Source organism: Pteropus medius, unplaced genomic scaffold, assembly GCF_902729225.1.
Source record: "Pteropus medius unplaced genomic scaffold, Ma_sr-lr_union100, whole genome shotgun sequence".
NCBI lineage: Eukaryota > Metazoa > Chordata > Mammalia > Chiroptera > Pteropodidae > Pteropus > Pteropus medius.
This window is the reverse complement of record NW_024349797.1, coordinates 8,683,232-8,784,787: the sequence shown is the minus strand read 5'-3', so window position 1 is coordinate 8,784,787 and position 101,556 is coordinate 8,683,232. Positions and strand designations below refer to the sequence as shown.

General features: G+C 34.3%; 1 long non-coding RNA gene across 1 annotated transcript; it reads left to right on the top strand.

The window, feature by feature from the left end:
- Positions 1-40,221: 40,221 nt before the first annotated feature.
- Positions 40,222-87,604, top strand: LOC120619748 (uncharacterized). The gene is made up of 3 exons (XR_005657656.1): positions 40,222-40,292; positions 86,645-86,759; positions 87,543-87,604. It is a non-coding gene; the product is annotated as an uncharacterized LOC120619748 (long non-coding RNA).
- Positions 87,605-101,556: the final 13,952 nt, after the last annotated feature.

Here is a 101,556-nt window from a genome sequence, read left to right as displayed (position 1 = left end):
ATATATATATATCTCCAGAGTTTTTTTTTATTCCTATTATAGAAGATATTTATACAATTTTTAAGTCCCTACAAAATTCTTCATACCAAAAACATCCTCGCACATCATCTCCTTTGATCCTTGGAACCACCCTCTAAGGTAGTTATTATCTCTGTTTTATAGCTGAAAAAACTAAGACTCGAAAAGGTAGATCAACTTTCAACAGTCAGTGGTGGAGCCCCTGAGTTTGCGTGACTCCAATCTCTGCCTTCCTTTTTTCTTTTGTCTATTGTACATTGCCCTCCAAAGTCAGATCATTTTTCCTGCATCTGTCAGAAGTTTAAACACATGAAATTAAGTTAAACTGGAAAAGTAAGGGGGCTAATACTATGATGCATATTATGTTGTTGGGGTTTCTATATTTGTCATTAATTTAATTCTCACCACAATTCTGTTAAGGGAGGGTATGTTTATTTGTATGTTATAGATAGGGGAAACCAAGGATCACAGACTATATAATCCAAACACAATCACATCACCAGTAGAGAGGACTCAAGGGGACTGTCAGTCTTTCTGATTTCCATGCCAACATTGTTTTCACGAGGAGAAGGACACCAGCAAAACATGCAGGAATGACAGCACTCTACCTCTTAGTTAAACCTCTAATAGTATTTGCTCTGAGACAAATCACTGCAACACAGAAAAAGTAAGTACCTTGCTAAATTAGAAAATTGTCAGATCTATGTTAGACTCCAAGCTTTCACTGATATGAACAATTTTTAAAAAGCATTCTGTGGTCTCTGAGTTACCTGGTCTCTCAGAATTCCCTTAAAGGGTGTGGAGATACCTTGCCACTTCTTAGCAGTAAAGTTATGATGGGTTGGAGGCAGATAGTGAAAAGGCAATGACACATAAAAACTCTTTTGAGAACTTGACATCAGAAATACTTGTGTGAAGTATTGGTTTGACCCTTATACAAATTAGAGATTAGACAAAGCTCTTGCTAGATTGATAACCAGGAAAGAAAGATCATATTTTGTCCTGGGTAAATCAAAGGGAATGAATTATTTTTATGAGACAATCTCTGGTTCCGTGTGAAAAGTTCTATTACATATGAATGAAGCTTAAACTTAAATTCTGAGTTATTTCTAATATTCCACATATTTTAGTAAGGAGTTCTCATTTTACATGTAAGCATAGATGGGATTTTATTGCCACTATCAGCAGCATCAAAGATTACTTTCCTCCTTCAGATTTTGTTCATGTTTATCATATGCTTCATTCTGTCTCTCATATTTATCACTTGCATTTCCCAGAAAGAACAAAGAAACACTATTATCTGGCATCTTAACACTAAAAGCCATGTTTTTTCTCTTTTATTTCAAATTCTGCTGAAGCATTCTTCAGTTCTCATGTTTTCCTTTCAAACATGCTATAGCTAAAGTGAAATGTGAGATTTCGTTTCAGAAGTCATTAAAGCAGTTTCTGTAGCAAATCAGAGAATCACAAAGACATAAATCCTGTTATTTTGAAGCCATGAAGGGAGTGAAGGTTGCTAAGAAGTCTGACTATTTTGCCTAGCTCCTGGAATTAGATGCAAAGGATTGAGGCTAGAAATCTAAGAGATGTGCTTCACAATACAACTGCAAGTGTTAATTTGGATGGTCCCCACGCCCCGTCCCCCACCCATGAGAACAAGCACTGAAAAAAGCTGAATACCTGGAAAGATAGTTATATATACGGTATATATAAGGAGCATTAACCTATCAAATATTCAATCTAATCAACCTAAAAAACTCAAGATAGTTGCAGTCACAGTCACTTTAGTAAACGGGTCAAAAACAAATGGTAAAAAGGTACCCAGAAAAATTTCCAAAATACTGAATTTTTGATGGTATATGTAAGTGTCTTGCAATGCTTCCAAATATTCTTATAAAGTAGACAGAAAAAATTTTAAAACTCCAAATGTTGAACTAAGAAACTGTACATATCTCTTTGTATTATTTGACTTTTTAGTTGTTCAAGATTAGGTATCTAGTTAAAGAGACATTGAAATTGTGTAAAAGGAAAATAATCATGAAAAAATAATAATATAATGTAATAATAGAGTTGCCAGAGTTAATGGTTAAAAGAGTAGGTAGAGAGGATATAGGAAATATGCAAAAATCAAAATATCAAAAGCCATAGGATCCTATAATTCAACAGTTTTATTCCTATGTATATACATATATAAATGAATATAGAAATGAATGTCTATGTTCACCAAAAGACAGATACAAGAATGTTGATACATTGTAGCCTCAGACTAGAAACAACCCAAATGTCCATCAATTGAAGACTGGAAAAAACAAATTGTGGTATATTTATACAACGGGATAGTACACAGCAATAAAAAGGAACAAACTGCTGACACACAAAACGTCTTGGACACATCTCATAGATGTTTTGTAGCATGAAAGAAGCCAGACACAAAGAATATACATTAGAAAGAGTCAAAATTGACTAATGTTGGAAGAATTCAGAATAGTAATATTACCTCTGGAGTGTGGCTGGGTGCTGACTGGGAAGAAGGAAGCATCAGAAAATACTTTTGAGTGATTCAAATGTTTATCTCAATCTAGATGGTGATTTCATGGATGAAGACAAATGGGAAAAAAAATGCACAAACTGTAGATTTGATTTCATTTTTTGTACTTTTTGTATGTATTTATACTTCGGTTTTTAAAAGTCAGAGAAATATAATGCCTATATTTTGAAGGAGTGTCATAGAAGTCTATAACTCCCCAAGGTAGTGAGTCTACAAGCAAGTAAAAGTAAACAGTGTAAGGAGGAAGGACACAGTTTGTAGCCTCCTCAGCTTTCCCTTCCGATGATCCTTGCGATCACTGGTCTTTAAAGGATGATAAAAGCATCTGATTACTCTCCAAGCAAACATACTCCAGCGATACAACTTCCATCTCTAACTCTGCCTAGGACACAAACTGGGTCTTTGTTCACAAAAACCAGATCTAGAAGGGACAGCATTCTATGGTGTCCAGTGGATATGCTTATACTATGACTCCGTGCCATCAAACTTTTGTTCCTCCATTCATCAACTGTTGTTTAGAACTTTCTGCAAGTTAGGAGATAAAGTTACACGTAGTCGGATGACATTAGAGGGCAAAGCAGAGATTTAAGAATGCAGAGCCTTATGTAAGCTGAAAGCTATGGGATACTATTGAAGAGTTTTAAGCAACTGAGTGCAATGATCAGATTTGCAGTTTAGAAAGACAACTGGCGAAGACTGTATACCTTAGATGGGGAGAAACTACGTGTCAGGAAGAACGTGTAAGAGAAAATTGCAGAAATTAACCAATCAGTGATGAGGGCCTGGATTATATCATACTAGCAGAGGAAATTTAGAAGAGAAAATAGTTATGAAGTCCGCAAATTGGACAAAGTGGAAAAAGTCAGGACCTAGTACCACGTGGTATGAAATGCATGACGTACAAAACTGGGGTATTCTTTTGGACTCTGAAACCAATCAAGTGTTTTAGTGTTTTTGATAGATTAAATCTTTTAGTCCACAAGCAACTCTACTACCATCCTCATATTATGAATGAGGGCACTGAGGCACAGAAAACTTAAATAGTTTACCCAAAATCACACAACTGGAAGTTGCAGGATGAGATTTTTACCTAGACCAGCTGCCACAGGTCCTGGACTCATAATCACTTTAAAAAAGGGAAACTGTGTTAGATGAGGGAAGGGATGGACAGGCACAACTCATGGCCTGTCAGAGGTAGGGCAACTTTAAGAACTAAATAATAATTTGATGTTCCTGGAAAACACAGATAGAAAGGTGAGGGCTGATGGAAAATAGAGCCAGTGGACAGATGGTGATAAAGTCTTATGTGTCATTCCAAAACTTTGGGCTTTTTCACAAAAGCTGAAAGTAGCTGAACTATTAAACTTATGCAAGTTCATCAAAAATACTTCAGTTTCTAGAAGACTTTAATTTATAAACTCCAAAAGATCATATCTGGAGTTAGGTAGTCTCTCTGAATTTCACTAACTTTGTTTTTAAGTGGAGATAGTTGTCAGGATGAACTATACAGGTCTTTGAAAATTCTAAAACCGTCAAATCTTTGTATGTGTGTATGTATGTGTGTATGTATGTATGTATGTATGTATATATGTATGTATTTATACTCTATTCTAGAAAGGATCAGTGGTGTGAGATTGTTTCTAAAATACACATAGCACAAGAAAAATGTAAGTGTAGAAAGGCAAAGGTTTGTTATCATTGTTTACATTGCTACGAGAAAACACAAGCATTCCTTGATACCAGGTACAAATTATAGCTCTCACTTGCTGCATGGTTTACCTGTTCTTTAGTTCCAACTCTGGAATTGCTTTACTTGGCATTCCCTTTTGGATATGATATAGGGAAATTCAGAGAGGTAAGGGTTTTTTTGCTTTTTTTTCTTTAGACAAGAAGCTGGGATTCACAGCCAGCTAGAGATGTAATAAAAGCAGATACAGAAAATATAAAGAAAGGAGGCTTATAGAAAGAACAAAGGGTAAGAGGCAAGCAAATTGTACAAAAAAAAAAAAAAAAAGTGCTGTTGACAATGAATTTCCTCCAGGAGGATGAAAATAACTGAACCATTGAATTCTTGCAAAGTCTCTCTGATCCCATAGGGAGAATGTGTTGAACTTGTTCTCTATCTCCTTAACCAGAATGTGTTGAAGTTATGATTTTAAGCAACCTTATGGTGATGCTCCTCGAGCACAGTTCCGGTGGAGCAGGCGTGAATAAGATGAAGCAGGATGACAAGCATTACTTTCATAATATTAGTGAGTAAGCTGCATTCTCCATAGCACATTTACCATTCAAGCACTATAATACTATACATTTGGTACAGACTAGATCATGAAATTGCATTAGCAACTTAATTGTCTTACAAAAAGTTTTTCTGTTTTTATTTTAATGGACTGAACCCTTCCATAACTTAACTTTCACTTTTAAATAGGCTCCATTTATACACTGTAGGTGAGCAAATAAACTGGGCTGGTGTAGAGCCAATTTGTCTGTTTCTGATCAATACTGACTGCTGCAGCCAAATTGATCATGCAACAATTCTTTAGACAAACACAATTAATAGACTACAAGGTATATTTTTTCAAATATGTGCATAACTGCTACCTAATGTGTTAAATTGATCAATAGGCCATGGCTCTATCCTTGATTAATAGACCAATTAAAACCCTTGTATCATGTGTTTTCCTCCCTTCTTCTCTCACTGTCTTTCCCTCCCTGACTCACTTTTTTGCTCAATATCCTTAGTTTTTCCTTCTTTTCTCATTCTTTACATTTCCCTGTGAACATAATATGTACACATTTAGTGCATCTAATCCACACATTGTTGGTCTACCACCATGCTCTGATATAGGCAGTTGGCAAACAATGCATCGACAAAACAAATTATTTGCTTAATGTGCATAGAGACAGAGAATAGTGTTCCTTTAGCCAGTCTCAGGGTGGGGCAGAGTGTGTGTGTGTGTGTGTGTGTGTGTTGTGCTGTGTTAAGGGACGATGTATTCTGTGCAGTTTCTTTGACAATATCCAAGTCATTGCTGGATTTTGTTTCTTTAATTTCATCATGATTTTTTTCCCCATACAGGCATAGAAAATTCAGCAATATTTCTTCTATGTAAATCAATAATACTATATGTTCAACCAGAATCCTGGTAGTGAAGACATTTGGCAAAATAAAAAAATATTTTTAGGAATATATAACCATATATTATGATATTTCAAAGACTATAAGGAAGAACTCTCCTTTGTAAACATGATCAAAAAAAAATCAAGTTTGCAAATCTCTCTCCTCATATTCATTTTGATCCAGGATTCAGCTGCCACTCGACAGCATAGAGCTATAGAGGAAGAAATCTGTCTCAGCTGTCTGAGTATGGAACATAATAAATTCTACATCTTATCTCTCCAGCTGGAGTTCTGGATATTGGCAGGAGGGGACAGGGCCGAAATTTTGTTTGCTGCAGCTAATCTTATAGTTCATTAGCACCTTAGTGACTAGTAATCTCACTTCATTAAATGTGTTGATTTGGTAGTGTCAGCTTTTCCTTTTGAAATGTCCTTAAATAATAATTCTGGTCCCTTTAAGGCTGAAGAATGGAGTTGTGACGCAACAGGCAATGGTACCCTTAGAGCTTTAATCTAAAATGAGCAATGCAGGGTCATTTGGACATTTCAGATTGAGAGATTAAAGCTCTTATCTCACACTGTGAAATGTAATACAAAAATAGTCTAGTTTTTGAGAACCCATTTCACAAGAATTTTTATGACTTGCTAAACCTAGGAAAAGGTCATTTATTTATTTATTTTTTTGTCTTAAAGTTAATAATAAGCCAGTGATGTCGATGGTGACAGTAAGGTGAGAATAAAGACATTAAAGGAAAATAAAAGCAAGATTGGATCTCACCCAGGCATTGTGTAAAGATTTATGTAAAATAATAGGCATCACTCACACACATACAGGCAGGCACATAGCCCCCACCCCCACACCAGCATCTTAGAATATGTGAAATGATCAAATCCTAACAGAAAAGGATAAGTTTAGGGCTCATTGTGATATGATTCCAGGGCCCACTAAGGTATTCTCAGTCTCAAAGTGGAAATTCACTGTTTCATGATAATTATTAATTTTCTAGCTATACTCTTTGTCGAATAAAAGATAATATAACTAATTCAGAAGTACTTGCTTACCCCAGAGACTCAAAATGAAGTTCAGGTTCTTTGGATTTGTGTCAGGGCATAGTAATAAACATTGCATAAAAATCTTTTTATTCTTTTAGTGAATAATATTTCTAGTCAATCTCCACCCTTGATTTTAGTCACCTCCAGGGGAATCAATTTAACTGATACTTTTCAAATAAACGCATTTCAGGAGGCAATTTTCTCTTCTGTTTCCTGCTGCAGTAGGTTATGTAGGGAAAATCTATCGAGATATTTCAATAGAAATCACAGATAATAAGTTATTTGTGCATTATAATGTATTATCGGAGAGAACACACTCACCGATATTCTAATGTTACCTTCTCACCTACATTTACTCAAACATTTCTTAGGAAATTTGGATAATTTCAGAAAAATCTTTGCTAAGTAACATCTGTGTTTATATCAGGTTTTTGCCTTCCTTCATATTCTCTTCTTAAAATATCAATAATAAGATAAGATAGTGACAGAATATCTCTTATTACTATAACAAAAAATCAAAATTGTACAGAAGCTAAATCTATAATTACCAAAAAATGTTAGGACACAATCATGACAAAATATAGTTATCTACAGTTAAACTAACACATTCAAAATGAGACGACTTTTATTTTGATGGACTTGACTATTTTGCTGTAAATAGGCTGGTTATTTATTTACCTAGGAGGTATTCAGTGAGGGTCCACTATGTTTGAGGCACTGTTTATAATCTGAGAATCAGAAAAAGTGTTAAAGTAGACAAAATCTCTGATCTCATGGTAAAAAACAAAAAAATTTATTGAAAGAAAACTTCTTTTGGATATTTAGTACCTAGTGACATACCAGTGCTCCTATTGAGAGAAATCACAAGAAGAAGAAGAAAAAGATGAAGACGAAAAAGAAGATGAAGATGAGGATGAGGATGAAGACAAGGAGGAGGAGGAGGAGGAGGAAGAGGAAGAAGAAGAGGAAGAAGACCAGGAAGAGGAGGAGGAAGAAGGAGGAGGATAAAACAAAACACTACACAGAATACAAAGTATCTGTTTGAGGACAGTAGAAAGCTACAGATACAATGAGAACTAGGAACTGGATGGGTTAAGATTCCAGAAAGTGAAGTACCTCAAAAAAGTACTGCATATGATCATATGCAGCCATTTTTGCCCTGAAGATATTGTCTAATTATGGGTATGGGCAGAAAAATGAAAATATAATCGTTAAACTATACTGTTGGTGTTCAAAATAAAATAGCATACTTCGGACATAGACTAGTAAGAGTGGGCTCAGGTACATAGCATAGGAAGACAAAAAATTTCAAAAGACTGAAAAACGAATGGAACTTTCAACAGTTTCCTGAGATAAACATTAGAATTCTCTACTTAGCAAGGGTCAGAGGAGCTAAAGAAAACAGGCAAACCAAAAGCACAATGAGATACCATCTCACACCTGTTAGAATAGCTATAATCAACAGAACAAGTAATGACAAAGGCTGGAGAAAATGCAGAGAAAAAGGAACCCTCATACACTGCTGGTGGGACTGCAAATTGGTACAGCCACTATGCAAAACAGTATGGAGTTTCCCCAAAAAGCTAAGAATTGATCTACCATATGATCCAGCAATCCCTCTACTAGGTATTTATCCCAAAGACTTGAAAACTCATATCCAAAAAGATATTTGTACACCAATGTTCATAGCAGCATTATTCACAGTGGCCAGGACATAGAAGCAACTGAAGTGTCCTACGATAGATGATTGGCTAAAGAAGCTGTGGCACATATATACAATGAAATATTACTCAGTCATAAGAAGAGATGAAATACTGTCATTTGTGACAATGTGGATGGACCTCGAGATAATCATGCTAAGCAAAATAAGCCAGACTGAAAAAGTAGAAAATCACATGACATCACTTATATGTGGAATATAAACCTAAAAGCAACAAATGAATAGGACAAACAAACAGAGACTCATGGACTTGAACTATAGACTAGCAGTTACCAGAGGGTAGGGTGTGGGGAAGGATGGGGGAGATAGACGGGGTAAAGGGGGTCACATAAAGGAGGGATGGGGAATGGTAAAGTGGGTAAAGGGATCAAATATATGATAGCTGAAGGAAACTGGACTTTGGGTGGTAATCACACAACAGAATATACAGGTGTCAAATTACAATGTACACCTAAAAAATATATCATTGTATTAACCAATGTTACCCCAATAAACAATTTAAAAAGAAAAAAGATAAAAAGAAAACAGGCTCTCTGTTGAAAACTGGGAGGGTCAGGTGGTAACGAGAAGGTAACTGGGTCTTACCAAGGGAAAAAGCTAGACGCTATTCAAAACAGTTTCTGGAAGAATTAACATAAGCAGCCCCCAATCTATAAGTGTAGCAAATGAAAGGCAAACTCCTCTCTGGAATAAGATAACCTCACCTTACATTTTTTCAGCTACAATTTCAGATTTAATCAGAAATTACTTCACATGTCTTAACACAGGCAACATGTCTAAAATCTAAGAGAAATATCAGACAACAGAAGCAAATCCACAATCTTTCAAATAATGGATTTAACCAAAAAGGACAATAAAACTATGATTAAGATATTTAAAAATAGGGGGGAAAATGAAGACAAAGATGAATAATGCGAAATATAACCAGATAATGGTAGTCTTCAAAATAATCAAATGGGAATTCTAGAATTAGTGTATGTTTCAATATTTTAAAATTAATCAGTGTAACTCAGCATATAAACAGACTAAAAAGAACAAAGATTATCTTAAAAGATGAAGAAAAGGCATTTGCATTTTTCAATATTTATTGATAAAAAATTCTCAGAAAACTATGAATAAAATTAATCAAGGGAACCTACAAAAACTTACACCTAACATCATGTTCTAGAGTAACAAGGTAATTATGGCTTCTATCAACACTCCTATAAAATATTATACTGGAAGTGTTATGCAATGCAATAAGCCATGAAAAAGAAATAACATGCAGGCAGATTAAGAAAACAAAATTTCAGCATTCTCACGACGCGATGCCTATATAAAAATTCTAAAGAATCTACACAAAAGGGTACTAGAACTAAGAAGTGATTTTTCATGGTCATATAATGCAAATTAATTACTAAAAATCAATTATATATCTATATATTAGCAATGTACAATTGGAAATTGATTTTTTTTAGTATTATTTACAATAGCTCCAAAAAAGACCATTAAATACACGAAATCTAACAAAATTCATGCAGGATTTATATAACTACAAAACACTGATTAAAGTAATCAAAGAAGATTTAAGTAAACGTGGAGATATACTATGTTCCTGAATTGAGAATTTCAAGATTATTAGGATGTTAATTGTTCTCAAACAAACTTATAGATTTAATGCAGTCCTATTCAAACCTCAGCCAAAGTCTTGGTATTAAAGAACTACTTGATTCCAAGTTTTATATGGAAAAGCAATAAACTGAAATAGCCAGAACAATCTTGAAAAAGATTGAATGTGAAAAAATTAAGTATAGAGTGACAGTGATTAAGACAGTACTGCATTACACTATCTAAAAAATTAATCATTAATCTAAATATAAGACCAGAAATTATTTAGAATTTTTAAAGATAATCTAGAAGAAAACCCTTACGATATTAGACTGGTTGATGTATATTTTTTAGATATGATACCAAAATTATGGTACAACACACACATGCCAAAGAATAATAAATTAAAATTCATCAGAATTAAAAACTTCTGCTCTTTGAAAAAACATCATTAAAGAAATTAAAACAACCTAGCTATCCGACTTCTAGTTTTTTTTTCAAGTGAAATGAAAATATATGCTCACACAAAAACATATATGTGAATATTTATAGAGACTTTATTCATTAACAGAAATGGGCAATGACCCACATTTTCCTCAATATTGAAATAAGCAACCTGTGACACATCCACACAATGAATTACTACTCAGGAACAATTATTAACACATGCAACATCATGATAGATCTCATATGCATTATGCTACATGAAAGAAGGCAGGCTCAAAAAACTACATACTATATAATATCCTTTACATAGAATTTGTGAAGATAAAATTACACAGACATTAAAAGATAAGTGTTTGCCAGACGTTGTAGAGAGATTGATTCCAATGAGGCTTGAAAAAATTTTTTATATTGTACAAATGTACTATATCTTGTGGTGCTGTTTACATAACTATTTGATTTATCAAAACCTGCCTAACTGCATGAAAAAGTATGCAATCTATTGCATGCAAATTGTATCTTAATTTATAAAACAGAAACAAACCAGTTTATTCTACCATGTTTATAGAACAATGGCAACCTTAATAAGTGCAAAAAAGCATTTGATAAAGTCCAAGATCTATGAAAGATTTTTAGAAACCATTACCATACTATAATAGGAAAAGAACTTCCTTAATCTAATAAAGAGTACTTACATAAACCTTTAACAAACATCAGTCTTAATGGTGAGTTATTTGTAATCAGTAAAAGAAAGAAATAAAAAGTTTAATTACTATAAAAGTAGAAATAACTCTGTCACAATTTTTATTTAATATGATATATACATAGAAAATCGAAAGAAACTATGAGATTTAATAAATGATCTGGAAAGATTTTAAGTTACAGTGTAAATATAGAGAATTCAACTTTATTTTTATATGCCACTCACGAACATATAGAAATAAAAATTTTAAGAAACATATACAGTTTAGAACATCATCAAAAAATCTTAAATAAATGCCAATGACTCTAATAAATGATTGTAAAAACTCTACCGAATAATCCTAGTCACTATCAAAAAATGTAAATATCTAAATAATTGGAGAAATATAGCATTTTCAGGTAACAGAGCATTCAATATTGCTAAGAAGTCAAATCTTCACTCACTGATTTACAGGGTCAGTGTACTCTCATTAAAACCATCACAACTATTTTATTTTTGCATGTGAAAATTAAGCAATTGTAAAATTTAAGTGGAAATTATCCACAACAATCTTGGGGAAGAATAAGCCATAATGAATTACATATAAAAAATAATCTTTATTTTAAATGATGTCAATTAAAGCAGCAAAAATATGGCAAAGTGAAGATTTTAATAGAACAGACTCTACGGACATTGTTTTATCCGTATATGATACGCCGAAGTGTAGTGGGAAATGAATAGTCTTTTTATAAAATGGTGCTGGCAAAATTGAATTTCTGCTCCAACTGGACATCTTACATAAAAGTCTACTTCAGGTGGATTGCAAACATAAATGTACCAGGTGAAACAATAAAGCATTTAGAGTAAAACACAAGAAAATATTTTTATGACATCGGGTTGTCAAAGACACCTTGCAAAGAACATGATATGCTAACAGAAAAAAATGTAAAAGATCAATGGAACCTTATTAAAATTAAGAAATTTCTCTCATCAAAAGACAACAGTAAAAAAAAAAATAGAAAGTAAGTCACAGATTGGGAGAATATATTATTACAACACAGAACTTGCATTTAGAATATAAAAAGAAATCCTAAGAATCAATGTTAAAAAGACAGAATAACCAATAGATAAATACTTCATAAAATAGGATATATAAATAGCCAGTGGAAATATTAAAAAAAAAGAAGTTCAGAACATAATTAATCATCATGAAAATAGAAATTCAAACCAAAATGAGGTACTTCAAATTCTAGCCATGATTAAATAATCGAGACAGCTTTGTGGTCCCACTATAACTAACTAGAAATCTGAGAAAAATACATAAAACAACTATTTTTAACCACTGGGCAACACATAGCACAAAAATGTGATCCCTGAGAAGAGGGGAATATTAAGAGAGAGCACTAAGATTTCTTCAGCTTTTTGCTGAAAGTCCATTTCCAGATCACAGCGCAAGGCAGAGGGTATCCAAACACGACACAAGGTAAAGAAATGCAAGAGAGCATGAGGCATCTGGGATTGATGGCCAGGGCACCAGAAAGGAAACAGCTATGCAGAGGAAGAGCTCCAGAAATCCAGATTGTGTGGCTGAATACTAAATTTTGCATGTTTAGAGGGAAGCTGCACAAGGCTGGGCAGAAAGCTGAACTATTCCAACACCTAACACAAGCTTGGAACCTGTACAAATGGAGAGACCTCATGGAACACCTGGGGATTCAGTTACAGACCATGGAAATGTCAGACCTTTAGTAACAGGGCAAACCTTGTCACTACTTGTCACTACTTGTCACTACTGATACAGCTACTTTGAAAAAAAGTTTGGCATTATGTTACAAGGTTAGATAAATATTTACATATGACCCAAATATTCCACTCTGGGTATTTATCCATGAAAAGTGAAAACAGGTAACACAAAAATTTGTATAAGAGGATTGATAGAAACTTTATTTATAATAGTCCCAACTATAAACAACCCAAATGTTTGTCAACAATTGAAGAAATGAATGCATTGTAATATATCCTTACAATGGAACATGATTCAGCAATGAAAATGAATGAACTATTGATACACACGAGAGGGATGGATATCAGGAATTTCTTGAATGAAAGAGGAATGAAACATTATATATTTCATGATTTCATTTTATGTAATACTTTAGTAAAGACTCCCCTGTAGTCACAGAAAATGGGGTGGTGACCAGTGGCCAAAGGCAAGGGGGTGACGACACAGGGCAAGAGGGAATGTGGGAAATTATGGAAATGCTTTATAGGTTGATTGTGCTATTGGTTACATGGATACATGTATTTATTGAAACTAATCAAACACTATATTAAATTGAGTATAATTTGTTTCACGTTAATACTTCGAGTTAATTAAAAAATAGGGATTTTTAATCAACCCATCAGAAAGGCTAAATTAATGAAAAGCAGAATTCTCAAGCACTGTTGGTAGGAGTATAAATTGCTACTTTGGAAATATTTCATAGTACTTGCCCAAACTGAACACAGACATGTTCCATAACCCCATACTTCCATTTCCAGGTAGATATTCAACAAAAACATCTATGTATATTCATTTAAGGTCATTTATTAAAATGTTGATAACACTTGAAAGAACTTAAATATCCATTCAGAGTAGAATGAATAATAAATTGTGATGAAATGAAAACTGTACAGCAGATCTCTAAGGCTGCCATCAAAGTACAAGATGGCTTAAACAATAGAAATTTATTTTCTCACAATATGGAGGATAGAAATCCAAGATCAAGGAGTCAGCAGGGTTGATTTTTGCTGAGATCTCTATGCTTGGCTAGTGGGTAGCAGTCTTCTCCCTGTGACTTTACATGTCTTCCCTCTGTACATGTCTGTGTCTTAACCTCATTTTAAAAGGACACCAGTCATATGGATTGGGTCCCATTTTAACTTAATCATCTCTTTAAAGACCCTAACTGCAAATAGAGTCACATTTTGAGTTACTAGGGGTTAGAACTTTAACATGTGAATTTTGGGTGTGACACAATTCAGCCCCTACAAGGATGCAGATACCTCTTTGAGGGGGAAGCATTGTTTAGCCTACCATAGCCTCTATGGTACTTAATGAATTAACCAGTCTCCTATGCATTTAGAATGGCGCTAGTTACATCCCTCCTTGAAAAAATCAAGGATTGGATAAAGCATTGGATAAAGGTAGTCAAAGGTACTAATTTACAGTTATAAAATAAATAAGTCCTAGGAATATAATGTACAGCATGGTGACTATAGTTATTTATACTGTATTGTATATTTGAAAGTTGCTAAGAGAGTAGATCTTAAAAATTCTTATCATAAGAAAAAGATTGTAACTGTATGGTGATGGACAAATAAATAATAATTTTTTGTGTTTTATGTTTTAGATAGGAAACCCTGGTTTGCTCCTAAACTTTAAGATACGTAAAGAAAAACTCTTACAGATGTCACAGCAAAAAATCATGTTTGTAAGGGTGAATATTTTAGAATGCTAACTTTGTGTCAGGCACACTTCTAAATGCTTTATGTATATTAACATATTTAAACCTCTCAGAGACTCTAATATCACTCCAACTTTTCACATGAGGAAACTGAGGCTCAAAGATGGAAAACTAGTTATTTAAGGAAACAGAATTAGTAAATGACAGAAGCGAGATTTAAACCCAGGAAGTCTGTCTCCTAACCACTGTACAATCCATACCTATATATACCCAAAGTCCCAAAAGATTGATTTGCTTGATACAATTATTTGAGTTTGCATTTAGTCAAGACTATATTTCCCAAACAATTCCGGTATAACACAATAATAATTCTATCTGTGTTGATTACATTTTCGAAACAAGATAAAGCTGCTGCCTCTTCTGTGGTATCCTGAGAGTACAATACCATTTTTACATTTTCTAAGCATCTGTCTAAGTTATTTAATTGGACTCATCCTTTACTCTATTAAATGTGACTTAAAGTAAAGTAAGTCAGTAGTTGGTGGGGGTTTTGAATTACTTTTTTTTCTTTTACAAAGATTTTATTTTTCCAGTGTTAATGTATGGGAAAGAGGTTTTACTGTATGTTAGTTTATTGTTACATTATTTAAATTTAATTTTTTCTCTAGATAGTATAATTGATGAATGATATTACTTTATATTGAGGCCAGTAGGATAGCCTGGCCAACTCCTATGGTTTAGAGAGGGATATACCACAAAGTATATTTGTACAAAGGAATCCAATGTTTAAAACAAAAATAACAATTTCTAAGATTCTAAGAATTAAGAATAAGCCCCACAGAGATAGCTTTGGGTCAGTCCTGTTTTGCCAAAACCAGAACAGAAGTAAAATTACTGTTATTGTACAATGGAAATGCTAGATCAGATCATAAACCAGATAAAATTTTGGTATTGTGAATAATATCGTAATACATTGGGGTTACTATTTAAATAGCTAATCTTTTTATCCTCTGATTCACCTTTTATATCTCTTTTTAAAATTTCAAATATATGATAAACAAATAGCTTTAAGATTTTGCTATTGTCACTTTAATTCAGTTTTATTTTAAGTATAGTTATTTGTTCCAATTTAATGGATAATTTTTGCAATTAGAACTTGAGTAGGGTTAATTTTTATTCCCTGAAGCTCTTTATTGCTTTGTTATGTCTAGACATACCACAAATCTTCTGCAATAAACATTCGAGTTTGACTTCTTAATGCTATTGAGATGTTTACATCATTTACAATGTCTTAGGAATCCATTCATCATAATAATGTCAAGTAAAATTTATGGTACTGATGCTACTTCTGGTGACAACATCATGAAAAGAAGATTAACTATAAAAAACCCATTGGTAGCAAAGGAGGTAAGACTGTTTCCTATCCAGAAACTAGTCTGGCACATTTGTGATTATATTAGGGTCTTTTCTGCAATTAGTACCATATAGAAATTTCTTATCTTAAAGCTATACAAAAAAACAGTAATGTCTTGATCTTTATTTTTCTACTAGGTTTGTTTGTTTTAAAGGATAAAGGACATAAAAGACAGTTTATAATTAAGAGCTGATTATAATTCCTGAAGCTTTACAAAAATTTGAGTTAAATATTGGCACTTGGTATTTAAAAAGTTGTGATAAAATTATGGTATTAATTTTTTAAACATTTGTAACCAAAGATTGCAAATTACTTTGCAACTTTTATTTATTTATTTTCAATTTATTTAAAACTAAAAAAAAGAAAAAGGAAAAAAAATAGTCCACCCATTACTTGGAAAATTTTAAAGAATGCTTAAAGTGTTTGTTTTTAATCTAGTGGTATTTTAGAAAGATATAGTCTGTATCTGTCCACACTAAGACTGAATTTCATCTAGAGAAATGAGTGAAAAAGCTACCTACTGTGTTTATGCAAGAATAGGACTATCTCTTTCTACCCCTGTGATCTTACTTTAAAACAAACTTAGAGTTATTGAAGCAATTTCCAAAGATTAAATTTTCATTTGCCTGTAAATCTCACAATTCTATTTTCAAAAGATATTCCATTATTCTAAATATCAATATTTGCATTTTAAAAGGATTATTTATTGGTTTGGCAAAGGGAGAGGATGACAGCATGAAATGGATTGAAAAGCCGACAGGAGAAAGAATAGAATACAGAGTAGGAGGCCTCTGGGACACTTGAATATGAAATACAATTTCTGGTTTCATAAGTTCTTCATTAAAAGAAAACTATAACACTAAGAATGAAATGGCCTGGATTGATTTTTTGGGATATAGCGCTCACTCAGAAAAGATGAAAAGTTTTTGAAATAAAATGATATTAAGAAACTCTTTTCATTTGAGCCAGCTTGCTACCTGATGATTGGAAAGCATGGGTTGAGGAGAAAAACATAAAGTTACAAACTGTGATACTGAGTAGAATTTGTAAGTAAAACAAGAACAGATGCTGAAGCAATGGTACAAGAGAATCTTAAAATTACATTTACGTCTAACACAACACACAAACGGCAGTGTATTTTATTCTTGGTATTTATGTTTTGGTTTTCCATGAGAAACTTCCTGAAAGTTAAAAAAGAAAATGGCTATATTGAAGTAGATCATGTAAACTCTTTAAATGAGTAACTTGTTTATTAAAAGGCTTTAATTGGCATCTGGGTATTGCACATAGTTATCAACAAATACGCACTCAATTTGCTTTATGAGAGACCTTGTACCAGATCTGGTGAACTCAGAGATAAATGACATTTGGCCTCTTCTCTTATTGAACCTGCACTCTGCTTTGGACCATGAGTCATGTAAGAGGCAATAAGAAGTACCACATCTCCTATGGGATATTAGGAAAAAGATTGATTGTGGTGACCTCAGCTGGTGAGAAAAAACTTTGTGGAGGAAATCAGACTTGACCTAGATCATAAAAAAATGGGCAATAAATAATAATAACTCATGAGCTATATAATGTGTTATTGCTTTGAAAGCACATAACTTAGACACTACCTCATTTATCGCTCACAATTGAGAAATCAAATTTGTCACAGGAAGGACGCAATTGCTGTTAGGAGAACAAGCTATATCATTAGAAGGGAAAACTGGGGTGAGATACAAAGAGACTTAAATCCCAGAAGCTATAACTTTAGACTGTGTATTTTAAGCTATTGAAGTTTGTTTTGTGTGTGTGCATATGCGTGTGTATGTTTATCTCTATAGATAATAGATGATGATTGATGACGATAGATGATAGATAGACACACAGACAGACAGACAGACAGATGATAGATGACAGATAGACAGACAATTTGAAAATGGAGTTGAAGGGTTTTTTTTAGGTTCATTAAATTATTCAGATTTTTCTTTAAAGCTCAGGAAAATGTAGAATATTCAGAGTGTATTCTTGTGTAATTGCCTGAATTAGAAAACCATCTAACATTCTTCTCATAACTGGCAATTTCAAGCTGGAAGCAATACTTCATCTCTATGATTTTACAGTTATTACAAATTCTCCCTCATAAAGGGATCGTGTATATATGAAGTGTTTAGGTGTGGAAAATAAATTATTAAAAATTCTCTTTGGCAAATAGCGTATGCGCAATAAACAAATATGTGCATAAAAAGGTCAAGAAGTTTGAGGTTGTTTCATCAAATGAGGAAACTGCTGACTTAATTCACTCTCCTTCAGAACTTATTTTACTTAAAAAATATACAGTGAAAATTTGCCAATGGAACTAGCAGTCAGTTAGAAATTAATGAAATGACCTCCACTTAAAATAAAATGAAGAAAAATAAATGGCACCTGCTAAGAGCCACAGATAATGACTTGAACTTTTCAAGTACATATGACCCACAATAACAATTTCTAGTGAAGTAAGGGAAAGCTTTTGTCTTCCATGAGACACAAAAAGTCTGTACCTTTCTTACTCTATACTCTTCAAAATTTTTTTCCTATGGAATATCACTTTACATTGAATAGATAATAAATAATATTTGGCCTTACATGGAATAATACCTTTCAGAGTCCATAAGACGTCATCACTGATCTCAACCATGTTGCAAATGATAATTACATATTTAAATAATATCCATGTAATGTCAATATAATTTATAATGAATAAATTTATGAAAGATTAAAGCTTATGAAAGTTAGTTACAGGAAACTGTGGCTATAAAAACCCATGGTAAAAAAAAAAAATGTTGCTTCCACATCACTGAAAACTCTGGATGAGTTCCAAGTAAAGTCATCAACAGGAGGTTAATCTTAGGTAAACATTTCCATACCTTTTGTTGAGAAAAAGGGTATCAAAATGCATTACTTGCATACTGTTACAGGTTATAGAAAATATTTTAGCTTTAGTAAGCACTTCAGAAACTTGATTTCATTTAATAATTTTGGGGGAAAAATATATGCTCATATCCCTATTTTAAAGATGGGAAATTTAAAATTCAGAGAGATCCAATAATTTGTCCAAGTTCATACATCCAATCAGTGATACCAAACCAGTGTGTTTTCAAACATTGCATTGCTTTCTTGTCCTTGTTTTGTAATCCTCCTTTGCCCTACCATCACCAGACAGTCGCTCACTCTTAATCATCTGTGCCTTTATGTGGAAACTATAGACCCAAGAAAATAAATAAGTCCTGGAGAAATAAATACCTTCTCATAGAATTTGAGACATTAGTAATAAGTCTTCAAAGAGGTTATTTTGACTTGTGGAAAGGTATTGTTGATAACTCCTCAAATTATATTGAGTAACAGTTTCAATTATTGAAGAATATCAGTATGATTTTGCCTGTTATATGTAACCACAAAATTGGAGGGCTTTTTTGTTTGGAAGGTATAATAAAAAAAATTATAAAATAATTTAAAAAACAAAATGCTTTATAAAGTGCTTTCTTTACTGAATTCTTCCACTTATGTTTTCATATTTGAAACAGTATTGTCAAGTAAGTATTCCTATTTCCTCCATTTTAGAGAAAATCGGAAAACCAAAAACCAAAGCCCAGATGGTGAGGAAACTGGCCCAGGTGCCCAGGTGGTAAGCAATAAGCCAGACCTTTCTACTCCATTTCTAACTCTTTCTGAATAGGGCATTTCTTAACCCTTTGTCTTTTCCCTACTACTAAAATGAAAAACAAGTTATTGCCCTTACTTCTGCTTTTAGAGACATCAGTAAAATTCAAGATTTTTTTATGGTTATATACAAAGAATTGTTCTAATTTCTACCTAAGATGACAAAAAGAACATTGTAAAATGCATTTAAGATTCTTATATATGGGTTACAGGGGGTAGTCACTGTTGCCTTTGTCTTCTATTGAAGGACCAATGGGAGGGGGACTGAGTCCAAGTGAAATAATTTAGCTTATATGTATATGTAAAATTCCAGACCAAAAATCTTGGCGATTCAATAATTAAAATTTAGAAAAAACTGTAATAACTTTTCTAGATTCCAGAATACGTCTGTGTACAAAATAAATGGCATTCTAGGGTCATTTTGCCATTTCAGATAATAGGATTGATAATAATTTAGACTTGGAATTCAAAATATTTTTTAAATTGTACTTTCTGTGCCCAGCACTTTGGTCAGTATCTTATTAGAGAGAATTATTAGTAGATATAGATATTCTTTTTTCTTATTTGAATGGTTAGAATGGAACTACTTGTTTTACAATATATAATGAGGCTATTTTGTGCATATGAAACAATGACAGGCCAATGGCTTCTTTCTATGCCTATTTTAACTCATTTTAATCACTGCCATGACTGCAGAGTCATGAAAAGCAGCATGCATTGTTACGGTAAAGTTTCTCCAATTCAAAAGCAGGTCTGATCTGTGAAAAAAAAAAAAATAAAGCTATGAGATTGAAATTTTAAAAATAATTAACTATTGAATAAAAAAAAAAACTCGCTGACTCTGGGAAAGGAAAGACACTAGGAAAAATGAACTACCATTTATAGATTTGTTCTAAGACTGAGCCTTTACCACTATCTTTTTTTCTTTAGAAACCTTGTGGAGAAGTAAATGCAAGATTCACCCTTTTATGTAATATGTGTTGAATGTTAAGTTCAATAAAGCAAACTAGCATTGTCAGTAATATGTAATTATAATTCTAGTAGGTTTTTAGTTATTTTGAGATTCAATTAGTTCTATGGCATGCCATTAATAATTTTTATTTTTTTGGATTATGAAAACAGGTGGGTAGGTGATATGAGATCATTTAGATTACATTATGGAGGACTTTTGTACAGGGCAATTTCTCATATGTTTAATCTCAAATACAGTGCAAAGCCCACTATGAATTTCAGAAGGAATACATGGCTAAAATTTGTTTTAAAAGTATTACACAGATTATTGCATTGAAAAAAAATACCAGAAATTGATAACTAGTGGCCTTATCTCTTAGGGAATTATTTGGCCAATACCACATTTTAAAGGATGATGTAACTAGGCAGTGACTATGATGGAGCACAGCACAAACAACTTAGTGCTTCCATTAGGCTCTTCTATTGCCTGCTAGCCCTACAGACTCAGCATATGTGCCCCTTAGTGAAGATGAATTGAGTGGGAAGACTAGTACACATCTCAGTTCTACCACCTTCCTGGCTGTGGCTCCTTCACAGTGTTCTCATTTGTAAATGGGGGTAACAATTTGCCCTGAGGATTAAATGATGTAAAGTATGTAAATAATTTAGCATAGAGCCTGGTATGTAATAAGTACCTAATCAATATTAACTACTCAAATTAATATAAACAGGTTAGTTAGGAAGCTTGTAAAAATAACCCATACCAGAGATGCTGAATGCTTAGAGAAGGAAGCAGACTAAATGTGGAGATATTTCTAAAATTATAGTCAATAGAATTATATTTAGATATAAAATTAAGAAAAAGCAAAAAGCATGTTGATGTTTAGGTTATGTTTATTATTTAAAGACTATAATGGTAGATCAATAATCCACCAAGTTGCTATCTTCTGGAACAGGATATTCTCTTGCTCTGTCAAATTTTAGTATATAAGTAATTGTTCTCTCTACACAGGGCTTTCTCTGGCGACTGTGTAACAATGACCTTCTCTTTACCTATGAGGACCTTGGATATAGTTGGGCTGAAATTTTATAGAACCTTGCATTGTAGATCCAAACCACCGACAATTTAGCTACCTTTTATATTTGTGCTCAGGCATGATCAGTTCCTTTTTTTTTTTTTAACTTTCATAAGATGTCATTGAGACCAGAAGATGACATACAGTTCTATAGTTTAGGGGTAGGAAAAAGTTAGCATTTTCTGCTATGTAGGCCTGCTGTTCAGTTTGTTGTTATTGGTCAAAGTTATTTTAGACGAGAGCAAAAACCCTGGTACAAACCATATCTCTCCAACACTATTCCAATATTAGTGCTGCTGAACAATGAGGACTAAGGTGAGAGATAGGACTCCCATGCCTACAGAGGCTATCAACTGCCTAGAGGTTTCATCAGCTGCCTTTTGTGGGTTATAGCATAATTAATTTCCATTTTTTATCTTCTCTAGGAAACATAATGTTAAAAGAATTTCCTGACCCAGATACTGTTAAATTAGTACCAAATTCTCACTCCTCTTCTAAAGAATAGAAAGTATATCGCTTTGAAATTAGTCCCATTCAGTAATGTAGAAAAGTGAAGTACGTGTTGTCATTCTGATGTTCTTATGATATTCCTAACCACGCAGAGAAGTAGAGAAGAGAGCTGCACATGATGTGTGATAATTATGTTTTGATTTCCTAAGCACCAACTTTCAGACGTAGACTTTCAGACTCTGTCAAATAAATAATTTAAAGATAAAGAAGACACTTTATGCAGGATTCTATTAAGACATTACAAGATTTAGAGGGTTGCCGGATTGGGGGAAATATCAGTTTTAAGATGGGAGGCTATCTGGAATTTATAATTTTCTCAAATGTCTAAATAAATCTAAGGATAGGGTATAATGGGAAAAGTATATAGCTACTTATACTTGTCTAAGGAAAAACAAGTATCCATTGACTCAGATCAATGTAGATAATAAAGAAAATAAAGTTGAAACATGAGAATTTCTTCCTCAATTACATGTTTTTGTTTCTCAATATCTTTAATATGTTATTTTCGATTCATTCTATGGGTGGATAGTTGGAGCTATGCCAGGATCATCATACATATAATACATGTGGACATTTCCAATGGCCATTGCCATGGACATTGCAAACATTATTATCAGTCACTGTATTCATTCACACAGGGATAGATTTTGGCCTCAGAATCCTTCTCACTAGAGACCAACTCAGCTACCAAGAAGAGTTGGCTCAAGAGGTAAAATCCAGCTGCCATTTCTTTCTTTAGTTTATCAAGTCTAGGAGAAGACAACAAACATTAGTCTTCTGTATGGGCATAATCCCAACAAAAGGCTGGCAGAGCTCCTGAGCTCCAATTCTTCAAGACCCAAGATATATTTCCCATCGATTAGCATCTTGCATAATCTCAGGATTGAAATTCATAGTATGACTTTAGTGTGAGAAAGTATCAATCTCATGAGTCCTGCTCTCATGGGTATTGCAAGCTGATATCCTTTACACTCCCATTTGTTTGCACGTTTTGGAAACACCGAAAGCTTACTTCACATATGAGAAGGAACCAAAACAACGTGTACGCATGGACCAGGGAGGGATCATTCAAACTAATATACTAGAAAGTAAAGCTATCCAATTATCAATATTTACTGAAAAGAAAAGCTTAACAGTAATTTTCAGAGAAAAGAATTACGAGAAGGGAAACACTGTAAAGAATCTGCAATAGGAAAAATAGGTGATATTCCATATCAATGGTTGAGTAATAGTTAGATAAAACACTGAGAAATCTTTATATAATTTCAGCAAATCTGTCCTTACAAAGGTGGTCTTTGACAGTAAAACTGGAAAAAAGAGACTCATAATCTCCGTCCAGTCTAATATTGTCTTAATTCAGGTTTTTTTAACTCCCATTGACCCTTACCGTTGCTGGGAAATGTGGCTACTCTCAATATACAGACTAATGTCATCAGGGAAGATATTGTATTCTTTTTTTTTAGCTACCTAACAAATTACCACAGACTCAGCAGCTTAAAGCAACACTGGTTGATTATCTCGAAGTTTTGTGCCTCAGGAGTCCAGGTGTGGGTTAGCTAAATCGTTTACTCAGCATCTCACTGGGCTGTAATGAAGATATGAACCAGGCAAAATGTGAGGCTTGCAGTCCTCCTCCAGGCTCTCTAGTTGTTGGAACTCATCTCCTAGCACTGGTATGACTAAGGTCCCTGTTTTCTTATTAGCTGTTAGTCAGAGACCAGTCTCGGATCCAAAAAGCCACCCAGAATTCCTTATCATTTGGCCCTGGTAGACAGTTTACAACATGAATGTTTTCCTTCTTCCAGGCCAGCAGGAATGTGTTTCTCTGACTTCTCCCTCTTCAACCAGCAGAGAAATATCTCTGCTTCTAAAGGACTTTCCTCATTAGGTCAGGCTGCACCAGGATAATCTTTCCTTTGCCATGTAACATAAGATTAAACGAAGTTATAATAATACTCTCCAATCAAAGTGGCATCAAGTCTTAGAGCTAATACTTTGTATGGAAAATGTCAATGAGTTAAGTAGTAACCTCAGTTTCTGGAAACGCCAAGTACTGCTTGTTAGTAGATAGGGCCATCAGGTTTGTCTCAATTCCCTCATTTATCAGCTTGGGATTTAATAATGGCTATCAAATAGATTTCCTTTATAAAAAATTTTGCAAATCAGAAGAAATAAAACAAATGTGAGTCATCGTTATCACAATTATTTATTACTATTTCTTACTGAAGTCCAAAATGGCTGTATATTTTGGCTTAAGTTAATCTATTTATGGAAATGCATTGCTTTAATTTTTAATTTAAAAAATGTTATGAAGTTTGATCTTATGTATGCTTTTCTGTTTCCTACTTTTTTCTTTTTCTTTTTTCTTTATTTTCTTTCTTTTTTTTTAAATTTAGAAGTTACAAAGGTGCTTCTGGGCTTCTGCTGCCAGCTTTAGCACAAAAATTTCCAGGATGTTCAAAAGATGTTTTTAAATAATTCATCTAATTAAATTAAAGCTGCTTCAGAGCATGTTTCAGAGTCTGGAATTTTTTTGATACCATGTTTGTTTATTATAATTGAGTTTCCGAAAGGACTTCTCCAAAACACAAGGTAAATGGGTGAAATGAGTTGGAGTTTATGTGCATATTAGTTTTTATGACATTAGAAAAATAAATAAAGAAACTAAACATACGAATAAAGACTTTTTTATAAACTGTGAAGGAAAGAGCATTCTTTATCATCAAAACACATTTAATTACAAACATGAAAAGCAAAAGCAAAACTAACTCCTAGATTCTCTCATAGCTGCTATTGCTGTTTGCATGCAGTGTCTCTCCAAAGCATCAGAAGAAAGAGGGAGGAGTGCTTCCAGAACATCACAGACCAAATGATAACCAGTAAAATGGAGTCTCATTGAACCAACATTCCTTCATAAAATATAACATCAAGAATGTTGACAAATCCAATTTAAAAAGGTATATTCATTAGAATAGCAAAAGTACAGAATTATTAGATTTTACTCAGTGGTGATAGTCCTAAGTATATTTTCTAAAATCTCACTTTTTAAAAATTGGAGAAAAGAAAGCATCTTTAATAAATGATGCTGGGAAAACTGGAAAGCCACCTGTAAAAGAATGAAACTAAACTGTTTTCTATCACCATACACCAAAATTAACTCAAAATGGATTGAGGACCTGAATAGAAAACCTGAAACAATAAATTGCATAGAAGAAAACATATAAACTAAACTCATGGATCATTGACCTAAAGAGGCAAGAAAAGTAAAAGCAAAAATAAATGAATGGGACTGCATCAAACTAAAAAGCTTCTGCACAGCAAAAGAAACCATTAACAAGATAAAGAGACAACCATCCAAATGGGAAAATATATTTACAAGTGACACTTCCGTGAGGGCCTAATATCAAAAACTAAGAATTGATCTACCATATGATCCAGTAATTCCTCTACTGTGTATTTACCCCAAAGACTTGAAAACATACATCTGAAGATATTTGCACATCAATGTTCATAGCAGTATTATTTATGGTGGCCAGGACATAGAAGCAGCCGAAGTATCCTATGATAGATAATTGGATAAAAAAGCTGTGATCTATATATATATTCTTATTATATATATTCTTATATATATTCTTCTCTTATTCTTTTCCCTAACTTCTTTCTATATATATATATATATCACAATGGAATATTAATCAGCCGTAAAGAGAGATGAAATACTGCCATTTGTGACAACATGGGTGGACTTTGAGATAATTATGCTAAGCAAAATAAGCCAGACAGAAAAAATTGAAAACCACATGATATCACTTACATGTGGGATATAAACCTAAAAGCAACAAATGAACAGGACAAACAAACAGAGACTCATGGACATAGACTATAGGCTAGTGGTTACCAGAGGGTAGGGGGGAGGTGAGAGAGGGAAGGTAGATAGGGTGAAAGGGGTCAAATATGTGGTGACAGAAAGAAATCTAACTATGAGCAGTGAAACCACAATGCAATATATATATGCCTTACTGTTCAATTGTACACCTGAAACTTACTGAATTCCGTTAACCAATGTCACCATAAATAAATAAATAAATAAATAAATAAATAAATAAATAAATAAATTTTGATTTGCATTAAATTCCAATAGCAATATCTGAGTTTAGATGAAATACATCATCAATTTAGCAAAACCTTCTCTTATTCTTTTCCCTAACTTCTTTCTAGAAACCTAATTTAAAGATTCCCTGTAATAAAATCATTCTGTGGGCTTTTAAAATCTACAATTGCAATGACTTCTAATGAAAAGTAAATTTAAAATGTAATTATTCATTGTTTAATAAACCACATCAATTCAATTGCATTGTTGCCCTATAAGAGTAGGTGTTAAGGAGAATTAGATGAATTTTTTTTATCTTTCAGACTAATTTATTTATTTAAAATTTTAATACTTTTAACAAAGAATAATAAATTTAGACCTTAGCAGGCACAAAACTTGAAGCATTTACAGTCTTCAGTAACTACTGAACAATAACTTTGCTACTAAAATGATTTAAAACTTAAAAAATTTCTCAAAAAGGGCCGAATGACACTTGTCTGACAATTGGCCTTAAGTCTTAATAAACAGAGAGACAAGAGAGCTCACCTAATGATGAGTGGAATGAGAGTAGAGTATGGCAAAAAAAAATAAAAAATAAAAAATACAGTGAATTTATGAGCTGAGAACTTAGGTAGTATTTATAAACAAAAAGGATATTATGAAAGATAATATCAAGAAGCTGGGGAAAGATTGGGGCAGAGAAAAGGATCGGTATTATTGGCAAAGGCCTCAGAAAAAATATTGTGTAATTAGTTCAAGAATAGCACTTTTAATATGGTATTGTTAGGAAAAACTTACGTTCTTTTGCATTTTTGATGGTCATGATCAATGTAATATTTTCCTAATTGTATTTATAATTATGAGCAGAAAAATATGTCATTAACATTTCATCAAATGTACTTCTATAGTCTTTGTAGACTAGTTTATGTGCTCAAGAAATGAGAAGTAGAGAAAAAAGTACCATCAGTAAACAAATGAGAAAAAGGGCACAACCTCTAGCAATACACTTAAAGATGAGGACAAGGACAATAACAATGCAGTAACAAGAGATTCTACAGGAGTCTTAAGAATTGGAAAACAAAAACAAAAAAAAGAATTGAGAAAAGTCTTACAATTCTCAGAATGCCCCTTGCTAACAAGACTTTAAAAAGCCAAACAGTTAAAAACTGAGTTAGAGAAATGATCCATTGCCTTACCAATCCTCCCAGAAAAATACATATCACCTTCCAGGTGGAGAGAATTTTTTTTTAGAAAGAGGACTGGACAGAGCATGTTTAAACATAACAAATGAAGAAAAATTTTTTTTAATTTAAGAGAGTATTCTATCAACTGAGTTTTCCTGCTCACGTCACAAGAATGGCTATAACACAAAGTAGCAGACTCTCATTCTGCAGCTTTGTTTAAAATCCTCTTTTTCTAACATATTTTGATTCATCATGACTCTGTTTCCACTGGCTAGAGGCCATCTTGTTTTTTTCTCTGTAAACTATAGAATGGGAGCCTATACATTGGAAGGAAGGAAGAAAGAGACAGAGGAGGGAAGGAATAAGGAGGGAAGAGAAGTAGGAATAAACGAGACAGAATCATCCTAGAAAAATATAACACAAAGAACAGAGGGCAAATCCTCTTGACCATTTCATGTTTTATAACTATTAATAAGATTATACATTTTATATAACTAGGGCTCAAATTATAGTTTATAATAACACAAAGTAGCTGAAAAGGAGGATTTGAGAACAAAGGAAAAGAATTATAGGCAAACAGCATCATTATAATACTCATATGTAAAATAGAAATATTAAGAAATAGAATAAGTGTGTCTGAAAATCAATATACTGATAATTATTAAAAGTGTGAAAGCAAATAAATTTACAAGTAGATTAACACATGTGAATACAATCTATTAGAACTGGAAAATATCCAGGATAATCCAATAGAAGAACAACTAGTGTCAAGAACCAAAAAAAAAAAAACTGGAATAGAAGATAAATTAGACAAATAACACATTTTTAAATGCAGGAAAGTTTTAACCATCATACCAAAGACCACATTTAATGCAACTGTCTTCAAAACCAATACAAAGTTTATACTAGTTAAGCTACAGAGCATCAACAATAAAGAAATGTTTATGCTTCTTAGACAAAATACACACACACACACACACACACACACACACACACACACACACACACACACACAAGAAATAAAAGCTGTGGTGGGGAAATCCAGGCTGTCTTTGAATTACTCCAATGCAATATTGAAGTGAGAATAAACCAGAGCAAAATTTACAGAAAATAGAAAAACAGAATATGTTTTCAACAATAATGTATCATGCTAAGAGAATTTTAAAGAACAAGGAATAGAAAAGTATCTTCAATCATGAAAAAACTTGGGATAGTTACCACACAGGAAACATTAAAAGGAAACACAAAGGAGTCATGACACACAATGCTAGTACCATGCAGTGCAGGTATAAAGTAGGATTTGGGCTGCTGGAGGAGTGGGTAGGGATTGGCAGGGGTGGGATGCTGGAGAGAATAGCGTATGTGTGATCTCCAAAAATCTCATTATTTCAAAGTTTATAATCGGCAATATTCCAATAGAGGGGCCAGTGACTAAATGTTTTATATATTTATAAGGTCAAAGGTAAAGAGAACATCTATATAACTTGGAAAAACGGATGCACCTTTTCAGAGAAGTGATTTCGTATCAGGTATCAGTGACATATTTTTCCTACATAAACCTCATGATTCTCTGTTTAGGAAAGATACCACAAGGAGGGAGCAGAGAATCCTCAAGAGCCATGAGATTTATCTATTATCAAAACATTTATTCGAATGTCAATAGTTCCTTCGACTTTCTCTTATATTAAATCAAGTAAAATTAAACTGTTTTATTAAAATAGTATTTATAATATGGTCTCATTTAAAGTCATATATAGCCAATATTTTTTCTATTTTTCCGTATTTGTCCTTCTGTGTATACATATAAAATTGTATCTAAAAAGATGTTAACATAATCTAACGATAGTAATTTCCAGAATTAAAAGTGATTTTTTTACATTTATTTTTTTCTACATTCTTCAACATTTTTATAATAGGCATGTATCATGTTTTACTAAACAATAAAGTGATTATTTTTTCAAGAAATATTGAAGCAAAGATGCATAGATGACAGATGATAACAGTACTTGATCTTAGTGATAAAACTATGGATGGTTATTATTTTCTTCACTATAAAGACGTTTCATAAAAGAAAAAGAAGCAAAAGAACCCTGAGGCATTGAAGTAAAAAGTGTGAAACAAAGAAAACTAATGTTTCTGGAGAGCAGGAAACAGCAGAGAAAGGTCATGTAAAGGGCTTTTCTAAGGCAAGAATTTTGAAGTTAATCTAGGTAAAATGGAAAGATATTAGAAGCAGGGGAGTTACACGAATTCTATATTTTTGGCCTGAGCAACTGATGATGTCATTTATTTTTCAAGAAAAACTTTGCGTTGAGTGTTTTGGATGGGAAGAATGTTTGAACAGACTTTAACAGACTAAATTTGAAGGTATTTTAGTTCCTAAGTAGAGAAATCAAGACTTTGGGGTAGATGTTTGCGTCGTAAAGAAGAGATAAGGGTGAGAGATATAAATTGAGATTCCGAAGCCTAGAGATTGGTTTTTGAAATCACAGAACTAGGTACAATTTCCTAGACAGTAGGTGTAAAATGAGAAGAGGATTCTGAATAAGAGACCAAGATCGCTGTAAGATTTAGACATCTGGTAGAGGAATGGGAAGCCTGCAAAAAAAAATGCTTAGGACTGTCCAGCAAGGTTGAAGGAAAATGTGAGTGTGTATATGCATGGAGACTAAAGGACAACACGTAAATGGAGGTGGAGAGTGTCTAACAGTGAAAAAATTTTCTGAGGGTTCAATAATATATGGGAAAATTTAGTTTTCACAAGTTTTATTCTTAGTGACACTGGTCACGTCCTATGGTGCAGTGGGATAAAAGCCCAAATGGAGAAAGGGAATGGGAGGAGACAAAGTAGAGACACCCAGCATAGAAAACTCATTGGCAGAGTTTTACTATGAATGGGAAGCAAATAGTTTCTATGGATGATTAGAGGAAAATGTAGAGTCAAGGTATGACAAGGCTAAATGTGACCAAGGTTTAAAGTCCATGTGAGTAACCCAGCAGAGAGGGAGAAAATGTTGAAGCAGAAGATAGAAGAGCTAATTTCAGGAATAACATTCTTATAATTTGGCAAAAATAGTAAATAGAGCAGTGCACACGGAGAGTTCCATTCAGAGAGCAAAAAGGAGAGATCCACTGCAACAAGAAGGAATTCAAAATATACAGGTACAGCTTCATGAAACTGGTGAATTTCTGGCAATTCTCACATGGATTTTCTTAATGAAAAGTGTTCCAGTGCTATCAGCTCAACGTCATGACAGAGGGTTGGGAAAGACAGAGAGAGATTTGAGAAGAGAGAAGTAAAAAAGTCCTCCTTGACAATAAGAAAACGAATTTACCAGGCAAATATTACAGGATCATCTGGCACTGTTGAATATCCTTTTGAGATTTGTGTCTGTAAATTTGAAATGAATCCAGCCATCGGAGTATTTTTTTCCAAGAATGTTCTGATGCTTTATGTTGTTGCAGCATAGGTTTGCCATGCAAGAAAGAAGAGAGAAAAAGTTAAATAAATGTGCAAATTTAGTATTAGTGTATCTAATACTGAAATATGGAGTCTGGTCTGAGTAAGAAAATGAAGACCTGGGGGAGAAAGGCATGATAGATAACAAGTCCTAGGATTAATGGATTGGAAGTCTCAATGAATTTAGTGCCTGAACAGTTAAGTGAGCTGAAGGAATAAGAGAAAATATTCAGAGTGTGATGTTTGAAACAAATTCCGTAGGTTTTGCAGGTCTGGTGATGACAGGCTAGAATCCCCATAAGTGGGTGATTGTAGTTGGATGTGAAGAACATGACTGGTGCGAAGTAAAAACCAAGGAATAAAGAGGCCTTGCAATAAAAAGCCACATATTAAGTGATAAAGTTATTTTCTATGAAAAAAAATGATACTGTTTTCTACCCCAAACCAACTAAGGGGTAGAAAAAGGTATCATAAATCATATTACACTGATTCTCAGGAAAGGGATGCATCCGGGGCCATGTTCCCTCAGAAGATTACTTTTATATAATTATGAGAAATATTTAAGTCATTTAACATTCAGAAAGTTACTTTTTCCCAGCAGGACTTCCTATAACCATTCCGAGGTAAATATTACTAACCCACACTTTTATGATTTAATTTCCTTAAAGGCTATTTAGGGTTTAGTTTAAAGACTTGCAGCATTAACTGAAAATACTTCATGACAGAGTAAAAGTTTCATTTTTTTGTAACGCAGAATTTTCTCACATCTCAATAAAGCTTACCGACGAGTTGGTAAGCAGGAGAAATACTGCAACGCCATAACTGTGACTTAGGTTTAATCTAAATGCAATAGAAATTCATTTCTACTTCTTTTAAGTTAGCCTATAAAGAAAACCTCCAGCCTGTTCCTTTTTCTTTACTCACATAATGCTCTTTTATAGCTCTCATTCCCTACACACAACACTTTATCCTCTTTCTCTAGGTTATTTTACTCTTTAACATGAAAAGATATTATAATATGCCTCAGGTAGTATAGCCTTATAATGTCAGTATTATGACGTGAATCAACAAGCTTAATTAATTTAAAGTAACTGTATAAAGATATAATCATATATCCACAAAAAATGCAAATTTAACACACATTGTCTAGCCTCCAGCATTGCTTATAGATTATAGTAATGTTAGACATATATATTTCCTAATATATATGTTTAACTTGATGAATCTTATATGCAAAAATATTACTGATTAATTTTTTTTTAATGAACAAAAAAAAAAGAAAGGACTGCTTTAATGGCACCATCCCTAAAAATAATAAAGACTGAAATATTACCAAAAAGGTTTATTTTTGAGGACATCTTAAGGTTAAATTTGAATATGTTCACTTGGGTATGTTGTTCTATTGATGTAATAAATGTGTTTATTTAAAAAAATAAACTACTAAAATTCCCATATGCATGCATATCTCCCTAAATTGTTAGATGTTAATTGTCCTTTTAACTATAGCTTCTATAGCCATGTTGATATAGCTCTCATCAAGACAAAAATCTTGTGATGATAAATTTGTATCATTTATACCAAATCTACATCATGGTTGAGGTAGGGATGGCAGAGAGCTAATATATAAGCAACTTCTCTATATCTCCAGATATTTTTCATATAGAAATTATTTAATATCCATAGTAGTCCTAGGAAGGGAAGATACAAGCATCTCCATTTTACAGATTGAAAAAATAGAAAAGTCAGGGATATATAGTTATTAGTGCTGGAGTCAAGTTTCAGTAACCCTCCTCCCTGCCTGCTGATGGCCACAACCTCCATACATACTGTGACATTTCAAAATTCTTCAGATCTCTCTGCCAATGGATAATTCATTTGCCCTGACTCCAACAAATCCTGTCACTCCAGTTTCCTCTACATGGTTTATTTCTGGTGATGTGCATTCATTTCTTCTGTAAACTCTCAAATGTGAGAGACTATGTCTTCTGCTTCCTATTAAATTCTTGACACTTTACGGTGGATGGATCCGCATATACTAATAGTCAGATAATAACATGAGTATTAACACAAATGTTCTTTCTCTTTGCACATATGGATCAAACTTTCTGCAGCCTCATTTTCACATTCCATCTGAGTCCACATGTCATTAGAAACAACCCATTGGCATAATGTAGAATGTCTGTTCATTTGTGTAGAAAGATGAAAGGCCTCACCTAGACAACTATGCAAACATTAAAAAGTAACATAAAATAAACTCAACATTATATATGAACACTGAAATCAGTATATTTTGTGAAGTGGTGAATGAAAAAAGAAGTTTAAAAACATGAAAATTTAGGCATTTTGGCAGATGAATAAAGAATTGTTATAGATATGAGACTGCTCTGTGTTTTAATTAATCATTCACTAGTTGGGAAATGAAATGGGATTTTAGAAGCTGGTGGTATGAAGTTGAGTGATCTGGTCATGGTATGTTTTGAGAGAAGGCTAACAGAGGAGGAAAGGGAATGATGGATTAACAACAACAACAAAATGTGTATAAAATAGGGTGAGAATTAGGGGGAGAGGGGAGAGGTGCTTTAGTACTGTCTGGTATCTATGACATGGAATGGAGAATATGAGGTTCAAGAGTAAAAAGAACAAGAGCAAACTAGGAATGCTGACAGTTCCCTCACTCTGTCTCCGCAACGGGAACTATTTATTCCCCCTTTAACCAACCCCAGGTAGCACCTTGACAAGATGAATGGGAAACTGAGCTGTAGGACATGGAAACAAAAACGTAAATGTGTCTTCTCTCCATGTTGCATTGGCCCCTACGGAAGTGTTCTCAACTTGTCCGATACTGAAAGTTCCAATGTTGCCTCTACACAGGAAATGAAGTGTTCTTGAACCTGGACATTAGCATATGTGAAGACATCCATAATTAAATGTGGGTAAAAATGTAGACAGCTTTCACTAGTTCTATGTGCTCCCTTGCACTTTCAATAAAATTCACACTTTTTTCCCTATGGCCTCTAAGATGCTGAATTATCTAGTCTCCACTGACCTCTATAAATTCATCTCATGCATCTCTCGCTTTCTTTTACATTATGTCTTCTGTCAATCTCTAAAATATATCAAATTGGTTGATGAAAGGGGGAGAGTCTACTTAAAGTCAAGAAAGAAGAAACTCAAGGAAAAATAAGTGTCCATGGTCCATATAATCTCCATATTGTTCAGTGCAGAAGCAGAAAGTACCTTGATATATGACCACCGAAATTCTAGTTCTCAAGCAAATGGTGCCTGTAGTGGGCTGAATGGTGACCACAACAAAGAATGTTTATGTGTCCTTAGAACTGTGAATGTGACTTGGTTTGGGGAAAAGGTCTTTGCAGATCTTAAGAATCTTAAGTTGAGATTATCCTCAGTTACCCAGGTAGGCCCTAAATCCAAATGATGATTATCTTTATAGAAGAGAAGACAATTACAGAGGAGAGAATGATGTGAAGACAGAGGGAGAGATGGGAGTGATTTGGCCATAAGCCAAGGAAGCCAAAGAATGCCTACAGCTATCAGAAGCTAGAAGAGAAAAGGAAGGATTCTCCAAAGCCTTCAGATGGAGTGTGTTCTTATCAACACTTTAATTTTAGACTTTTGTCCTCCAGAGCTGTGAGAAAATAAATGCCTGTTGTTTTAAGCCACCCACCTTGTGGTAATTTTTTAATAAGATTGCTAGAAAAATAATACATTATGGAATATTAGAGATAGATGTGTCAGGCTTTTAGGATTTGAGTCATTAAGATTATTTAGCTAACTCTCTCTGATCTAAAATTATGTTCAATAAACAATTGTTTAATTATATATTAGTTAATTAAGTAGTTTTCTCAGAGGTCTATAAGACTCCAAAAATTGACTGGTTCTTCTTCACCCCGCTTTTGATGAGAAGGAAAAATAATCAGTTTAGTAATCCACGAATTAAAAGTAGGTGGTTGCTTATGCGATGGGATTAACCTTTTGTTCCAAATTGCCCCTTTTGTCATTCCACAATGGAGACCCAAATACCCATTTCTAGGTACAGTCTTTTGAATTATAGAACAGTTTTCCAGACTTTCCTACTAAAATACAAGTTATTCTAAAAATGTTTATTTTTAATTCATGTTCCAATAATCACGTTTCATTAAGAAGAAAAAATGCAGGGCATTTTACTTGATGGTGTGGAAACCAGAAAGTAGGTGTGAAAACAAAAAAAATCACTGGTACATCAGATTCGCACTCCAGCAAGTAAATCGTTTTGTAGCTCTGGAATACGAATGAGATCTCATTGACAGAAAATTGATTTTTCCAAATAATATATCATTAGAAACATTCCAGTCTTTCTTAAAAGATTTAAAAAAAAATGGACTCTGATTCAGTGAAACAGAAGTGAAATAGGTAACACAATTATACTTCCTGTAAGCAAAGACTATGGAAGAAACCCTACCCCTTAATAGCTATAGACTAGAGATGTTGCTTAGTTACACGGTCTTTCCCGGGGTATTGGAAGAGGTACACTTTTACCAATAGCACTCTCATCTCTGGAAACAACTAATCTTATTTAAAGAGGGAAAACAGGTGGCATCAACTGGCTGTATAATATACACAGCACGGAGAGGCAGTAGAGCTAATAGATTGAGATATTAGTGTTTCCCATCAGCCTACTCTTGTTAACTCCCAATCAATCACTTTATAAGTATGTCGTTGTGAATTACTTTCTCTCCCAGCATTTTCTTCATCTGTGAAATGGAGACATTAATAGCATAAGTGTAAGGTTTAATTCATCAGTATGTATAAATCGCGTATCACAGAATCAGGTACATATGCGACTCATTAAATGATTGGCTTTATTATTGTCTTCATCATATACACTATCACCCATTTTTCCCTACAGGATTTAGAAAATCAGTATGGAAAGTTATGAAGCTGCCTATTTTCAATGAAAGATCCAGGGGATTAATTACATGAGATATGTATACTTTATGAATGAAGTCATGGAGATTCACAAGTTTCAGGGAAGGTGGTTCCTTTATCCAGCTTTTCCCCAAAAGATGAATTGAACCGCATTTGATGATCCTACGCAACTCTCTGATTGGCCCTAATGGCACACACTAACGTTGTACATGTTATATTGATTGAAAATGCCAGTTCCATAAAGCACTCCGACTAGATTTTTTGTCAATTTATATACTGCTTCAAATTCAAAGCTCTGATTCTTAATAACTTGCTCATTTTTCATCTACGATTCCATCTCTTTGGAGGCAGAATATAATTTTTTTTTTTTAATGAACACATTGATTTCTTAGCTGGGAGGCCAATTAGCTTAAAATTTATTATAATAAAAATATGTATTGTTTCTTTCATGATACATTGGGAGTGTAGCTTTTTCAAACCAGTTCTGTACTAGAGGATGAACGGCTTTAGGCTCAGTAATCTTCCATATTGACTACTACTATATTTTACATCCAGCGTAAAAATTTGTCAGCAACAACATAAAATTGTACGTGCCTGTGTCCTTCCCAACATTCTCTCCTTCACTCTCTGGTAATCGAATGCTTTGGGCCTAGAAGTGTGCCAGCTCTGCAATAATTCTGTTCATCCTTTTGGCTAGGTTCCTTTTTCATTATTATAAATAATCATTTGTTTTTCATCTGCTCTTTTTCTTCTAGGGAAGCAACACTCTCTCTGCTTGTGTCCATGATGTTTTCCTCCACCTTCAGCGAACAGCTATCTAATTTCCCCAGTGGCTCAGGGACTGAGCTTTTGTGTCAGTCAGACATGGAGGGACATAACGTTTCCAGCTCCCTCTTCTTCTAGCAATCTGTCTCCCGAGTTACAGCTATGGCAGTCAGATCGTACTTATAGGCAGTGGATATTCCTCAAATATTCTAGAATCCATTTGTCTGACAAAGGATTGTTTTCAGTTTTTGTATGTGTTTTAGTGAGAAACTAAAGAAGTTCTAGGAACTAGAGGCTTTAGCCAAATACTATTTTGAACCAGAAGACCTGATAGGGTTTGATATTAGATAAAAACAGATTTAACTCACAATGACTATGTAATTATTACTAACAGTGTAATTTCTTACAGAGAGAAAAAGAAAAAAATAAATACATTAGTTATGTTTAGCATAATTAAGAGGATGGGAATAAAGAGTAAAGTATGTAACATCAAGACAAAAAAGATTTCAGAATCAAGAGCAAGTATATTAATTAAAGCCATAAATATGAATGAGTTATTTTTACTGTTAGAAGACAGATTGAATCAAAACAAAGTCCAAACGTATGGTATTTTCAAGAAGTGGTCTAATACAGATGACACAAAGAAACTAAAATGAGAGATCACAATATGCCAGTAATCAATAAAATAATATTAATATTAATATTAAAAAGTATTTACAAGCAAAAAGCGTAAATGAGACAGATTCTTTCTACTCATGATATTCAAATATAAGCCAAAAAACTGGTTGGTTTTATTGAAATTAATAAGACAAATTAAATATTATCAACTTTTAAATATCAAAACTTTAAAAAATATGTCTGAAGAAAACTCAAAAAAGGAAAGATGTAACTAGGCAGTTTTAAAAACAGAACACATCAATTAGCAATTAAAATATTTAACTCTGTTACCAATAAAATACATCCTACTTAATTTTGGGGCTACTTAATGCTTATTAAGCAGTCTCTCCCAAATTGACAGATGGTAGTATAATTTTATAACTTTTCTGAAAGGCAATTTTGCAGTATACATCAAAATCACAAATCATTTGGCCATGATATTCTTAGAAATATTTATATTCAAATTTGTTATGCATATTATTATTGAAAGTTCATAAATTTGAAAACAATCCAAATGTCTATCAATGTAGAATTTTAAAAATAAATGATAATCATAGTATCTAGTATTTATATAATATGTATCATGTTCCAGGCATGGTTTAAATTGCTTAATGTACATAAAACCTAATTGGAAGAACAAACCTACAAGTAGGTATGGATTTTATTCCTAGCTTTGATATGCGGAAACTGAGGCAGCGAAAGGTTAAGAAATTTGCTCAAGTTCACATGTCAGTAGTGGTAGGTAAAGTGGTGATTAAAGCTCAGACAATCTGGCTCTGGAGCTCAGGTTCATAACCTCTATGCTATAAAGTTCTTCAAATGAGAGCATTCGTTATTATAGAATAATTTGCATCCATAGATATAATATGGATGTAAATTATAATATGAGAAAATGTCTATGTTATTTGTAACTGAAATAAAATTTTACTTTGTGAGATATATGAATACATAAAACCAAGACAGGATGATTTATACAACAGATCTTGCCAGAGAGGAAGAAAAAGGTTATTCATATATTTTTATATTCTACGAATTTCCCAACATTTCAAAACTAAACTTCTTTTAATAAAAATAACAATATTTTAAAATATTGTAATGAAATAAAATACTGTAAATGATCAGTATTTTGTAACATAACCTGTTTACTGTATTGCACCTTAATCATCTAATAATACTGACATTAAACAGTGAAATAAACATCACTAGAGGTTCTTAGAACAGTGGCTATAAAGTATACATTTATTTGTTCTTATCGATGACATTGTTCCTTATCCAAAACTTGTAAAAAAATTTTGTGTCAGACTGGTGGTAACAAAGCAAGGTCTAAATCTAAACAACAAGCTAGCTTGATCTGAAATGAAGGGGATAGAGTGAGGGAGTGGACATCCAAGTAAAAAAAGAAATCCCTGTTTTCCTAAAAGGAAAGAGAAACAAACAAACAAAAATCCTGCTGAATTTATACATAACAAAGAAAATATTTTCAAGCTTTTTAGGCATACCACGAGATTAACCTGCCTAAGGAAATAACATATCTCAGCTTTCCTACTTCGATACATTTTGTCAGATTTCAGAGGTCCAAGATATTTTTCTAAAAATGTTGAGCTATTAATCTCTGCTTTTTCTCCTCTCCTTCCCTCCTTCCCCCCTCCTTTTCTGTGTGTCCTCTCCTCTCCTCTCCTTTTTTTCTCCACTTCTGTCCTCTCTTTTTGCATTATTTTCTTAATGCAAAATGAAAAAATAAATAGGAATAAAACCATTTGCTAGATATCCATAAACTTCCAACATTTTCTTTGCCAACCCCAGGGTACACTGATTTTGTTCAATAAAAGCTAGAACCGAATTTTTGTTTGAATTTCTTCAAAACCAATAAAAAATATCAAATAAATATGTGGTAGAAGAAACAACCCCTATAATAGATGGGCAGACAAATACACATCATCTCTTGAGCTGGGGTGGCTTGGTAAATATTTAGGATTTGGGGTATGTCTATGAGACATGAGTAGATTTCAAAATATGTATTTTTAAAAGGAATGTGTTAATGAGTACTTAAGGTGAGTGGGGAAATAAATAATGGGACTATACTCTTTCTATCTAGAGAAGAAAAGTGCGTATTATTTGGCTCTCTGCCCAAATGTCTACTTTAATTCTCAGCTTAGAAAGTGTTCATTGGCAGGGTCATTGTTCGAAATACAAAGTGGATCATGTCATTCTCTGCTGAAAATCTGAGATACTTCTTTTGTTTCTGTTTTTGTTTTTTTTTCTGGTGAGGCTTAGATCTATAAGTCATAGCATCCAAAACCATTTATAGCTCAATCTCAACTAAATTGACTATACCCCTTTTCCAAACTTCTACTAAGTACCAATCCCTCTTGCTAGAAAAAATTCTCAACATTCTATAAACAAGTCAAACTTTTTCAAACTTCTGTTTTTGTACATGCTGTTCTATCTGCCTAGTCCCTTCTCCTTATCTGGTCTTGAGATTTCCCTGTTTTTCCTCTACTTACAATTCTGTCTCTAATTATGGAAAATATTTATATCTGTGAGTTCCTCAAAGAAAGAGACTAAAATGTTTTCATAGCCATATTCTTAGCACCCAGCACAGCATCAGGCCCAAACAATAAATAGTTGTTGATGGAATTAAAGATTAAATTATGCCTGTATTTGTTGACAGACAATATTGAAATGAAGCAGGTGCACTTGTGCAAAATCTACATTTCCTTTCTAAATTGCTTAGAACTGAATACATTATTTTTTCCTAAATTTCAAGAAAAAACCCTTCATCAAATCTGCAAAGCTGTAAGGACTATTATTGTTAATCTGGCTGTGAATGAGTCACCAATTTAACCAAGATGATTCACAGCCTGAAAGGGTCTCAGAGGGAGCATGCAACACGCCTGGTACACCCTCGCTCACACATCCATAGACTATCAGTTTGGATGATGGCTCAAGTTAATCAGGTAAGGTGACCTGTGGTTCGTTTTTTCTCATTTGTGTCTGTTTTTGTTTTTGCTTTCAAAAAATGTGCCTTCTTATCATAGTCCTCCAGTATTATGTATATAATAATAACTCTCTACCTGTCTCTTATATAGGCTCTGACATTGTCATTCCCATACAGTCACCCTTCAGAGCTTTTAATGGTGACACTGCTAGCACCCATGCTCTGACCACATCCCTCTTATGAGAGACTTTGAGTAATATGCTATTTTCTAGAATAAGACAGAATAAATCCTTTTAGTTTATATGCATTCATTTATTGGCTCTGAAATATATAAGTCTGAGTTATTATAAACCCTTAATTAATAAAACACTGTTATCACTGCCTTACATTAGGTCCCTCTCATTCCACTTATTAATCTGCTCTTTTTAAAAAATCATCTCTACTCTTATCCTCTCCTATATGTAACCATTCCAATATGTTTATATGCTCTATTTCTTTTATGTGTTCTTATAAATTGTACATTATATAATGATGTGATTTTTTTTTAAATAGAAATTCATTTGTTTTATTTCTATTTAATTCAGTACTATGCTTTTTCCAATTAGTGGACATTTGATCCTCTCCAAAAGGTCCATGAAGACATTTGGTCCAGGCTAAAAACCTCGAAATGTGGTCCTCTCCAAAAGGCCCACTCTTAGAAAATGTCCCTGGGTTCAAATAGTTCATAATATTTACTTATACTTTTGGTTTACAGGATTAATACATAAAACATACTAATATATAAAACATAATATTTATTTATACTTTTGGTTTACAGGATTAATACATAAAACATATTAATACATAAAACAATATATGTTTTATTGGCCCGATAATTGCGTTGTGGCTGCATTGACAACGATAACCCTTTTGTCTTTGGCAGCCTAGCCGGTAATGGCACATGGGGTTAGGTAGATGGGACAGGTTTGAATCTTGCAGAAGAGCAGGATTTATATTAACTATGAACCAAATGTCTCTGTAGATATTAAAACAAGTGAGATATTATATCCTCTAAAAAGGCTACAGGCAGAAGGTGTTATGATACACCACTATCAAAAAGTGGGTGTGAAAATAATAGAGACCTACCAGAAATGTCTGTTGAATAACACATTCAAAATTGATGTGTTCAGAAATGAAATATATTATTTGACAACATGATTCTAATGAGTTTATTTTATCTAGTCATGAAATTGAACTCACAGGCTTTTACAAAAACAAAAACAAAAACAAAAATAAAACGGTAAATGATCTTAGCCTAATCATGAAAGCCCAGATTTTTCTGTTATTCATCCAGGCAGAGTGAGGTTGAGTTGGTGATGATAATAATGAGAAGGAAGCTAGTATTATTAACAACTAACCCACTAGTAAAAGGGTTTGCTATATTTTTGACCCTATTTAAAAAATACTATTAATATCCATAATATATATTGTAAATTATGTTATAGGTGATAACATGAAAACGTGTGGGCCCAAATTTTTGTAACTTTATTTTTAGCCTTTTTACATGTAAAAATTTTTTAGATAGTTTATGTTTAAAATGTAAAGATGAGCCATTTGTTTGCACTTAAAATGGGTAGTCATATGATAAACCATGTTTTTCAGGGACAATTTACTTATAATTCATAGAATACACAATAGCAAGAAGTGTATGAACTGAAAACTAGGAATCACTTGTTTAAAAAACCACATCACAGTTTGTCACAACTCATAACACCTTTTGTCTGTAGCTTTTTTAGATAAATATAATATCTCACTTGTTTAAAAGTTTTTTCCTCCCTAAAATACCTTGAGCCATCAATTCACGTTATTAGCTAATGGCAACAATTTTGTCCTAAATCCCTGAGGAGGAAAAAAAATGTCAGAATGTTGGCCAGGATTCACTTTTTAAAAATCTTCTACATTGGAACCATTTGAAAAATGGTGCTTCTAATGACATAGATGTGGGCCTTGTAATACGGAGTTAAATTGACTGTCCTACCAAAAGCAAAGCTTTATTTTTACCCTGATAATTCAAAAGCGTTTGGAAATCTCTTGATTGACTTCAATATTTATTTGACTCTGCATCAAACAACCAACCAATCGAAAACAACCAGGCATTCTGGGCTGCCAATCTTCTCCTCCAAGGTGAAATCTCAGTCAATAAAAAGACTGGTGTTGGAAACTGTGAGTGACATTTAACTGAGGGGCGCAAAGTATATGGCTGTATTTTTCATACCATTCCTCCCACACAACTGTCAGCAAGTCTAAATTAACACTGAGAAGTCTATAGGTTTCAATGATAGATGAAGATTTTTAAGCCACATCACAGAACCACAGAAGTAATAAACTTTGCAGTTTGTTCAGATGACTATGTATTTGTATTATCTCATTTGATTTTTGCTTAACCATATCTCTATGTCACTATAGACATTGCATTATAAAATGCATACACATTTCTCCTATGTAATATGTTATACATCCCTCCAAAAAAGGGTTTCAGGTTGTTGCAATCATAATACATATAGCCTTTGTGCGAAATCAGCATTTTTTATAAACAAAAAGAATAATATAACCACCTGAGGTGTTGACTTTTTTATATTATTAATATGATGTTTATATTTTTTCTATAAATCATTTTAGATATAATTTATAGGGTTTATTTCCTTTCACGTCCTCACCCTTACTTTTTCTCCGGCATTCAGAAATTGAAGATTTGAAGAACTAATTACCAGGTTAATGTTGTTAAGACTCATCAAGAAACAGTTATGTAAAATGCAAACTCTTTCTTAATCGTATTAGCTGGGGAAACAGTGCCGGGCACATTACACTGGTCTGAGAGAATGTATTTTCACATACCTTACTTTTTCTGAAACCCCTTTTTTTTGGAATGAAAAATGCTCTGACTTCCAATCTGCTTTACATGGGAAGTCAAAACTTTTTTACCAAGAGTAAAATAGTAAATATTTTAGACTTTTGGGGCCACATGGTGTCTGTAACTACTCAACTCTGCCATTCCTATGCAAAAGAAGCCATAGATGATATGCAAATTAATGAGGGTAGCTATATTTGATAAAGTTTATTTATGGACACTATAACTTGAATTTCACATAATTCTTATATTTCATTAAATATTTTGTTTTTTTTAATAATAAAAATGTAAAAACCATTCTTAGCTCGTGGGACATACAAAAACAAGTAGATAAGGGGCCATAGCTTGCTGACCTCTATTTTAGATAGTTATATAAACTGTCCAATTACTACTCATTTCCATTCAGTAATTGGTTAAGCCCTGTATTATCTGTTATCATTGTAAAAAATAATAATAATAATGAGAGGATGCTGTAATTTTCTTAATATTATTTAAAGACTGTGAAATTCATATAACAGGTGAAATCATTAGCTTTCTGACTTAATTTCTGTAGATATAATTGGCAGAATGATGCCTCAAACTTTTCTGTGCTTTTGTGAAGTCTTAGAAAATAAGAAGGCAAAAATGACCTTTGGTTTCAGTCCTTTGAAAAGTTGCCTTTCAGTTGTCAGTAACAATGTGCTCAGGCTACTCTGAAGGGCCTTGTATTATATCAGTGATGAATGTTTCATTATAAAATAATTTCTGTTCATGATGAAGCATTTTCTGCTCCTCTAGGATGAAATAAGCCAAGTAAAATTTGCACATATATTAGACTGTTTGATAACTGATACCCCTGTAGTTGCTGTACCTTGCCTATTTATTTTTTATCCTTCGAAGAAGATTTTCAGGTTAAAGATAAAGATTTGAATGAACACTGTCTTTTTATATTTCACTTTTGTTGAAATGTACTTTAAAATAAGTATTTCCACCTACATAGACCACAGCAAGCCGATGTAAATCAGCTCTTACCAAAAATGCATTATGGATGGAACGTTGTAAAAAGAATTTATAAATGAGCTTTCCAAGGATTAAGAAATTAAATGCAATGTTTTCTTTTGGTTGATTCATTATTATCCTCTACTGAAACAGCATGGCTGTAAGAGAAAACTTATTCAAATCTGGGGTTAACCAAGCAGATATCCAAACCATATTTGCCATGGTCAGTTATTATACTTTGGGAAAAAATCAAAACCCCACATGTTATAGAAGCTTACCTCAGTAATTTTGGGCCAAATTTATTAAAATCTCTCTAATTCCTGATCCACTTTCAAATCCTAAGCCCAAATCATGAATCTGAATGTTAGAATATTTGTCAATAGATCATTTTCTTTCCTGGGAATATTTGAAAATTTTATTTGTTGAAAAAATTAAATCATTATTTTTCATTTTATATGGAAAATATCTAGTATACCTAAAAAAAAGTTTAGTAAATCTAGCAGAATCAAAAATTACAGCAAATCAATTATTATTTTTATATTTCATGTTTTCCTTACATAATAAAGTATGTTTATATTATAAATAAGATGAAAGTGTATTTAATGAGGCTAGGTTGTTCTCATTGAAAGAGACTTCTGTCAAGTGATTTTTCTATAAATATTGATCACATTTTCATGATGGACACTGATACATAGGAAAAGGCAGCAATTAAGATGTTTTTATCCAACATATTCATTCCAGTAAGGTGTTGAATTAGGTAAAGGGAATGATTAATTTTTTTTAATACCTAAAAAGAATTAAATTCTTAGGCTGATGGAGGACTAGAAATGGGTCAGAATTTCTTAGATAACTTTTTTGCATAAATTTAATTGAAAAGTACAAGTCATAGACAAACTTGGCATGATACTAGCCATTATTGTACTCTCACAGGAAGTGAATGTGATTGCAAGCAGAAGACCCATATCATGAGGCTCTTCTCTAAAATATAAAGCAGACATAGAGACTCTTAAAGCCTCAAATTCTGATACAATCTTCTAGACCCAGCCCCATGCTGTGATATATTGGGATTACATGTTCACATTAATGTAACTGATAGTTTAATTGGAAAGTTAATGATCACCGAGAGGATTAGAGGTTATGATGATTTAATTTTAGTAAAGAGCTCTCAAGTTGTTATGCAGGGACTAGTTAGTTATCCACCACATCCATTTCCCTTTTCTGTTGTGCACACATCTAGGCTCATTTTTCAGGCCTTCTTTTAGTTAGATGTGACCATATGACTGAATTCTGGCCAAGGGAATGTGAACAGGTTTGACGTAATCACTGCCAGGCCTGGCCCATAAAAACCTCTCAACCTCTCATATATCTCCTCTGTCTCTCTGTCTCTGTCTGTCTGTCTGTCTGTTGTCTCTCTCTCTCTCTCTCTCTCTCTCTCTCTCTCTCTCTTCTCCTCACACACACACACACACACACACACCCCCTCTTCTACCAATTGATGCTGATGTGTTGGGTGACCTTGTAGCCATGTGTTAAATACAGCTGAATCCCTATTTGGGGATCTTGCATGACTGCATGGAGCAGGGGGTTGCCTTTCCTTATTCCCACATCGATTATACTTACAGTATGAGAAAAATGTACTTATAGTATGTGTGTGTATGTATGTATATGTGTGTGTGTATATATATTATATATATATATGTGTATGTGTGTGTTTATATATATATATTATACACATATAATATATATTAGTGTCAAACCATTAGAATTTGGGGAGTTATTTGTTATAACAGCTAGTAATGTTATCTCAACTAATATACCTTTAGAGTCTGAGATTCATGTACTGATCTATACTGATTGTGTAATCAAAGGAGAACATGTTTAATAGATGTTTAATAGAAAATTGTTTTTGCTGACTTACAAAAAAGCCTAAGAATTACTAATGCATTCATTATGTTGACCAATAGGTCTTGAACACTTATATGTCAAGCTATTTTCAAGCACTTTTAAGTGATAAACTGGATAGCAGAGTTCTTTATCTCAAGGAGCTTATATTGTGATAATTCCTTTTCACTTATGCCATGCTGTTTTTTCTTTTCTTTCCTTATCTATTTTTTTTAAGAGGCAACATGTACCTTTCTTATCATGTTTTGTGTGTGTGTGTGTGTGTGTGTGTGTACTAGAGTTTCCTGAATAAAATCAAAAGAAGGATTTTGTAAATATCATCACTTTCCAATAACATAAAATTCTCTGTTGTGGATGCTGTGATGTGTGGCCCAGATTCTCTGGCAAAACTGAGCTATTTATTCCCTTAGCTCATGTGGGTGTGGGCTGACAGTTCTCAGCTGAATTCCTCCTCAGGTCTTATCCTCAGCCAAATCCACCGTGACATCCCTCACTGGAGAAGCCTTACTGTCATGACTGCTTCATGCAGCCGTGTAAGGGCCTGGCCTGTCGGCCTCAAACTGGGACAACATTCGAGGGGTCATGCCAGGTCCAGAACGCCCATGGGGTTGTCTGAGCCCTCTTTTTCAACTGTTTTGCACTACTACTTCCTCTTACCTAATCCCACTTTCTTCAGCCCTCGTAGTTTCCCGAGCATCTCCTCCAATAAACCCACCTGCACACAAATTTTAGCTGAATGTTTCCTTGGACCTGACCTATGAAACTTTTACTGCCAATTCTACCAGAGAAGTATTCCTGTTTCATTCAATTTCCTTTATCTTCTGTTTTCAGTCTTTACCTGAACAGCTCTATCTTTGCCATTTTTAATGTCTGTTTTTTGAAAACAAAGTCATCTTGTATTGACTTTTCGAAGTTTTATTGGAAGGAAGAAAGTCACTTTTTCTTTAAAAAAAAAATTATTTCCTTTTATTTTTTTCACTGATGCTTTTCTAGCAAAACCTAATTCAAACTGTCCACCACTCTTAAATCTCTCACAAGCTGAACAATAAACCTTATAATATCAGGCCTTCCTGTAAAATTTCAGTTGTAAATTTTGAAAGTTTTGTCTGGAGCCTAAAATTGGCCATTAAAAGTGAGGAAAATAAAAACAACAATAGTCTTAAATATTTAGTCACCCAAAAGTTGTTTAAGCAAATAGACCTTAGATTTTTATCTGGAAGTAATTTTTCTAAAGGTCAGTGATATAAAAGTCAGGTCAAAACTAACTAAACTTACTACCTCATTAATTCCATGATGCTTTCAAGATCTAGCTCTATAATTATAATAATTTTGTTTTAAAAGCAAACAACTAAATCACATAGTTTTGTTGCATAGAGAATGTTATATAATTATTAGGCTCTTTTTCTCTAATCTACCAGGAGGTGTTTTTCCCAACCAAATTTGTCAAAATGTACAGTCTGAATAACTAACATTTTTACTAATTTGAATAATACCAAGTCCTTTAGTGTGTCAGATAATCTTTTAAGCACATGGAAACAGTGGCGAAGGAGACTGACAAAGTCTCTTCATATGAATGGATGGTCCCAATAAGACAGTATAAATTCTCTGTATTAGGGGAGGTATTGTAATGAATCTTGAGGTACTATATTCTAACATGTTAAAGACAGTTTGCAAAGGCCAGAACAGTCAATCAAATGGCATTATAACTAGCAACAGTAAGGCACTCTACAACTCTTGAAATTAGAGATGGTAAAGCCCCTTTATGCATTTAATAAGCCCCTACCATGGGTCAGGCCCACTTTTAGCTCTCTTTTTATAATACTGTTCAATCCCTTTGCACCTATTATCAGTACTCATCTTCCTTTTTTTTTCCAAAACAGAGATTATGTCTTTATCTTCAATGCTTACTTTTCTATATATATATATTTTTTTTGATGGTAAAGAATCATCAAGATGCTCTTTCTTCTAATTCAATTCTTTTGCCACATTCTTTCAGGAAGAAGAGACCTAGTAAATACATAGTCATTAATTCAACAAATATTGATTATCTACAAGCACCTAAAATTTGTCAAATACTATTCTAGATACAATAATCAAGATAAAGTCTCTGCCTTTGTGTAGTTTTATTCTACTGTGAAAGAAAGACAAATGAAATCATTTCCCAGTGTTATTGCCATGAAGAAATATTTCATGGAGATGTGCTAGAGATGGATGTGGGTTTGGATGGGGTGTTATGGGTGTGGTTAAAGGTTAACATTATACTGGGGATCAGGAAAAGCTTCCTAAAGTCCTAAACAATGAAACACAGGGAGGACGAACTGCTCCCTTAGCTTTACTTGTTAATAATCGCCAACTTTAAACACACATGCGCACTCACACTTATATATATATGTTTTATAACAAACACAGACTTTTTCATCTGCCTTAGCAGACCTGGGTGTTCTCTTGGTGCACACATACCTAGTTTGAAATTTGATTTGCGCACTTGTATTTGTAACATTTAATCCCCCATGTCAAATATCTGCACTTGTAATTCGATTTCTTAAGCAGCACTGAACACAACAGCTTCTGATATTGAAAGCAGCCCCAGAAGAAAAATGAACACACCCCTTGCTCCCAAAAATCTGTAGAATTTGTCAGACCTACCAAGCCTGAGGAAATTTTGAGGGTGAGAGCAACAAATTTACCATATTACAAAGGATCATTCACTATATTTCAAGGGTAAAGTTTTGGGACATTCCTGGTCTTCTTTCATGTTTTCAGTCGTGAATAACTACCTCTATTCAATTAACTAAATGCACAACTCAACTAATGAATGAAATTGGCCAAAGCCTCTAGACATTTTTATTAATTATCTAAAGCCCAACTTTCCTTCAGTTCCTTCCATACTTCAGAAAGGGCTTGAGGAATTAAAACCAGACGAGAAATCCAGAAATTGCCCAGTTGTAACCATTATTGGATTCCCTAACCTTTTTGCCTTTCTCATTCTTCCCTCTTCTCTACACCATTCCAAAACATCCACAAATACAGTCCCTGCCTAGAAAACCCTGCCTGTATTTCAAGGCCTAGTTAATCATTTTCCAAGGAAACATCTCTGACTCTTTTAGTGCATGTGGAACTTTCCCTTTTCAAAACCTCCATTACACGAAGAGTTACTACCTCACTGTGCATCACATCGCAGTTTATTTATGCATGCTCTCAGCTAACGTGTATTTTTGTAGAGGAAGAGAGTTCCTTCTGACAGTTGCCTATCTTTCAATACAGAGCTTAGTAAATACTTGCTGCTTGGAGAAATGTTTGATCTGCAGAGCTAGTCTAAACTAAATAATAAAATAGATCATGCAGTAATTAAGGGTTTCAATTGTCCTACTCTCCCCATCTTTCTCATTATCTCAAAATAATAGGTTGGCCAAACCTGGCCTAACCCCCACATCAGGCACTCTCACATTTTGTCAAAAGGTCAAGGTGTATAAACCTTCAGTGAGATACTAAAGAGGCAATGATGCAAATATAGGAATTCTAGGAGGAAAAAGAAAAAATTTTTGGAAAAAGAAATCTTTTATTTCCCTTCGATTCAATACAGAATTCTTTGCTCTCAGTATTGAGGCAGAATAACATTTGGTTGCAATTGTTTATAATTCCTTCTTTTGATAGAATCTTGTAGATGCTCCTGGCAAACCAGTCAACTCTATGCCATCCAGATATTAAGGTAATATAATAAACATAAGAAGAAACCAACAACATGAAAGTTGAATCAAAGAAATGGTGGTCTCTGCCCACTTTCTGGTATAAGGGGCTGTCCAATTGAGTTTAGTTTTTCAAGGAAATCTGTTATTTTGTTCATCCTCAGTCATTCATCTTAAAGAGCGTTTGATATCTTCTTTCTTGCTTTCTTGATGTTCTGATGGCTGCTACAATGTAGATTGTTTCTTTTCTTTCTTTCTTCCTCTTTGTTTTTGTTTCTGTTTCTTTTTGTTTCTTCCTTCCTTCCTTCCTTCCTTCCTTCCTTCCTTCCTTCTTCCTTCCTTCTTCCTTCCTTTCTTTTCCTTCCTTCCTTCCTTCTTTCCTTCCTTTTCCTTTGTTTCTGAGCTTACTGCATTAAGCGAACATTCCAGTGAGAAAATACATTGAGTAATCAATGGAAAAGTGATTAATTAAGTAAATCTGCAAGGGGCTGAAGATCAGCAGAGAAGGATCCTTTGAAGGATTCCAGGAGTCTGATTCTGGTTGATTTCCAATTTTCCTTCTGCTCCTTATGCTTCTTAAATAATGGGAGGGTAAAGGCATAAAAATATGCTCACAAGTAGCAGTATAAAGGCAGAACAATAGGAAATGTCATCATCTTCCCTGGCAATATTCTAGGGAGAAACTTCATCATCTAATGAAAAAAGCACTTTGATGGATTAATATAGTGGGGTTTAAGACAAATATTCTGATGATTGCAATATTGGTGAAGATGAAAAATGTGAGCAGGTAATTGAATAGAAAACATTTATATGGCAGTGAAGCTGTGCTGGCAAAAAAAAAAAACATTATTATTAAAGTAACCTTTTATTTAATATATCATCACCTATAAGATGAGCTTTGTAAAAATTCAGTTTGGAAGGACTTCCTTTTGAATTGCGTAAAGTTTTGGCAACCTTTTTTATTAAAAGATTTTGTAACTGAAACTGAGCATAATTTGGGGCATATAAATTAAAGAGACCCTGTAGGCATGAATTTTGTAGTATAAAGACTTTTCCATTAATCACTTATATGGTCTTTATATAGCCTTCTTTATGATCAGGACTTACTTTAATAATTTTTAAAGTTTGTGTTTTATGAGGTATCATTCAAAAAAAAAAAAAAATTAAAGGACAAAGAAATGCTGAAATCTCACCAGAACACCCTACATAAAATTATATTATACACACCCATAAACTAAAACTCTTTAATCCCTCAAAATGAAACAAATCTTTTGATACATATTTTTTTTCCATTTCTACTCATGCTGAGTAGTAGTAGTATAATCTGATCACTACTACTCCATTCCACAATCTTCTGCCCCACCGCTTAATTAGCTTCAGAAGTTGATTACACTGCCATGCCCTTTTCTTTATTTCATTGTTAGTGGTTGTTATATTTATATTCACTGCTGATTTTTAAATTTTATGTTAGAAACTTGACAGTGGGGAAATTCTGCATTGCTGTGACCTTACCAAGATCTTGGTTTTTTTTTTATTTTTTAGTCATTCTGACTAGTTTACTGACATAAGCTCAGTAATGCTACTCAATTTCTTGCTAATCTCCATTTGTATCAAACAGAGGACAGTCCTCAGACATGTAACAACATCTGAAGAGACTGATCATGTGGTTTTTCTCTTCACTGAATTTCATCCTGTACTCTTTTTTAAGGTAAGAGATATTTCTTTTCCACATAACAGAAGACTATTAGGTTTGCTTTTCAAACCAAATGAGATTTAAGAAATAAGTAAAAAATAATGTGAGTTCATTTAATTTAAAAATAGAGTACCATATAAATAACAATATTGAGTGACACCAAAATAAACTAAGTTTGAGAAGCACTGCCTTGCTTGATAGCACTTAGAACAAGGGACTCAGGTGCAGAGAAAATAATAGAGAAAGTGACTCAACTGGACAGGACTTCAAATCAGAAAGATCAGAGAGAATGTGGCAGCAGGCAGGACCAGACCTAGTAACATAATTGAAGAGATGCTGAGCCCAAGGGAAAAGAGCTTCTGTTGCTAATCCTTCAAACTCAAGGTCAAGATTAGAGACTGGAGCTCTGAGTCTGCTGGTGAGGTCAAGAGAGGCTGGGAATGGAGGCCCAGAAGATTCTGTGCCTTGTAATTAAATAATGAACTCAAAGCAAATGAAGTCCAAAGGTTAAAACTAAGTACATGACAGGAAGTAGAATCAGCTACCAAGCAAAACAAAACAAAACAAGCCAGATCACAGAGGAAAATGTCACCCTAATTTGTTCTTTTTTTTTTTTTAATAGAGCAATGGCTATTGTTTTAAATATGTTGAAATCCTTTTTTTTTTCCATTTCTCATGTTATGATCTCTAATCGTAATGTGGAAAAGCGCCAGTTTTGAGAATTGTTGTGAAGTATCAATTTAGAACTAGTAAGTACAAGTCGAAAACTGTCTAAATTTAATATGATAAATGATATAATTATGTGAAATGTTTCTGGAAGAAAATTATATTTACATTAATATCTGTGTGTATACAATGTCTTTAATTTCATTTGTTATTCATGAAGTGACATAGATTTCTCTGCAACATTTCTTAAGATAATCATGTCAAGCCTCTGAAGACATGATACAGATATCTTTATTTTGTCAAATGTTTAGTATTCCTTGTTAACAATGCTATAATATCTAGTAAGTGGTCCTCAGTTGCTAATGTGTCTCCAAATACATTATAGCTACCTTAATGCATAGTCATTCATCAATTCTTGTACAAGTTATGAAAATATTTAAAAGTCTCTTAATTAAAAATCCCAGTTACCTGTGTAGGCTATAATATGTGACTAGCAAACTAAAGGTAAAATGCATGCAGTCTGGCATACATTTCCACATATCTTATCACATTCTCCCTGAAATATAGTTGAGAAATGCCAAGTGTCATTTTTTTGTAGATGTGTGACTTTGCACAGAGTCCATGGAGAAAAGCATTTTCAAAACTGATCTTCTGTATCATTCAAAATGTTCTCTTTGGCAGGAATTTCGGCCATGTATTCGGAAGGTAAACACTTAGAGGTTCTTGTCTATATGGAACCCTTTGATATACACACATTCTCCACCACCCTCAGCCTTCACCAATGTATTAGTACTGTGTGTGTGTGTGTGTCACTATAATATGGGTTTTATTCTACAGAGTTTATCTGTTGATTCATTCAATCTTTACATAACTCTATGATGTAAATACTATATTATCATTACTTTCTAAGGTGATTAATGTGGTTAAGTTTGGGCATTGGCATCTCATGAGTCTGTCCTCAAATGCTAACATGTCCATTTTCCATCTTATAAAATCCTTTGGCTTACTTATCTGTTTTTTTTTCCTAAGTCTCAGTTTTATAACCTATAAAGTAGAGATAAAAGCAGTACAAAACTTAGTGAATAATCATGAGAATTAAAGGAGACAATATCTGTCAAGCACTTATTCCAGTGCCAGTAAAAGCTTTAAAAATATCCTCATATGTATTAGCTAATGTTATTCCACTATATCAGGTTATTGTCTCACATAATGCAAGTGAAAACTAAACTGCATTTGAGCTGCAAGAAAGAAAACAAAAAGAGAAAAATTTGAAACAAATTGTAAGAAGCAAAGGTCAAAAATACTGTTAAAAATGACAAGCATGTTAATACTAAGCAAATCTAATATATTCCTATTGAAGTTGTTTAGAGAACAAGAAAAAGGAAATCCAGAGATAAGAACAGTATCAGTCAGTGGCACTGTGCATAATATAGAATAATAAGAATATTCAGTCATAACGAGAAGAACCTAGAAAGGAAGGTGAAATTCCTAATGACATTGAACAAATTTTCACCTTTCTGAGACCAACATTTTTAGATCACACTGGAATCAGGAATAATATTGCTTGAAAAAGTTTAGTGGTTCAGATCCCAAACTCCGGGATCGGATTGCCTGGATTTGAATCTTGGCCCTACTACTTACTAGCTGTGTGACTCTTGGTTAGTTATTTAACATCTCTATGCTGCAGTTCCTCATCTGTAAAATGGGAATAATAATAACACCTACTTAACACATTTGCTATGAAGAAAAAATACGTTTACATTTATAAGGTGGAAAATTGTTACCACTGCTTAGTAGCAGAGTGAACAATAATGAGCATTTATCAAACAAATAAGAGTATTCATTCAATTTCCTTTTTTAAAAAAGCTTAAGGTCAAGTATCTATGACAATTACAACAACAATACACAATTCGAAGCTTTAGTGGAAGTTAGTGCATCATAGTCAACTGGAGACCACTTTGGAAAGGTTTTGAAATAGAATGTAAACTCCATGAGGACAAGCATTAACCATACTATATGTTATGCCTATTTGGCTAGCACTTAACAGTTGTTCAAAAATTATGTACTGGAAAAATGATTAAAGCAAAAAGATTTGCTTAATTATGTGCCAAATTCTTTGTTGAGCTTCTGCCCTCATCCTACAGACAAAAAGTTTCAAGATCCTTTTCTCCCCTTTATAATATTTGTTCTTAGCTCATTCTTCTTTCAGAAATTATGATGAAAGATTCTATCTTAAAGAGATGCATAACTGATATCAACTGAAGTTTCATATCCCCAGTTGTAGCTGCATGTTAATTACAGATAGGTCCTCTCCAACTAAAGGAATTTTATTACAAAAACAACCATTCAATGAGAAAGACATATTTATCAGTGGAATTTTCCCCAATCTCCTTCAGATAGCCTTCCATACATTTAGATAAAAAGACTAGCCATGTGCTAATGATAATGGCTAAATCTCTAAATTTATAAAGCTCACAATTTGAATTAGGCACTATTCTATGTGTAGTTCCTTCATTATCTCATCTCATCCTCCAAAAATCATATACTTAAGACACAATTAAAACAGGGGATTTAAGTAATTTGTCCAAAACAAGAGAGCTAGCTAGTAAGTAGCAATACAGAGATCCCAATCAAAAGCTCCAGAGCTGTGAGTGACTTGTGATGGGACCACATCAAGTACTTGCTGAATAAAACATAATATTAGAGAGGTCATTCTTAATATTAGGTGGAGTGTGAAAATATTCTAAGAACGAATCAACTCAAACTTTAAAAAGAATATGACATAAATGTCAGCAGAGCTAAACTCCCAATATACTCAAATAATTGGCACCAATGTATAATATTACTATTATTCCTTCCTCTTGAATTAAATAACTCAGTTATGGTTGGTATATGCATTTTTTAAAAGCATGATAATAGCTGTAGTGCCCTGTTAGAGAACCTCTTCTACCGAGACTTGTTATTATACAACAATCTAAATGTAGGTTTACTAGACCATGATGCTGATCTCATAGATTCCTGATTCGGCTGCTGTGCCTTAGGCCATTATATTCATACAGTCTTTTGATGCCTCCAGGGAAGATGTCAAATGCCAATAATGGTTATTACTACTATAACCTGTTTAAATTTTTTAAAAGCAAAGCTGTGAAAATTTTCAATCTCAGTCATAATAGTAACCTGTGGTAAATCTCTTAAAACCTGGAATTACAAGATGGTGATGACTTTGTCTCATTTTCAGGGCAGGTACACAGTATGGCATTACATGAAAAGTAAAAAGAGTAAAGATTCAGTAAGTAAAATTTATGCAATTAAAAGGCCTGAATTAGACACTCATGATTTACTTCTATGTCCAATATGTCCAACAAAATTTTTACAGCTAAGAACACAGTTTTCCTTGTCATGAATGGGCCCTCCTAGACCATAGGGCATATAATTATATATAATATCGTAAAGGGCAAATAATTTTCTTAGCAGTGTCACAACCTAAAACAGCTGGGCTTAAATCAGAATGTACAAAGATTTTTAGTTCATTTTAGAAGTAACTATCTCTTATCTTCTGGAGCATATAGTATTATATAACAATAATCATTTGTTTTATTTATGGCACTTCTTGTTCAGAGAATGAAGAATGGACTAAAAATATACATCAATATCGGTTCTATATCATTAAAAAGTGTTGTGTTATGAGTCCTTGTAGAAGTAGCAGGTATTGATTACTGTGATACTCTCTCCACCAGCACATCCTAATTCAGCAGAATAATGACAGAAGAATTTCACTTTGATCCAGAGGACAGTACAGGTGACACTGTAGGCTTCCTAACTGGAAGGTGACATGATTCGAAAAGGGTTTCTTAAGTAGTCTTGCAATAAAAACATCAGAGAGCCTCCCTAGCATCTTACCTGAAAGGTATCTGTTCTTTCAAGTGACCATCTTGAAGGCCTGACGTTGGTCTATTAATGTTAAGTTCCCACACTATGAACTAGGCAGTTCTGTTCCATAAGATGATGAAATGGCAAAAATGTAGTAATGAAAGTATTGGGTTGTGGGTTTCAGTGGTCAAATGTCTCTCCCATCTGGTGATGTCTAGAGTCCTCCATTAAATCATGAAGATTAATAGCCCTACATGACAAGTGGATCATTTAAAGTTTTAAGCTTCAGTGATAAGCTAACCATCTGATGACTGGAATAGGCTTATAGGGAGGAAAAAAGAGTGTTCTCTGTCAAGGGCCAGTGATCCAGGAGATATGCAGATCATTTGCTTTCAGCAATGTTAGTTCCTTCTCCTGTTCACTAGAGCTGCCTCAGGGAAGAAAAAAAAAAAAGCAGCAATCAGACAGCCTTTCAAAGTATTTGCCACCTACTTAGAGATAGATATAAAGACAAGTGAAATAGCTTCAATAATTATTGTTGCATAGAGAAAATGCTGACTTTTATAATGTTTCTTTAAAACCTGCTCACAAAAATGAACTTAGGAAGGCACCATCTTCTTTACTGCCCCTCTTTGCTATTTCTGAAGAATTGAACTCTGTTCCTTTAAGTGCAATCTCAGCACCAGCAATAATCGCATAAGAATGTATGTATCAGAACCCACCCCACATCTACTGAACTAAAGACTCTGAGGGTGGACTCAGCAATTTGTGCGTTAACAGCCCTCCAGGTGATTCTGAAACATACTAAAATTTAAGAGCCAATGCTGAAGAGTATGCATGATCCACTAGTAGAAATCAACATCCGGTCTATTGTTCACTTATTGGTAAACTCTAATCTGAAATTATACAGGAAAAGTGATTCCCGAAACACAGTCCTCTGCTTTCTGTAGAACACTTGTGGTTCAAGATCACAACCAAGGAGCGAGCCCCTACTGCAAGCTGAAATATAATTATTGACGGGGTATGTGACTACATTAGTTACTAACAAACAACTCGGCTGCTATTATAAGGGACCTAACAATAACACTGTTTCAATAACAAAAAATTCTCTTTTTTGTAATCATCTGAGGGGAGTGTTCCATCTCGTGGAATTTTGGATACCTAAATTATTTATATCTTGTGGATATAAGCTTGCCCTGAAACACAGGACATTTTCATTCATATTTTGTTGGCAAGAACGTAGTCTCATGGGCATACCTGACTAAAAAGGACGGACTGGGAATCACAGTCCATAAATGATCAATCAACTGATTATCACTCCATCACAATGGAAATAAAGGTGGTGACAGTTATTGGGTTTAGCCAGATAAAAGAAAACAGTCCCATCTTTGGTTTTTGAAAACCAAATGATTTATACTAGCAAACTGTTAGAGTCCGTCCAAATGATTAAGATTAGAGGCTTAGTTGGATAATATTTGATATACCCATTTGAGGGAACCATATGCAGATATTAAACATAATGTTTATAAACACTTTTAATAATATAAGACATACCAATATGTTGAGCGAAAGATATTTGGTGGGCATATGTTCATGAATACAGAACAATCTGAACTATTTTAAAAAAATGCAGAAAGAAACAAGGAAATGGATTCCATTATTTTCTACTCAAAATATATTTTAAGCTCCTATTATGTATCTAAAACTGTGGTAATATTTGGAGACATAATAATCAACAAGATATAACTCTGGATACACAGGAGTAAGATTTGTCTGTTGAAAACAGTGGGGGATAAAGAAAAGTGTTTGAAACTGGTATGCCCAGGTAGACAGGTTAAATGTGATTTTTTATTTCTTTTATATTCTTCTATTTTCCATGTTTTCTTTTATAGGTATGCCTTACTTTTATAGTCAATAATAATGTTGTTTTGTTGGTTTTTTTTCCGTACAAAAGAAAATTGCAAATAGAGTTCCAGAAAATTAAACAATCGCACTAAAGAATGAGAAAGAGAAAAGATTACATGAGGGAATCTTTTAAATAAACACCTAAAATTCTAAGATGTGGCAAGACCCTCACTTGCAAGTCAAATTACCTGGATCTTACTTTTGTTTCCTGATTAGTTGATTGTTTTCTCCATCATTGTTGTTGCTAATTTTTGTGAATAACAATTTTGCGCTTAAATAATCCTATCTACAAAACCTTAAGGATAAAAAAGAAATTCTCAGACTTGTGAAAGCTCTAAAATCATTCAAGATGGTGTGTAAAGATTTAAATCTGTTACCTAGAAAACAGATTGAATGACCTATTCTTCAATAATTTAATGACTGTTTTAATATTTACATTAATAAAATGAATTTTCAGAAGCAATGCCATATTTTATTAACTAAAATCCATGTTATATTAGTCAGTTCTCCTGTTTAAGAAAAGTCCTTCACCCTAACTTTTGAATAAAGCCAAACCCTTACAGTTTTATTATTCAATACACTAAGATTGCATCTCAATTATAAATCTACACAGTAAAATAAAAATAATAATTTAAAAAAGGAAATAACATGAATATTTTAAGTAGCAGTGAGAACATGGGTGTTTCTAGTGAGAAATCTTTGGTGGGTGCATTTTGCTGTTCTGATTAAAGACAAGCTCTTACAAGGTCTTTAACTTTCTCTATTGTATTGCTTCAACCTACCATTTAAATTATTCTTTCACCTTCTCCCTATCCCTGAGGCATACTAGGAAGAGTCTAGCTTTCTAGTACTACATTGGAATCTTGAATTTTATTTCTTCCTTGCTAGATTGTTTTCATAAAGATAAGAAACAACATATGTGAAGATCCCAAACCTTAGCAGCAATTTAATTAACACTAGCTAATATTACTCAGCTTTCGGGCACCACAGATTTCTTTTCTCAAGCTGTTTTCTCTTTATAGATTTCCCTAACCATAGCTGCCTTATCAAACAGTAATTAGATAACTTTAATACCTGGTTCAAAACTGTAGCTCAAATGACACGTTTTTAAACAAGTTCTCTTTCTATACCTAATTATACCTCTCAGATATCACTCACCATAACTTTCTTGTATTTACATTTTAATATGTTCTTTCAAGTACTACACCAGATTGTGGATCCCCAGATGTAGAAAATATACCTAAGTGATCTTTATTGTTCAGGCTATAACCTTCTGGTTGTCTATTCCTACACTCAAACCATTCAGAAACCTAATGGCTAAATCCTCAAACTATTATTTTCCCTCATGATTCCGTGAGTTGACTGACTTTATCTGTGGGTTTTCTCACTTGGGGTTTCATTCACTTCACTCAAGGATGCTACTGTGGGCGTCATCTGAAGGGTGAATATTGAGGACGACCCACTAACCTGATTGAACCTAGATGCTGGTTATCAGCTGGAATCTCTTTTGAAATTCTCGATCAAAGAATCTACACATAGTTGCTTCATTTGACTTGAGTTTCTAACAGTATAGTAGTTGTATACCAAGAGTGACATTTCAAGAGTAGGAATATCAGGTGGCGGAAGCAGAAACTGCCAAAGTAGATAGAGCTACAACCAGAATGTGCAAAGTATCAAGATTCTATTGGTAAAGAGGTCAAGGGGGTGGAGAAATAGACTCCACCTTTATAGAAGACATTGCTGCAGCTGCCTTGAAGAAATACAACCTGCCACAATTTACACTGAACTATTCTCACAAGAAGTACTTTCTCAGTTTTTATAAGACTGAATATAGCTAGATGTTTATTTTCTCTTTAGATTATAGTTTCCTTGAGCTCAGTTAATTATTTTCACGATAGCTGAAGCATACAGTTCAGTGATGAGTATACATGCATGATCATTTATGGTACTGAATTGAAAAATGCTACCACAGCATTGATTTGAACGATGAAATTGATTAACGCTTTTGATTGAAGCAAACAAATCATCTGGTATTATGCTCATAACGACTCTAAGAGATGACTATGAACAAAATAGAAGTCTTTACTAAAAGCAACCTAAAACTAAAAGCAATAAAAGGACAGGACAAACAAACGGAGACTCATGGACATGGACAATAGACTAGTGATTACCAAAGGGGAGGGAAGAGCGAGGAGCAAGGAGGTAGATGGGGTAAAAGGGGTCAAATATGTGGTGACAGAAAGAAATCTAGCTATGGGAGGGGAACAAAAATAAAAAAATATAAAAAAAAATAACTTTATAAAAATTTTAAATAGAAGTCTCTAATCTGTAAAATATTATTAAACTAGTGTTGTGTCTGCTATTTCTTACCAAGGAAACATTGATTGTCCTTTGAGAAATTAAGTTTATCTAATATCAAAAGTAAAATATCTTTAAGTCAACCTCAGGTAAATACTGCTCAGATGCTCAATAAATTTAGAAAATATAGACATGTTCCATACTCTAAACCATGTTAAACTTGTTTTTGCTCGGTCACGTATGCCTGATGTTACTAAGGGTAGGTTAAGGGCATATAATTGGTCATTGACATTAGCAAGATGTAGCTCATTTGGGACTTAGGTAGTTACTATTTAATAGAATGATCTGAATGAAATTCTGACTGAAGGGCAATCAAGGTGAGAAGTGTAAGAGTACAAACAATAATTGATTCAAATATTTTACCAATTTTCTAAGAAGGAGAGTAGAAAAATGAGGCAATAGATGAAGAGAGATGTGGGGTAAAGGAAATTTTTTTTGCTTGCTTGTATGAACCTGGGTGATATTAGGCATGTTTGTATACCCCTGGAATGAATACAGAGAAGAAACTACTAATGGAAATTAGAAAAAAAGATAACTACCAAGGCAAATTCCTTGAGAAATACGGAGAAAATTCTATCCAGGAAACAATAAGAGGCCTTGCCTTGAGATCATGCAGGGATACTTACTTTGTTATAAAGGAAGGAAGAATCAAGTATGGGGACCGATGAGCTCAGAAGATGGGAAGATGGGCATCTTATCTAATTGTATCTGTCTTCTCAATGAAGCCAGGTCATTATATGGGGGTTACTATTTAAAGAGACAGAGTAATAGTTTTCTCCAAGAGTAGTAAAATACGATTTCAGGAAATTAGATTAAAATTTCTGGTGGAGACTGTCAGCTGTTTATTTAGGTACTTTCCTTTTTTTCCTCTCTTTTTCCTGGCTAGAGGACTAAGTTTTTGAGACTTTACAAAGATGGTGGACATAAACTGAGCTATGTTTAATGGCATGTGAGCAGAAAGGACATGTGTTTTTGTTTTTTTTTTTAAAGACATCTAAGAAGGAGAGAAATATTCTCTATGTCCCCTCTTTTCGGCCAGCTAGATGCAGGCAATGACCAAGTCTCTGGTAGTGGCAAAACAGAATAAAGGTAGTGTCTTCTCCTAGATCACCAGTAGAGGACAGTCATCTCCTGATGTAACCAGAAGATTCACCCTGGTCTATTGCGTCAATGAGAGGTAAATTTCTGTCAAGCCCTTGGAGGTTCGGGGCCTATTTTTCCCACAGCCTAACCTACCCTACCACGTTAGACTGGCTGTCAGTGTTGAGGGCACATTTGGTATTTGTAGTAGTAACCTTGAAGGTTACTACTACAAATAGAAGGTTCCCCTGGTAGTGCGGTAGTATGATTCTCTCAAGGATCTTAAAGCAGATCCTTGGGCTTTGGTTATAGCAGTAATGAATTTCACAGAGTTGGAAAACTGTTAGACTGGGAGCACTGAGACAGTGGATAAGACACATGAGTTGTGAGAAGAGAAGGTAATGGTCAGGGAATGAGATTTGATTAATTACAAGGTCTTGAGTAAGATCATAGAAGTCAGTGGCTAGATGGGGTGGAGGTAAACCTCTTCCGAGTCCAGAAGGTGATGGAAATGAAATCTCTTCACTTTAATCAAAGTAAGAATAAATGGAAATGTTGCAAAGATGAGTGGAGGCACTTTTACTTAGTTATGCCCAATTGGAATTAGAGCGTGATCAGACATAAACATTCATCTTCATTCTGCTTGTCAGTCTACCATCCCATAGCCCTTCCAATCTCAGGACACTTTCCATTTGGTGATTCAGAAGGAATAGTCATTGAATCATTCTTCAGAGCTGCTCAATTTGCATTTTGCTCCCATTGTTCTTAATGATTTTACTGCAAAGATCTAAACTGTCAGATCATAACAGAAATGCAAAACCACGTCGTCAGAGAATACTGTTTTTCTGTGCTTGGAAAATAAAACCTCTATTTCACATTTGCATTTTCCCCAAGTCTGTTTGCTGTAAAAATCTGAAGCTAAACACAAACTCAGCCTGTTGCTTCTTCCTGAGAACATTAATTGTCTCCAATCATTGTTAGAGCATCTGTTTCACATTTTGACAAGTGCACTTATCTTCTTTTTTCCCTTCATATTCCTCTGGTCAAAATAATGAATAAATTACAGGGGGATGACAAATGTGTTGATAATCAAGATGAAACACAAATGAAGTGGAAGAGGCTGTATTTCTTTGCAGAGTTGTAAATTGCTTTTCTTCCTTGTGCATCGACATGCCTGACTTAGAAACTAAATATACCACCACATGGGAAAATTGCCAGAATCGCTCAAACAGAAATTATTTGTCACTGATGAAATATATAAACAGATTTTCTTTTTGACATCATGTATCATATCTGCCTCACAATCTGGAAACCCCAGGAAAGTGTATCAAGCTTCTTATAGTTCTAAGGAGCATAGATGGTAGTGAATCTAATACAACAGTCCCCATTATCTGTGGTTTCACTTTCTGCTGTTTCGGTTACCCATGGTCAACTGTGGCCTGAAAATTCTTCATGGAAAATTCCAGAAATAAACAATTCATAAGTGTTATATTACCTGCCATTTTGAATAGCGTGATGAAATCTCACATTGTCCTTCTCCATTCTGCCAAGGTTGTGAGTCATCTTTGTCCAGAGTATCCGCACTGTACATGCTACCTGCCCCATTAATCACTTAGTAGCTGTCTGAGTTATCGGATTTACTATTTCAGTAACACAGTGTTTGTGTTCAAGTAACCCCTATTTTATTTAATAATGCCACATTCACATAATTTTTATTATAGTATATTGTTATGATTATTCTATTATATTAGTGATTTTTGTTAATCTCTTACTGTGTCTAATTTATTAAATTAAACTTTAACATAGGTATGTACGTATAGGAAAAAACACAGTATATATGTATAGGGTTCAGTGCTATCCACAGTTTCAGGTACCTACTGGGGGCATTAGAACATATCTACCACAGATAAGGGGGGAACAACTGTACATTAAATATGCATTTAAAATAATTGTTCAATCTTGAATAGAATTTGAGAATGTCCAGTTGAAGACAGCAATTCCATCTCCAGAATGTCTCTTTTACATTCACTATGAAAATATTTACTTTCAATATTATAGGCTCTACAATCACTGTACCCAGAAACCTCTTCAGTTAAAAAATAAGAGTTTGGGTAGACTAACAGGAGTCATCAATGGTAGCCCACTGACTAAGACTTGCAGAAGTACTGGTCTTTTTTTGTTTTTTCATTGTATTTGAAAGGACAGACTCTGTCCAGATTTTTCCAATGCCCATGACACCTTATTTTCTAACACCTGAATACTGTCATGTATCTGGAGTTTAGAAGTATTTGGCTTGTAGAAGCCTAGACTAGATGAACCCTTTGTGCTCTTAGAGCTTAAATATTCCATGTCTGTTATTTCTATCTGTATTCAGATTGTCAATATCCTGACCATTTTCATTTCAACACCACCACTACACTTCTAAAAATAAAAAGCAGAGAAATGTTCAGAATCTACAGTCTATGTGACCCATTTGAGTAAGTTTAAACTCAGTGGGAATTTATTTCTTAATTACCAAAAAACAAACGAACAATACATATGGCAAATCCCCAAAGGGACAAGTCTTTATATATTAAATCATAACAAAGTTGTGATATATGCCTTACTTTGTATGGACTCTGTATAGTAACCTTTGCCAAGGGTCTTAGAAATCTTCACAGATAATTGAAAGAAAAACAGATTCTTGCCACTTACCTGTGATTGCCATCGATGTATATGAAAACTTGCTTTATGAATGAATTTGCATGATATTCTAACCAAGCTAACCGTAAAAAACATGAGTTCCACTTTATGTATGCAAATATCTGTTAAAGCTTGGAGTTGTTACCTTGCATGGAAAAAAATATGTCCCAGTAGATTTGAAATGAGAAGAAAGTTTCTAAAGTAGTGAATGAGAGCAACTCTAGTAACTAAGAAATTTCTCTTTTCCTAGAAAATTGACACATCTTGTATGTGAAAACCTGACACTTCATAAATACATTATGCAGTCACCACTATATGGGCTATTTTGCTTCACTATTGAGATGCAATTAAGTAAAGATTTGAGATGAAGAAATGAATATGATCTTTGGCCTAACACATTGAATCTAATTTTTGAATTTATATAAAAATTTGGCATACTTTTTCTATTTTCAATATGTTATCTTTCTCTGTAATATATTAAAATATTGGATTCATTCAAAAGTCAAAATATAAGTTCTACACATTTCATATTAGATTGCTTAAAACTTCCAAATTTAATTATTTCAAAAAATGAATTTGTTTTAGGATAATGTTTACCCCTTAAGTAAATTTCTGTTTCTTCATTTAATAGTTAAGAATTTATAATTTTATCATTAGATATAAGCTTTATTAATATATTATAAATTCTAGTACTAATATTAAAATAAAAAACATAAACGGTCCTTATTCTGAAGGGTTTTTTTAGGAAAAATGTTTAACCTGGTTATTTTATATGAAGCTTTGCTTATAGAACCTTACAAAAATCATTTCAAAGTGTCTGGATTACATGACAGTTTGTATCATTGATGTCATTCATAGCATCTTATAGTTTGGATACTCTGGGAAGCACACTCCCAAAGAGTTTACTTCTCAGGAAGTTTATTAAGGAGTGACCTTGATATCATCACTAAGGAAAGAAGGGGAGGAAGCAGAATCGGGTAGAGAGAGAAGACCCAGTGATAGAGACCCAATGGCCTCACCCATCCCTACGGTCAGATCAGGGGCTGAAATGTGTATTCACAGGTGTCCTCCATTGATCCAAAATGGCCAAGTATTTTTAGTTCTGCCTCCAGCAGATATGAAATAGGGGCTTCTGGCAGAAGGATGTGGCTTCGCTATTGGCAATTCTTTGCAGTTGGGCTATCCCTAATGACCTGACAGTTAAAAACTGTTTGCTGGCCACACTACTAGCAGCTAGGACAACAAGAGCTGATTAGTGCCTCTCTGTGCTTACTGCAGTCCACTTCTTGTGCTGCTCAAATCTACTTGTACACCAGGCCCAAGACATAGTCATAATTGTTTGATGAATAAATGAATGATGAAGGAGACAAGATGCTGAATGGTAAAATTTGAATCACAAATTCAGTGTTTACTGAGCACGTTACAAATGCACATGGAATATAAAAAATAAATAAATTCCTACCCCAGGAATACAGTTTAGTAGTTTACACAGGTATGGAAAAAACAAAATACAATTATACTGTGAAAATTAACAGAAAAGATGTGTTGTTAGTGGAAAGAATTACTATTACACAGAGATTGGAGGGCTTAACATGCTTAATGGGATTCATGAAAAGTTGCTTTAGAGTAGATTTTATTTTATGTGTCTGTAAGAAATAGAAAAAGTTAGTTTGGACCTCTTTATTGTCAGCAAGGAACAGCAGCCAACACAAATGGAGGATGGAGAAGGTTAAGAAGAATAGGCTAAAAGAGTTAACCTCAGAAATTAAATCCTGATTACAATGTAAGTCCAGTGAGAGCTGAGGTTCTTGTCTGTTTTGTTCACTGTTGTATCCCAAGCAATTAAAATGATTCCTGGAATCTCATGCACAAATTAGTAAATATTTGTAAAATAAAGGGCTCCTTTCAGGTAAGGGCTCCCTTAACAATAGCCCTGCATGAAACTAATTCTAAGGACCTTACCTATTAAATTAGTATATGAGTTAACTGCTATAACGATGAATCTGAGACTACAAAAATTTCAGAAATTGGTTTTATTCTATGTAAATAGTCTATAAATTGGCAGTCCTGAGCTAGTGCTGTGGGGCAGCCCTTCTCAGTATGAAGGTTCTGTCTCTGGATTTAAGGCAGAGGCATCAGCTCTCTGAAAGTGAAGGGAGAAAGAGAGTGTAAAGCCAGCACTTCCTCCCTGAAGTATCTGACCCAGACACTAAACGCCTCGCCACATCGCTCTGGTCACATGGCACTGGCCAAGACCTAGTTCCATGGCTTCACTTAGGTAGAAGGAAGACTGGGAAATGTGTTTTCTAGCTAGATGATCATGCTCCCAGCGAACACTATGTGGGAATGACACTGTCAATGAAATTGAGAAGGATGGATCCTGGGAGAAAATATCACACTCTGAAATTGCTGAACAAGTGGAGAATTCCGACAGCATCAGACACCCTGTTATTAGTCTCAGATGCATATTGTCTATGTATTTGTTCTCTGTACTTAGAGCCTATTCTCTTCTCTGCTGCTTGAACCTATTCCTAAATACCCGCCATCAGCTTAACATCTCCAGTTAGATATCTAATAGGTATTTCAAACCTAATTTGGTTAAAATATAACTATGGATTCTCACCCCTCAAAAAACCTGCTCCTAACTCCCCACGCTTTTTTTAAACCTCATTAAAATGCATCACTACACACCCAGCTGCTCAGACTAATAAATTAAGAATCACTCTTGATTCTTGTCTTTCTAATCCAAAACCCCAAACATTAAATAAATAAATAAACAAAACAAACAAACAAACATCTCTATTTCTAAATTATACTCTGAATCTAAGCATCTATTATTTCTACTGCTTCAACTCCAATCTAAGTCACCATCATTTCTCACCTATAAATAACCTGCTTTTGCCAGGGCTCCCATTTCTAGGTCCTTCTACTGGCTGTACACTGTTCATATAGGAGCCAAAGTAATCTTTCTAAAGTTTAAATCAGGTCATTGTTCTCTTTTATTTGAAAGCCTCCAATAGCCTCCCATTGCTCTTTGAATAAAATATACATAGATCTTTCTCCAATGCCCCAAATCAGAGGTGATATTCAAAATGTTTATCAGGCACAGCATGAATCCTAATGAGCAGACTATGCACAGGTGACAGTGCTGAAGCAATGCCCTGAAGGCTGCCGTCTCACTTGGTGAATCTTGAGGAGGAGGATGGGGTCCCAGGTATGGGTTGAGGTCACCAAAGGAGGCATTCTGAGGGCTCTGGTCTGTGCCTATTTATCAAGCAATATAGAAATAGTTCAATGTTTTAACAATTAGCACCTCTGAGTATGTACCAGTAAATAGTAGCCTTGCATGTGAAACACCTTAAGACCCTCTTCAACTTGATCTTTAGCTACTCTCCCTCTTCTTTGTTCAGCAAATTCATCCACCGTGGCACTTTTTTCCTGTCTCTTGAACATATGAAGCTTCTTCCACTCTCAGACCTTTCCATTTGTTGCTCTTTCTGTTTCAAAATTCTGCTTCCTTATCATTCAGGCCTCTAATCACATGTCATCTCTGCAGAGAGCACTTCTCAGACCACACTAGCTTTGATGCCTCTATGCCACTTTGCCCTCTTTGATCCTCTTATAGCATTTATCAGCATCTAATTTTCTTGTTATTTACATACTGACAAGAAGTAATGGTTTATACTCCCCATCTAAAAGGTATGTTTCTCAATAACTGGTTCTTCAGTAGTCTTTCCCTGTTTTGGAAATGTCCTCTGTTAAACTAATTTTCAAACCCAGAAAATCTGGTGGCACATTTTAATCAGGAACAAATGTTTGTGTTAATAGATGTTGATGTCAAAATGCCTCTTCATCGTCTAACATTGCCTCTTGTGTTTCACCACTAATCTCATCTCCTTACTTTTTTTGACCTTATCCACTAAATCTAACAAGTTTATAAAATTCTATATTGAGAATCAGCTACTCCTTGACTAGTTAGAAGAGATGAGACAACATACCACATTCTACGGTCAACTTAAAATTTCAGCTTTCTTTAATCATTTATCTATTTAGGAAAACCATTGAGCTCCACTTAGAGCCAAGTACTCTGCTGGATGCTAGAGATACAGAGCTCAATGAAGAAACAAAACAGTCCTTGCCCTTAAGAAACTTAATAGTGCAGTGGAAGTAAATATGGACAGTTCCGTGAACCAAATGTGCATGCATGCAGGCACTGGGAGAGCCAGAGGGAGCAGCAAGGGGTGAATGTATTCAATGAAGATTCATTGATTCTCACAGGTCACGAGTCTCCCTAAGTACAAGGGATTCCAAAGCACCAGATAAACATGCCTCTCCAAACCTCTCCTTGAATTGGACAGGATTATAAGTGGAACCTTGTAAATTGATAAATGTTTTCAGACAAGCTTTCGAAGATTCTTCTATTAGATTAAAAACAAAAATAAGGAAAAAAAATAAAAACTGCACAAACTGAAATTTTACACATTTCCAAAGGTTGCTGATTTAAACTCTGAACATATCCGTCTTTATGTTCAGCTCTGTGAGAAGAGTTTATTGCTGAGATTTGGGATTTTCCCCTTAATATATTTCTATCTCTTCCATCATAAATATATTTACTGACCTCTTATTGGCACCATCAAATTCAATAGCATTATTTGAAATACATACATCCTTTAAAATTATTGCAAAGATAGGGCATAAGAATAAACTCAATTCTCCTAACTGTAATTTTCTCTTCAAGATCAGAGTTTCATTGTAAGGCAATGAGAGCTCTGTGCCAGAGGGGAAACAGGTAACTCTAAGAATTTGCCCCCCTATAATAATCTGCTCAGATAATTTATTATTCTGCATTCTCAGAATTATGGTATCTCTTTCCCCTGTCACTGCCATCTTGTTACTTTTGTTTTATATGTCTTTGCAGGTTTTCACATTATCACAACCCTACTGCAACCTTTAAATAAGCCAATTAGCAAAAATATCTAAATATGTGTGGAAATGGGTGTCATAAATTAATTTGGGGAACAAAACATCTATTTGACATGTTATGTCGGTTCTATTTAAATTCAGAGTTATCACTTTTTTCATATATCTTATTTTTTATTGGTCTATTTTTGTTCTTCTTTCAAGTGAATGTAGTGCATTTGAAAGGTGCCAAATTATTAGCACACAGCCTTCAATTCTTTATTTAGGTTATAGAACAGATACAGCATCAGTAGCAACAGGAAAGTATACCAGTGTCACTTAAATGTTTATTGACTGGGGGTTCCTACTGTGAACAGAGCATGATCCTTAACAAATATACTAATTTCTGGATCTACAATTCACTCCAAACCAAATAGCAGATCCACGAATAGCCTAAATCTGAAAGGTAAAAAATCAATGAGAGAAAGAAGAGAGAGAGGAAATATATATCTCGAGCATCACTAATTTCACCAATGAAAAATTATTTCTGCTGTCAATATGCTAATTAACAAACCTATTGGTTCTGATCAGAAAAAAAGATAATATGTGTGTGTGTATGTGTGTGTAATCTCATCATAGTAATAAACAGTACTATCTTGGAAGTATATGTATATGTTATTAAAGGAAATCATATTTTTTTATGTTCATAAAAATAACCGGCAACAACTAATACTGCTTCTCCCCATTAAGGTGATTTTATTGGGACTCAAAGTAGTGATAAAATTTCCCAATGAAAGGAAACATGTAATACATTTCTGAAATTGTTTCAAGGTTTAATTTAAACTGCTAAAAGAAGTTATTCTTGTGTTAAAGTTTCTTTGGACAATCAGTTTATATTAACCAAATTTATTTCCCTCTTTTCTGATAAGTTTCTTAAGAGCTCTGAATAAAGGAAATGGGTAAGTCCGCATTGTTAAGCAAAGCCTATGAGGATAAACAGTCTCACTCACTCCTGTAAAAACAGCAATGCTAGCATGTTTAGTGCCAACCCATGCATGGGTAACCGATATTTTGGACTTAATTATTGAGAATAAGAGGCTGTAGCTCTAAGAAATAGAAATAGTTCAGATGCCTTGACAGATTTAATATTTTTAAGTGAATTAACCAGTTTAAAAGAAACCTATCAGATTTCCAATAATTGTGTCCGTGATAGAAATCAGAGAAAAGTGCCATTCCTAAGCCATAAACTGAACATTTTTAGCAATAATTTCAGCATAATGCTCAAATGAAATACAAAATGTAATTTAGAAGTACTACTATTTACTAGTTTTCTGGAAGTGCTAGTCACTATAACAGGCAAGAAAACTAAATTAAATGTAGAAATATTGAAAAAGTAATGATAAAAATCATGATCATTATTCAGAAGATTTGCCAACTGAAACAAAATGAAACATATAAATGAACAAACAGAACAGTAAAAGTATTATGCTTTAAAAATACAATAACTATCCTAGATAGAAAAATTATAATTGATCATAAGAAGTAAGAAAAGTTGTCAAAGACTTCCGAAAAGTGATCAAAACAGAGAAGATGGTTCATATCACGACTGTCCTCCAAATTAATCTTAAAAAAATTAACAGATTTCAATATGATAAAATAACTTAATAGATAACATAGAATCTGGATATTCAGATAAATAAATATTGTATTTCTAGTGTCAAATAATTACAATAAAATATTTTGAATTCTGACCTCCCTTTTTGATGCCTATAAATATGGGTGTTAGTTTTTAGTACTATCTTTCTATAGACTCATGATATGTACCTTGTCAACAAAAAGAAAACAATTTAGATAGTTTCATTAATGGAGCTAATAGGAGGGTTTTATTTTCAGTAGAGGAAGTGTTATTTTAAATCAACACACCTCTTCCGTACCAACTGACAAAGAAAAAATCTAGCAGACTACAAAACACTTTGAAGAAGTGAACCTATGAGAGATTATTCTTTCTCTATTTCTTTTCTACAATACGATCTGGTCCACAGTGAGCATCCAGAGAAACAAGCAACTACATTCACTATATCTTTACATTTCAATATTATTTACCTAGATATGAGCCTATTTAAAAACATAATAAGGGTTCACAATATAAAGATTTAAAAAGCTGCTAAAAGTCTCAAGTGTATATCAATACATATAGGATGGTCAGTTAACCTCATTTTAGTATCTCTGAAAAGAAAGAAAAATTGTACCCTCACAATTATGAGAAAACTTTACAGTCAAATATGTATCATGTTTAGAATGATAAGTGCTCAGTACATATTTGTTGACAGAAGCTTGTACTTTTTAAAATAATATTATCATTAAATCCTGATTAAATCAATAATAGGGTGTTAGGTACATAGTACACAATTCATAACTGTTTAAACTTGAATTTGAAGTAGTATTTAGGTTAATGACCTGTAACTCTAATTACTCCCTTGCCTAGAAACAAGATTTTTTTTTTCCTTTCCATGACCCCTAAAGTTTTCTGGATGGTTGGACATGAGATGGAAAAAGCATAAACATTTTCTTTGGGCAAGGCTTTCTCAATATTCCTGTTTTGGAATAATAAAGCATGAGTTTTAATTAAGTTTGTAGGCTTACCATCTGTGAGCATCTGGAGTTTCATTCTGTTGCAATGCTAAAGCAAGTACACCAATTCCAACTCCCTAGAAGTATAGGAAATGTAGGCTGAATAGTGGGGTAATGACAAGTAGTTAATTTTTTCCTTTCAGGTCACTTTCCATTCTATCTCTGAGTCTATAAAAGAGTTAGTATAACCCTTTGAAGTCATTTATTCTCTATTATTTCTTGCACAGGAAGTTTATAGTAAGTCTATTTATCCTTTTTTATTCCTTTCAATTATATGCTAAATTTGAGCTTTTCTATTCTTAGCTAATCACTTTTAAAATATGATTTGTTGAGATCATTATTTACCTAATTGATAAGACAGAAACATTTGTTTGCAAATAGGAAATAATACAAAAGCTATTACCATAAAAAATTCTAAAGTTTGCTATTTTTTAAAAAGAAAGTGTTGGAAACAGAGGGCTGATTATATCAACATATTAAAATTGAGAGAATCATTTTGACTAAATAAGGCAATGACTAACCTTTTCTAAGGTAACAAAAAAAATCACAATGTCAACTACATAAATCATATCAACTGTCCTTAAATTATCCAAAGTCTTAAAATTATGGTATAAAAACTACATTGTTAAAATGTAATTTAATTATCAGTGCTTTTTGCCATATGTGGTTGAAAATGTATTGAATTTAGGCTTTTGTTATAATAACTGTCAAAAATATTGATCAAACAACTTACACTTCTGCAACTGGCAACAATGTGATATTATTGAAAAACATAATCTCTAGACCAAAGTCTTAGCCCCAAAGTAATTTCAATGGATAGCATGTCCTTTCAGTTAGAAGCTTTTTTCAGCAGCCTATAAACTAGCAGCCTTTTGTCAGTTAAAGAGCAATTTACATTTTAAAAAGATCATAAATTACTTTCTTGAGTTTAAAAAAAAAAACCTTTTTATTAAAAGTATAATATATGTTTTCGTTATTTACTGCTACGTATCAAATTACCTCCTACTCCAGAACTTGGCTTAAAACAACAGCTATTTTATCATATGTCATAATTTTGAGGGATGAGATTTTGCTTAGGAATTAGCTGAATGATTCTTTTTTATGTGACATCAACTCAGTCACTCGGTAATAATCCACTGACAGATGGCCTGTTCTGGAGGATCTAAGACGGCTTCACTCACATGTATTTAGCCTTACTGGTGATGACTAGAAAATCATCAACCAGACTACCTCCCCTCAGCTTCTCCTGGCAGCTTGGTTTCTCTCACAGTATGGCGTCCTCAGGTTAATCAGATGTGTGAATGGCTCAGGACTCCAACAGACCATTTTCCAACAGGCTTGAGTAAAGGCTGCAAGGCTTTTTATAATCTAGTCTTACAAGTCTCAGAATGTCATATATTCAGCATTCTGCTGATTAAATAAATCACAAATCAAGCCCAAATTCAAGAAGAGTCAAAATAGACACTGCCCTCAAAGGGAGAAGTAACAAAGTATCTGTGTCCTTTTTTAATCTAACATAATATATAGGGAAAAAGTGTACATCACATGAACATACAAATTGACAAGTTCTACACATTGGATACACCTGAATAATGCACACCCAGATTAAGTTTCAGAACATAACAAGCACCCCAGAGGCCCCCCTTATTATCTCCCTTTCAAATTATAAGCCACTCCCTCAAGAATAACCTCTGTCCTAATTTCTAAAAGCATAATTTAGTTATTGTGCTTTATAAAAACAGAGTCAGACATCTACCTTCTTTTGGACATAGCACTTTTGTTCAACATTATGTTTGTGAAAATCCATCCATGTCCTGTGGAGCATAGCTTTAGTGTTTATTTTTATTACTGTATAGTATTCTATTGTGAGGATATAACACAAAATTCATTTATTCATTCTACTACTGGGTAGATATGTAATTCCCAGTCTTGACTATTCCTTGAAACTACAGAACTCTTCTAATATGCAGACTTTTTTTCCCTGGCTACAGGGTAGGGCTTTTCCACAATACCACATATAACAAAGTGTTTTATCATATAGAACAGAAGGGAACAGGTTATTTTCATAATTTTATGCTTAAATATTTACAATACATATTTGTAGTAAATGATCTCAAAAATCCACAACAGCCCAGATAAATGATTTAAGGAGGAAAACATTCTCCTCCTCCAAAAAAGTTACTATAAGTTATCACCATTTCTAATTACTGGCCAAAATACATTTACGAAATATATTTATTCAGGATTTCTTGGTTGATTTTTAGGTAAAAGTGCTCAAGATTATAAACCATTTATTGTGAGATTCTTTTTGCTATGCTTTTCATAATCTTATAAACTTTTTGTTAGTTAAATCACAACCTCCTATGTCACTAAGATGGTAGGAAAAAAAATCCCTTTGAAGAATCTTAGAATAATGTATTGCTATTCCAGGTTCTAATAAATATGAATTCAAAACTTTTGAGAAAAGCGTAACCCTTAAAAAATAAATCTAAGAAAGACATAATCAGTTGTAGAGAAAAATAAATTTTCTTAATTTCTCACAAAATAGAGCATCAATGATTTATTTCAAACTGAAATCAGTGTAGACTAAAAGCAAATGACTGTGGATCTTTATGCCTTTGCATGAAATTGCTTCCTTGCTGATGGGAATGATTTAAGAAAAAAAAAAGGCAAAACATAAATTTGTCTTAAATTTGAAAGTTCAGATTAAGCATGAGAGTGGAATCATACTTTGTTTCAGGAGTAGCTTTCAATAAACGAATTGCTCTAAATGGTGTGACATGTTCCTTAACTGGATTTTACAGAAATAAACGATACACATCTTGACATATTGTTTTGACATCTGGTAGTTGTTTCTCTGGATTCTACACTTTGTCATTTTATTATTTATACATTTTCATTACAAGAAGTTATTAATGACTTCTTTCTCTTCCATCAGCTTTGTACTTGTGATCATTTATATTACATCTAAGGTCAGTCTTTTTATTCACATTACAGCCTCACTGACATTTTCTCTCACCACATGCCAAGAACAAAAAGAAGAGGTTTTTAGACTCTTAGCGAGAAGTTCCCATGCCTTTTAAATGAATAAAGGCTAGATGGAAAAATAATTCTGAAGGAGCAATGAACTCATCAAAAACTTTTATATATTATAGTATATTTGTATATTATAGTATATTATAGTATATTTGAAACTTATAACAGTTAAATTATTTTTAAAAGGAGCTCAGTTACTATGTTGGTTGTATATTTTTGTTAATTTGGTCCTAAAATTCCGATTCTTGATTCTAGACTTGTAAAAGCTGTCTTTATTACACTAATTGTGACTGACTTGATCACTTTCATGGATTAAATACCTGGTGCTGAAGATCCCTGACTCACTATTCTTGGGTGGAAATTGGGCCAACTGTCCTTGTGGGTGTGAGCACTACATAAAAACTACTGTCAGTGTTTGTCACATTCACCCAGTTTTCTCCTGCAATCACGAGACCTCTGCCCAAGTTTCTGTTGACTCCACTTCTTTAATACCTCTACTTTTTAGTTAAATCTAAATAGTAAATTGCAAGGATCACGAATGATGTAGGAAAAGATCAAACATGGGAGAGAGGTTTCAGGGAGCCAAATGGCTGTGGTTCAGCCAGGCCAATCCCTCCCGGTCTCTAGTGTGCATGAGAATGACTAAAGTCAAGTATGTAAATTATTACATAGGGTTCATTACCCTCACCTGGACATGCCATTCTTTAGGACCAGTTCCAATGGCAAGTCTAGAATTTCAAAAATGTCAAGGATAAAGCTGTTGCCATAAATCTCATTAAAATAAAAAAAAAAACTCACTATTAAAAAGATATTTTTATGTAATAAATGTCACATCATAAACCCTAAGGAAACCAGTGTTAGCAAACTCATGCACAGAGCTTAGCTCAGACAAAGGTGTGAGTTTCATCTTCAGTCTGATGGCTGTTTAATGAATTATACGGCATTCATGAGAGCAGAATCACAGGAAGCATTACTAGAAATGTGTGTGCGCATGTTTATAATATTTTAGGACATATTTCAGAGGCTCAGAGAAGTTGGAGAATTTTGCTAAGTGTTCACCCTATATGCTTCATCTTTATTAAAGACAAGAAATATTGGGCAGATCAAGATTTTTTTCTCTTAATACAATAAATTGGACCCCTTCCTCATGTCCTCATCATTTTCTGTTGAGTTTATCAGTCTATTCCCATGGCTTTGCAAAGTTTGAAGTCAGTCATGCTAAAGCAAAGAAGCAACTTAAAACGACAGATTATTTTTACAAGATAAATCGCAAGACAGTATAAACCAATTCATGTAATGTTACAACTTTTTACTTGTTGCCATTTATTAAACAAATGAGAGCCTATATTCCACTCTTTCTTTCCACATAATAAACTTGTACATTATTGGAGACTTCTCCTTGGATGGTGAAAGGGGCAAAGTTTCTGGAAAGAGACAGATTAGAACCAAAATCCATCTCTGACATTTAATAGCTATTTGCCCTTGAGGTTTTCTTAACCTCTTTGTGTCACAGTTTTCCTCACCATAAAACAAAAATAGTAAATACTTATAGATAGTGCTCAGAGAATTACCAAAATAAATGATGTGTAGAAAAATCTCCTAGAAGAAAGACTATAAACACACCCCTTTGTAGGCGACACTTCGTGCCAGGTAAAATTTTGCCTCAAATCACTTCTTCATTGATTAGCCTAGAAAATATCATATTCATTTTTAAAATCTCTCCTCCAGCATCACTGCCTCTAGAAAATTTCTTGACCCTCAATCCATTCCTGGAGTTGTAGAACTGACAGCTCTCATTTCTCTTCTGATTTGTATCCATGAGAGCACCTTAAAATTTCATCACACACTTGTCTCTTTACTCTCACAACCCCTCTTCCCTCCAACTTTTTAGAAGAACATGGAAATGTTCCTGTTCTAATGGGGGTCCCTGCCATAGTGCTCAACTACAAGTTCTCAATGAATACTTGAAAGAATGAAGGGTGGAATGAATGCACGAAATTATAGTTCAAGCCGCAAAATGGAAGCCAGGAAGAATATGTGACTCAGGGAAGCACAGGACAGAGCTAGCTCACCAATTGTTCTATAAACCATTAAGTCAAATGTGGCTACACTTCCATGATTTCGGGGGGGAAAAATTGGTAATATCTAAAAACGTATTTCCATGTGGTTGGCAATATTTCATTGTACATGTACATACAGGTGTGTGTAAAATGATGCAACAATATTAACCTAATTCACTAAGTTAGGAAATAAATTTATTTCTCAGGAAATAACAGAAAAAAACATTAATAAGGATATTTTAATGGCATCTCTCAATGATCACACTTTAGCTTTTCAGTCAATAAAATGCTGTGAGAGGTTTAGATTTTTCTAACACATTTCCTTGGAAGAAATCATGGTACTATATTGCTAAACAAAAAGAAGGATTGTGGCAGTAAATACTAGATATTAACAAGAGCTTTTTTTGTGTGAATATACGAGTGGATGGCAATGCTGAGTTTCTGTATAATTAGATGTGGCCATAGGACCAAGTTATAGTCAATGGAATATGGGATGAAGTCAAGGGCCACACTCCCAGGGCAGACCTGTGGAAAACTTCCTGTGCAATCTTTGACTGTCCCAAGCTGTAAAAGTCCCTAGGGAATGGTGGGGCTACAGGGTGGAAGGGACTCAGGACCCTGTGGAATCACATGCAGGTAAGCTTCCCAAGACATCTTTCACACCAGAAACCTACGTTGAACTATTGCATGACTGAGAAATGAAATTTCATTTTGTTCAGCTATTGAAATGTAGGAATTCTGAGTTATAGCAGTTAGCTTACTCTAATGAATACAATGACATTCTGTTTAATGATCACTTTTTAACTGATTAACTTTTAAGAATTTACTGTGTATGTTTCTTATAGAACTTTCCCTTGTTAAGAATAAGCTTCAAATTAAGAGCAAAAAATTTGTGATGTAAATCCACATGCCATCATCTAGTTTCAATAATGATTAACATTATGTCATATTTGCTTTACAATTCTCTATAGAGAGACCTATAGATATAGATATCTTACTTTTTTCAATTTAAATGTAAGATATAGAAATTGTAATGCTTTGTCTCAAAATACCTCAGGTGCATCTCTTAAGATAGAAAAAAGACAATGATTTTTATTGTCATTTAATGTCTAACCTATAATCAAATCTTACTCTAAAAATTGTATTTCATAGCTGCTCCAACAAAGCATTCAGTTGCTATTATCTCTTTAATCTCTTAACCAGAAGAGCACCACCTCCCGTGTTTTTTATTATCTTTTTTTGTTTCTGTGTGTGTTGGTTTCTTGTTGCCACTGCAACCAATTGCCACAAACTTGGTGGCTTAAAACAACACGAATGTATCCTTTTACAGTTCTGGAGCTCTGAAGTCCAAAATGACTCTTAAAGGGCTAAAATCAAGGTGTCATCAGACTGGTTCCATAAGAGAGTCTATGAAAAAAGCCACTCACTGCATCTTCTGCCTCTAAAGACTACCAGCATTTCTGTGGCTCCTGGCCACACCCCTTCAAGCTCTGCTCCTATGGGCACATCACCTTTTTCTCTACTATAGTCAAATCTCCTTCTGCATCTCTCTTATAGGCAGTTGATATATTTATGGTCCACTCAGCTAAAACAGGATAATCTCCCCAGCCCAACATCCTTAAATACATATGCAAACTCTCTTTTGCCATGTAAGGTAACATTCACAGGTTTTGAGAATTAAGATTTATTAATCTCTGGACATCCTGGTGTGCCATTTTTCAGCCTACCACAGTGTGTGTGATGTTGATTTTTTTTTAACAAGACCAGGCCAGTATTCTTATAGAATGTTCCACATTCTGGATTTGCCTAATTATTTTTTCATTTAACTTATTCTTCTACATCTCATATGTCTTGTAAAATGGAAATAAGGTCTTAAGTCTTGATGAGATCTAGGCTAAAGACTTTGAGCAAAACTAATTTATAGAAGAGGCTGCAAACTTTACATCACATTGGAGGATATAGACTATTCTTTTATCAGTGATACTAACTTTGATGACATTATGAAAATGATCCCTGCCATATATCTCTGGTATAATTTTTTTAAACTGTTAAAACATCTATGGGATTATATTTTGACACTATGTAACCATCTTATTCCCTAATATTTTATGTAATGATTTTTGTGATCATTGATGATCTTACTATTTTTCATGATTATCTACTTCTATCTCTAGTTGTACTTTCATCTATTTTGAAAATCTCTTAAAACTTTGCTAATTCCTTCTTTCTTCCATTACAGATATGGTTTGATAAGTGTAATTTAATCTTTCTTTGATACTAATGGATCTCATAAACTCTGGGGTCATATCTGGAACATTAATTTTCTTTGAACACTAACAGAATAACAAAAAGAAAATTCAGATGACTTAAGAGATCCTGTTACAAGAATCCTGTTTTAAGGGGCTTTGAAACAATGATCCTTTCCTATATTTTACAATAATTTCAAAAAAACTGTCTTTGGACCAGATCCATGAATAGTAATGACATCACAGGCACATCAAAAGAGATGCTGACCTACTGTTATCTGTCCTTTACATTACAATAACAGGTTATCACATTTTGAAAATTGGAGTATTTTGATATCCTGCTTTATGCTGACTGAAATGAAATTGCCTTGATGTGGAAGGTTCTGTCAGTGGAGCTGATCAGACTTGTTTTCCTCAAAGGAAATACTTATGGCCAGATGGAGCTCACTGTGAGGATGTGGTCATGATCACCTTTCCATCCGATTCTCATTCTCAACAGATTATGATCATTTTACCAGCAGGGAACTGATCGAAATTTACCCAGAAATTCTATTTGATTGAGATCTGGTGTCATTTTTAATAGTGTCCATCTCGAAAACCTCCCCCACAGCCAATGATTAAATGACTCTGCTGCCAAATGTAAGTCACAATGCCTAGAGCAATGGCATCTAAGACACCATGGCGACCAGCTGTTTCTTTTCTCCATAAGCACTATGTAGAGAAAAAAATTGTTAGGATCAGGGCTTTACATTTGATCAGATTAATTTCCTGACTGAAATGTAGAACCAAGGCAAGCTCTATGATTTTATTTCCTGAATATAGTCATGAGGAGATGACAGCCAGAGCTTCAAATGCACCAAAATAAGACAAGAAAAAACGGATTCTTTTGAATTCAAATATTTTTTTTTCTACAAGAAAATTACCGTTCACTGGAGAGTAAATTATTGTTTAATTTTGTTTGGTTTTGGTCTTTGTCTTCTTTCACTGTGGAAGGACCAGCTACTTAACTGTACAGGACTAACAGGGAAAAAACACCAATTTGAATCCCTAAAAGTCGCTGAGGAGATTTTTCAGAAAAAGTCTGGCATTGTTACAAGATATTGGGGTGTATGGCTTTAAAAAATAGAAGTTGTTCTATCTCAGAAAGGAGAGGATCATTGTAGAGACAGGAAAGATAGTGTTCCTCGGTCCTCAAGGTACCAGGTGCCAGAATAAGTCCTGACCCAATACTCCTGGTGCCAGCTTGAGCCCCGGCAACCCTTACACGAGAAAATCTCATCACCTGAAGCTCTTCCTCCCTGGGCTGTCTTGGGAAGGCTGAAGGATCTAGTGACTCTGAATGCGATGCTAGGGAACGATCTTTCCTTAGGGATATTCTAAGAAGTGAGTCTTTCTGCATAGGGTGGGACCCAGCCTCTGTCACTGGGCTCTGATCCCAAAGCTCCATGGTGCAGAGGTACAACAGCACTTCACAGCCTTCTAGCCCAGTGGTCCTCATACTTCAGCACTCCTCAGAATCACCTGGGGAAGCCTGTTTAAACACATTGCTGGACCACAGAGTCATGAGAATTTGCCTTTGTAACAAATTACTGGGCAAGAGCCCTGCTGCCAGCACAGAGACCACACTTTCTCATCTACTGTAGCTTCTTTATCTGTCAGAGAGACTCACATTGGCTCTTTCAGTGAGCACACTTTTTTTTTCCTAACAGACAGGATCATTTATCCCCTTCTTTAGAGCACTGCTCTAGAATCAAGCTGTACTGACCGCCAAAGCCAGGAGGGCCTCCATGCCTTCCTCCCTATGACCACAAGGAAGAGGAGAGCCCCCAGCAAACTGCAAACTTTTCTACTTGGTGTAGCACAAGGTTAGGACACAATTTTTTCCTGAATGATGAGTCATTATGCAGGATGGCACGTCCCTGGTGCCAGTGGTCAGTTCATGGATCAGGGAACACACTTCCTCACCTCAGACTTGACTTCCGAAGGCTAGCATCTCCAGAGTGGATATTCAGCTTCTACTAAGTGGTAGAACCTTTCATCATGGCTCAGGACAGTAAAACAGGTCCGAGCCAGATCTAGCTCCCCCAGTGAAGCACTCAATGCATCAGTGAGACTTCGGCATGACTAACACAGACAGGGTTAGAACCCTAAGAGAGAGATAACCTGCTAGTCCTCAATCTGACTTAGGGATTTCTGTAGCACATAATTAGCTATATTCAAAAGTGTATACAGTAATACAGTAAGACTATGCCATTCCTTTCCATATCATCTTTTATTCATTCATTAAACAACATATTCAGTTCATAAAGTTAAGGGGTAGGAAAAGGTACCAAGAAGAAAGAATGGCCTTTTGTGTTCACAGTTCATGCAATCATTTGGGGAAAGCAGATATTAACTGTAACTAACCTACGTGATTACTAATTACTCTTTATAAATGATATAGAGAAATATACCAGTCAAAAAAAACCGCGTTACCTAGGACCCATTGCAGTCTGTTCTCGAGGAGGTGATGTTTGAGTAGTACACATTATATTTATTCAATACCCATTCATCAGACCCGCTAAGCCCCCATTCTGTGAAAGGCACATTAAACTAGCTCCCAGGCCTCCCAGAGAACTACTGTCCGAAAGAGCTTTCCACAGTAGTAGAAATTGTCTATTATTTCTGCCCAAGTCCACCATGCAGCTTCATAACCACATGTGGCTATTGAGAAATGCTCTTAGTATAACTAAGTAACTCTTTCTATTTATTTATAAAAAAAATTTTTAAGTCACATGTGGCTAGGAACTACCATGTTGGACAGCCCTTGAACACTCTATAGTAACTCATAGAAATATGTACCCTTGTAGGAAAACGAAGTCAAGACATAGGGTTTATTGAGAATTTGCAAAGTTTAGACAACAGATGGAAACCTGATAAGGCAAAATGCCAAACATTTAGCTCATACTCAACATGCTTCCAGCTTTGCTTATTATAACCTTCTGTTTCCTAGCTGTTGTTCACTTTTTATATTTCCAACATACTTCCACCAGGACCCTGCTCTTTCTTGCCAATTTGTCTTGACTTTGAAATGATCCACAGTGCTGTATTGGCTCTCTTTTGACTTTGATATTTACCTTTAAATTCATATTCACTCTAAATTTTCTTCTCAAGTTCATGTATCAGAAAATCTACTCATGTTAATATGTTTGATTCAATATTGACCATGCTAACAATATTTTATACCATTATAATTTTTTAATTTTTAAAGCATCCCCTTATCTGTTATGTAAACAACCCAGTGAAGTTTGTAGGATGAGTTAGCCAATATCACACACCTATTTTTATTTCTTTATTTGTTCCATTGTTTGTTGTGTATGTCCTTCATGAAAATGTAAGTTTATTAAGGACAGAATCTTTATTTATTTACCAATATCTTCCTATTATCTAGCAATGTCTGGCCTAGAGTAGATGCTCAATGTATATTTGTTAAGTGAATAAATCACCAAAAGTCTGGCCTCTTATTTGTAACAAAGACCACCAACGATCATATTTTCTAAGTCTTTGTGAAAGGAGTTTGTATTAACTTTATGCTCCTTATCACTGATTTCATATACATTATTGCACAAAGATGCCAGTATAAAACGCCTTTCCCAAGAGAACAACAGTGGTGAATCAGGCACATAATCAATTACTCATTCATATTTATATGATGCACTTGAAAACTTCTTATTGATAGTCATATTGGAGGAATAATAGAGGGAAAATATAGAATGCAAGATTAGGGCACTAGTTGATACAAGTGCTATGTATATTCTGCCTTGGTAAATTGAGTTTGAATCAAAATGCAATTAAAGTTGTTTTTTGTTTTGTTTTGTTTGTCATCTTTAGAAATTTTGGTAAGAAAATTCTGTCAGAATAATTTTATTTGTATCTACTCCAAACTAAAGGTATTATTACAATGACAAGAAAAATAAAAGTGAGAGCTTTCTATTTATGTTTTGCAGAATTGAGACATGAGTAATTTTAGTGATATTGGTGTTAAAACAAGCCTGAGTAGACAAGTATGACTCTCTCAATAAATTAAATCCAGAAAATCAAATCAGGTCTCTCTTTCTCCATGTTAAAATTTGGTATCACTTTGTGATAATGATTCATTCAAGCATTTGTGTGATAGATCATCCAAAAATGATCATGTGCCTCAAAAACCCAAAGCAAAGCGGAGGGAAGGGTGGGAACCCCAACTCTCCATGCTGTGCCCCTGCTATCCATCACCACCCTGGACAGAGAGATGTCCCTTTAATAGAAACTAGCTAATTTCTTTAGAAATATCTCATTAGGCTGGCCCTTCCTGAGCTGCTTCTCCATTAAAATGTGATAAATGAATTCTGCCATTGCCAATTCCAGCCTGTCTTTCTTTCCCTTAATGAAATGAAGATGCGTCATGCTGGCAAGCACTCAGGACAGAGATAATTATTCATAGGATGCTGGAAGTGCTGCAGTCAGCCAACCCATCACTACCCACAGATACTAGAGATGGGACATTCAAAAGCCTGAAAGGTGTTCGAATAGGGATTTATTTTCATTTTACTCAGCGGAAAAATAGTCTATAGGTTTGCATACTCTCTCTTATGACTTTTTCTCTGTGTATTTCTTTTTTCCATCGTAGATAAGTGTGTATGTGTGAAAGTGAATGTATATATTAAGTTTGACACTTGTATTTACTGGTTTTAAACATAAATCAGTTTGATTGAACTTAATATTGTTTTAAAGTTTATATTTTTAAAAATTATATGTATTTTAGATGGTATTATATTTTTAAATAATGGTGTGCTTTTTTTTTTCATTGTTTTGAGAGCTAGATAGATAAAGCATGTGGTCCCAAACAATGTTATTCATTTCTTCAGAATTTCTGATACTGCTAACTTCCCTTAGCTGCCTTTTACTGATGTTTTTCCTTTAATTAAAAGTGACGTTTTCTATTACATGATATGTCTCTGCCATTGGGCAAAGGTAAGAGATTCGTTTTCATTGTTTCAAAGGCTTTAGTTTTTAACTGTGTTCCTCTTTCCTCCTTTCTTTAAATAATACACAACTGAACTTACTATTGTAAAAGAATCTGAAACTCACTTACTCTCAGATGCAAATGGATACCATTTGAAAATCCTACCCTAAGAAAGGAATTTGCTATTTGCCAGAAAGCCAGCCAGCCTTGAATTTTTTTGGAAAGCTAAACAAATGACAACAAATACATATATGAGTATATATTTAAACTTTTTTGTATTGCTTATTTTGGTTTCTTTCTTTGCAGCATTACCCAGGTAGCCACCTTCTCTACAAAAACCAGACTGCTCACCAGTCTCACATGATGCTTTAACTCCATACAATGACATTAAAATTGATAGATGCTTCAGGAGAAATTGAAACTCCAAATTTTAGGGAAGTTATCATGAAGCAAAGCATCCATTTACAAAGTAATATTTCCATTGCCTCGTATATACCAGTCATTTACTAATAAGCTTACCATCTTTGTAGATATTTTATTTTTATTCCTGAAGAAGGTAAACCACTCTTTTTTTCCTCTGATAAAGAAACTGAGCCTAGTTTTCGGTTTTTAAATAAAACCGTCTATTTGTCTGGCCAAATTTCAGATATATTGTCATTTTTAATTGCCTGTAAAATTATTAATTTTAAATCTACTACTAAATCTTGCAGTTAGGCAGGGACTATTATTTCTGAAATATATATTGAGAAACTGAGAAACAGAGAGGTCAGCTTCCTGCCCTGCTGAAGGATGGCAGTGTGATGTGAAACCCACCACAAACCATTGTCTCAGCTTCCTCAGGATCAACAAGAAGCTTACTGCTAGTATGCAGGTCTTGATTTCTCTGAACGTTATGTGCCAACCCCAAAATGACTACCTAGTCCTAAAAACAAAGTACAGAAGAGAGATTAAGAGGTTGGTTGAGAATTGATACCACAGTAAGCGGACATTTTTCTAGATCATTTCCGGTGCTTTAGTTAGAAAATTAAACACATACTCAAAAATCTTTCCATATGGATAATGCAAAAGCCACATGAAGACTGCAGGCCATCATTTTTCTTGTCACTTGGTACTTTCATAACAATAATCATTATATTTAATATTAAGGACAATGTTAGCAAACTGAAATCATCGAGTAATTACTACTGACCTGTCACTATGCTAACCATTTTAAATGCATTATCTCATTTCATTCTCCTAAGAATGAAGCTACTTACTATGAAGTAACTTACACAAGTCATACGCAGCTCAGCTCTGGGAGAGCCAGGTCTCCAGGCCTCCTGAAAATGAGTTCCGATCCACTTGACACTATGTGTATGTGGAGCTCTTCTTCTGGCTGATTATGCATTGCTCCATTTATATTTCACCTCATAACCTTCTGCCTGAGGATCCTGTGTTCCTCCCACTACCCTCTCATAAACTAAGGACATTCACACTAAATACTTCCCAGCAAGAGGGGGCTATTTAAGTCGAAATATATCTGAGAATATGAAAGATTCTTCTGGTAGCACTTTGCTCTTTAAGACCCTGAGTGCCCATGTGTGTGTTTGCCATATTCCACAGCTAGCTGAGCTGGGAACTGATGTGAGCTCAAGCTGGACGCACAGCTCTGCTCAATTTTGTTCAGGAGGGCAGCATCTGCTGACTGATCAGCATGTCTTAAAAAAAAAGGAAAAAAAAAGACTTTTTTTTTTAAATGATCAGCAAGTCAGATAAAAGATAAATGACAAGGACCAAAATCAAAGGGCAAGTACCAAGATTAGAATGCATAGAGCCAACTGGCAGACTCCCATATATTGTGTGAAAAGTGCTTTGCATGGAAATAGTCATAATCCATGCTCTCTGAGAAAACGGACACCATTGATTATGAGTTGAGTGTTTGAGATTTAGTAGCACCAAGGGAGCAGTGAATCGGGTTTGCAGGACTGCATGTCCCTATGATGCCCATATCTTTCACATAATATAGAAAAGACATTTTGCCTATTCCTGAAAGTCTGGGGGCCTAAGATTTAGGGCATTTTTTTCAATGACTCTCTGCCAGTTAGAGCCCAAACTGGAAGCCCCTCCTCTTCCCCACTTCCCTTGGGTACCTTTGTGGCAGGCCCGAGCCATTCTGACCTCTGACCTAACAAAGATGCTTACTCTTTTGTATTTATTTCTAACTGACTTTTTCCTTCAATCGTTGCATCATATCCTGGGGCTTAAATATTCAGGTATGCCTGAAGAAGTGTTTCTGTGGGTCTCAGGGTTGCTGTCTGCTTCTTTTCTTCATCTGTTCCCCAGTGCAGGTATGCACAGGAATTAACAGTGCCTTAGCTCCTCCCCAGCCTGTACCATTTTTCTCTTCCATGTTACTTCATTTGTTAGCCACTTCCATATCATCCCATTGTTGTTCTTTCATAGGCTTTATTGCAATTTGTTTACTTTATAGTCTCTCTTCTCCACAGAAACATCATGGCCTTGACATTACCTGGTTTCTTTGCCAGTGTATTTCAAATCTAGCATATTATCTGGTGCATAGTAGGCTCCAGAAATTTGAAGTCTTTTAATTATTTATTAATTGACAATGATTCAGAGACTGTATCCTCTCAGGCTTGTGCATTCTTTATCGCAAACCAGAGATACTAAAAGATAGGGTTTTGTGAGGAATAAATTTATGTTTGGAATTTTGCTTATTGCACAGCATAAAATAAACACTTGGTAAATAACATTTATAATTATTTTTTAAGTAATCTTTAAATTTCCTTATACCAATCCTCACCAAACCAGGATTTAGCTTCTGCAGGATACTCTCAACCTGGACAGGTGACAGAGGAACTCCCATCGGATGAAAACCAACATCTACAAACATGATCTCATTTATTTTTCACAACTTCACTATAAGGTAACTAATTTTATCCAAGTTTTAGGATGTAAGATGAGAAAAACTGAGGTTCAAAGAGTTAATTGGCATATGGTAGATCACGCAAATAAAAAATGGCAAACCTGGGTTTTAACCCCAGTTCGGGCTATGAGACTCTGAAATGCCCATCTCTTCCGTTTCACTGTACTGCTTGTACTGGATCAGAAAAGCAGACTTATTTATAAGCTCTCAGAGATATTTTGGGGTGATACTCTGTTAGCTTGAAAAAAAGTGTTGCCACCTACATTCAGGGCTAATTTATGCTCTGGCATTTGTGGCTATATTGTTCTTGAATAAGAACATAAATTGACTCAATACATCAGCTAGAAGCGGGTCTTCTTTAACAGCTAATTCCATGACTTGTCACATTTTCAAACTCCTCTGGGTGTCATGAAGGGAGATGGATGAGCATTTTATTTAAAAATATGAAGAAGGTTGCTATTTCTGCAACATTACAAGATTATACTTTATTGGCGGGTAATACTGACTTTCCCTAATATTATACCAAATAGAACTGACTCCATTTATACATTTAGGAAATTGAAGTATCTAAGACTTACTCTTAGGAGGAATAATTTGGCATGAGAGTAGGAATGGTAGTGAATCATTCCGGAGACACATCACAGCTATTAGCCTCATGAGAAATGGCCATCACGGCAATCACAAACACATTTAAGTCATTAGGATGAGGGGGAAAATGGGACATTTTTCTTCACTAATGCTTTTAACTCTGACTCACAATACCCACCCTTTTTCTTCTCACAGGTCACTCTCCAAAGAATGGCTGACTACACCTTATTCTCACTTTTAGCAAGAAAACAGTATCCTCATTGTTAGAATTTATTCAAGATATAATTTCTTTCTTTAAGAAAATAAAATAAATAGCACTTAATTGTATTGATATCTATTATTAGTGAAAAAATAGAGAACTATTCCAAAAACAAAAATTAAAATAATAAAACAAAACTTAATTTTAGGAATTAAGTAGGAAGGAAGAAATGGGAACCACAAATTAAACTTTGTTCTCTCAAATATCATGTATCTTAAAAATAAAAAAGCTCTACAATAGTTTAGCAATAATTATAAATCCAGAAGTGAAGATTTCATTTCTTGTTGATATAACAGGACAATCTTAGATGACTTTAAATTCTAAGAACTAAGAAGGTAGCAGACACAGCTAATATGTTCCACTATAAGAATCTATAGAAATGACATGTTAATAATATGTTACTGGTTATTTAATAAAAGACTGACTTTCTACCTCAGTGGTTTAAGGCCAGGTAGACTACTAGATTGAAAACTTGGATTTCTAATCCCACCTCAGTCTCTAAGAAGCCTATGACAGTGGGCAATATAATGCCTCTGGGCCTTAGCTCTCTGATCTGCATAATCGGGGGACAAAGTAAAATGATCAAAGTGTCTTCTGGCCAACAAATGATAAGTTATCATTTGACAGTTATTAATATGTTTACTTTTTAACCACTGAAATACAAAAAAATCATTTCGATAAATACATTGAATACATACTTTTGCCAAATACTGTGAAAAGTGCAGAGATAAAACGGTGAATATCCTATTTCATTAATAATTCCCCATCCCAGTCTCTGAGCTAAGACCTCTTCATCGTGGTATCTAAAACCCAATATGCGGGAATATATAGTAAAGTTTCTTTCTTTCTACATAATATTAGCAGTAGCTACTAAAGCTACAGCACAACTTACAGCTGATCACATGCTTATTTTATTTTTTCCTCTAAATAATATCACCTATCCAATTTTACACATTTTATTTTATCCATTCATTGATGTGGTTGGGGGCGGGTGGCATTATATAGATGTACATTAGATTTAGGAAGACTTCTTTCAATGAAAGATAAAGACTAGTTCCCAGAATTCAGAGTAACGAGAAGGTTGCAAAGTCTCTTTAGCATTCCTGCTAAAGGGACTGGCAATCCAACATCTTTCACCTAAACTGAATCCCCTTTAAAATTTCAAATCTTTTTAAAAGGGAGAAAACATAGTAACTGCCAATCTTCTGCATTTGCATTTATCAAATCAAATTATCTCATTCAAGATAACATCATAATAGAATACTGTCAGAGGATTCATGTCTCCTGCCTGGAGAATAAATGGTTCCCCTATTAGGTAGCAACGGGAAATAGCCACTGATGAGGCTCCACTCTACTGACATTATGTCTAGGGGTGAAACTGCTGGGGACTGGCGGGTCTTCGTCATGTTGAAGTTTTCTCTGGTATGGCTCTCGGGAGTTTAGGTGTGCAATCTACAGTGTGCAGTGCTGCATCTCAAAGCACAAGTATAGGCAGCCAAGTCAGCCTACTGATAATAAAGGGAGCAATGAGGTGTATTGTGCTATCATCCAAGGCCCTGAGTTCAACTCCTATGGATGCTATTGTCTCCCTTCTGGGAAAAAAAAAAAAAATCAAATTTAACCCTATTGCACAGCATTTTTAGTTTAACAGAGACCTTTTACTAAGTACTTCCTTTTCATACATGCCAAGGCTGATACAGAGAACATAAGAAAAGGTATATCCTTCTCAGGTTTGAAAAATCCAGTTCACATCTGAGCTCTTGTGCTTATTAGCTGAGTGACATTTGGCAGAGATCCCTCGCCACCTTGAGATTCAGATTCCTTATCTGTAACATGGGGACAATCAGAAAATCATTGCCTTAACTACTTCACCTAGTTGTTTGGTGGGAAAAAAAATATAATAATGTATGCGAAAATTCTTTGTAAGCTATAAAGCAATATTTAAATGTTAATTAGTAAAAGGAGACGTCTCATTAAAAAGGTGAGGTTTAGGGTTCTGTTTTTTTTTTTCCTTTTTTCTTTTTTTGGTTTTTTATTTTAAGTGTCTAGCAAAATATTTAGTATCAAATCGACCAATGAATTTTTAGGTGACATCCAAAAGAGCAGAACTGAGGCATGAAGAGGTCGAGGAGGGAATAGCTGAGCTTCTGAATAACGCAAAACAGCCAGGTTGAAAAAATACTCACATATAAAATATAAAAATACTCAAATAGTTTAATGTTTTCTATGCATCTAGATAACTGAGCTTTGGGTGAACAGGCTTACAGGGAAAACTTGAGTTGAGGAGTTCGGAAGTAGCAAGGGAAGTATGGAGATTCTGGAGAGTTTGGGGTCATTGAAGGGATAACAGGTAGCTAGAAGGTGAATGGAGATTTGAGAAAGAGAGAGAAGGACTTTCCCAGTATCTCTAAGACTCTAGGACAAAGATTGAAAAAAAAATAGTTATATGGTTGGCTCAAGGTCAGGAAGAGCCGGGGACTCTACGTACTATACCCAGGATAATGGCAGAGCAGAACTAAGTCACTCTGATGGAAACTCATCCTCATCAACAAAATGTAACCCACACCTAGAATGATATTGAGACAATAAGAAAGGATCCCAGAGAACCCTAAGCATGGATATGGGTACCATTTTACAAAAGGAAGGAGTCCTGTACCCACCCCTCCCATTATGTATCTATCTCTAAAAATAGCCTACCACCTGAGATGCAAGCTTAGCAGCAATGACAGTGACCAGAGTTGGGAAGACGTGTGGTGCTGTAGCCCTGAGGCACTAGGGGTTGAGCAAGATGATTATAGCACTGGCTTCATTGTCCAAGGCAAGTTCTTGAAAAGCGTATTGGAAGACGAGGCAAGAATACGGACATTATGTAAAGTCAGTGTTTCCTATAATTAAGGCGATTACAACATAGACAAATGACTGCTGTATTTTTAATTTAAGGCACAGAGCCAATTATATAATATCTAAACCTCTGTGTCCCTCCTTCATATTTCTCTAGCCTGACCAGAAAAAAATAAAACAAAACTACTAAATAGACTCCTATAAGTTGCATCGTACTCAATATGTTCAAAACATAATTCATTACTTCTTTTCTTCAGTCCAACGAGAGCCATTTTGCTCCACTTCTTAACACATTCTGCCATCTCTTAATCTGAGCTCCCTAGAAAGTGTTCTGTCCATCTCTATCCTTCATGATGAAATTGCTTATAATTGCCCATGAACAACCCATTGTCCAGTTTCCTTGAAGTAGTTCACACTGCTGCAAATGTCTTTATTAGACCCTAACCTTCATTTAGCTACACATCTCATCTCCACTCAACCACTTACTTACTGTTTGTATGACCTTCGGAAAGTCACTTTATCTCCATAAGCCTCAGTTTGCTAATAAGTAAATTGAAGATCCATTCTTTTATTAAATTCATGAATCTAAAATGTTTATTTTTCTCCTATGTGAACAAAACAAACATCCTAGCCCTCATGAAGTTTTCATTTTAGTGGAAGGTACAAATGATTAGCAATATAAAGAAAACATAAAAATAGGTCAGATAGTAGTAAGCACTTCACAATAAAATAGTGCAATAAGGGTGGCTAGACGTGTCAGGGAGGAGCACCAGGTGAGGTCTTCATTAGATATAGAATTCACATCCTTATTTCTTTTGAAGACAGGAATATGAATTATATAACTAATATCTCAGGGAAAGCATTTCAGGCATAGAGAAGAACAAGTGCACAAGGCTGAGGGGAAAATCTACTACTGTGGATGAAGAATAAGTGAGGCAAGAAGAGAGAAACTGGAGGCAAGGACAGAGCAGTAACAGGAGTCAGAGAATGAAGGACCCTACAGATCACAGTGAAGACTTTGGATTTTACTCTGAGTAAGATGAGACTCTATTAGAAGGCTTCAATCCAACTTAAATTAAAAAAAACTCTATAACTGCTAAATTGAAGGAGAGTAAAGGCATAAGGTTGAAGGAAGCCAATGTGATAATCAGGAGTATTGATAGTGATCTGGGTCAGGGGTGTAAAAGGGGAAGTAATAAGTGGTCAGATTCTGAATACATATGGGAAGTTGAACTGACCAGATTTATTTAAGGAGCAGGTATGGATATAAGAAAAAAAGAACAGTCAAGTACAACAGTTTTGGTTCTGAGCAACTATAAAAATGAAGTTGCAATTGAACGAAATGGGGAATATTGTGAGAATAACACAGTTAGAGGGAAATATTTGAATTCCTATTAGAAATCGAAATTAATGTGTCAAGTGGTAAGTCTAATACATGAGTCTGAAGTTCATGGGAAAAGTCAGGGCTACATGTATAATTTGGGGTTCATCAGCATATTGAAACCCATAAAACTACATGAGACCACTAAGAGAATGAGTATAGATTAAAAAGTGAAAAGACCCAAGGATTTATGCCTGGGCCCCTCCAACATCTAGAAGCAAAGAAACTATAACATAGATTAAAAATATAATATAGAACAACAATAGAGAAAGGATAAAAACTAGGGTTAAATGAAATTATGTTGTTGTCGCTTCTATTGTTTGCAAAGTTTTATTGTATTAATTCAAAGTAGACTGCGATGAGTTAAGGATACATATTATATTTTTTAGAGCAAACACAAAAATAAAAATAATACAAAATCATACAACTAAAGGTCACTGGAGGAGATAAAATGGAAGATTAAAATTACATTAATTCAAACATATACAGAAAAGGAGAAACATAGGAACAAACAGATGAGACAGACATAAACCAATAGCAATATACTAGACTTAAAAAACTAACCTAATTAGTAATTACATTAAATATAAATATATGAAGTACTCCAATTAAAGGAAAGATTGTCAGACAAGATAAAAATAAAAAGATAAAAATAAAATGCTTACAAGAGGGAAACTTTAAATGTAAAAACAAACAAAAAAAAGGTTTAAAAGAAAGAGTACAAGAAAGTTGGTGTGCCTGTATTAATATCAGACAGAGGAGACATCAAGAAACAATCTCTTTCATACTTGCTCATGGAGAGTTTAAATGGTTTATCCACTTTGTCAACTTATTATAAAAGTAAACATCCAGCTACCCAATAATCCAGCAAAATCCCTCTACGTATTTATTAAAATAAAAATAAAAACATATTTCCATAGAGAGACTTCCCCAAGAATGCTCATAGCTACTCCCAATGCAGGAAACAATTGAGCCAAATACAGAAAATAACTCAAATGCCCATCTACAAAGAAGAGATAGTACATGATGGAATATCAACAATAAGAAGGAATGAACTACTATTACATGTAGCAACATGGATAAATCTCAAAAACATTAAATTGAGCAAAAGAAGTCAGATACTAAAGATTATGTATACTATGTTCCAGTTATGAAAGGTCAAAAACAGGCAAATCTATCTATAGTTATAGAAACATTACAGTGGTTACTTCAGTAGCATATGAGAAATTTCCAAGGTGATGGAAACATTACATCTCCATTGGATGAGGGTTATATAGTATATACATTTGTCAAAATTCATTCAACTGAATACTGATTCTTTCATTTTATGCATAAACATATATCTCAAAGTATAGGTATCATTAAAAGTTATAAAGATGAAGAAGGATTAGCAAAGAGATTTAGAACTAGTTAATTAGGTAGGAGATTATCATAATCAGATTATGATGGCCTGAGAACCAAATAAAGAAAGTATTTTAAGGTAGACCTATATTCAGAGCAGATTACAGAAGATAGCGATTCCCTGTGACAAATGCATGAGTTGACCATTGGATATAGCACAGTAGAAATCACTGGGAATTAATAAAAACAATTTAGATGTGGTTGTGGCCTCCAATCTTTAGGAAAAATTCAAAAGGGAAATTGGCAAATAAGAATAGATTTTTAAGGAGTTGCTGTGGGAGCACTGGACATTTGAGTCGGGTAATAGATAAGAAAATTTGGCCAAAAGAGAAGTTTCTTTCTCCAGATGGGAGGATTAATAGCATGTAGCTCTGCTAATGGAAGTAATCTAATAGAGAAAAACTAATAAAAAAATAAAGACTGAAGAGATTTTTGAGTCATGGCTCCAAGTAGGTAAGCAGGGATAAAATCTAGAGCAACAATCAAAAGGTAGTAATATTAGACTCTTGGCCAAATGTCATCAACAACAAAATTATAGACAATGTAAGGTATTTAAACAGCTGACTTGGTTTTGTGAATTGCTGTATGAAACGGCAAACGTTTCTATGGGTGAGGGGGGAATGAATTGCATTTGTATTAGTTTTCTATTGTTGCATAATATATTAGCACAGATTTAGCAATTTAAAACAATATCTATTTATTGTCTAACAGTTTTGTAGGTCAGGAGTCCAGGTGGGCTCAACTGGGTTCTCTGCTCAACTGGGTCTTAACAAAACTGAGGTGTGGACTGGACTGTGGGCTCATATGAAGGATTTGGGGAAGAATCTACTTAAAGGTTCATCCAGCTATTGGCTTAATCCAGTTTTTTTGCAGTTGTAGAAATGAGGACTCCATTTCTTTGCTGGCACTCAGCCTTGAGCCATTCACTGATCCAAAAGGCCACCAGCATTCCTTCTCGTGTGCCCCCCTCTCTCTTCAAAAGGAATAACAGTACATCATATCCCCCTTGTACTTTGAATCTTTAAGTTTACTTTCCATCACAAGCTGGAGAAAACTTTGTGCCTTTAAGGGGCTCGTGTGATTAATTTAGGTTCACCCTTTAAATAGACGATAATATAATCAAGGGAGTGATATATCATCATATACACAGATTTCACCTACACTCAAAAGGAAGGCTACTGAGGGTCGTTCTTGGAATTCTGCCTACCGTATCAGCTTTTCTGAGTGAAGAGCAAGCCCTATTCTAAAAGCTAAAGAGAGAGTTTGAGGAGAGATGATGCCAAGATCATAGAAGGAAGAGAGGAAAAAGTGAGACAAACGGGATTGGACAGGGATAGCTCTTAGAACAAATATAAAAGGGCTACCTTGTCTTCAATGCACCAGCTCTCCCCATTCTATTTTCAGCTGCTGAGGGTTCTAAAGTTCCTTCACTCTTACCCCATTAAAGACCATAGGGAAAGATCTAGTACAATTACATATGTCAATAATAATGGTAAGCCTAGGTGTTATTTCTATGGCTATTTGCAAGCTTATCTCTAATTATGATGTAAAAAGTTTTCTCCAAGTTTCATTTCTGGAATTTGGAAATAAACTAGAAGAGCTTTGTGGGGGCATTGTATTTGCAAGTGCCCCTAAAATTTAACCAAAAGCATCACCGAGTTGCTTACACATAAGGCTGGCTCTAAATACAAACTGGTATCTAAAGCCTTCATTTCAAACTTGGCTTTCTGTTTCTATTGAAATATTTTAGGTTGGAACATTTGGATGGGTATGCAAGTGTACTCTTAATTGTTTCTAAAAGCTCTTAACCAATCAGACACAAATGTCAGGTTGTGCTTAGAGAGGCACAGAACGAAAGCCACAGGGCTAAAGTTTAGAAAAATGGACTTTTTGCAACTCCCAGACTCACTATTCTGGGCGATGAGCTCATTCCAATATTAGTGAGTCCTAGAATTCATCACCTTCCAAATGCTAAAATAAAATCAGGGAAATGTCATCAAGTTGTTAAACATTATTATCTATTAAAGTAGCATTACCAAAGATCGGGAAATCACCTAATAAAGCCAATCTTTCTTCTTTATAACACCAAGAACTGTCAGGCCTCCAATAAATTATAATGGACCAAACTTAAAACCAATGACCTGCATATTACACTGAAAATCCCTCTTATCTCAGCAAGTAACCAACACCAGGCTTGTCAATTAGGATGGGAGAATGTCAAGGTTAGAAGTTTCTCATAGCTTCTAAAGTCTACCTTTCAAGTTTGAACCATTTGAGTTATCTGTTCATTGATTCTTGGCAAATGCTCTTTCTTATTTCTAAAAAAAAAAAAGGAGGAGGAGGAGATGGACTTTACAAAGAGCTTTTACAGAGAGTACTTAGCAATGCATAATGTCAAGCTAAATGATTTACAAAGAGAAGCATATTGAAGAAAAATAAATAAAATCTTTACAGAACCTCCAAAGTAGCCCCATTTTAAAAAGTAAAATCTCTGGCTAGTTTTCTCGTCTCAGTTTATTTACCTAAAAATATGGATGATAATAGTTCTTACAAATAATTATGTTAAAAAACTAAATTAAAAATGAGATATCTAAAGTATCAAGAAATAAATACTGAATAAATCAAAGATATTATTGGTAGTATTATTTTACACAGTGTTTATTAGTTTATTCAACAAATATTTAGTGAGCAGCTATTTTTTATAGGCATTTTTTATAGGCATTAAGGTGGACACTGAGAACTTAATAATAAACAAAACAAACCATCTTTACCCTTAAGAAATTGACAGTCCAGTAGTGAGTAGAGACAATTAAGCAATTATAACACAAAGTTATTTGATAAGAGAAATATGAGACTTAACCGATGCACAAAACTGAGACACCTAACATGCAATGATCTGGTAGGTTTGGAAATTCAGGGAAAGCTACCCAAAGGAAAGAACATCAATATTGCATTCTGAATAATAAACTGAAATAAGCTAAGTTAAATGGTTAGGGAAAATGCTCAAGGCAGAAGGCACAGGGTATGCAAAACCTTGGGGGAGAGAAAGTATGGTGCATGTTGTCACTTGAGAGTAATGCATAATGGATGGAACACAGGTATGAAAGAGAGTTAGTGAGGACAGACTTTCCTTTCCCAATCTAAGCATAATCCTTGGAGGCCTCGGTAGGGCTCTGTGAGGAGAAGCAGAAGAGAATCCCGATGCCTTTTATGCTTATGCTATCTCTAGAAAATGATGTAAGTCAGGGACATCGAGTATTTACGACACAAGATGATGGTGTTTTGGCTATTTGAAACATGTAGAGGAACTGGGAAAAATTAACAAAAGATTAGATAAAAGCACAGCAGTTTTTGGATTGTAGTGAAGAGTTAAAATATGGGCGATGAATAGCAGAAAGAGAATCATGTTCGATATTTCAAACAGAAGACCCATCTTTGTTGTCTTCGCTCATGCGCAGACAGCATGTCCCCATCCCTTCTTTTTCTTTCTTGTAGACTCACATTTATACTTTGACACCTGCCTTAAATGACTTCTCCCATATGGAGCTTTCCACAGCCCCACTAGGCAGAACTAGTCCGCCTTCCATTAAGTTCTCGAAGGTTGAGCTCCTTTCCATTTCTTTTATTATTGTCTATTGACAAGTTTCTCCCTGTAACAGCAGATCGATAAGGGCAGTGCTAAAATCTTTATTCACATAGAGACATCTCTGGCATGATTACAAAATTAGTCTTTGGTAATACTTAACTAAAGAGTCTGTTCTTTGGACTTCCACCCTGTATACATCTATAGTACATATGTGACATTGGTGTGCATATTTTCAACACCAGAAGGAGACATAGAAAAGATTGAGGGATTCTTATAAGCAGTTGTCTTCCAAACGCTGTTGTCTTCCAAACAGTGTTTGATAAGTTATTGCTTGAAATTTAAAACACATTTATCCTTAGAAATAATGGCATAGGAGAAATTAGTTTACTATTTAACTAAAACCAATTTAACTAAACCCTGCAATCTATTTAACGAAAAATAATTTTATTATAATTTCTGTGGGAAAATACAATCCAGGTTCCAAGAAAGGATGCCAGGAATAATTTTCATGAATCCTTATCTCCTTTGCACTAAAAAGAAAGGCTCAACCTTTCCACGATACAATATAAACAGATTTTCCCTTCATTTGTATTGACTAGATTCCAGAGATGAAATGAGCACATTTTCTGAATCAAAAGTCAGGATACACGGTGTTCGCATGACTTGATAAATAGATGAAATATGTGCAATTCAATGGTTTCTGTTTACAATGGAACTTCAGAGAAGCTATAGGTACAGGGCACGAGATGGAAAAGAAAAATAGCAATGAGGAGAAGCAATAGGGACCATACTTTGTGGGATGAGAAAGACTGGTAAGTCAGAAGCTTCTAGCAAATGCCATTAGAGTTTGATGATGGCTGATCCCAAGGATGGAAATGATGGCTGTGACTTTCAGCAGAGGGAGCAACCTGTTAGGTATTGGTTCCCAGACATCCAAGCCATTGGCTTCCTTGGATAGGCAGCATTATTCCATAGCTCTCTTTGTCCCTTGAGAGCAGTGGTGAAGGTTTCTCTGAAAGAAACCCAGGAACATCTGAGTGAGGCACAGAAATGGAAGCAGCTATTTGTTTATACAAGTTGAAAGCTAACGGAGCAGGTGTTAAGTAAGAGAATGTCTAGCATTTCTTTTTATATCGTTCTATTTTCTCTCTTAAATTTACTTGTTCCATTTTTCTCACAGTAGCTTTGACGGTGCTTACTGTGTGAAAGAACATTTTGGAGGGAAACTCATGTTACAGGCATTGTAACAAAAATTTGTATAAAAGACCTAATCTGCATATCACAGAAGACCACAACTGGACAGTCCATGTTGGGTTAAAGTGACAAAAATAGTCTGAAAAGGAATTCAAATGATAATCATTTGTGTGGGCAGTGATATCCAAACCTTTCCATTTCAGCATTGACAAAAATCCAAAAGTCTAACACAATGAATATTAAAACAGTCAAACATTGTTTTCCTTAGCTTACCCTGCCAAGGATTTCTGTGATGCCTACTTGGATGGCTAAGAAAATGCTGAAAGTGAATGAAAGGTATGAATGCAAATGCTGTGCAAGCTTCCAACAGACTTCTCCTTAAAAACAGAATTTAAGCTAAATAAAACATATGCCAGGGTGTGCGATAGTTACAAAGGTACTGCCGAGAGCAGCTCCACCTACTTACAATTTATTAGGAGCCAAGGTAAATAAACCAATTATTTTTCTTAATGTATTGAGATTTACCTAAACAAACATTTGGTGTAGAGACTCCTTTGACCACTGTATATTTTTAATCTCACCTATATTATTGGCTGCATCGTGTTCACCCACATTTTCTCCATATTCACTTACTCTTTAAGCAACAATGAGGCTCTATCACTATAAATGTTTTTATTTGAAATTATTTTTTCAGAACTTCTAGAAAGGGGCAGGAATCAGAAAAGCTTCTCAAGTTTCACAGACAGCCTTTTTCTGTTTTATGCATGTAATGTTAAAAATATATATTAACTTCGCTTTCTGAGATGTTCTGACTTTGTTTCTCTCCATCACTTTGGTCTCAACTGTCTCCTGCCTTCATCTCTGTTGTGGCTACACTGCTTGATTTTGATTCTACTCCCAGGGCAGTTTCTCCTCAGTGTAGGGCCCTGTCCTAGGAAGAAACTCAGCAAGTTGACTGAAAGGGGTGAGAATGTTCTAGAGTCTTCAGTCAGTCTTAATGCAGACCCTTGCACTCATCTAGCAGCAAACCCTTTCTTTCAGAGCTGTCATTCTAAAATTGACCTACTTCATTGCTAATGTTCACTCTCCCCTGAAAATGCATGCTATCAGGGTACATGTGGGCTGTCTGTACCCCCTTGTATTTGTAGACTCTTGGGGGGTAACTTGCCATCTAATTTTGTTGTAAATATCATCCATATTTTCGTTCTGATATCTCGTTGCTCTGTTTTTATGAAGCAATTTGGAGAAACAGAAAAACCTGTTCTCACATTGTTGTCATCTTCCCAGAATCCTCTCCCTCCTTCCATTTTTTATCTATCATCCATTCTTCTCAAAACAGCCAGTGTGACGTTTTAAAAAATAAATAAAAGTTGTTATTCTCCTACTTAGCTTCCTCAATAGTCTCTGTAGATAAATAAATGCATATGTACACAGCCAAATCTCTTTCCAATGATTATAAAGCCATCCATGATCTAGCCCCTTCTCACATTTTAAACCCCATTCACTGTACTTCTTTTCAAACATGTCAAGGTAGTTCTCGATTCAGAGACTTTTTGTTATTTCTCTTTCTTGGAAATGGTCCCCTGTTGTAGGGGGGACCATTACTCTACCCTCTTAGGTTCAGCATCTGGGAACTGTGAATGAAAATGATAAACTACAGTTTAATAGGAGAAAAGGCACATTCATTTAATGGATGTTTTTAGTTTTACATACACAGAGGCTACACAGAAGTGAAAACTTTAAGAAGTAGTTAGAATTAGAAGCTTGTATATCATTTAAACAGAGAGCAATAAATTGGGTAGAAGTGATTAGACAAAGTTAAAGGGAGAGTTTGGGCTTCCAAGAGAGGTAAATTGTAGCAAGGTGACTAGGAAATGTAAGGTGGGTCAAGATTGCTTAGTAAGGTTTGTAATGAGAGATAACTGGCACTGTCTCCTGGGATAAGTCTGAGTCCTCTCCAATGATTAAGAGTTTTTCTCCTCTTCCTGATATGCAAGAGGGAAACACCTTGACAAATGAAAATTTATGTCACCTTTACATAGGAAAACTTATGTCCTGCTTTTAGGCAGAAAGGGGGAAGGCAGAGAGCCCTCCCTTTTCTGCGATTTCTTCATTGCTTTCAGCTCAAAATAATCTTTGTGCCAAATGGTATATTTTGAAGTGGCATATTCTGATCCCCTTCGCCTTTTTTTTTTTGCAGGGCTGGCTCCTTTCTATTCAAAACCCAGTTTAAATGCTGTCTTCTGAACCCCCGAAGGAACATCACTTATTCCCCTCTTTATCATGGTAGCCTCTCTTATGCTCTTCATAGCAATTTCCATTATCAGTAATAACCTTGCTTACATATTTAGTTCTTTATTGTCTAGTTGTTCCATGAGAATAGAGAAATTGAGTGTATTAGTCACATCCCTATCCTCCATAGCTAGAAAAATACCTCATGTACTATAAGGGTTCAATAAATATAGTTAAATTAATAAGTGAATAAATTGCCATCAACACACTGGTTGCTTAATTTCCCTGATCTCTCAATGAAATGCTCAAGGCCAAACCCTGCTCCTTCTATGTATAATAAAAAGTCATTTCTGTTCTTATCCCATTCTCTCTTTTTAGTTTTCTAAATCAACCTTGCTTAGATTATCACGAAGCTATAACAAGAGACCGACGGAAGGCCAAAGGACAAAATCTGTGATGACTTTAGTTCCATAGGGGGGGAAATAAAAATGGACTGTCTTCTAAATTTGCTGAACAGATGTCAACTCCATTTGCTACTTCACAAATCATTGTAAAGGATAATTGGATTTCATTGCTCCTCAAACAAGGTGACACAAAGAAAGATGAAACTGCTTTCCAAGGAGGGGCTTTTTCATAGACAAACAGCTGGGAATGGCTACTTGGGAAGTCACCATCAGATTAAGAATCATAAGATCAAGGCTGAAACCAGAAGAGACTTGAGACATCTCCATATACAAAAGGGAACACTGGGGAAAAGAGAAAAGAACTATCTGCACCTGCTGAGTAATTTGTAACACATATATATATGTATAAAATCAAAGCAGTCTTCTACTTTCTTATAAAACATTTAAACAGAGAGCAATAAATTGGATAGAAGTGATTAGACAAAGTTAAAGGGAGAGTATGCACTTGAAAGTCAATTGTTTGAAGGCTTAGTAGAAATATACATTTTGAAGGGGATGGGTGGTGGAAGTGAAGGCTCTTTTCCAAGACTGCCTAGCAGCATAACAAAATACTTATTTACTCCTCCTGGAGGTTGTCTGTACCTCCCTGTTTCCTAGCAACCTGGCATATAGAAAAGAATCTTTGCAAAAGCCTGGGGTCTCACCCAGGTAAACATCTAGGTGTTCTCATGGGGCTGGCTGTTCTAATGACTGAGGGCATCAATCCAACCGCCACACAACTGTTTGTTCAGGGAAAAATCACCCTGTGCAGTTGAGCAGTAGTTCACAATCATGATTATTCTCCTAATCTTAAAAAAAAAAAAAAATTGTATTATGTAAAAAGGAATTTTAATTGTGAAAATGTATAGTGG